The sequence below is a fragment of the Stegodyphus dumicola genome, chromosome X2 (assembly GCF_044657685.1).
Source record: "Stegodyphus dumicola isolate Sdum_Otavi_A_Nest chromosome X2, ASM4465768v1".
Taxonomy (NCBI): Eukaryota; Metazoa; Arthropoda; class Arachnida; order Araneae; family Eresidae; genus Stegodyphus; species Stegodyphus dumicola.
The window spans coordinates 94,664,352-94,808,530 of record NC_140781.1 but is presented as its reverse complement, the minus strand read 5'-3'; the positions used below and the strand labels follow the sequence as shown (position 1 = coordinate 94,808,530).

The window sequence follows — 144,179 nt, the reverse complement described above, 5'->3', positions numbered from 1 at the left end:
CTTTTTGCACAATATCACAGTATTACGCAGTATAATCAGTAGTTGTCCTTTAAACTACTAAAGCGTTAAATAGAACGCAACGCAGAGAAATCTAATCCAATCAAGAATAACAACAGCAACTAACTAAACAACAACAACTGTGATGTTTTCTGTCTGGCTTTTTATAGCTTTTTAAATCAATCGCTCGAGACAGATCTAGCAATTTCTGGAAAGCAAAATGAGTAGAATTACGGTTACAGCTGACATAGTAGTCAATTACATTTATTGGAATTAAATATAAATTACCGAGATGAACTTTTATTCAATGTTAAATGTACGTGCTGTTGTATTTTTACTTTTCCGGCCTAGCTTTCTCTTAAAATTTGCCACGGGTTGCACCGCACGGGTAAATAAAATAATTTTAATTATAATTCTACTAAAAATATCTAACTAAATGCAAAATTCATAATAATATCATTGCGCAAAAGCAATACGAAGGGCATAATAGCCCGGCTGAAGTGTCTGGATATGCTGCACGCGATACAGATGCATACTCTGAGAATCCTCCATATGCTGCAACCCCTCCGCCGAAGAAAGCGAAATTTTTGGAAGCCATTTTAATATTTGCATGCGTAATTTCTGATTCTTCCCCAGTTTGAGTTTACCTAGTGGGGGTGGTGGTGGTGGGTTCTCTCCTTGCTGTAAGGAGCTAAATTTCACTCCACGACTTTGTGCATTTCCCGGTGTGAACCCCAAGGTACCGGTGGGATGGCAGACAGCGAGCAAGAAGAAATGCAAAAAGAAGATAAGCAAAAACAAAAACAAGTAAAAAAGGAAGAAGAGGGAGACAATGTTTCAAAAGGCTTGGAGGTTACCGAAACACACATCGCTGACAACCGTACTGTCTTATATTCATAGTTGTTCTCGAGAACTTGATGATATACTGGAGAATCCATCCGATAAAATTAATAAATTAGTTGGAAGTAAAATTAGAGGGGTATTTAGCAAATTGCAAAATGTTCTGATAGGTGTTCTGGTTGAGAGTAATAAATTAAGAGGGCAATTAATAGAAAGAGAAAATATCAAAACTATGGTGGATGACAGGAAACAACCAGAAATTATTTATGCTGAGAAGGTGCAGCAAAAACCTGGAACACGAATTAGATCGAGAAGTACAAGATAACAAAAAACGGAATTTGTTACTTTAGTATATTCTAAAGAAAAATATCAAACATCAGAACAAGCAAAATAAAAATTAATGAAACATATATCTCCAACTCAGTTGAAAATTGGAATTCAAAAAATTAAAAATGGAGGTGTCTTAATTAAAGTAACTGGAAGTGAAGACTTGATGATCTTCGAAAATGCAATTTCGGAAAACAATAATTTGAAGGACCTTTTAGAGGGGAAAAGACCAAAGAAAATCAATACAAAGATTATGATTTATAATGTTGACCTTGAAATATAGGATAAAGATATAGTGGATCTTTTGAGATCTCAAAATTCTTATATGGAAAATGCTAAAATTTAATCAAGATTTAGTGTCCAGTCAAGAATGGGCACTCATTTGGTAGTATCGTTAGACCCAGTAACGCTCCATGAAGTTATGAAAGAAAGAAAATATATTTAAAATGCTCTAGACCAGGGATTCTCAATCAGTGGTACACGTACCACTGATGATACTCAAAAGAAAAATACGTGGTACGCAAAGAAACAGAGTATTTTTAACAATTAAATTCAAAAATCTCCTAAAGAAAAAAAAATTGATAGAAATTTTCTAAGATCGAACTCTAACTGAAGATTTCAAAAATAACATACTTGTTAACTTTTGGCTGCACGGAAAGAAAATAACTTAAACGCGTTTCAAATAAAGCAATCAAATTTTTATGCCTTTTGCACAACCTGTTTGTGTGAGCAACGATTTTTTCCATGTTATATTTGAAACACAAATACAGAACAAATTTAAAAGTGGGTCCTAATTTACGGTTAAAGCTAAATAAAATAAGCCCAGACATAAAGAATTTGATCTCTCTTAAACAGCTCCAAATTTCACACTAAATTTTAGAACTATTCACAATAAAATTCTGCGCAGAATTAACTAATCCTCACACTAAAATTCATGCTAAGTTTTAGAAAATTTTGTATAACTTATAAATTTTGATAATTAAAATGGTAACCAATTTTTAATCTAATATTTTATGTGCATATTTAATGCAAATAGCCAATAGGTAATACATTACAAATAGATTTTTACATTTCTATTGAGACGTTTCCATAGTATTCTGCTCATTCTATGTCAGTCATTGTAAAATGTAGTGGTGGTATTAAAGTTTTTCAGTTTTTGTTTAAATGGTATGCATTAGTCAAAAGGTTGAAAATCGCTGGTCTAGACATCAAATTAGAGAGTAAAAGAGAGTCACAAGATGCTTTCAATGTTTGGCTTGGCCATACTAAGAAATTTTGTACGGGAGTGGCAATATGCAATAAATGCAGTCTTGAAGGACATACACAGGCTGACTGTTCAACAAATGAATAAAAATGCAATAATTGTACTATTGCAAACTCATGATTTGGCCTTGGACTTAACACAAGACATGAAAATACAGATAAAGAGTGTCATTGTTTTATAAGGCAACTTGATAAATTATGGATAAAAAGACATTATAACTAAGAAGATAAATTATGGATTTTAAGTCCATAAATGTGAAGTTATGTCAAATAAATCTTCATCCTGGTGTTAAGGCTAGGAAGGTAGAGAGAAAAGACTTTATCGTAATAGATTGTTCAATCAATTATTAACGGGACATAGTCAATTTTCTAATTACTATTGCAGATTTCATAAAAGGTACATAAATTGTCTCTGCGGTCAGCTGGGCCACCTGGCGACAAGTTCACACTATATATGGGATTGTCCTTTTACAGAATCTATCAGAGCAGAATACTATGGAAACATTGCAAAGATTAATGAAAAGTTCCTATATACAATTGAAAAAGCTAATTTAGGTATTATAAGGATTATCATGAACTTAAACACATATGAATATTTTATTTTAAGAGATCAATAAATACTGTTATATTAGTAAAAATCTGTTTGATTTATATATTGAAGCCAGAATTGTTCAATATTGATTATTCTGTAGATTTAAGTAATAATAATAATAAGTTTATAATATGAATAATGATTACATTATCTTGCAATACAGTAAGAATTTTATATACACAGAAAAAATATATATTATTATTTGTTATAAATATATTTGTTATAAATATATTATTTGTTATAAAGTATGTTTGTAAATATGATTATGTTATTACTAATAGAAATGTTTAATGTTATTATTTTGCTTGTTGTCGGTAACTGCATATAACTGTTTACATTGTAATTTTAAATATATTTCTTTTATATGTATGCATTATTTTGAATAAAGGTCGAGATGACTCTGTTGGCAAGACCGACAGATCTTCCTCCGAGGGCGAGTGGAAGGACGAGTTGTCCTCACCTGTAGTTTAGTTTCAGTCTTTTATTATTTGGTTTGTTTTAATTTTGCCCGTTGTACCAGTTTGGCAGTATGGCTTATTATCTTTAGCTTAGGTTTAGGTACATGATGTAGCACATTCCTTCGATGTCCGGAATCCGTGCTGATCGTGCCCGATTCATAGTAGCTCTTTGAAAGAAACCTGTTTCAACTAAACTCCGATGCAGCCTTGCAAAGAAATTATGGCTGCGTGTATGTTTCATAAAATATCGTTCCACGTACAACCGCTGCGCAGTTGGCCCACTCTGGGGCCTTATATGACAAATGCATATATCGGCTAACTCCGCGTTCGTTTAATTATTCATCCTACTTACTCTGCGTCCTTGTGCGAAATGACGATTCCCAACAGGAACTCTCGGAACTTTCGCTCAACGCCATCCACCGCGTCAGAAAAGCACTTCAGACCCTGCATCACTATATGATTCCGAGTCTTTGGGGTGGACCCTACCCTTCCTAGAAGTTCTAAAACGTGGTACTGAGACACCCTGTATATAAGCTTTTATTGTCAGAATTATGTAAAGAGCGTTAAAAAGTATTTTACAGATAATATTTTTTAAACTTTTAGATATTAATAAATAGAAATAATTGCCCAGAAACCTTAACTTGAGATTTAAATGTATAATAATATTTTGCTGTTTTCATTACCGACTGCTTTAATCGCAGGCAAGCCCTAAAGGAACAAACCTAAATGTTCTAAATATTTCCTCTGAAAAATCTTTGTTTCTTTTTTTGTTAGTATCGGTACATATTTTTTAACGTATTTAAGCTGCTAATTTTCACATGTCTCTACCATTGTCTGATGTTTAAAATTAATGTCATCAAATTAAAATTAAAATTAAATATTAGTAGTGAAATATATGAAATACCTGTTACCAAAAGGTCCCCGATCTCGACCAATCGATTTTAAACTTCAAGAGTACATAGCTGAATGAAAAGTCATTACATCCGTTCATTAATTATTTTTTGATTACATGAGCAGCACTGCTGTCATACGAATGTCATCGAACTTTCTTTAATGTCAAATGTCTACTAATGACAATGATGGGGAAACATTCTTTTTAAAGATAAATTTCTTTTTCGAGGGGGGGGGGACAAAATAATTCTTCGGATTTCTGCACTTTTTAGATATCCTTCTGGGGAATCACTTTCTTTTATACTACTACGTGCTTTCTTCTTTAAAAGTCTCAGGATTTTCCTACTTTGGAGATTTTTTACTGAAGTACCTGTTATCCTTTTAGATTAATTTTAAGTTTCCTTTTCTTTTGTTCGGTTACCGTTCATCTGCTCACACTTTTGTATGCAATGTACGGTTTTTTAAATGCATAACATTCTCTGATATTTTGTCGAATTTAATCATTCTTTCAGATTTAGTGGTTGATTGATTATATTTATTAGTGTATAAGGTATTTATCTCGCCTTCTTGGCATGCCTTCGTGGTGTAGTGGTCTGCACGCTCAGCGCGTAATTGAGAGATCCGCGGTTCGATTGCCGGCGAAGGCTTTTGCATATTTTTCATCTTTCCTGCTTCCAAAATACCTAATGTCTCTACAGTAGCGCCCGAACTGAAAAGATGTTGGATGATGATTTTCCTCACCCAGGATTTGGCGATTGGGTCCCCTAAAAAACCCCAATAGTCCTTTAAAAGGGGGAGTATATAAGATATTTCTCCCGCCTTCTTAGCAAGCCTTCGTGGTGTAGTGGTCTGCACTCTCAGCGCGTAATTGAGAGATCCGCGGTTCGATTCCGGCGAAGGCGTTGCATATTTTTCATCTCGACTGCTTCCAAAAAATGCCTAATGTGTTATACAAGTGTTATCCTTATTTCCTGCTATACTTCTAAAACCATTTTTATAATCTATTTATCTCACGCATTTCATCATGTACAATCTAGTTGACACACTATCAATATTTGATTTCCTTAAATACAATGCATAACACAGTTTTGTTTTTTTCTTTTTAAGAAGGATTTATTATTCACTGTTGTTTGTTCTCATAAACATCCATTTTTCTTTTGCATATTTTACCTTCGAGTTAGCATACAGATCAGTAGATTAAAATAATTCCTTTGGGTTAAATTTATTTACATCGAACTTTTAATGTGCTGTACATTTTTCGAGTCGAAATTTTCACAGTTTTATTGTTATACTTAACATTATTGCGTCCCTACGTGTTAGTAGTGGGTTGAATGCACACAGAACTGATGATAACTTGATAACATTTATTTTACCAAAAGTAACACTACAGTTCTGGAATATTTTTACAAAAGTACTCGTACAGCTCTTCTCAGTATCACAGAGTACAATTAGTAGTTACAGTTGAAACTTAGAATGTTAAACAGAGGGCAGGGCAAAGTGGATCTAAAAGATGAAGCTTTCATGGATATCTCAATACTCCGAATTCAACTCTCAACTGAGAAAATGATTCTCTTTTCGGGATTAAATAGTTTTCCCCTCCCACCTAGCTTCTAGCAGCTTCCATTTCTCGAAATTACTGAAAGACATCACCCTTCTACTACGCTATATTTTTAAATGCACAAATATTTTACATTTATTGTATACTTTGAACAAAGAAATTTATATAATCAGTTATATTACCTTTACACATAAGGGTCAGATACGGTTACAGTTACCTATAGGGATCAATTACAGTTATTCAATTGCAGTACCAATTATAGTAAAACAAGGAGTAGACCAAAATGACGCCAAATGGCCACCAATTTTGGTGACTTTTGACGAATTCTTGCCCAATTTGGCGACAAAATCGCCAAAATATTGCCACGTTGGTAATATCTTGCCAATATAGCGAGATACCTATTTACTGAATGTTAAATCGACTTGCCTCTGTAATCTTATTTTTCCGGCAGAGCATCGATTCTTTTAAGCATTACATGTTACATTATAAGAAGAATACGACAATTTCACTAAACTTATTTACATATGTACAAAACTTGTAACAATAACTTCTGCATCTTTTTCTTTATAGGTTATTTAAATTTGCGTTTTAATTATAGCAGGCATCTAGTATGTGGCCAAAAAAGTCAAAGCGTATTAATGCCTTTAACGTACAAGTTATGCAATTCTTTTTAATACAGTATCCAAAATAATATTAGAAACAATTAAAGCATTAAAAAATGATTCTATATCTAATTGGAAACATACGTAAATGTTTACAGAAACTAGACATTGATACAAGTATCTAAAAATAATCTTTTTAAATTTCAAATTTTTTTTAGATTAATAAGTAATCAAAGTTGCATCACCCTTCTACTACGCTATATTTTTAAATGTACAAATATTTTACATTTACTGTATATTTGAACAAAGAAATTTATATAATCAGTTATATTACCTTAAAGTACCAGTCAGTAATAATTTATAAAGTATGTTTATGTGTTTTATACTTATTATATAATTATTAATTCTTTCCATTAGGTGGAGTTCTCATCTCAAGGAGGAAGCAATGTCGGGCTTTAGTGAAACCAGTTTATCTTTCATGCTAAATTACGCGGGCGTTAGAAGCACGAGGGTGCTCATTTTCACCCTCCAATACTTAATTGAAAACACCCAGGAAAGTTCATTTCGCTCTTTTTTTGCACTTAGAACTTTCCTGAATATGTTTTCATTTTTCCTTTCTTTTTCCAGTTTCTTAACCCATTTTAGCTTATTTCCACCCTCCGGTACATAATACAAAATACTCAGGAACGTTCGATGTACTCTTTCTGGGGCACGTTGATCTTTCCTGAATATGTTTCCGTTTTCCTTCTTTCTTCTATATTCTTCACCCATCTTCGCTCATCTTTTTTAACTTATTCTTTCTGTATATTCCTTCTGAAAATTTTCTTCACGCTACCTATGTATATTCTTTCGTTCTTCTTCTAGCGGTAGTAAATATGCTTTCCTTTCTCGAAGTACTTGAATGGATTATTTTCTTTTCTTCTGTACGCAGCTGATTTGGTATTATGTTTTTCCTTATCACTTTTCTTCTACAGCACTTGAATTTATTTCTTCCTTTCTTCTACAGCACTTGAATTTATTTCTTCTTTTCTTCTACAGCACTTGAATTCATTTCTTCCTTTCTTCTACAGCGCACTTGAATTTATTTCTTCTTTTCTTCTACAGCACTTGAATTCATTTCTTCTTTTCTTCTACAGCACTTGAATTTATTTCTTCTTTTCTTCTACAGCACTTGAATTTATTTCTTCCTTTCTTCTACAGCACTTGAATGTACTTGCATGCCGTTCGTAAAAGCCAGGTCTAACACGAAACGAATATACCCTCTTGAAAAGGACCGTGAACCTAAAAACTAAGTTTATTCAATAGACTGCCTTTGCTGGCATTGTTTAGCTTAACTACAGTGGATGGACAAAAATATGGAAACACCTTGTGAAATGCATGTTTGAAAAGAAAGATTGATTTTAATGAAATATGTAGGTGGCGCTGGCGTTTTTGACTACTGACGCCACCTATACAACTTCGTAAATGTGCTAAACAGTTCGGTTGTTGTCGGAGTACCGTTATGTGATGTTGTCATTGCATTATGTCAGAGCTAACAGACTTCGAACGTGGGCAAATTTTTGGAGCACGTATGGTAGGTGCTTCCGTAAGCAAGGTAGCCGAGGTGTTTAGTGTTTCAAGAGGTACTGTATCGAAGATTTATTCCGCATATTTGAAAAGCGGAAAAACATCATCTGTTAAATCACAGCGTGGACGAAAGTGTGTCCTGAGTGATCGTGACAGACGATCATTAAGGGCAATTGTGACGAAAAATAAGAAGACCACAGCTGCAAAAGTTACTGCTGAAATTAATGTTGTGTTACCGAACCCTGTGAGTACCAAAACAATTAGAAGGGAGCTTCATAAACTGGGAATTGCTGGCCGTGCTGCAATTGAGAAGCCACTCATCAGTGATGCTAATGCCCGTAACAGGAAAAGGTGGTGTTTAAGTCATAAAGCCTGGACTATAGAGCAGTGGAAGCAAGTAATATGGTCTGACGAGTCTTCTTTCACATTGTTTCCCACTTCTGGCCGAGTTTACGTCTGGAGAACGCCATCTCAAGCCTATAATACAGACTGCTTGTTGCCAAGAGTGAAACATGGCGGGGGTTCTGTTATGGTTTGGGCAGCCATATCGTGGTTCTCTGCTAGCCCCATGATAACTGTGTCAGGGCACATGACTGCCAAAACTTATGTGAACATTTTGGCCGATCAAGTTCATCCCATGGTACAAACTTTGTTCCCCGATGGTGATGGTGTCTTCCAAGACGACAAAGCCCCTGTTCACACAGCTCTCATTGTCCAGGACTGGTTTTCTGAGCATGAGGATGAGTTGTCCCATCTCCCCTGGCCACCACAGTCACCAGACCTGAATATTATCGAACCTTTGTGGTCTACATTGGAACGGAAAGTGCGTTCTCGTTATCCACCGCCAACATCGTTATCTGAACTTGCCACCGTTTTGCAGGAAGAATGGTATAATATTCCCTTGGGAAACATACAGGAACTGTATTTATTCATTCCGAGAAGACTGCAAGCTGTTTTGGATGCCAACGGGTTTCCTACACCATATTAAGCAAAGAAACATGTTTTTTTAAAGGTGTTTCCATATTTTTGTCCAACCCCCAAAATTTACGCCTCAATTCGCTGGCCTGACATTGTGCAGTACTGAGCTGTGGGACCCATCAAAGGATTGGATTGGATTATTCAATTATGGCAAAGAACACGAGGGCTATCTGCCTAAAGAGAGAGATGCCTTCGTGGAGGACTTTCTAAGGGAAACTGGCTCGTATACACGTTACACATGGGGAAAACCACGAAAACGTTCATGCAGCCATGCCCGTTCGCGGGATTCGAACCTCGGACCGAACTACCAGTGTTCAGCGTCTTTACCACTCGGCCGCTGGTGGACCCATCAAAGGAGAACTGACACTTGGTGAAGGAAGAGGAAACGAACTCACGAACGAATCCGTCCCCGTCCTGTTTTAGAATCAGAGCGGTAGCCAAACCTCGGATCCTTCCACAATTGTGCTCGTAAAAGATCTTGATGACCAAGAGGATCGTCGCTGAACTGTACAAGTTATTGTAACTGGCTGTATAATCTTTTCTTTTTTCTAAACACACTTGTACAAGAACTTGGATTAAGAATACTGATAACACGTCGATATTTCTGGGAAGATTTTATTACTTACAGATTTAAACACTTGCAGTTCTTCAGCGCAATCGACAATGTACCACGTTCTGCTAAATTACTGAAAAGTGTTGTTATACCATCAGCACATCCACTTCTCTTGATGTCCAACAGTAATCTCAACACAGGACGATACCTCAAACTTACCTGAAATTTTCGTCATTTCATTGCTTTAGTATAATGTACCTGTAAAATAAATATGATTTTGCTAAAGGCTTTTTTTTTTCATGTAGCTATTTTTATAGCCAGCAGTGTACTTATCAGTTTATCTGTTGAAAAGCATCGTGTGTCAGCAGAATCACGCCATTCAGTTCCTCCTTCTCAAAAGTCAATTAGACATCTTTGCCCATCATATACTCTCTATTTTCCAGTAAATAAATTCAAGGTTTTAATCTTCCATTGAAAGTTTATTATTATTAAGAATAAAACGAACTGAATGATTTTATACCAAAACTATTTTTACAGCTGATTTTGTTTTAAACTAATGGGCGACGTAACACAGTGTGTATTCTTTGTATTTATCTTTATATATTTATATAAACCGTATGTTGCGTGATGTTACTGTTCTTCCCTAATATATAAAATAATTGTAAATAAAATCTTATTAGATATTTTTAATTTTTATTTTACAGGTTAAAAATATCTATTTTTGTATCAGATATTCATCACTATTTCAGATATTCATTGCTTGTATCAGATATTCATCACTATCTACTCCCATCACTCTCAGATATTCATCGCTAATAGTGATGACTATTTAGATATTCATCACTCTGTTACTGAAATAAATTAATCTATTATTAAAATAAAATTAAAAGTTCTTTGTGATCTTCTATTTTAAATTGCCCTAAACTGTTTAAATTTATTTTCCACTTTTTGAATAAAGAAATTCGTTTATGTAAATAATTTTCTTGTGTAAATAGTTTCTTATACTTCTTCATGTGAATATATTTCTTATATCTTATGTTATAGCCAATATTCTTAATTTATAAAATATAAATATGTGTGCTGTTTAAAATTATCATGTTATTAATGATGTGTGTTTTATCCGGCAAAGTACATGTCAAACAGAGGTTTCGTTGATCCTGCAAGAACAAGTACAGTTGATCCTTGATGCTGAATTAGGCGAGTGCTTGGGACGAGAAGCGACAGTTTCTAACGCCCGCTTAATTTAGCATCATGTTCAATAAACACTTCAAGGTCTCATTTAACAGATTTCCTTCCTGATTTATCCACCTATGGTCGAGCGGTTAAAAAGCTGCTGTCTGCTAGTTCAACATGCGTGCAAATCTCAACAAACAACAAACGAGATGTCTACATGGGAGTTGTGGGATTTTCCCCACGGATTGCGTGAATGCGAGCCATTTTCCCTTAAAACATTTTCTTCGAAGACATTTATTCGCTCAGATAGATAAGCTTTTCGTGCTTTGCTTTAATTTAAGTAATTATAATACTTGCTGACTTTTCTACAGATTCTTTATATTGAGTTCACCGTAATAAGAGCTGCAAGAGAAATGCAGTTGCATGCAGAAGTGATTAGGACTACACTTTACCCCTCCTTGAGTTTTTTTATCATCTAGCCTCTACATATTCCTTGCTGAAGTTCCTCTTCGTGCACCTCTGTTTTTTCCCCTTGACATCCATCAGTTCGATATACATTTTCATAAGTTTTTTCTGCATGCAGCTCTGAAGTTTCCCCATTCTTCGAGCAAGTCATTGTGCTCTTTCCTAAGTTCCTTCTTCGCATAAATCTATATTTTCTTCCCAACTTTCTTCTTCACGCACTTCTACATACTTTTTTCCTAAATTCCTTCTCCACATTAATGGCATATTTAGAATTTAATTTTAGAGGCGTGATCCTCATCATAATGTCAAAACTATCCGTTTACAAATTTTCTTATTTGTAATTTTGTCAGTAAAAATTTAATTTAATCTCAAAGTCATACATCTGTAATTAGTTCAGGTTAAGTACATTGCTGGCCATTAAAATCGCTACATAATGAAGGCAGCACACAAAAAAACATCAAATATGCATGAAAGTTATTATATTATGGGATATGCAAATGATTAGCATTCCAGCGCATGCTCATAGAGAAGGTAGGAGTAACGCCATCTACAAAGTGTGTATGTGGAAAATTTCACAAGGCGTTTCTCATAAATTTACTAACGTAATTAATGTTTGAATATTTCTTAGTTCCCTGGAAACTGGAAATATACGAAAATCATCCTTTTACCTAAACCTGGTAAAGACACAATCATGCCTCATGGTTACATGCCAGTCAGCCTGTTATCAGGCTTATGAAAAGTTTTTGAAGAAATCATGCAGTGTAGAATGAAGCCATAATTTGAACTTCTACTACCTGAACACTTCGGCCTCCGACAAAACTTTCCTATTAGAATAAAAATTTGTTGAGTTTGCTTGCGCGGCTCTTTATAATCGCCAAAATGTTGCCTTATTCATGCTGGACGTGGTGTAAGCATTCGACCTCGTCTGGCATAAGGGGCTAAATTACAAACTAATAAACTCGAATTTCCTTAGAGAAATAATACTTCTAATTACGAACTTCCTTACAAATAGGAAATTTACTGTTACTACAGGTAAAACACGATCATATTAAGAGAAATCAGAGCTGGAGTTCCACAGGACTTTTATCTTATCCTCTACCTTTTCTACTTGATGAACTAAATAGTAATTAACCCATACCAGTAAATTATAGAAACTATTGCATGGCCTGTTTTGCTGATGATACCGCCTTGGCAGTCAAATTAACAAACGCAAACCGTGCGGTTCGAAAGTTCCAAGAATTCATGCTAGTGATTGAAGACTGGTGTACAATATGGAGAATATCCAGCAATGCCCTTAAATCTCAGTTGTTAATTATTCGTAAAAAGCACATGAATATTTTACCTAAGAAAAAACCTGACTCTTTTTGACGAAATTATCCAAAAGTTCGCAAAGCCAAATATCTAGATATCATTTTCAATAGCAAGCTTAATTGGAAGGATTGCATCGGAAATATTAAGAATAAAGCAAAAAAAGTCATCAACTGCCTGTTTCCAATTATTGGAAATTATTCCAAATTAGACTTGAGAAAGAAACGTCTCATTTATGTCTAAAACTGTGCTTACAGTCTTTACTTACGCTTCACCGGCTTTCTTACAAAAAAAATGATCTGCTCACACTCCAACAAATGCAAAATAAATGGCTGCGCATCATTACTAACGCACACTTCTACGAGCGCAATCAAAGACTGCACAAGGACCTCAATACCGAAACTGTTGCTCATTTTCTCAAAAAATCAATAGAAATTTCTGGAAAAAAGCTACTGCTTGTAACCATCTTACGAATTTTAACTTCTTCTAGTACAAAATTCTACAAGAAGATAAAGAATTATGTCCTCATGCTGCACATCTCCTAAGAGATGTAAATTTTCCAACATAAACTCTACGCATGCACTCTTGTATTTGCATATAGTTGTTTTTCTCTCTCTATTTGAATTTTTTAATTTGTATTTTGTGTGTCCATTTTTATTTCTGCTATGATCTTAACCTCATATTCCAATCCATTAGGACTCTGGTTTGATCTCTCAAACCTAGGAGAAAATGTTCTCCTCTATTCCGCATTTGTTAAATCTTTTTCTTCAGGGAATCTCATTTGATGCATTTTTACGTGAAGTGCTTCAGGGTTACATTTTTATTGACCTGGACACGTTTCGAAATTCGCAAATATCGCGGCATAACGTTATAAGGTATTCTCTTTCTCGTGCTGTAACAGGAAGTATAATCGAAGCGCACTCGAGAGGTCCAGGGTTCGAGTCCTGGCGAGGGCATTGTTAATTTTTCATGTCTCCTGCTTAAAAAAAAAAAAAACCTAATGACTCTACAACGTTACCGATACCAGTATCGATGCGTTTCTCACTTGGAAAGCGTATTTGAACTTTAGTTGTTTGTGTAAAGGTCCTGTTATGCCTCGAGTAAGAAGGAGAAACTCCTACGAGCTTATGTCAGAATTTGACCACGACAGTACCGTGGTCTATTGGTCTGCAGTTTATCTGCGATACAGCTGCTCGTGGTGGTCGGGATCCATGACTGTGAGGCGAAGATGGAATCGATGGGTCCAGGAGGGTAATGCTGAATGCCATGAAGGATCTCAGCAGCCGCAGGTCATTAACACCTCACAGGGTAGACATATTGTCCTCTCGCGGAATTGTACAGCCATGTCACGTACCCTGAGTCAGGAACCTGGCTCGTGTGCAACGCGACGACTTCTACAGCTTACGAATTTGTCAGCATGGCGACCATTGTTGCGGCTTCCCTAGATACTGCAGCAGACACAGGCGCGGCTACGGTGGTGTGACGAACAACACTAGACGCAGGAGTGATATTACGTCGTCTCTTCAGACGAATCCTGATTTTCATACAGCATTATGATGTAGGTATTCGTGTGTGGAGGCATCAATAAGAACGAACATTGTTAGATTGCACTCGTCATCGTCATACCTGCTCAACACCTAGCATGCGGATATCAGAAGCTCACCCTTTCTTCGTACAGCTGGTAACGCGGACAGCCGCCGTTACATTTCTGGAGTGTTAAGGCACGTGGCTGTGACCTATATTAGGCCTGCGTGATGCCATCTTTCAACGAGATAATGCAGATCGCGTATTGCCTGTGCTACCCTGACCTTCCTCGATACAAAGAATATTCGACTATTGCCCTGCTCAACATGTTCTCCAGATCTTTCAAACATTGAGAACATCCGGTAATGAGCTGCCCAGAGACTGGCACACCACTATTCACCAGCCAGCACGATTAATGAGCCCTGGCATGAAGCCACATGGAATAAAGTACCCGTATCTGTCAGCCAATTTTAGTTCGACTCGATGCCAATCGTTGTTGCAGGTGCGACAGCTCTATGTACTGAATTTTGCAGGCTGTGAATCCAAAACCACTTGCAAATTTACTCACATCTTCCTCCCGTTACACAGTAAAAGTGCAATAAATAAAATTCTGCTATTTGTTTTTTTCCTGGTACAATACATGGCATTCATTAAACTACACTTATTTTAATAAGTTATTAGCGATGAAAGTTTAATAAAATGGTAATTAACAGTGCAAAGGTACTTACATTGAATTATCAGATCAAAGATATTACTAAAAGCAGTTTTTTCATCTACACCAAATCGTATATTCATTCTCATTCTGCTTTTTTCTTAAAATGTTTAAAATTTCTTCTTTAACAGTTATATCTTTATATATGTACAATAAAAAAGATCCATTTAACACGTTGAGCGCCACGCCTATTTCTTAGGCAATCCCGTTCAGGCAACGCGCGCCGCTTAAAAGCGCTGTTATTGTAAGGCCAGTGATTTTTATAGCAGTAGAAGATAGTTTACGTTTGGAACGTGATTTCTATAGGCATTCATTCAACACGTTATGCGTCAAACCTGTTTCGTTTTCTTTGTTTGTTTTGTTTGGCCAACTAGATAACATTTTATCGAAATAGATTCGTGGCCGGTGTTCCCTTTACAACAAATCAGTTAATTTCAGTTCTTTCCCCGTGCAGACAAAAATTTTCTTCAACCCTAAGCGTCAAAATGTCAGTTCGAGAGTGTGAAACCGATAGCAGCAGTGAAATTATTCTTGCTAGAAAACTGCCCAGAGAGAATGTATTTTTATCATCTTCTGACGACAAGGAGGAATTGTAGGAGAATGGCATGACCCGAAAATGGCGGCCTAAACGGAAAGTCTAGTGTCAGCCACAAATGGCTGACGTGGCGCTCAACGTGTTAAACTTGTTTTAAGTGTATTATTTCACAAATATTTTTTAAAAATATTTTAGCATAGAAAGCCATCTTTTCGCAGTACACGTGGTAACAGCAAAAATCTCTTTATTGTAGGTTTCTAAAAAGCTTTTATTCTCTATGGCTCTTGATGCAATTTCTCCGTCAAAGCTGATATTCAGCATTTAAAATACCAGTCTTACAATCTCACAAATCAGAAATTATATATTTAAAAATACTACGAGTTTTTCTTCATTTTTCAGATTGGAAAGAGAATTTATTTTGGGGAACTAAAGCATTAAAATAATTTAATATTCTTTTATGTTTAATACAATGTTTTTGTGACAGATCACACCATCCAAGAATTGATTAAAAATTGTCGCAAATAGGATTCGGTGGCTTCACTTATACAGGGTGCGGAAGGGAAAGTTCCTTATTTGAAACGCGCACCATCTAGCGACATTTATTGAGAAGGGTGAGGTGGCGCTCATTGAAAGAGTGGTATCTAAAGTGTCATGTAGGTTTAGTACCGATATCATGCAGTGGACGAGAGAGGAGCGCGCGTTTTCAGTGGAATCGTACTTTTCAACGTACTGTATTTTCATCCATATAAATTAACAGTGGTGTATTTTCATCCATATAAATTAACAGTGGTTAATCTACGCGATTTTCTTTCACGAAAAAATGTATGCAAAGCCGTTCTTGACAATATGCTTCATGATGCCCTTGTGTTCTTTAGCGATGAGGCTCATTTTCATCTTTCCGGTTGCAGCATACATTAAGCAAAACACGCGATAATGAAGCGGTACGAATCCCCGAGAATTTCATGAGCAGCCCCTCCATACAGAACCTGTGACTGTTTGGTGTGCATTTTCCAGAATAGGCATCATTGGACCATGACTTTTTGGAGAACATTTCCCTGGACGCCTTATCTCCTTACGAGGCGATTGTCAGTAACCAGTGCGCTCGCCTGATTTAGCCCCGTGTGATTTCTTTTTGTGGGGCTATCTGAAATCTCTAACGTCCAAAGATCCTGGCTCAACAATATTCAAGCTGCTATCGACAACATACCCGCTGATATGCTGGTAAAAGTGGAAAGAAACTGCAAAACTCGACTATCTCAATGCATTGACCATGACGGAGGCCACCTTAATGATATTATTTTTAAACCGTAATTAAAAAAAAAAAAAAAAAAAAAAAACCTTTAAGTGTCTGTTTGTAACTCGGAAAAAAATTAAACTGATATTGCTTATACTATTTGTGCTATTCATTTTAAAAATAAGGTGTTTCCCGGCCGCGCCCTATAATATTAACTCATTCTGCTTGTTTGCCAATCGGGGAAGAGAATTTTGTAAATTTCTCTTCATTTATTTGCTTCAGAGCTGCAAATGACTGTGAACAAATTTCACTGAAACGTTTCTGAATCGTTACTAATTTCCTGTAGTTTTATTAAAATATCTTCACATAACTGAATTGATGCAGTGAGATTTATCAATTTCGACTGAAAAATCGTACTTAATAGCTATATGAAAATATTTTGGCAACTAAAAATAGTGCAAGTACAAAATCAGAATATTTTAATAAACTGAAGAACATGTAGATCCCAGAAGATCATTCCGTAGCATACCATTTATCTATTGTTTGTAGTGTAGGGACCAAAAGGTTTAGTAATTCCATCCTAACAAATTCGAATCTCTCTATTCAAAGAGAGACACAGTTTTTTTTTTCATTGATTCTGTACTTAAAGATAGGCACAAATTTGATACACTCTCTTGTTGTTGTTGTCTTATCCGTATTACATGGAACAATGGCTGCCAGAGCCTACTCCAAACAGAGGGATATATACTCTTGCGAAATGGAATTTCTCTTTGAAGTGCTTATTAAAAGAATAACATTTTTTAATCACTTCCATTAAGAATACCCTTAATGTGATCTGCATTAAAAATTGCCAAATTGAAGGAATGAGAAGCACAGTGCACATAGAATGCTCAAGGAACTCTTTTTCTCAATTTAGCTTGTATGCCCTTCAATATCCCGAACATGATTGTGACACCATCATAGCCTTGAACTCTTATACATTTTAAATTTAAGCCTATTAATTTAAAACTATGCATGATAGCATTGGTCAAATTTTCTTCGCATTTCGACATTTCAGGTACGAACGTAAAAAATGTTCTATTAAAATAGTTTTTGTCTCAAGTTCTACCGTATATCTCACACAAATAGATATTTGCTTTTCTGAAGAAATGTCTGTAGTTTTATCAGTTATGACTGAAAAGCATTTACTTGAATTCGCTTTCTCAACGATATTTTTCCTAATAATTTTTTGCAAACATTTATGACTTCTGCTGCTACAGAACTCTAAATGGTTTTTAATTTGTCATCTCCTACTACAATTCGAAATCTGAGGAGTTAGCGAAAATTCCCTTCATTCTAATGAGATTCAATACTATCAATATTTGCATTTGCATTCATCAGCCCAGAATCCCGATGACCTCTTAACGGAAGTCCATTTCTCTCAAAGGATATTGATGTTACTACTGCAGGAATAAGTTTTTTTCGTTTTTCTTTAACTTCAAAAGCACTGGCGATATCAGTTATATCAACTGTTGTGTTGTGGCGAAGAAAGATATTTTTAAAGTATCATCAGGTACTAAGTAATATTTATATATTTTTCCTCTTGGTGGCCAAGGAATTTTCGTTACATTTTCTCCAACTTTAAAAAAGGTTCCTTCACTATTTGTCCTAAAGATTTATTATTTATTATTTGATTGGCCAGCATATACCTTGGTGACCCCTTTAATTTTAAAATAAGGTACCTAAGAGTATTAAAATAATATTGTATATTTAAATTTCCTATTTACACTTTTATTGCCAAATGAAGTACTTGAAAACATACTTTGCTTTTGGAACGCAACTATTTGCAAGAAAATCAAGGTTGTCTTCTTCACTTAATTTACGATCTGCAAAATTTGATGTATCATATTTTGCATCTTGAGAAGGGAATTGAATATCATGTAAAGGGATCGTAGAAGTGTCTGAATTATAATAAAAATTACCTGTAGACGTAGAACTTCGCGGACAGGGGCGTAGCTAGAGTTTCGAGAGACCGGGGACAAATGAAGAATTTGCGCCTTTCTCTGTGTGCTAAGAATGGAAAACATTTCATTAAAAAATTTCGTAGCATCAATTTGGCGCCCCTTGGATGCTGCGCCCGGGGACACATGTCCCCTTTACCCCCCCCCCCCCCCCAGCTACGCCACTGTTCAGATTTACTTTCTGATGAGATTTACTTTCAATTTCTTACTGAGGCTCAGCATTCTTGAGTTATTGTTCATCATCTCTCTTTATGTGATACTTCCTTGCTTGCATTTCATTTTTCACACGAGCTTCGTGGCAGTTTTTTAAATAATTTATGAGGCCATAATGTCTCTTCTTACTCGTTCTGATATTAGTGGATCGATACAGATTTCCTGATTTCCACTTTTTCTTATTGCTCCACCATAAAAGTAATAATGATTAACATCTTTAAAGCGCATAACTCTTTGCTAAAGCTATAACAGCAGTCTGGAGTCTAAATCTACAGAAGAAATGAAATGACTGTGTTTGCTTTAGTATTAATTTAGTGCTATTGGTATTCAAAATTGGTGTAAAACGAATCTCAGGAAGGTTGAGAATATAACCAGTTCCGTTTAACTTTGAATAGCGTAGTGACGTAGATCTGGATTAACAACTAAGCAAAATAAATATGCACTTAAGGACTCAAAAAAAGGAGGCACCCCAAAAATTTCCTATTCCGGATTTTACCATGGAATGAATGGTGAAGCTAAACCAAAATCGAGGTTGTATTGACGTCAAAAAAGTTATCGTTTTAACAAATACATTCTTCGAAAAGTTCTCAAAATACCGCCAGGAACGAAACATTAAATCCTTGATTTATTTTTTTAATTTAACTAAATCCATAACTGCTTAACAAACTAAGCGAATTAAAAGAACAAATATGTTTCTAAATAATTTTATTTTTAAATAACAAGGGCATTTAATTTGGAATATATCCAGCCTGCAATTTTTATGAGCATTTGAAGTGTTGTATCTGTTAAGGAAGGCTACTTCCGCATGGATTGTATCTTTCTCTTTTAATAGTAGACAGTTAAATTTCTCTAATTGCACCCCCTTATTTTACGGGCATTACAGATTCTTGCTCTGATTTTCGTCATTACCAAGTAATGGTCTAAGCCAAAATTCGTTCCACGATATGACCTGATATCCAATATGTCTGAGGCATATCCGGTGTCAATTAAGACGTAGAAAATCTGATTGAAAGTGTCACAATCTGGATATCCCGAAGTTATTTTGTGAATACTTTTGTGTGGAAAGAAAGTGCTGGCCTCAACCATATAATGTTCCATAACAAAAAATATTACTCTCTGCCCATTATCATTTGAGCCGGGATATAGGTTATGCCTGCCAATGCCCGTCATCTGTCAAAATAATAAAAATCACTCACTTTGTCGTTAGAGTTTCAAGAGAACATGCCAGAGCATGTCTGTAAAATGTTCCCCATGTAGTTAGAAATGATAAAGTGTTTTATTTAAATCACACAGTTCATTTAGTTTTTTATTAAAACTACATCAAGTTAAGAAAAGTGCTGCTGCATGCAACTGCAATTAATGAAAGATACTTCTAAATACTACATATTGCATATTCAGTTATAGAGTCTTTTCGTTACTCAGATTTTTAATTTATTTTATCATTTTTCACTGTTTAAGTTAATAAAAACTCAAAAATCTTATGTTTTCAAAGAACTTGCGTACGGAAGTGATCAGCGAAAAAATTATGGAGTACAAAATATTAATTCAAATTTTATATTTCTGATCGGTTTTATAGATAAAATAGTATAGAATGTATTCCTTTAACATTCTTTGAAACATTTAATAGATATGTTTAATGTAAGTAATATTCCAGACTACTTACAGAAGAAGTCTTTGCAAGAATAATAATTTGAAACTTTCAATGCATGTAATGATCTCGGGAAAAGTGTATCTTATTTTATTCTAAAAATCTTATTCAAAACTCATAGCATCAGAAATGTTGAGCATGTAAAGGTTGTAATAACATTTCGTTCTCAAATCATTCCGCGTTCTTCTTATTTTAAGTAATCCAATTATTAAATAAAAAAATAAATAATCTTTATTCCAAATAAGGAAGATCGTACGTTTAGTGCAATGGATTAACATGTGAAACGAATAGTTGCCAAGTACAAGTAAGATCAATATTTAAAGATACAATTTTATTATTATAGAGCTAAATTTGAAAGTACATGTCTAAGACTAATATTTAAAGAATTTTGTTATTATAATGCGAAATGATTCAAAATACATGTAAAAGATCAATATTTGAGAAATAATTTTATTTTTATAAAAGGAAACAATTGAAAGCACATATCTAAAACTAGTATTTAAAGAATTTTTTTATTTATGATGAGGAATAATTTAAAGTACATGTTTAAGACGAATATTTAAAGAAATAATTTTATTATTAAGAAACGAAATGACTGAAAGTAAACGTCAAAGACCAATATTTAAAAAAATAATTACATTATTATAAAAGCAAACGGCTGAAAATTCACGACTAAAACTACTGTTTAAAGAAAGAATATTGTTATTAATATTCAAAATGACTGAAAGTACATATCTAAGACGAATATTCAAAGAAATAATTTTGTTATGATTTCTTTGTTATTATGAAACCAAGTGAATGTATAAAAGGTTTGTAATGTACGACTTTATTAATTTTGATTTTATTAAATATGATAAAATTACAAATATTTATAAGAATTGTCATTTAAATGTAATATTAATTAAATATGTTCTAATATAATATAAAGTAACAATATTTTAATTAAATAAGGTTTAATTTATATTAACTACACATATTACTAAAAATTGAAAAAAGGGTTTAAATAATTCAGAAATATATTTATTGCTTTTAAATTGCTCAGTTTACCAATTACAGATTGATTATATATGAAAAATAAAGGTCTTGTATTTTGAGAATTGGCAATACTTTGAGAACTGTTAAGGTTAACTGCATAAGGTTGGTGCTGAATGAAAGGTAATAATAACAATAAGAACTTATATTTCGATGAGAGGGAATACTTAAATGTCTGCGATCAAAATTTAAGAACACAAAGCTTTATAGTCATGTATACGAGCCAGCTTTCTCGTTTCTTCATGATGAAATATATATTACTAGTAGTACAATAATCAAGAATTAACCAACAGTATTTGCATAACGTTTTTATATACTTGAGATTTCATTTAAAAATTATTACAGTTTGTAGTTGTAACGCAGTTATAGTTAACAATAATTTGCGTTTTAAAGGCACAGACGTGCTTTGCAATCTATGCATTTTAGCCATTTTTTGTTTAAACCAATGGCGGGCCCTTAGCCGACTTCGACTTCGCCAGTACTAAGACCAGAAGTGGTGGTTATTTTATTATGGAGGCACTCAATGGGTGGGCCACCTTTGCCTCCTACGAAGGGACGATATCCACCGACTTTTGATACTCTTCGTGCAAAAGGCTGGACTTTTACTTTAAATAAACTCACACTTTCAACTAGTAACCTAACACCGCTAATACAAGATTGGACAGTCCATGACTTTATCACTTTAAATGATTATAATGCTATTACTTAGTTTTCATGCCACCTTCACTGTAATTTTCAAAACACGTTTTAAAACTTTCTATGGTGGAACTAAAAAACTTTATTTTATTTTTATTTTTTTCCCCTTGATTTATTTTATTTTTATTACATTAAGTATCAACTTATAATTCTGAATTATATGTAGCATATGAATGCAAGTTGTCTTTGTTTATGAAATACTGCTACTATATGTACTCTGATTTTGTTTAAAAAAGAAATACAGCTCTACCCTGGTGGTGGCGGTTGCTGAATTGTACTTGATCTTCAGTTGAGCAGGTACTATTCTGTTTGGTATAAACCTTAGGTCAAAATCCTACTCAGTGGTGGTAAATAAATAAATATGAAGGGGACGGACAGTTAGAACCATGCCTTCTCCGGCATTCGAAACCGGACCCTTTGGCATAGCAGTCGGCTCTCCTAACCGCTATACCGTCTGGGCGGTGCATTTTAGCCATTAAACATTTCTTTTTCTTTGTATAGTCTCAAACTTTCATTATTAAAGAGAGAAACAAATTTTTCTGCGAATGCAATATAAAAAAGAAGCTGACCACCCGAAGAGAACTGAAACGCCTGGTTCCTCATCCTTGTTTTAGTTCACTGAAATTTATTTAATGATTTACAATATTACGTTACTTTAAAAAGCTGCACAACCAGATTTAGGTATTTTTCATACTGTAAACCCCACGTCGTTTCGTACGAAGTAGGTCCAGAAAATACAGTAAATGTTTAATAATCCGGCAAGTTCAAAATTTCCGTAATTGCTGATTTATCAAATTAGCCGGATTATCGCTCTTATAAAAAATCAAAACGAATTTTCTAAATATAATTTAACTTATTATAAGAATGCAAAACTTTAAACGAAGCTTTGCACAGTGTAACTCTGCAAATACTACATTTAATGACAGAAAGCATAGTAGAAGACAAACTAAATACGTTATTATTCCTAACCAATACACGTTTCGGAATCTACCACACAGACCTATTATTGCCTTATCTATCATCTATCATACAGACTTTTAATATTCCCCTTCTTCTCAGAACATCATAGAAAAAATATGAAGATTAATTTTTTCCCACTGCTTTGTGGTTATTATATTGTGTTGATTCCACAAATGTACTTAATACTTCATCAGGCTTACATCGCCGTCCAGACGGGTTAGTGGTTAGATCTCTGACTGCCGTACCGAGGGTGGGAGACCCCTGGACTACCAAGAAGGTCCAACTTCCTTGAGGTACTGGCAACCATTCTTCCACAAAATATGGACTCGACAACAAATAAGATATAATAATTAAAAGTCGCGCTTCATTTTTTTTGGCTTCTCCGCAAATGACTGATCTTTGCCTTTCTCAACACAGTCAGCAATTTTCGTATTCAGAAAGTGTAACAAGAGCTATAATAATATTACTTAAAAAATAATTAACCATAAGACGTTTCGCTTTATTGAACATAAGATTCAGTTATTGTGAATGTCATTCAGTCATGCATACCCTTCCAACTGTTTTAGATCTTATTCATTGATAAATTTCAATTATGAGCAAAATGAATACTACATAGCATAATTAGAAATTGAATTGACAAAAGAACTTTATTTTTGTAATTGTAGATATACTTCAAAGCAAACAACAACAACAAAACAAAAAAAAAAAAAAAAAAAAAAAAAAAAAAAAAAAAAAAAAAAAAACAAAAAAAAAAAAAAAAAAAAAAAAAAAAGAAAGAAAGAAAAAGAAAAAAAAAGAAAGAAAGAAAGAAAGGGAAACTTTCTTTTTAAATAGTGAAAGCGCATAATTTGACTATTTTTCCATGTAGGTGGGTTATTAAATCTCCTTGAGCAGCGTCTTTTTACTAAGAGGCAAACATGCTGGGCATACAGTCAACATTAATCCTAATCGTTCAACTACGACTATGGATTCCTTGTCTAACTTTATACTAAAGCGCTTGCCATTCAAATCTGCATAAACTTTCTGAAATCAGTGACAAAAATGAGGCATATAGGAAAGGTGCAAATTAAAATTTGTTAATAAAACTCAAATATAATGCCATAAGATATGGGCAGAAGTCTACCTGGAGATTGACGACAATTGGCTTCTCGTTAAGCTGACGGCATTCTAGAGGTTTCCAGAAAACGCATCTTCGAAACCCTGGGAGAGCTATGTCGCCTCGAGATGTGCTGGACAGCTCTATGAATACAGATGTGTAGAGATATTAGGATTTTTTGGAAGCAAAAGATATTGAAAAATGAGCAACGCCTTCGATGGGAATCAAAATGTGGACCTCTGGAATACGCGGCCAGCGTGCGGACCACCACACCACGATGCCATGCTAGGAAGGCGGGAGAAATACCTTATAGATGCCTTCTGACAATAAATCAGTTAATTCAGTTAAGAGTCATGCTTTAAACATGTATACACATGAGGACTTTGGCATTTCAGTTATTTTTGTGATCCGAGACATTTTCGAAAGTTAAAAAGAATTTGCCTAATATTCGTTGTTCTCCTTGGAAGAATTGTAAATTTTTGCACCCGCTGTTTTTTTCTTTAAGAAAAAATGCCAACTGCTTCCCATTCATCTGGCACAGTTACTAAGAATATTAGAAGGAACCCGTAGTGAGCAAAAATGTTAGATTTAGTTATTTTCAAGAGCTCGATGATAAAACGGAATCATGTGAATACACAATAAGCTTGAAAACTTAAGTTTTTAATCCCTCCCCAATTTTATATGGAATTTGTATATTTTGGACAGTTTAGGCTGAAATTACTTCCCCCCTACCATTCCCTGCTGCAGCTAGCCTGAAACCTCTTTTGACTTTAAACAACCTCTTGACTGGAAACTTGCTCAAACAATTTTGTCCAAGTAAGCAGTTGCTTAGTAGAAGTGCCTTCATGGTGAACTTTTTAAATGGAAACTGTATCATATTGCTATTTCAAGTGGGGTAAATTAAAACCACGAAAAAGCCCAGACTTTATCAATTTTACAAAAATGATTCATACTTTTTATCAAGTATTGATGAAAAATATTCTGGGGGGTTGCATATGGATCTTTGCACCCCATTCTGTGAAAGGAAGCCGACGACGAATTTCGGACTTTCATGAGATTTACTAAGCAATGCTCATCTGTGTTAGCACATGATATGAAGCTTCACTGTATAACAGTAATGAATTTTTAAAACTCTGGGAACAATCTTATAAGCAGGTAAATATTAGAAGTTATATATCATCACTCACAGAAATTCCAAAGTTTCATGTGGTAATATACACTGCTCGACATTGAAAATGCAGCACCAAGGAGTGGTCAGAAAGTGATGTAATTTGGAAAAAAGACAGAGACAGCAAGCAGGAATAAGTGATCTTTATTTCAAAATGATAGTCAGAATACAGAGTGAGAACGGCGTCGGCTCAGTAGGATAAGTGCTAAGTGACGGTGGACGTGGGCACTGTCCCTTTGCCGTAAAGATTAATCAGTACAGCACCACGTCCACCCTTATCTAAAAGTTGGCTAGAGATTGCATATAGCTACGTATAAAACATAATAATTATTCCAGTAATTACGCAAGTGAGCTTGGGGGAGCTTTCATGCAGGGCTAGTACATATACACTACATGTGTGCAGAAGGCGGTTGCAACTAAATTACTTCAGTGCACGTATAAATAGTGCTGTGCATATACATATTTACATAATTATGACATTGCATGTCTTATATATACACTATGCAATAAGACATTGACATTATATATGAGATAATATTGGTATTACATTACCATTATTGACATTACATTTACGAATTACATTATGCAGATTCAACTCTGTAAATACATTGTCAGAAGCAACATTGCATATAGAACATATTTATAACACTATATTTGCTCTTGCTTTTATGTGATTGAGCTTTAGGATGACGTACAGACATACCTGATATATAGATATTATAGATGCTCAAGGCAGCTACATCTGAGGTCCTGCTGTACCTGTGAGATTTTTGTGCAGACAGATAGATACTTATTTATGACAGTGTTTGCATATAATGCGGTACTGTAAGTATTTTCTATATTATGTTACGTAATTCGATACAACATTACATATGACTTAACATTACTATTCAGAAATGACGTTACACTTGCGTTACGTGGTATTACATTTACAGTTTGTGCAGTGTTCGGATTCAGCAGTGTTTTTATTATGTCCAATGTGACATTAGATTTTGATACATATTGAGCAATATAATTGCTCTGGCAGTTATGCAAATGAGCTTAGGATGTCTGCCATGCCAGGGCATGTAAGTATACTGTTCATAGGCGCATCTTGCTATGTCACTGCGGTATGCGCAGGATTGTATTGTATACATGCTTTTGCATACATATTCTAAGATATTGTCCTTTGACTGTTCAGTACATCCGATGCGACATTTACATTTAAATACACGTATTTAAAGCAGTTAGGTTGTGCAGCCACTTATGGGGATGGGCATTGGGTAGCATTACACTTACAATTCAGGTCTAGACAGAGCCTGAAGTCAGCTGTGTACTTTCCTTGTCTGACACGTATTCCATATTAATATTCACTGTTAAATTAGTGGAGATGTTCGTGCATACTTGCTGATGTGCATGAACTATTTTATATAATGGTTCTTAAGTTATTTACATTGCTTGAATTTTGATTAGTACTGCTGAGATGTTGCGGTACGCTTCGGATATACAGTGCATGTACACATACGTGGTATACTTGGCATGTTTGACTTACTGTTGGTAGAGTTTGCTTGTTCAGCGCTATATTTGCGTTATCTGAGGAGACATTTCTCAAAAGTCATGCAGGCCTTGCACTAATTATTCGACTGTGCGAAGGTCAGTGCCGTGTCTGGCAAGTAAATTCATGATTTTAATGATCTGTCGACACAGGTGCTTCTGCTTAATCATGAATTTACAGAAGGCCTGCGTATTGACAGTTGGAATACGTATGTGCAGTTCGCTGGTAAGTGGGCAGGTTGTGACATAATGCTCCGGAGTACCCAGGTGGCCACAACTGCACTGATCTGTGTCAGTAATGCCATGCCTGCCAAAGTACTCCGGGAAAGGCCCATGGCCCGTGATATAGCGCACCAAGTGCGTATTAGAACATAGCCGGGCAGGGTTTACGTACATTAGATGGTAGTGTGTACGCCTGCCTGTTTGTGCAGTGTCCCATTCTTCCTGCCACTTAGCGAGAGCCTGCAGATGCAGATGTCGTTTAAAAGTAGAGTGTGGCCATGGAATTTCCAATTCTTCCGCTTCTATGTTGAGGGCTGCGTCTTTCGCGAGGAGGTCGGCTGCCTCGTTACAGGTGTTTCCTGCGTGGGCTTTCGCCCATGCCAGGCGAACATGCAGATGCTCTGTCTGCCTTAGATGGTATTGAATTTCTTTGATAATTGTGGACGTGTGTGCCGGATTTTGGATGGCTTGTAGGGCTGACATGCTGTCGGAAACTATTGCTGCATTACTGATGTTACGGTGGCTCAGTAGGATGTAGGACCACCTCGGACAGCGATGTACGAAGAAACACGTCTAGGCATAGAGTCAATAAGAGTGCGGATGGTGTCCTGAGGGATGGCTCTCCATTCCCTTTCAACCATTTGCCACAGTTCGTCTTCTGAACGAGGCAGGGGCAGAGTCTGCAAACGGCGTCCAATCACATCACACATATGTTCGATTGGTGACAGGTCAGGGGAGTAGGGTGGCCAGGGAAGCATCTGTATACCTTGCAGAACATGCTGGTAGATGCGAGCACTGTGTGGTCAAGTGTTATCCTGCTGAAAAATTGCATTAGGCAGCCCCTGAAGGTAGGGGATTGCCACCGGCCGCAGTACATTATCCAAGTATCGATGGGCCGTCATAGTGCCCTAAATACGAACTAGAGGGGACCTGGAATCGTAGGTAATAGCGCCCCAAACCATTATGCCAAGTTGTCGCGCGGTGGGGCGTTCCACAGTTACTGGCGGATTAGATCTGTCTCCAAGTAGACGCCGCACACGTATGCGGCGACTGTCACTGGATAAACAGAAGCGTGAATCATCTGAGAACACGACGTTTCGCCATTCTGTTACCCACATCGCTCCAGTCCGGCACCATTCTAAACGTTGGCGTCTATGCTGTGGGGTCAATGGCAGTCTTCTTAACGGACAGTGTGAGTGCAGGCCACGTTCAACCAATCGACGGGAAATGGTTCTGGTCGACACGAGAAAATCCAGGGTATCTCGCACATGCTGCAGAATCGCGGTACAAGTGACTTGCGGGACCGCCACAGCTTGTCGACTGATGCGTCAATCCACGCGTGCTGACGTCACTCTGGCTGCACTTGCATCCCTCCTTCTTCCTACATTTCCTTGTTCCAACCTTGTTCGCCATAGCCGATGCACCGTGCTCGCATCCATGTGGATATCAGCTGCGATTTGACGTAAGGACCAACCCGCCCTTCTCAGTCCGATCACCATACCCCTCGTAAAATCGTCTATCTGCTGGAAGTGCCTTCATTGGCCTTGCATTCTCTCCTATTACACGTATCCTCCGGGACAAAAACCACTTTCTTCGATAATTCGTCTGGCAGAAATAACGACACGAATATTGCCCATTTTGCACGTTCCTTCCCTTATATCTTACTTCTCGTGCGTCAGAGAGCTGCGCATTTCACATCATTCGCATAACTCAGTGACGTGTGTCTACTCTAAAATTTGCATAAATTTCTGACCACTCCTTCTTGGTGTTGCAATTTCGATGTCGAGCAGTGTATATATACAGCAGTTTTAAAAGTGTTGCTTACTTTTGTTTTTCTGGCATATAAAATCTCGTATATGTGTTTTAATTGTAAATAATCTGTATGGTTTTCTGTATGCCACAAATAAATAAATATAATTTATTTAACTGCGGCCGATAGGTCGGAAAATCCGACCAATGGACTTCATGCTGCCATTTCCACAGATGGCATCATAAGGCCTGAAACTATAAGTTTCGGAAATATATATTGTTATTTCGAAAATCATCTTATCAGCGAAGTCCTGTTGTAGTTAGAAACAATAACGAAGAGGACGAATTCTCCCATCAGTTATATTTGCGCTGCCATCTAATAGTAGAAAAGCTAAACAGCAAAAACTTAACTATTAGTAGAACATCACAGCATAAATGCCACTGGACTATAACAAACAATATTATAAGAATACGGAATGGAAACTTTTATTAACTTCATAAGCATTAAATTTTTTGGTAAATTCTATAACTTTTTCAGCACGCCAATTTATTTCATCTGTAATTTTTTAAAAATTACAACTAAAATGAAACTTTCACATTTCACTTCATTACATACGGGGCACTTAAGTATTTTATAGATTTATACGATATTAACAGAACTAAACCGTTCAGCAACTGTTGCATGCAGAATTTTTATTTGCAGTATTTATGCAGTACTCAAAAGTAATTTCAAGCTCATAATGTAATATATTGCCATCCAGATCTGGGTAAGAGCATTCATCTCGGATCAGCGCAGGGAATAACGATTCTAGAGAAGTGGATGAAAATCAGCGAAGAAAAAGAAAACAGATAAATTAGAGAGTTGTTGAAGTTATTGAGAACTACACAGAATGCTGGTTTACTACAGTAACATGTATTACAGGGCCTGCAGTATTTGCATGCTTATATTCTACCTAAAACACCAAGCTTTTAAAGAAAACTATTTTAGAGATAAATTATATATACAAAATGAGAAATCTATATTTCATAATATACGTAGAGAAAAAGTAGTATCTATAAAGCCAGCTAGTGTCTAATTTTTATAATTATAACTGTATGTCATAGAACTTTAAAGAATTCTACAAGATAATATTGTAAAGTATTGCCACTGAGTGAGGTGTTTCTCACATTCATTTTCTTTGTTTATATTGGTAACAATAACTGCTTTCTTTCCGCTAATTATAAGAATTTTATATTTGGGTTTAAAAAGAAGAGAGGGTAATTCCCTCCCCCACCCCAATTTACATTCACACGGGTTCAATATACAAAAAAGTACATCGAAATTAAGCAGCATAAAAAGGGCCAATGGATTATTAAACCAGCCTGGCTGTACGTCTAGAAATCTCCAGTATCTTAAAAAATAAAATAAGAAAGGGGGACATCTTTAAGAGAGGTTATGAATGTACATCTATGAAAAACATACCATACTAAATCTCCAATTGAAATCTTACTCTTTATATAAAAATATGAAAGATGTAAGTGAAGCTAAGCTACATACCTTCGGATTGCATTATCTATTTTGAAACACACTAGATATACCATATAATCATATGTTATCTAAAAATGAAGTTTTATGAGTATTATACCTGTTTTAAGTGTAAACATTTCATTTGTGACCGTAACTACGCATCTACATTTACATAATTCTTTCAGGAAATGAAATTTGTATATTAAAAAACATTTCATGTTTATTTAAGAAATGTACTAATCTTTTATTACTTAAGGGATTATTAAACAATGTGCAGTCATTGCATCTAAAACGGACTTGAAAGTGGGATAACTTAATACAGTACAATGTCCGTAATCCGGATTCGTCGATTCCGGATTATAGATCCTCAATTTAAATCTGGTAAGATGGCATGCAGCAATTATACAATTAAAAATATGAAACCGTAATTTATGAAATAAAGAGCAATTATGATCTAAAGGGTATCAAATTTTACATAAAAAAAAAAAAAAAAAAGAAGCTTAATATTTATTTGTTTACTTTATTAAACATATCTTTCAACGCGCGCATGCGTAAAGTTTGTGGCTTTGAGGTCCGGATTATAGATCATTCCGGATAACAGTCCAGGATCTAGCGGGGGGGGGCAAGCCGGGGTTCTTGCCCCGGGCGGCAAATTCAAATATAACGCCGGATCGTTTTGGTATGTTGTTCGCTAAAACAGTTCTCTAATTTTAGAACAATGTTAACAGTTTTAAGGCCAAGTTTAAAAACCTCTTTTAAGAGGATTTGTAATTAAATACTAAGAACCCTTTTAAAGGAACATGAGTTGAAATAAAGTACAGCCGATTACAACTATAAATACAATATCAGAAAGAGGCCAATAGAGGGACTCCAGGTGTCACTGATAGAATCAGACTGACCCTATCAGTAACATCTGGAGTCCCTGTATCATTTGCTGTCTAGGCAGGGGGTATTCAAATAATAAATAGAACGATTGATAGAAGTCACTTGGTTCCCATAGCAACATCTGCTGGGAAATGGAGAAGCATTGTAACTATTTTTAAGAGCTAACCCCAAAAATTAACTTTGGGCCATCCTGGACAAATGAAATAATTGAAATTAATATTCATCGAGTATATACAAGACACAGATATTATGTCTTCAAGCTGAAGCAAGGCATTTAGATTTTTTTGCAGCCACTTGGCAACTTAGGCTCACCTTTGGTTTGACTCGGAACGATGGAGCGCATTTTGGATTTTAAAGCTAGATTTATTATTTCTCTTTGCTTTCTGCACTCTTTGCTTGCTTTTAATAGCCCGCATTATATTTAGCAACACACGATCATTTACACTCATGTCCATAAATTAAGGATAATGCAGAGTCACGCGGAAATCGAACTCTAAAATAAATATATCACCTGTAAAATCACTACACACATCTTCAAGAATCATATGCAAATTTCAGGAAGTAATCAGATGACACCGATGGTACGTCACAATGACGAGAGTGTAAGTGAGTGATATATAAGGAATACAGGCAAAGAAGTAAAATTGCTCGCAGGCGCTTTATAAGCATTTCAGCGCAATAACCGAATAGTTATGACACAAAGGACGCATTTGGATGATTTCTTACGTGGTAGAATTATCGGCCGTCTGGAATGTGGGCGTACCCAACTGGAAGTATCAGACGAACTTGGAATTGCCCAGAGTGTCATCTCCAGGCTTTGGCAACGATTCCAAGATGATGGTAATGTGAGTAGACGTTACAGCACAGGTCGCCCAAGAGTTACAACGCCGAATGAGGACCGGTATTTGGCAGTTACTGCCAAAAGAAACAGGCGGAGCACAGCCTCAGACCTGTCTCGTCAGCTCTCTTCAGCCACTGGTACGACAATTTCAAGGCAGACCGTGTACAGACGCTTAGGGCAGATTGGTTTATATGCTCGTAGACCTGTCAAATACGTTCCACTTACTGCAACTCACTGTCGCCTGCGGTTAGCCTGGAGTAGAGAGCATGCATTGTGGACACCGCAACAGTGGGCTTGTGTGATATTTTCCGACGAGTCCACGTTTAGCTAGCAGTCTGATTCTCCCCGGACTTTCATATGAAGAGCTCCAGGTACCTGTTACTACCAAGAAAACATCATTGAACGACACCGTTACGGTGGTGCAGGAGTGCTCGTTTGGGGTGGAATTATTCTGGGTTCCAGAACTGACCTTCATGTTCAAAATGGAATCATGATAAGCCAAATCTATCCGGACGTCATTCTGGAAAAACATGTACGTTTGTTTAGGGGCGGGCGCCATGTGCGCACAATTTGTGTTTATGGATGACAACGCCCGTCCTCACCGTGCAAACATCGTAAGCGAATGCCTTCAATCGGAGGATATCACCCGTATAGACTGGCCAGCATTCTCACCGGACTTGAATCCAGTAGAGCACGCTTGGCCGATGAGTTGCAGCCCGTCAACCTCCTCCTATATGTCTACCGGAACTTCGGAGAGCATTGCTTTTTGAGTGGTGTAATATCCCCCAAGATCAAATTGATAATTTGATACTCAGCATGCCTAGACGTTGTACGGACTGTATTGCGTCGTCTGGGAGACATACAATGTATTAACAATCATACCAACCATGTAATATTGGTTTTTTGTAAATAGGTTTTTTTATTGTAATTTGCTCTAGGGAGAAAAAATCGCTAATTTTTTTAATAATAGCAAACATATAGCATCTTTTTCTGCTCTTTACCTTTTGTTTAATAAATAAGCTTTACAAATAAGTCAAATTTGTTTTGCTTCTAACTCTTCCTTTGCCCGATTTTGCATTATTCTTAATTTATGCACGAGTGTATTTGGGACTGTTCGGTGTAATTATGTCAATTTTTAGTTATTTTTATTAAGGCAATTCATAGTGAATTTTTTTAGATTAAAAGGAACCATCTGCGCGTGGAGGGGGAGAAAAGCGGAATACAGAAAACGAGCCAATGATAAGGCCAAACAGAGAAAACAAATTTCAGCTAAGATGAAAAAATAACTTCACGGAAGAAGTAAACTGTCAGATCATGCCGGAATTCCGATTGTGCTGAGATTCTAGAGGGAATTTATATTTCTTGCAATTTGCACGACCAAACATGACTGCATATATGATCCCCAAACAATCTACAAGTCAGCATTTGGGAAAGAATAAACTTCTTCATCGACATCAAACGAATAGCTGGAGGACACATGAAACCATGATATAAAGATCTCTTTATTTAGATGGGAGCGGGCAGCAGAAAGACGAAAAACTAAAAATTTTTTATTTGTTGGACACATGCAATTGGCTTGTCATAAAAAAAAATGAACGGTCACCAACAATCTTTCTTAAGCAGTCAACCAGTATTATTAGCCGGTAAACATCAATCCCATTGAACGTCATAGCAGACATTTCACGTTATACAGAACATTAGTAAATAAAAAAAAGTGTAGATTTTGATTTACATATTCTAAAAACAAGAATGCAATTTTTTGTACACTCTGCAAGATTTATCAGAAACATGGTGCTGCCGTTACACCATACAACAGAATTCATTAATTGGAAAAAAAGTTTTAGGAAGATTAACTGAGCGCGAAGCTTCTGGAATCCACAAAGGTGCATGATTAAGTGGAAAATTCGAGTACAGCAAATGAAATCGTGCAAAGGCATAGATCACGACGTTGAGCGATTCATTAATACAGAGAAAGAAAAATTGAGAAAAATTTTATATAGTCATGGATGCGGTACTATATCTTTCAACAATCTGTCGTTCATTTCTTGGGTCTGATGAAATCCTAAGTAGCCTGTTCACAAAGTGTCCTCGACCTAGCGAAGGAAATTTTCTGAATTTAATCTCTCCGCTTGCAAAATATAATTCATCTCCTAAGTAAAAGCACCTAACAAAGAGAAAGGGATCATATTTACCCCATATGTATCTCATACAGAAAATTTAACTAGGTGACTCAATACATAAAACCGTGTGGTGATTGTGTGAGGTAAAGGAAAATTTAATTGATTTCATAGAAGTTGGTGGAAAGATAGGAGAATGTATTTCTGAACGCATTGTAGAAAATTAGTGTCTTAATTGACACTTGATGGTTTAGATATTGGACAATGTCGGTGTCAGTCTTACGACAACGGAATATGGCTGGCATTTCTAAAACAGTACAAGCTAGAATTACACAAATGAATAAGCTGGATGAATTTGTGCCATGTTTGGCTCACTCCTCGTATTTTGTCAGTATGCATTCTGCTTCTTCGTGCCCGGAAGCAGTTAATCTGTTTGGAATTACTCAGAAAATACTCGCTTTTTTGTCGGATGCACTACTCGACAGTATATTATTAAAAAAATGTACAAAATACAACTTAAAAGGAAGCAGCCAGACGAGATGGTCAGAAAAATATGTGGCTGTGAAAGTCCTTCTAATGAATTTACCAGAAATATTCAAATATTTAAAAGAAATTAAAGATATTTCTCTTGATGCGGAATCAAAGCATGAGGTAGGACATCTGTTATATGCTGTGAAAAATTTGAATTCACTCAACCTGAAAATTTGAGCAAATATTTTTCCAGAATTCAATTGAATAAATATAGAAATTCAAAAGGAATTCCTCTTCCGCGTTCTGCGTAGTTAATGAAAGAACTGACCAAAATTGAGGAATTATAAAAAATGAGAGAAAAGTCTTATGGAATATTGGATACAAGAATCTTAAAACAGTAGCCAAAAAAATTGTAGTCGAGTCTATTCGGACAAAGAATTCAAAAGCACAAAAAGCAATCTGATGAACTGTTTGAGGATGAATCACGAACACTTCAACCAGTTCAGATCGAAGTTTCAGCAAATTAAAACAGATAAAAAAATATCTACGATCATCGGTGAGCAAGAGCGTTTATCAAGTCTTGCGATTCTGGCAACCGAATATCAAACCACAGATCAAATTATGATGATTCCATGCACTTATTTGCAGAACAAAAGGCTTACAGTGTAAAATTTTAATTTTCGTTACTAATTCCGTGATATTTTAATAGCATTAAGGCAGGTAAGAACTTAAAATTACTTATGGCATAGAAAGTATCAAAAACAAGACAGGAAGCACGAACACTCTCAGTAATAGCCCATATTCTGTATAATCTTTTTCAGAATATTTCCTTTTGGCAATAGCCCATATTTTGTATGTAATGGTTCCATTAGTGGCTGAGCAATAAAAGCCGCTGAGCACTAGTAGTTCGGTCTGAGGGTCAAGTATAGGTGAATGGGCTCGCTGTAAGAATATTTCCGTGATTTTCCCCGTGTGTAACATAAATACAAGCCAGGTTTTTCTTACAAAGTTTTTTCCACGGGATATTCCTCCTTTTCCATGCAGAGCCTAATGGCGAAACACATAGTAAATAATCAAACAAATGTCCTCAGCAGTGGCTGAGTGATTAAGATCGCTGTATACTGGTAGTTCGACCTTGCCTGGGTTTAAACCCAGGCAAACAGGCTGGCTACATGGTTTGTTTTCGTGGATTTTCGCATGTGTAATGTGAATACGAGGCAGTTTCCTTTAAAATGTTCCTCCACGAAAGCACCTCTCCTCTAAGTAGATACCAGTCAGTCTCCTTAAAAATTTTTTCCACAAGGCATTCCTTCCTTTCCATGCAGTGCCTAATGGCAAAACTCATAGTGAATAATCAAACAAACGCCCTGAGCAGTGGCCGAATGATTAAGACCGCTGAATACTGGTAGTTCGACCTTGCCTGGGTTCAAACCCAAAAGAACGGGCTGGCTGCATGGTTTCTCTTCGTGGATTTCTCATGTATAATGTGAATATGAGCCAGTTTCCTTTAAAAAGTTTCTCCACAAAAGCACCTCTTCTCTAAACAGGTAGCCCTCCTGTCTTTGCCATATTCATATAATCTAACCCAACCTAATTTAAACAGTAATGCAATAATACGGAATAGTGAGAAGCTTAGGGGTTGCCCGTTGTCCCTAGAAAGGAAAACGAATGGTGGTGAGGGCTGGAGGGTTAGAAGCATTCAGGATTGCCAGATTTGGCGATATGCCATAGATGGATAGATGGAGCAGGAATATTCTAGAACAAATTCTTATCAGTTTTCCCATGAATGTACTTGAAGCCAGGACAAAAGCTGTATACACCCTGCCTGTACACAGAGTAGGAGTGTCTTGAGATCAGTAGCAGAGTAGTGGAGTTCAGAGGTTAGCTTGCGAGCGATTGACTGGGTTGAGAGCTCTAATTTAATGGTTTGCTCTGAAGCTGTCTTCACCGCTAAAGCCTGAAGGCTACATTCCAGGTTGTTTCATCATGTTTGTCACAGTTTTTCGATGATTGTAGCGTGTCTTTGGAACTGTCCTGTGTAATACTGACAAATAAATTATGTTTTGTTTCTTCATCAAGTGTTGTCAATAATCACTCCAAATCCACGAACCCGAAGAATGCAACAATATATATAAACATGAATTTTCAATCCCCACCCCCAAATTAGGCTAATAATACAGCAGAAAAAGTGTATAATTAGATTTGGACCTTTCCATGTGCTGAAAAAAATAATGGAAAACAAATCGTATTATATGGCAAACTTTTCACATATCACACAGGATGTTAATAACTGGTACACTATTTCACTTTTATCTGGTTTTAACCTCAAATGAAAGGGCTGAGCACTTTTTTTTCGTCAGGTACAGTTGACTGCCTGACAAAGTAAATATAACTAGTGCCATCTATTTGGGAAAAGTTAAATACATTTATAAAAAATCATTTGCAACGGAAATAAAAATATCAGAAAAGACTTTGAAAATACAGTTAGCTTCAAGAAATATTAACTTCTGTATTCAAGATTTTTCGTTAATTTTAGCAGAAGGTGGATAGGCAATCAAAAGATTTTTTGTATTTGTATTGACTGTGTTTTTTAACATGAAATTTTAGTTTTTTTGATATGAACAAGATTAATTAAATTGCATTAAGCACAGATTCCAAGAACATATTAATTCGCTATAATTCCTAGTAATCTTTTAAAGGTCTTTTAAGATTGAACCATAATTTTCATTAACAGAGGAAAATTTTGCAGCTAAAGAGTTTTACTTTTACCTATTAGTAACACAAGTCAAGAATTGTGTGGTTCCAGATTTGATTTAGAGAACCTATAATGACTGGCATAAGTATCCACGCATAATTCTTACATGAATGTTCAGAAAATCAACAAGACAAAATTTCAAAAGTATGCTAATCTGAGAATAAAAGCAATTTTGATGTGCATAGAAATTTCTCACACATATGTTCTAATAGATAAGACAAACAGGTTAGATAATGTCATAAGGATCCCATTTGCTCTAGCTGTACAATGTTCAGAATATCAGCACCCTAATCTAAGACGATTCCTGGAAGAATACAGTGGGTTTTTTCCAAGACTTCCCACTCCTAAATTTCTGCTCCTAAATTACACCTGATTTAAACTGTCTGAGGATTCAGGCACATTGTTTCTTCCAGAATCACAATATCACTATTTCTTGTTACATGAAAGGAGGAGAAGCAGGATTATGAAAAACTGTAGGATGATTCTGGGGCATTGGGTAGTAATGTAAAGCCCTAGTCTGAATTAGAAACATGGAAGATGATAATCTGTCGCCAAATTGCATTTATTGATCAAGTGTAAATTGTTCTTCCACCAGTCAATCTTAAGGCGGAAACAAGAAGGGGGAAAACATCCAAATCCTCCTGTCCAGTGACTGGGAGTTAAGCACTGACAGAAATATTTAGGATTTGGTTTCTTATCCACATGATCACCAGCTGACAAAAATAATACAAACTGAAAGTGCGGTTAACTGACACACAGCTTTGAAAATTGCATCTGGGGGGGGGGATCTTCTTATATGCAACTAAGGTGCAAAGATGTGGGCAAAAACTTGAATATTCTTAGTTTTACATACACATGTATTTCTACATGTATATCTAGCCCACCTTTGTACATACAAAGAAAAAAATTACACTGAAAATTTGGACTATGTAGCATTCCATTTCAGTGGACAGCATAGAAAGGGTTTTCTTTCATACTTAAAATTTGGTTTTTGCCTTCTTAAACACCCAAAGACTGCAAAATTATACATAATTACAGCATTATAATTTTAATGTCACTAAGCAAAGCAATAATAAAAAACACAACACAGCAGAAAATTAATTTTATTGTGTAGTAAAATACTAAACAGATTGATATGGGAAAGTGAAAATAGTAATAAATCTACATTACAAAAATTCACATCTTTATTTCATACAAAAAACTGCACTATATTTATAATGTTCATTTTGTGCATAACTGTTGATATGTCCTTTCTATAAATTATGGAACATATACTGAATATTTCTTCTGTGCCACACAGTATTGTTATTTGTATAGGTAGGATACAAAGTCCAACAGACTGCTAATGAATATTGATACACAAAAGCATATTCTTATAAAATTAAATAAGAATAATATGTAAACACATACATTAAATACAAGAGAGGGGCCTGGCATTCTGAGAGATACAATTTATATAATTATATATATATTTTGAAGACAAAACAGTAATAAATAAGTCATTTTTAAATTAAAGTGGTTAAATGATAATGACTTACTGCAAAGTGTGGATAAAAATCTTTTGTGAAAAGTTAGAAGTCAGGTAGACAAATGTTAGGAAGACTTTCAGAAGCACAATACTTTTTCCATAAATGCTGACAACGGTTTATTTCCTTTATTTTTAGGAGATACGAATGGAAGATAAATGCTAAATGTAGTAAGAAAGAAGCTTTCTACATTGCTGAAAACTAGAAATTAGTACACTTAGCATCCTTCATCACTCAGATATATTTATTCAAACATTTCATTACCAGCTTTATAATTAAAATATGAATAAAGATTAATATACCAAGTAACATACCTTACTGCATGAAGTAGCTATTAAATTTTCCTAATAATTTTAAAAGCTTGCTTTCAGCAATAATACAGTCGATTCACATTGATACAAACTTCAATGTAATAAAACATTGCAAAAGAAAGTCAAAACCAATGTCCCATTCGACAAAGGTAGTTTTTCTCTCAACATAAAAGTCCACTGATCAGCTATAATCACATTATAACGATCTTCTACAGGGACTAACTTCTCTTGCATGTAATTCCAGTTTACAATTAGAAAATTTTAAAAAATATAAGTTCAATTATGCACACTCACTTTTCACAAAATATATAGAATCAAGTTTAAATGGTTTTACACCATATTTAAGCATTCTTCAAAATTAAAAATAAGTATCATTTTATAATGATTCAGTTCTTTCACTCTCTTGAGATGAATAATAGATTTGCATTCAACTTCTGCTTCAAGTGCCTGTGCTTTATGCAAAAATATAGCAAATTTCCTAAAGCCATGTTTTGTTGCTCTTTTTACTGATCATCTCTTTCTACCACTCTTCAAAATATCATAAAAACTAATAATTTGAAGTTCAAGACAGGATCATATAAGTCTTGCCTTCAAATGAGGTAAATCACCACTCTGAGTGACATTTGGTAGAACTCAGCATGAACGATTTTATCCAAAGTACTTCCGCTCATTCAGAAGTACTCTCTTTTCTGCTCAAAACAATTATTTACTAATTATATATTTTTTCCCAAGATATAATTAATTGTTTTATAATTCATATTTTTTTAAAAGTTATATTAAGCAGAAATGCCTAAATAGGAGGTTTTATTTAATGAAATTTTAATTACTTGATTATTTATTTAAACTACTACTATGCATATAAACTACAATAACAATTTCTTGGTTACCTGAGGATTTAATGAAATACTTTATGAACAAATTATTTTTTTATTTTATGCAGCATACTTTTGTCAGTCCCTAGAAGGTGTTATAAGATTAACTCTTTCAACATCAAAGTTGCCCCAAATGCCCAAGCATTCGCTGGATGCCCGAAATGCCTGAATTATTTCATACCTAGTGCTTTCCCCCATCACGTTACTGCATTGCTTTCAGGTGTTATTAAATGACATGCCAATCATTCTTTTGAAGCGTCTAAAAGTAGTTCTGTTATTTTAATGCACCATCTTTTTTCTTTGTTTACTGTCAATGTTTAGCTTTTGATGCCGAAAGTTGCAAGTCCTGTCCCAAGGGGAAACTTCACACAGGGTGAAAGCGTCCAAGAAAGAAGTTCTTCTTTACTTAAGTAGGTTATGGTTAGCGCTGTAGTATTCAATTTGTCATGGGGGAAGGAAAGGCATTCCAGGAAAAATTCATAGACATGGGCATTTTCAATGTTTGGGGAAAAGAGATTTTGCTCTCTCTCGATACGAAAGAGTTAATTAACTTTACATTACAAAAACTTCCCAAACTTAATTTTAAAGAACAATATTGCAAAATGTCGCACTGAATTTAAGCATTTTATGCTTAAAACAGTAAACTGTATAACAACAAATCAATTCACAAAATTTAAAAGAAGTTTTCTGAGAGAAACAAAGCACATATTTTTGCAAGGACCAAATGCAGCAAATCTTTAATTAATGAACTCCCTAGTCGTTTTACCCCCCCAAACATGTGCATGTTCTGTTATGGCAACCAAATGATGCATAATAAAATTGAAAGAAATTTCAGTGCATCTTGATGATGTCAAGACATGGAAAGAAATTCAGACATAATTACATATAATAAACAAATATTGTTAGCTGCAGAATATTACTAAATATCAACACCTGTCACTGGCTAAGAAAATAACTCAGTTAAGATTTTCATAAAATTTAGGTTAATTTCATGATTTGTTCATAAACTAAAGCGTGTAAAAGAACTAGTAAGTGTATGTATGCTATCAGATTAAGCATTTCCTGTAAATCAGCATTAAATCATATGTTGAAAGATTGTTAGAAATAAAAGTATAAAAGCTGAATAATGAAAAAATACAGCACTTTTCAATTTTTATTTCAGGCCCAAAATTAATAACTTAATTGTTCTGTCATATAAATGATTTCATTTTAGATTCTAACATAGTACTGACAATACTGCTTTAATCAGAGATATTGCTTTCACAACTGCTAAAAGGCAGGATTCATACTAAAAACGTAAATATTGAAACAAATATATCATCATTATGGCACAGTGGCATAGCCACAAGAGCTTGCTACCCAGATTGAAATCTAAGTTTGTCCCCCCTCTCAATACATAAGTAAATAACTAACAAATGTGAATATAGAGAAAAATAAATTACAGCTTTAAGTTCATTTTTTATGTAAAAGTTTAATTCCAACATTTTAAAATTATATTACTATTTTGCTTGTTTCAATGCAAAAGTTCAAAAGAACACCCTTCCACACTTGTTTCATTTCCTTTAGAAATACTGAATATAAAACTTTGAAATATTTTTATCTTAGCAAGATATTTTTCTTTGTTAATGTTACCAAATTCATAATTTAGTTTATATTTGTATTTTACTTAAAAAACTTTAATGGAGTAAAGAAGGTATAATGAGACCAAAGCTCTTGAAATCTCCTATTAATTTCTTTGAATACTATAGCTGGTGTAAAAACTATTTTCTATTTTACTTCTCAATTCCATATCACAATTCAGAATCATTTTATTTTTCACCTGCTCAAACAATGATATTACACATGGAAAAAGCTGCCCCCTACAAGCTATGCCACTGTATAGCTGAAAATCTGTACTAAGGATTTCAGTTCATTTTTCATAAGACTGCAATTCACTTTAAGTAGAAAAATAGCAGTTTAATACCTTTCCAAAAACTACATAATTCAATGTAACTGAAATTTAATCCCCCCCCAAAAAAAATAATAATAATCAACTGCATATATACGAAAAAACTTATACAATCACTTTTATATGTGCACCAATTTAATTAAGTTTCCTACAAATTCTGTGAGTATTACAATAAAACATAACCATAATAAATTCACACACACAATAAACAATTACAATATACATAATTTTTACTAGTTAAAATATTAAGGCAGATATTATAGTATAAAAATTAATACTGATTTGAAATATTTCAAATGTGTATTTAAAATATAGATAAAATTGCACTTTTCTGGTTAAGCTGTCATTGAAATTCAGTGTAAAAAGTACACAGAAATGTAGCATTAATACTAAAGTTTTCACATATGAGAACTAATAGCTGCTCATCATTCCTAGCATATCACAAGGAAGAACGAAGGAATAGCTTTTGCATTTGCTTTATAGTGATAGTATAAAGGCACAATCTATCATTAAACAATTGTTGTGGGAGCTTCATTTAAATTTTCACCTTGCAAAATTGTCTGAAAAAATATAAAAATACAAATAAGATTAAAAATACATAAAAATATTTAAATAAAAATAATTAAAAACATATGTTGTTCCATATTAACTTTAAAGGTATCACACATACTGTAAGAGAAGAAATCTCTTTTGAGACAGCTCCTATTCTTTCCACTGTTTCTTCCTAAAAAAAAGTAACTATGGTAATGGAAGATATGTTCTGTAATGTTACCATACAGAATGAGACAAACAGAACAGGAATCTTTATAAATCATATTTGTTTCATACAGAAATTACATAAAACCAAAAATTTTTTTAAAACGGAGTTGCAGCCACACTGCCACACAATGAAAATTTTTATTAAAATGACAGTTTTATGTTCTAAGATATCTTTAGTCAAGGCAATAAAATTGTCTGGGCAAACAAATTTAACTAAAGATTTATAAACCCCATATATCAAAACTAATTGAGAAGATATCTTATATGACAAAACAATTGCTACTATGTTGTTGAAAATAATGTTTTTATAATCTTTTGAATTATTTAGTTTTGTTTCAGGTCTTAATTACAACATCTATTGTGGGATGATCTATTAAATGAGACCACAGTGAAGACCTGATCTATTAGATCAGAATGCACACATTACTTTTGTAATAATACTGTTTTTAAAAGAATTTAAAAAAAACCCTAAAATTTCCCTTTAACCCTCTGAGCGGCCAGGGTTTTCAATAAGAAAGCACAAATTTCCCAAAACTACTATGAGAACAAAGTATTTTTTTTATTTTAATGTAAAAACTCTCCTGGTATTTCATACTTTGATTTGTTTTCTTTTGATATATTGCCTTAATTTCTTTGACATACTTTAATATGCACATATATATACGTTCTTACAGATATCACAAAAAATATTCTACGCCGTATATATACCGCCTTGCCGCTTAGAGGGTTAAAGCCCTTTATTTTAATCAGTAAATAATTTTGCAGTTGCCAAAAAATATTTTTTAGATTATGGTAAGTACATTTAAATTACTGAAACAATGTTACATTAATTAAATTGGAAGAAAATTTGAGGACAGTACTGTACTTTAAATGCATGCGTATTTACCAATCAATGCAACTTATAAAAAATGCAAAATAAAAAAAAAAATCTATTATTTCTATTATTAAAAAAATCTATACTAAAAAAAAATTCTAGAAATTGCTTTCTATAGTACTGTCATGAACAGTGCCTAGCCACAGAGAATTTCTTCACTCGAATCTTTGATATTTTCATTTTTAGCAACCTAATATTTTTCAAGTAATCTTTTAAAACCATGCAAATTTTAATTGGCATAATTCCCCAATGAAAGTAGTTACCTAAAATTATCTTCTTGACACAGATTTGTTTCCTTGTTCATGTATTTTTAAAATGAGATCTAAGATGTTCATGTATTTTAAAAATGAGATCTAACTAAGATGCTTTGCTTTTATTATATTTTTGATTACAAGATGCAATAACCCATACAAAAATTTCATTTTTTTCTGAATTTTTACTCATAAAGCATTTTTTAAGAAAAGCTTACGGTGTGCTTTATAATCAACAAAAAATAAGGTACGCATTTAATTTCACAGTATAAGGCTAGTAAGAAAATGAACATAAAAAATGGAGATAACTGTTTTTAAGAATCACTGATTCAATATTATGGAACAAATTTTCACTTTTCTTCAAAAATGGAAGTGCAAAATAATTTAGCTACTAGAACATAGTTTATTCCATTAAAAGCCTATTTATTTATTAGCTGAAGTGTTGATTTATTTGAAGCAGCAGTTCACATGTTTAATATTTACAAATTCTTTGCACATTGTGTAACTGATTTTAAGCAAAATCCACACCATTAGCATGTAAATCAAGAATAATTTATTTTTGCACTTTTTTCATTAGCGTATCTTTAATTTCAATGTTCAGCAGTATGCCTAATAATAAAGTTTTGGTTTCAGTACGAAAATTCAGTCAAAAAGCTTCTGTTAAATGCATATCCATTTTTAATTACATAATAACAATATATTTTGTGCACAAATTATTTAAAGGACTTGCTACAACAAATTTATCTCAAAATCAACTAGTTTAAAATTGACAGAGAGGTAAAATTTTATTGAAATTTTCCTTTTCCATTTATTGTTCATGAAGAATATTGGCAACTTCCCATTCACATATAATTTTATACGCAGTTATGAGAGTGTTACGATTTTTACCTTTAAATCTAAATGTTTCTGCTCATGAGGAGAAGGGTCGCTATTCCTTCTTACGACTAATTTGTCACCATCTGAAAGCTTTGGAGCATCAGTAGCAACAGGAATATCCAATGGACAAACATAGTCTTCATTTTCAAAATCAGTTTTATTGCGCTTTTTCTTTAAGGCAAACTGTGTTTTTCGCATAACCTATTAAAAAAAAAATAAAAATAAATTGAAAATTTTTTAATCACAGTAATTCCTTTATTCTACATATCTGCCATCAGTCTGTACTGAAGTTGATCATACAATAAATAATAATTTACATCCACATTATGATCCTAATGAACCCTTTCAAATCAGAGCTTTTGATAGCAGAACCATTAGTTATTATGTATCCATAACTACAATCATACTATCTGCTGGACAACATTTCTTTATTTGTTAGAAACAAAATTGTGCAGTGTATTCTTCTGGAATGCACAGTTAATTTATTACTTTTCTATGACTGGCAGTAAATCATTTTGAAAAAAATACATGTTTGTGTGTAATTTATACCTTCAGATTGCAAAATTAATTAAAAGCCATTAAGCTGGCAATACAATAAAAATACATACTCATAAATGCTTTACAAAATTTTAGGTACAACGCTGAAGTTAGAAAAATTAAAAAAATATTACATATTATAAAACACATATTACATATTTTCCAGATAAAGCACAGTGCAGCCACAAAACTCATGCTCCCCAATTAGAAATTAATAACATGAGTTGCAACTTTGTAAATGCAGTCAGAAAGAATACTGTATAGGGATATCAAATGTTTAAAAGAGAAAAGCTACAAGGGTGTCAAAAACTGAAGAATATTTGATAAAAGCTAGTACAACTCTTTCTACAAAAAATAAGAAATTTCTATAAAGCCATTAGTATTATTTTCACAGCCATTAAAATTAAAAAACAGCTAATTCTATAGTACTTTGACATTACATCATTGGAAAAACTTAAAAGAAATGTGTACAGGTCAGTCTTCAACTTTGTGGCCCTATTACAGTAACGCAAGACCAAGGGCTAAAAATACACGTTTAGAAGGAGAAGTAGTCTTTATGCTTGTGCAAAATAGTATTCAAATAAATGTGCTATATAAAATGGAGTTATTTTGAAGCCAGTTTCCTAAAATTTATCAATATCATCTGACCATTCAACTCATAATTATAAAGCAGGAAAATAATGAGGAAATAAAGAATATTAAAATCTGTTATTTACTTTTCTGTGGTAAAGATATCAAGAGTGATTGCTCTATGTATATCAACACTGAACAACTGCATTATCTGTGAACATAACTAAGTGGAGTTTTTTGAAGATAAGTGTGGAGTTTACAGTATTTAGCACATATATGCCTAGCTGCATGCCATTTATTTAAAACCAGTTCTAATGTAAAGATGGAGTAATGTTCTATTTGTCAGCATTTTTTGGATTACTGACAACTTCAAATACAAATTAGTTAAAAGCATAAATAAGTAAAATAACATAAGAAATCCTGTAATTTCAAATTCGCATAGTAGTGTAAACTCCTCAAGACAAGGAACACAGAAGACTTTTATAGTCGTAAATTAAATATTTTATTTCATATTAAGAGACTGTTACTAACTTGGAACGTTTAGATATTATCACAAGTTACTCACAGAACATTTTCTTTAGATTAAAACACATCTCATTATTATGGATATATATAAGATTAAAATCCAATTCTAAAACCGATAACAATGAATATCGATATGCAACACACAAAGTATTACTGTGTACAATTTTGAAATTTACTCTAGTTTTTAAAAGCAAAAACAAAAAGAACAAAACCAAAATAATACATAATGATATAAACAAGAAATATATGAATTCAGAAAGATTCAACAGAAAATTCAAATTGAAAACCACTATTAATACTATCATCTATCTCGGACCGAACCACCAGTGTTCAGTGACTTTACCGCTCAGACGATGGTGGGCTCCTATCTATAGCAGTGTTGGAAAATTTTCTAAGAGAAAATTTAAGCTTAAGGCTTTCATAGCAAACGGGAATGGAACAAACAAGAAAACATTTGTGCAGAAATACTACCGTGATAGAAATACAAGCACATTTCATGAGAAAGTTAGCAAACATTGTTCAAAACTACGAGTTTACATGGGAATAAGGATTTTAAATTAAAGATCAGAGATTTGATTAAAGATGTGATCCCCATTGGGAATATTAAAAAAAAAGTAATGATATTTAACTGTAAATGTAATGTGTAATATTCACAGCTTCACCACTTTAAAAATATTTGTGGAAAATATACTTCCCATGTAGACTCTGCAGTTATTCCTTAAAATGCCACAGACTGTTTAATATAACTTTGAATTACATTTTAGCATATTTACACACTTCACTTTGAGAGTACATTTCATTCAGCATAAATATGCTGTTTTCTATTTTAAACTTTCATAAAATACAGATTATAAAGCACATATTTTTAAAGAAATGTCTGTTAAATGCAATATAAGAACATTATCAAATTTATCAAACATTATCACTTTATTATACATAAGTTATCAGTATTATCATACGCAAACATGATTTTACACCAATAACAGTCAACAGTACTATACTGCTTAAGACACCCTCTATTAATAAAATTAATGGCCAAAAAATTTTAAAAAAAGTACCTTAATTTTCACACTAGGTGAGAGTGGAGTTTCAGTCTCCTTTTCTCTTTTCACCTGCATCAAGTCATCACCCACGATATGCTTGAAATGTGTAGCAAGGTGCCGCCTAAGTAGCGTTTTTGTAGGTGGAATGTTAAGAAGAGTAGCAAATAAATTTGTGTTGAATTTTGGTTCATAAACCTGACAGATATAACAGAAAAGAAACACTGTAACCACACAGAGATAATTTCAATCAGCAATAAAATGCTTAATTCATATAGTTTCTATTTCACAAAATAATTATTCATTTATCAGCAAATGAAATTTTCTTACAATGAGTGCACCATGAACACCACTGCCTCTTAAGTTTGGAGCATATTCTGATAAGTCAACTGTGCGCAGCCATTCCATAACTCGATGATTGCTCCACAAGGCAACAAGCTCAGGAGTATACACTTTACTCTTAAAAAACAAAATATTAACATATTATTTCACTTAAAACTCTGATGCTTTAAAAAATTATCAGTATATGATGAAACATTTTTAAAGTACAGAATCGAGGCTACCAGTGGCCTAGAATTCAGTTTTAAAGTCTGACAATTTTTAAATACTAGAAACTTTGTGGAAGATTTTCTACTATCTGCCACAATGACAATTCTAAAACTGAGGGACAATTAAAGTTAGCTTACAACTTTGGTGATTGCAGACAAAATTTGGGCATTACAGCCAACTGGTTTCCTCATTAAACATTGAAACAACTACCATAGATTATCTTTTTTTTGTTAACTTTAATAAAATATTTTGGATAAAGAAACTAACTTGTCAAAATGAAAAATTAACTTTGTACTATTTTAATTGAGTACAACTGTAATAATTCAAAGTTTGGTACACTTCTGTTTATGAGAGCGAGCCAAAATGTGTCCAGATGAGCCAACTATAGCAATATTGTACCATAAAGAGTGCCAAACACCGTGACTCAACATGTTTTGATCCAGAGATGTTTTTTGCAATAAATTTTTTGAGAAGGGAACGGAGAAGGATTTTAAGATTTGGCAACTGCAAAATGATGCAAAGTCTGTCGTTAAATTTTTTCAGGAAAAGGAATTGGTCCAAGTGAGAGATATTTTTCAAATAATCACTATTATAACTTTGAGCAGCAGTGAATCTTCAGCATATTTTTAGATTATCAGTCTATCTCAACTTATATTTTACTTGAATTTTTTTTCAATGGGGACTCTAGCCATTCATAGCTGTTGGCCACTATTAAGGCCAGAAGTGGTGGTCTCTGTATTATGGAAGCACCATTACCAACAGGTAAGCCACCATTACCTCCTATAAAGAGATACACAAATGACATCTATGCCTTCTTGAGGATCTGAACCCCTGCCTTTTGCCATGGAAGTCAGAGTTACTAACCACTTTCCCATCTGGGTAGCATTTTGCTTGAAATAATGACACTAAATTTCCTGATTGTTAATGACTTGGTTGTGACTTAATTAGTCATTGACTTAATTTGTGATAAATACTGCTCCTTTGTGACAAAGATCTGCAATTCTTTAATATTATTACAACTAGTACTTTTTCTCATATCAGATTGCAAAGTTCTAAATGTCTGCACAATTTATCTTCAAATAATAGTGAAAAAACTAATTTAGAACAATAAAACGATATGACTGATCAAGAAACCACAACCCTGTGCAATTTCAGGAAAAGAGGACTCTAACTAGAACAAGAACATTCTAAAGTTTTTAAATTAAGCATTGTAAATAGATGTTTAACATATGTAAAAAATGTTTTACATACTTTTTATCGTATAAAATTTTAATATAGTTAATAAATGTATTTACGTATATCTGTAAATAAAGTAAAAAAGATATTAATGGCTGTTATGTAATTTTATTTTTATGTTTTTTCTTCTGAAACTTTTTGTTCATTAATGACCTGAAAATCCAAACTAAAATCTGCGAAATCCCAAGAACGCCAAGTTTATCTTCTACTGTTATTTGAAAAAATGTATAATGCTTACAAATAATTAACAATGATAAAATTTTACCAACCTATTACATTCTACATGTAATTAAATATATTAACACTATCATTTAAAAAATTGAATAAATATACTGAAGGAGAATGTTGGTACCTCATCTGGAAGAGAGCGTCGTATTAAACAGTGTGGATCAAAACCTTTCTCTCTCAATAGCTGAATTCCACATCTGATACTTATATGATGCAACTGGCTAGTTACTTTCAAAAACATTAAGTCATCCTAAGTTAAATATATAAAATGCATGATTACACAAATACATTTTAATGCAATAACAAACACACAAATAACAGAAAAAACTGGTACCTAATGCAATAAAAATGAATTGTACTCACAACTGTAATGCAATGCAAAACACGACCATCAACCCTTGCCTCAGTAAAAGCATCTTTGTACTGTGGAAGGCCCACATCATCCAGCCAACGAACTACCCAGTGATAGTCTAGAGCATTAATTGCTGATGGCAAATTTGACAAACCAGAACTTTTAATGGCTAATAATAATTTCTTTTTATGTAAAGGATTTTTCATATTCAGTTCCTAACAAAAGTGGAAACATACATATGTAATAATAATTTTAAAAAATTGTGAAATCGAGACACACAATATTATATCTATATTACAAAAGTCACAAGCAAATGAAAAAATGCTCATTTTTGGTATTTTGGGCTAATTTTAGGTTAGTGTTTTGTCTGATTATATAAATATACTATATATACTGTGAAGAGGCAAAACATTATGATCACCTTCTAAATAACGTGCTGTCTAAATAACAATGTTTGGATTGCAGCTGCAACTCACCTTGGCATGGATGCCACAAGTTCTTGGAAGATGACTGGAGATAGGTTGTACCAAATGCCCAAGTGGCAGTCATGCAAATTCAAGATATTTTCCACTGTGGAGGTATTCTAGCTTTGAGCTGCAACTCCATGACATCTAAAATATGCTATGTCATGTTAAGATACAGTAAATTAGGGGTCAGGACATTCACTGGAATGCATCCTTATACATCCTCATTCACCTGGAAGATGGTGTACGCTGACACAACCATCAATGTGATGAATCAGAAATCCTGATTTTTCCAAGGAAACTGCCTTCAACTTATCCATGGCTGCCTTCAACTTATCCATGGTCTCCTTTCAGTGTTTTCAGGCCCACTGTAGGTGTAGCTGAGAATGACACTTTGTCATCGCAGGCACAGGAGTGGGACATCTGCTGCACAATCCCATATCCAACATCTGCTGAACTGTGTGTTCTGAAGCACTAGCACTAGGACCTGCATTGTATTGGGCTGTCAGCTGAGTCACTATCTGGCACCAATTTTGCTGTACCAAGCAGCACAGTCTTCGACATCCCTTTTTCCTCCAACATCTTGGCATTTACTCTTGGTTTTACTTCCATTTATCACTTTGAAATACTAGCAATGGCAGCTCATGAACAACCTACCAGTTGTTGATACTCGTTCCGAATTTTCGGCCATTTCAACCTACCCTTTATCAAACTCATTTAAATCAGCAACCTTTCCCATCACTCGCAAAAGTAAGTGCAAGAATGATTCCTTAGTTTCGCTATCAGTTAAACACCATTCCCACTTAATCATGTGGCCTGCACATCATCCAGAGTTCACTAAGTTCACTGAAAAATGTAAGGATGGTCATAATGTTTTGGCTCATCAGTGTAGTTGCCTTTAAGTTGGAATGCATAACTTTAGAAAATGTAAAAATATCCTTAATTTAAAGGGTAAAATTCCAGAACAATAGCACCTGAAATTTTATCATTCAAATGCAAAATTATGCCTATATTACAGCAATTAAAAATATAAAACAAAAACCATAGACAAAAGAAATAGTACAAATTTTTTGGAAGTCTCTTCTTTTGTTAAATAAGTATATTAAAACATAACTATATAACTTTACTACAGAGCAATCTCCTGACATTTAATTCTGCAATTTAGCATACAGTAATTTTATCACACTAATATGGTAAAGATTTGAAATTATGAGATGCCACTTTAAAGCAAAGAATTCAACTGAATATGAGAAATGATTAGAAGTTTTTCCTAATCATTTGACACTACTTTTAGATAGTTTAATAACTAAAATCATTTTTCCCCCTTTAAAACTTGCAAACTTTACATTCTGAACAGGTTTCTAATAGATTCTGGTCACAAACTGCATATTTATTTATACTTGATAACACAGCCAAAAAGCTTTATATTCATGGAATAAGTCAGGATTATATTACATATTTTAAAACGTAATTTTGTGATTTTAAAACGTAAGACTTAGCAGAGGTCAACTGCATTACAAAATTATAGTCATAAAGTACAAAACTTGATAAAACTTCATAACTGTCATTTGAAATTCATTAAAATTCATTTGAAATTTATCAAAATGCAAAGCAGAAAGCTACTACATACTTTTTCAAGGTCGGAAGCTGTAGCTTTTATAAGCATCTCTCCATTACACATCCACCTTTTGCATTCACTTATGTACATACTTAAACCCAACCTATGCAACCATTCGACTATCATATCCGCACTCCATCGATTAAACGGAATGCTAAAGGAAAAGAAAACAGACAAACTAGTAATGACAACAAATTATCTTTCCTAACATAAAGAATATAACAACCAAACACATGCACAAAATTAAAAAAAAGAAAATAGTAAAAACCTCTGAAATATGATGTTTTCTCCTGTGATAATTACATTTCTTGACAGTAAGAAAAGGTCATACATATTAACTAATGGTTATGCTATCAACTACAGCATGTATTTCAAGAAAAGCTAATTTCTCTTAATGTTTTATAAGTTTTATAAATATATGTTGTCATTCTTGATGGCAAGATATACGAGGGTAAGTTGAAAAATAAGTTTCCCCTGTCGACTGTGGTCAGAGTTGTGTATGAAAGTCAAAAAATAGAATGAGACATTAAAGATATGACATACTTTTATTTTTCCACATAGGTACCAAGTACATTGAGACATTTGTCATATCGCTTGATAAGCTTCAAAAAGCCCTCCAGGAAAAAATCAGGGCTTTGCATATGGAAGAAGCGTTGAACGGCTTGTTTTACTTCAGTATTGCTTCCAAAGTGCCTTCCCCCGAAATTTTTCTTCAAAGCTGGAAACAGATGGAAGTCACTTGGTACGAGATCAGGACTGTATGGCGGATGGTGTAGGTGCTCCCAACCAAGAGTTGCAATATGGTTTTGCATTGCCGTTGCCGAATGTGGTCTGGCATTGTCATCCAACAGCAGAATGCCAGATGCGAGAAGGCCAGGCCGCTTCTTCCGAATCCCCTCTTTGAATTTCGACAGGGTGTCACAGTAGCGCGTAGCATTGATGGTTCCAACCTCCAAAAAGTCCAGCAACAAAACTCCTTGGGCATCCCAGAAAACTGTGAGGAGCACTTTACCTGCAGAGGGAGTTGTCTTGAACTTCTTTCGGACAGGTGATGACGAATGTTTCCACTCCATAGATGCGGCCTTCGATTCTGGCGTGAAATGGTGGACCCACGTTTCATCCCCCGTCACAATCCGAAACAGAAAGTCATTGCCATCTTCATGGTAACGCACGAGATGTTCCAGGCTGACCCCCATGCGTTGTTCCTTGTGTGTCGAGGTCAATTGTCGGGGCACCCACCGTGCTGACACTTTTCTGTATCGAAGAATGTCGTGGATGATGTTTTGAGCTCGCTCATGTGAGATTCCAAGTTTTTCCGTTACTTCATCGATGGTGATATGCCGGTTTGCTCTAATCATGTCATCCACCTTCCTGACATTTGCATCTATATAGGCCGTGCGCGTCCGTTTAGCTCTCGGTATGTCCTCCACTTGCTGACGTCCATCACTGAATGTGCGACACCATTTTCGCACCATTTGCTTCGACATCACACCTGGCCCATAGACTTCCACGAGGCGGTTATGAATTTCTGTTCCTGATACTCCACGTGCCCATTCATAGCGGATAACAGCTCTCACTTTCTCCTTTGACCACGAATTCAAAATGCACCTTCTCTCCATACCCAGCGGGGCTCAAATGAGAGGCTGGTCTCCGCTTTGCGCAGGCACTGCAACAGCGCCATCTGCTTGATTTGCAGCGACCTCTACCCAATGGTGTATCGGTGACTTGCGCGTTTTCCTGCTGTGTCGCCTTTCGCCCATAGCCGTTCAATGCTTCTTCCATATGTAAAGTGTGAATTTTTCTTGGAGGACTTTTTGAAGCTTATCAAGCGATATGACAAATGTCTCAACGTACTCGTACGAGAATAATAAAATAAAGGTATGTCATATCTTTAATGTCTCATTCTATTTTTTGACTTTCATACACAACTCTGACCACAGTCGACAGGGGAAACTTATTTTTCAACTTACCTACGTATATCTACCAACAGAAAACTGAACTATCCCAATAACCAACTGGGATAACATTATGCAGGTTTGTTTTCCTGCAGGGGGATTCATTAGTTTTATTAACAAGTGGCAGAATACATTAATAAAGTAAATGTGCTTCACAATTGTTTACTGATGTTTTAAGTCTTAGAAGTTTCCTGGACAACAAACATCTGCAGAACTGAATATAAAAGGAAGATCCTTGGCACAAGATCTTTTCAAGATTTTTGCACAAGGCTTTGATGCTCTTCAAGAAAGAACTGCCACTATGCACGAATTTTTAACATGTCAGATGTTACTTACTTATTTATTTATTATTAAAAATTCTAAGATGTATATGTGAAAATGGTAAAAGATAAAATTTCTTTTTTAAGAGAGGCGAACTGATATTAGTATTTCCCAATATATTTAAATTTCTTATTACCAGTTATTTACTTTACACATAGTATATTATTAGATTTCTATAGATTGTATGTATCATTACACAGCATTGTAAAATAAAGTTAGCGTTATCATCACATTTGTCATCACTTCTTGAAAAATAAATTGCCCCTCAAAAAGCAGTTTCTCTCTATAATTTCGTTTTTGATGATATCGACTGTGAATGGGGTACAGTTCTAATACTGGAAATTCACATCAAATTTGTATCATGCGAGTCCATGGCAGTATATATGACCAAAATGGTGACCCATGAGACCTCCAACTTAATTGACTTCAATGAAATATGGGTTTTACCCACATTGTGAAGAATAATGAAATATCACTTTTTCTGAACAAAAGGTGAACAGTCAGTATGCTTAAAGCCTAACACACTAAGACAAATGATGAAATCACTAAAATGCACATACACGATAACTAAAATTACTTTCTCAATTTTTGCACTTAGATCTCAATGCATTTAACAAACTAATCTATTAAGCCTCGGATTCCAGAAGAAGAGGGAGAGAGTCTTACCACAGCATTCAAACCATTCCAAGAACTTAATGTTTCATATCATTATCACTAGTATGAACATGTTGCTTATGTTCTTGAAACCACTGTATTTCTAATGAATGTAGCAGATATACAAAAAGCTGAAATCCAGTGCTGAACAGCAGACTGGGGAATATGAGCACTTTATATAGAAGCGTTATACAGCAAAAGTGATAATTTTCCGCTGAATTTGGTATAGCATTTTACAATTTTGGCTTTTCATCATTGAGTCAACAGGTTAGGAAACTGAACACCTATTACCATTGTAATATGCGACATATAAAAAATATGCAGCGGTACCTATTTATCCCAAAATATAATGCTCTGAAACTTCACAGCAAATTTCACTCTAAACTTAATCACGGAAAACTAGTGTGTATCCATATCATGCTATCTTATCAAACCATTCCAAGAACTTAATGTTTCATATCATTATCACTAGTATGAACATGTTGCTTATGTTCTTGAAACCACTGTATTTCTAATGAATGTAGCAGATATACAAAAAGCTGAAATCCAGTGCTGAACAGCAGACTGGGGAATATGAGCACTTTATATAGAAGCGTTATACAGCAAAAGTGATAATTTTCCGCTGAATTTGGTATAGCATTTTACAATTTTGGCTTTTCATCATTGAGTCAACAGGTTAGGAAACTGAACACCTATTACCATTGTAATATGCGACATATAAAAAATATGCAGCGGTACCTATTTATCCCAAAATATAATGCTCTGAAACTTCACAGCAAATTTCACTCTAAACTTAATCACGGAAAACTAGTGTGTATCCATATCATGCTATCTTATTTCATTCCTGGATCACAGCAATAAGGCTGTGTTTCACTCCTGTCACCAAACGTGAATAAAATTTTATATTGGCATTTATCCTGGACAGAAATTTTTGAAAATGAACTTGATGTTTCTTTATTTCTGGTATCAATACAGAGGCTGTTCGCACATTTTTTAGACGATTTTGGTAAACGGTAATAAAAAATCGTTTGCTGCAAAAGAAGTAATTGCAATTGTACTATGTTTTTAAAAGTCAAAATTATAGTCTGTGGCTTGAAAGTTTTGCTTTTATTCAAAATGGCGAATTTAACAAAGCAGTGGTTCGAAGGCTACATTTACGCTCTTTCCAAAGAGAAATATGCATACTCCGTTATCCAAAAACGATGTGAGAGTCGTGGTTTTGTGATATCTAAAGCGTCGATAGGTAATATCATCAACAAGAAAGGAAAAAAATTTCAAATTGGAGCCTCAAGTGGGACAAAAATTCCAAACAAGTATCCAAGGAAAAAACGGACATCTTCGACTATTGCAAGGGTACGTTGTTTAATGTTAAAAGAAAACCCCCCTAGTCAAAGGACATTTGCAAAATTATTAAAATGCTCGGTGTCCACAGTAAACAAAATGATAAATGTTGATTTAAATCTTAAGAAAGCGAAAAAATGCGATGTGCATCTTCTTCTTCCAAAGCATATCGCTCAACACAGGACACGCTGCAGAATTCTATATGAAAAACACTTATCCAAAGAAAAATGGAAAACAATTCTCACATTGTAACAAAAAAAGAGCCATTTATTATCATAAAAGGGGAGAAAAAAATTTAAGTACATGGTTCAAAGAATTGAAAGAAAGTTTTTCTGAGGGATTCATAATAGTTGCTGGTTTTTCTTATAATGGCAAGTTAAAAATAAAGACAGTGCAAAAAAATGTCAAGATTAACACCAAATACTATCAGGAACATATTTTATCGCCAATTTTTCTGAATTAAATACCATCGCTTTACCCACAGTGCCATCAATCTGTGAGACTCCATCAGGACAAAGCTAGCAGTCACACAGCAAAATCCACTGTAAATTTCCTAAAAGAAATATAACAAAAAACTGGTATCAAGGCCATATCCTTCACTGATATCCCTACTAAATCTCGTGATGTGTCACCTATGGATTTTTGTGCTTTTGGACTTTTAAAAACTGCATTATCCAAACGTTGTCCCAAAACCCTAACAGGACTGTGGAAAACTGTTCGGGAGCAATGGGATAGAATACCTCTTTTGCCACTTCAAAAGGCATTATTATCCTGGAAATTGCGGTGTCAAAAGAAAGTTCAGAATAAGGGATGTCAAATAGAACATTTTAAACACAAGAATTTTATGTAATTTAGTTTTGTGAATACAATATACATCGTCTAAAAAATGTGTGAACAGCCTAGCCTCTGTATTCTACACTGTTATAACTGAGACAGTCTTGAAAATGTTTCAGATACCCATGTATATATGGCTACCAATGTTAGCTTAAGAATAAGGATGGTAAAAGAGGGAAATTACACATAAATCTAAAAATTTATGATCATTTTGATAAATTGAATAACATTTTGGGTCTTTCAACTTTTCAAAACAATTAGTTTTCACAACTTTTTAGTTACCAGTTTCACAGGGTTGCCACTCAAACAGGAAAATGAAATTCCCTGATTTTTCCAGGTTTTCCAGGTGTATTTTGAGAAAATTCCAGTCTATCCACATAATGCACATTGGCTGTGCTAAGAGGTAAATTAATTATGGTACCACTTGAAAACCACAAAATTTGCCAATTACATATGACTTATATATATATTACATATTACTTATAATATATAATAACTAGAGCATTTCTATTATAACTATCATTTAATAAGAGCGGTTTTCTCCACTGAAGATTGAGATTAGAATCTGCCCAATCTGGATTAAAAAACGTCATTTTTTGCAGACATTTTGCAGCTAGAAAAAAGCAAAATCTATTTAATGTTATTTTTAAATAAATTCAAGTATTTTATATTAATTTAGTAGCATGCATAAGCAAAAAATATGTGCATTAAATTTCATGATGGTATGTCATCATACTGCTAGAATTAATTTCAGGATTATGCAGAGAAATATTTCCTGAAATTTGAAAGTATTATTTACTAATAAATAAATTTAGAGAGAAGAAGCAAAGTTAACCCTCTAAGCCTTACGGGTTTAGCCCTGAAATTTCAAAGTTCCTCAAAATGTCATGAATAAGTGATATTTTCTTGATTTTAATTAAAAAATGACTCTCATTTTGTACCTTGATTCCTTTTGTTCCAATATACACCCAAACTGAAATCAGATACATTAAAAGCTAGCAGAAATTTTCAAGTATAATGAATGTGGAAGGCAACCTTCTGTACGGAATTTTCCGGCCTTAACGCTAGGAGGGTTAAATGACATAAATAACATTAAAATAAACATAATTATTTAAAAATTGAATTTGAATAATCAATGATATTTTGGCGAATATAGTTACATTAAATAGTTAGCCTAGGTGACTGATTACTAGTTTTTTAGTTTACTGCAAAATGACAAATAAGGAATTTACTAAAAAAAGGGGAGGTTAAAAAGATTTTCCGGTAAAATCCTAGTATATGCTACGGCCTTGGCACGATTTTGAAAATTGTCACTAACACCAAAATGACCCATTTACTGCTCCCCATCATATCTACAAATCCTGTGTATACGGTACATGGAGGCTATTCTAACCTCCATGGTACTCTATACCAGGATTAAACTGATTTTATTTTATACAATACGTATTTTCCTTAGTTCAACATGCACTGCATATGCGCATGGGAGTCTCTCGATACTCGAAGTTACTGGAAACCAAAAGTTGCTGGAAACTTGCTTTGCCTTTCTCTCAGGACAATCTGATTGGAGCTGCGAAAATTGGCTCTATGCCAGCTGGCTAAATGATGCTCACGCGATACATAATTTGCCAAGAAAGTGAGCTCTTCCAACGTCGGTGCAAAACTCACTTTTTGGAGAGGAACAGCCATATGAAATTCCCTGATTTTGCCACATTTTGACTAAAATATTTAAATTCCCTGACTTTTCCCTGAACTCTTTTGGTCAATTTTCGAATTCCTGGAATTTTCCAGGTAGCATGGCAACACTGTTTTCAGTAAGCATATTTGTAAATATTTATGATTTACACAATAACTAAATGTCTATTGAAATTAGTTACTGCATGTAAAACCTCTTATGAAGGAGTTTAATTTCTGAACAGAAAGTTTCTGAAGTTCGAGTATGTATGTCTATGAATATTTACATAATATCATACTTTTCTGTTGACATTAACCACTATATGTGAAATCTCTTATAAAGGAGTTTAGTTTTTAGGAAGCAAATTTAAGAAAACTTACTTTGCCACAATCACTAAATCTCAGACAAAATTGCCATTGAAATGAATATTTAACATTTAAAATTCTTCACAAAAATTTAAATTCTGACATCACTAAATCTCAGACAAAATTGCCATTCAAATGAATATTTTACATTTAAAATTCTTCACAAAAATTTAAATTCTGACATACAGTATTTCCTCTAATAATGTTCAGAAAGTGCATCTGTTTTCTTCACCTACCTAAACATTCAAAATATAGAAGTAACACAGTTTTTTGAAATCCTTACATAGAACTTTTCTCAAAAAAAGTTTTCAATTTCAGAATTTCTTTTACACCTCTGATTATAATAACCAATATCTTGACAGAGGAGATATGAATTAAAATAATTTTTTTAATCATTTACAATTTTAAAATTCTGAATGGTGTGAATATCGTGTTTGTACAGGGTGCGGCAGGGAAACTTCCTAGTTTAAAACGTGCACCATCTATTTATTCCAAGAAGGGTAGGGTGGAGCTCAATGAAAAGAGCGGTATCTAACATTTTATGTCATTATTATTACTATAAGGGGACAGCCCCGATCCTCCTATATGATAATAAAAGGGGACTCGCTAGAAAACGTTTTATGTCATATATAGGTTTAGTACCGATCATGCAGTGGACAAGAGCAATTTCAGAATTTCTTTTACACCTCTGATTATAATAACCAATATCTTGACAGAGGAGATATGAATTAAAATAATTTTTTTAATCATTTACAATTTTAAAATTCTGAATGGTGTGAATATCGTGTTTGTACAGGGTGCGGCAGGGAAACTTCCTAGTTTAAAACGTGCACCATCTATTTATTCCAAGAACATTTATTCCAAGAAGGGTAGGGTGGAGCTCAATGAAAAGAGCGGTATCTAACATTTTATGTCATTATTATTACTATAAGGGGACAGCCCCGATCCTCCTATATGATAATAAAAGGGGACTCGCTAGAAAACGTTTTATGTCATATATAGGTTTAGTACCGATCATGCAGTGGACAAGAGCAATTTCAGAATTTCTTTTACACCTCTGATTATAATAACCAATATCTTGACAGAGGAGATATGAATTAAAATAATTTTTTTAATCATTTACAATTTTAAAATTCTGAATGGTGTGAATATCGTGTTTGTACAGGGTGCGGCAGGGAAACTTCCTAGTTTAAAACGTGCACCATCTATTTATTCCAAGAACATTTATTCCAAGAAGGGTAGGGTGGAGCTCAATGAAAAGAGCGGTATCTAACATTTTATGTCATTATTATTACTATAAGGGGACAGCCCCGATCCTCCTATATGATAATAAAAGGGGACTCGCTAGAAAACGTTTTATGTCATATATAGGTTTAGTACCGATCATGCAGTGGACAAGAGCAATTTCAGAATTTCTTTTACACCTCTGATTATAATAACCAATATCTTGACAGAGGAGATATGAATTAAAATAATTTTTTTAATCATTTACAATTTTAAAATTCTGAATGGTGTGAATATCGTGTTTGTACAGGGTGCGGCAGGGAAACTTCCTAGTTTAAAACGTGCACCATCTATTTATTCCAAGAACATTTATTCCAAGAAGGGTAGGGTGGAGCTCAATGAAAAGAGCGGTATCTAACATTTTATGTCATTATTATTACTATAAGGGGACAGCCCCGATCCTCCTATATGATAATAAAAGGGGACTCGCTAGAAAACGTTTTATGTCATATATAGGTTTAGTACCGATCATGCAGTGGACAAGAGAGGAGCGCGCATTCACCGTGGATTCATACTTTTCAATGTACAGTCAAAAGTCGTTAATTTGGACACCCCTAGTCCGGAATGATCTATAATCCGGACCTCAAAGCTAAAAACTTTCTGCACATGCGGCGCGTTGACACATGCACATAGACATTTACTCGTGCACGTAAGACCTTTACGACTGCGCATATGCGTCCGCACAAGCGCAGAATACGTTTTCGCGTGCACGTTTTATGTATAATGAACGGTAAAAGCTAAAATTATCTATTTCAGTTAATGTTGATGATTGCATTGTTAATTAATCTTCGAATTGGATCCGTCTTATTATTTTTTGCAGATTGTAAGAGCAATTTTATAAAAGTAAACTTTAACTTTCGATTATGTCAAATAGAATTTCCAATGCTGGAGCTCCCAAAGGATCTACAAAACGAAAGTATGTTTCGATGTCCATCAAACAAAAAGTGGAATTGCTGCAAAAAATGGGTAAAGACATGAAGAAGGTGATAGAGAGGTTAGTGAAAACAAAAAAATTTCGATTGACAAGTTAGTCGGTATTCTCGGCACAGCAATTACGGGACTTGAACAGCGGAATTTCGTAACTGAACAAGAAATTATGTCTGTTTATAGAATTAAAGAGAAAGTATCACATAAAACGAAGCAACTTAAACAACTTACATTGAAAGAAATGTTTAATAAAGTAAACAAATAAATATTAAGCTTTTTTTTGTAAATTTTGATACCCTTTAGATCATAATTGTTCTTTATTTCATAAATTATGGTTTCATATTTTTAATTTTAGAATTTCTGCATGTCATCTTATGAAATTTAAACTGATGATCTATAATCTGGAAAAATTGATAATCCGGAATCGCCGAAGTCCCGACGAGTCCAGGTTAACGACTTTTGACTGTACTGCATTTTCATCCATATAAATGGCAGTGGTGCAAAAACTTAATACGTGCAATTTTCTTTCTCGAAAAAAAGGATGCGAAGCTGTTCTTGACAATATGCTTCATGATGTCCTTGTGTTCTTTAGTGATGAGGCTCATTTTCATCTTTCCAGTTGCAGCATGCATTAAGCAGAACATGCGATAATGGAGTGGCACGAATCCCTGAGTTCACGAGCAGTCCCTCCATACAGAGGGTGTGACTGTTTGGTGTGCATTGTCCACAATAGGCATCATTGGACCATGGTTTTTTAGAGAACATTTCCCTGGACTATTACCTCCTTACGGGGCAATCGTTAGTGGCCAGTGGGCTTGCCTGATTTAGCCACGTGTGGTTTCGTTTTGTAGGGCTATCTGAAATCTCTAACGTCCAAAGATTCTGGCTCAACTGAAGAACAATATTCAAAATGCTATCAAAAACATACCCGTTGATATGCTGGTAAAAGTGGAAAGAAACATCAAACCTCGACGCATGGACAAGAACGGAGGCCACTTTAATGATATTATTTTTTAATCGCAATAAAAAAAAAACTTTAAGTATCTCTCTATAACTTGGGAAAAAATTCAACTGATATCGCTCATACTATTTCTGTTATTCATTTCTAAAATAAAGTAGTTTCCTTGCCGCATCCTGTATGTTCATTTGAACTCAGAGAGTTAAATAAGTTAAGACTACGTTCAGATTGTCTTTTCCCTAGCATTTAACTTATTAAATATCAAATATTAAATGACAATAAAACTCAACCTATCAAAATTAAAACCTTCTTACAACTATTTCTCTACAGTTAAAAGCTAACCCGAATGTCTAAACATTTTAGCGCACTATACAAAACAATTTGGTGTAAAAGGAATCAGCAGTTTGAAAATAAGAATTCTCTTTCATCACTGGCATGCTAAAAATTTTGTTTCAATCCTTTACAATTGGTTGAAGCACACTATTAAGCAAGAATTCAAATGCAGAAGAACAAACCCTATCTCATTTATGGCCACTGATGTTAACTGGCAAGACTTTAATTCAGATGGAGTAGAGAAATTTATGTACATGGAAATCTATTTAACAGCAAACAAAACCAAATCAAGAAAAAAAAATACAAAAAGAAAATTACTAATATTCAGGAAATCTATTTCAATACAGTCAAACTCATGGACTATTAAAGAAAAAATACAAAAATTTTAAAAATACACCATACTCTGGATCATTTGGCAGATCTCTAGACCATCCTAGTCGAGGCCCAGCAGTTGCTCTTACTCCCCCTCTCTTGAAATCTCCATCAATTCTGTCAATATTTTGTGATCCACTACGTTTCCATCTAGATGAAATGAATTCATTTTACTATCTTTCATAAAGTTTATAATTACATTGGAATATTTAAGATAAAAATAAAGGGTTACTTGTGTCCAACTTCTATCCCCAATTTTGAACAGCACCCCAAGGAATATATACAGAGTATTTCCTTCCTTTTTTCTTCTATGTGAATACAAGTCACAGAAATGACATTCTGTAGCTAAAATTTTTCCCTAAGCTACCCCCTTTTCTTTTTCTTTTAAATGAATTTATTTACCTGTAACACCCTATTACCATTCTTATTCTTTCATGCTACAGTTTTATGTCATATGTTGTTGACTTTAAGTTTTCTATCTGTATTTATGTATTATGTATTATTCCACACAAATTAATAAAATAACTGTAGTAATAGTAGTTAACCGTTTCTAAGAAATCCATGATTTTATGCACGTAAAGATAATTCTGGAGGCGAGTGTATATTAATGTCATACAGCCACATTCTATTGCCATACTTTACATGCATGTATAAAATGGTGAATCAAAAAGCAAAGATAAATTTCATATAAAATCTCTATTTACAGTAATTTGAACAACTTACTATTTTTCTACATTGTTTCCCTGCAGAGTTCAAAACTATCTTTTTACTCCTTTCTAAAAATTTTACCTCTGTTTTTGAAGACAGTTCTACATTAATGTCATGCAGATCAAAAGCCCTTCATATACAAAATCATAGCTACTCTCTAACTGTACAGCCAGTTATTTATTGTATAACAGAAATTATGTCATCAGCCTTCAGGTATAATTTTTTACACACAATAGTGATGTCCGACCAAGGTCAGGTTTTTTTTTATTACAGTCAAAAGTCGTTAATTAGGACACCCATAATCCGGAATGAGCTATAATCCGGAACTCAAAGCTACAAACTTTCTGCGAACGCTGACGCATGCGTGTAAGACCTTTACGGCTGCGAATATGCGTGTGCGCATGTGCAAAATACGTTTACGAATGCGCGTTTAATGTATAACGGATGGTATAAGCTAAGCTAAAATTATCTAATTCAGTTAATGTTGCAGATTGCCTTAATCTTCGAATTGGATCCGGCTTATTATTTTTTGCAGACTGTTAGAGTAATTTTATAAAAGTACGCTTGAACTTTCGATTATGTCAAATAGAATTTCTGATATATATTTATCAATATGTAAAGGATCTACAAAGCGAAAGTATGTTTCAAAGTCCATTAAACAAAAAGTGGAATTGCTGCAAAAAATGGATAAGGCATATCCTTTGTTTATCTAACCATTCCGAAATCTGTTTATCAATTTCACGCTGCTCTGTGTGTGTGTGGGGGGGACGTCTCGGCACGCAATGAACTGGAAGTTGATCTGTCAGCACTATCCTTATCTTCAGAGCAGATGTTTTTATTTTATTTGGCTTGTAATTCCTTACTAAATGTAGTATTTCATCTCGATGTACTCCGTCTTTGATATGATTTAAATCAAATTCCTCGTCATTATAATTTGCTTCCGATAGCGAAGAAAGTGACACAGAGTTTATAGAAAACGAAAAAATTTCAATTGACAAATTAGTCAGTATTCTCGACACAGCAATTATAGGACTTGAACAGCGGAACTTCGTAACTGAACAAGAAATTATGTCTGCTTATAGAATTAAAGAGAAAGTATTATCACAAAAAACGAAGGAACTTAAACAACTTACATTGAAAGAAATGTTTAATAAAGTAAACAAATAAATATTAAGCTTTTTTTGTAAATTTTGATACCCTTTAGATCATAATTGTTCTTTACTTCATAAATTACGGTTTCATATTTTTAATGTTATAATTTCTGCATGCCATCTTACCAGATTTAAACTGATAATCTATAATCAGGAAAAATCGATAATCCGGAATCGCCGAAGTCCCGACGAGTCCGGATTAACGACTTTTGACTGTACACTAGTTCTTCTACCTTAAATCTTTTCTGCACTATCATAAACTTTTTGTTCATTCTTACATAAAACACAGCCAACAAACACACTGTGATAAAATTAAACAGGTGTTAGTTATTCTACCTATAAAAAGAACATTAAGGAACATTCCTTACTAGTGCAATTATAGCATCTGTTCATTTGTCCTACTTGCCACAACTGCTCAAATGCAAGGTAAATGTCTGTGTGTGATCGTGATACCACTAATTTCATGTTGATAGTTATCAACTCTGTCATATCCTACTTTTTCTTGGGCGTGTAGCTTCTGGATATGTATTTCCTTCCTACCGTAGACGTATCGTATTGTGTGCGTTGCATAAAACAGCCATTTTAATGGCACAACACTTTATTAACACACAAATAAAAATAATAAGTACAAACGAGTAACACACAAGTAATACTTCGTACTGACATACAACACGTTTCCTTCGTTACTTCGCTACTACCTACTAATTACTCTTCTCTAGTAAGTCTCATGAGAGAGAGGCGTTGCAGGCCGTTTGGCTAAACTGCGCATGCGTGGTCATCACGTCATGACACCTCCCCTCGAAAAGATTTGATTGCGTCTTTCAATGACCTGTCAAATCCACATATATAACCATTTCTTGAAACAAAATAAAATAACATCCATGAAATTTTCGAACTTAATTAACCAATTCTTACCATTTTAAATTAAAATTACTTCAACATAAATTCAGTAATCCTATTCATTTAAAAAAAATGTAACATTTAATTAACATTTCAAACTTAAATCCTTCACATAATCATAATCATATAAGCAGTTATCATATAAACGAGACAATACAAATCAATCATTAACATTAAACATAATACTTTAGCAAAGCCTAGATAAATCTTTAAACACATTAACTAACGTTAGAAAAAAAAATTTAGCATTTTAGCTAAAAAAAAAATCAGACTAAACAGTCAAAATGTCTTATAGTTCATAGTTCATAACATCAATCATGCTTCACTCACTGGGAAATATAATCATGTCATTTTAAGTCACGTCATCAATAAACTCAGCATGGTCTTTTTGTCTACACATAATGTTACCGTTTTATTTTGTTAACGCATAAATTACTGGATGCACATATTCACTTTCTGATTCAACGATTAGCTTTAGCTGTAAAAGCTTATCTATTTGACGATCAACTTCATTTCTTAGAACTTCAGGTATTCGATACGGTTTCTGCTTTCTTGACATACTTCCAGGTTTCAGTCTGATGCTGTGTTCTCCCACATTGGCGATTTTCGGAATACCAGTTCTTAGGTTCTTATGGCCTTCTTAAAATTTCCATAAGTTCTTTCTTCTTATGCGGTTCAAGGTGTGTAAAATCACATTCCTCATTAGAATAGTGTTCTTTTGCTTTCCGTGGAACAATTCTTGGAACGTTTTCAACTTCGCTGAAATCAATATCTGTATCATATATCACACCGACATTGCATGAACGTGCTTCGATGAATTGTCAGGCATTTGTACTATGTAACTATAATCAGTATGCTTTTTTGATGATCGTAGCAGGTCCCGTCCATCTGGCATAAACTTTGTTTTGGCTATCAGGGATTAAAACTATAACCCTGTCACTTTCCTTGAATTCTTTATGACGAGTCTTTCGGTTACGGTAGAATGCATAAGCTTGCTGCTTTCCAACATCTGTAAGTCCTGCGTATTCAGCAGCTTTTTCCAATTTCGTCTTCAAATCATTCAGATAATCGGTAACATCTGTAAGTCCTGCGTATTCAGCAGCTTTTTCCAATTTCGTCTTCAAATCATTCAGATAATCGGTAACTGAACTTAACTGTCCATGAGGAACAGGAGTTTCATTAGTCCATGACGATTTCAAAATAGACAACGGGCCATTAGGACGTCTTCCATAAAGCATTTGGAACGGACTAACCCCAGTCGTAGCATTAGGAACTTCACGGTAAGCCCAAAGTAAATACGGTAGATGTTTCTCCCAATCTTTCGAATGTTCTCTAATGGTATGATGTATCATTCCCTTTAAAACAGCATTAAATCTTTCTACCAGGCCATTTGAACTTGGATGATAAGGAGTCGAGAACCTTGGGGACGATCCGATCCTTTTCAAAAACTCTTGGGTCAACGAAGCAGTAAAATTAGTACCTTGATCTGAAGCAACAATTTGAGGAATTCCTGTGCGTGAAAAGATTTGCAACAATGCATCGCATGTTGCTTTGGCATTCAAATTCTTCAATGGCACCGCTTCGGACCACCTTGTACATTGATCAACAGCACACAGAATGTATTTGTAACCTCTACAGCTTGGCTCTACAGGTCCTAGGATATCCACATTAATTACCTGGAATGGTTCTTTAGGACGTGTTACTGGCGTAATCGGAACTTCATCAAAGGGACGCTTTTTCGCTTGAAGTTGACAAGAAGTACAAGCACTGCAGTATTCATTTACATCTTTATTGATTTCCGGCCAATAGAACGAATATCTCAAACGTTCGGCTGTCTTCTTGGTTCGCAGGTGGCTTCCCCATAAGCTAGAATGAGCTAAGTCCAAAATCTGTTTTCTTCTTTCTTTGGGTACGACCAACTGGTAAACTCTTTCTCCTAGAACTTTATCTTTATGATACAAAAAGTTGTCAATAACAATAAAGTTATTACTTCCGTTCTTAACATTTTGCCAGCATGTTTCTAAAGATGGGTCATTCATTTGTTGCACTCAAAACAGTTCTGAATCCGAAGCACATTGATCGTGTCCCGTGCTACCTTTGGAATCATCCTTACCTGTATCTTCATATACAAGAGTACAACATTCTATTATCTTCTTAACAGTTTCATTACATTTTCCATTAATTAGGTTTTCCCTATCATGGTTAAGTATTTCGTCAAAATTTTCAGTTTCATGAAAAGGCATTTCACCGAAACTATCAGTAGCAATGTTTACATTTTTACATTCAAAATTAAACTTTCTTTTATCATCTCCCCTTAACTCACTAAAAGCACTTAACGACAAGAGTAAATCATTACATAACTTATCCATCATTGCACATGTTATAAAAATAGGTGACATAAATTTATCATTTTCAGAATATATTACTAAAGGTAGGTTAATGAGAGGAGCTTTTAAAGCTTGCCCGAAAGCTGACGTGAGGATAACACTTCCATGTGGCGTACGGTATTTTTCTGGTACAATGTCGGTCTTAACAACGGTTAGTTGAGTGCCTGTATCTGCTACTGCATTAATTAATTTACCATCACATATAAGTTTAACGGTTAGCAAGTCATCTATTAATTCTTTAACCTCTTGATTCGCAGTAAAATATTTAGAAGAAATCTTTGCAGTTACGGCGTTAGAATTATTCTTAATTTCTTCTTTAGCAACCCTTTCCTTATCTTCATGCAACAATATATTATGATACTTAGAATTACATTTTGAACATTTTAATTGAGAAGGGCAAATTTTTATTCTACAATTCCTTTCGAAACAAAGAAAGCACCGATTAGAAGCGCTTAAACTCTTTTTCCTTTCTTCCGGAGACATAACGCATTTTTCCGAAGCATGATTTTCGCTTTCGCAAAATAAGCAAGGGAAAGTTCGAACAACTGCAATTTCGCTTACATTAGGGGAATAGCTGGCGCCAAATTTGTTGGCATTGAATGAATTCCGAGTGTGGAAGTTGTTTCGCTTTACATTTGGTTGTGAATGCCTTCCAAGAGAATTAGCGTGACTCTTAGAATAAAATAAATTTAATGAAGTTCGTTCGCGACTTTCAATTTCCCGTTTTAGAAATTTCATGAGGTTATCGACATTAAAAGTTTCCTCATCTGCGTTTTGACGAGCAAAATCAAGCGTTATATCCTGAGGTATGCATTTCATTAACAAAGGGTATAGTAACTTTCCATACGATTCGGTCTTGACCCCTATCGAATTTAGTGACCTTACTTGTACGTTGCAGGTATCATATAATTCCCTCAAAGAATTAATGTCATTAGAACTTCCGACAGGCCGTAAATTTAAAAGTTTATGCATGTAAGAATTAATAAGGAAATCTTTTCGACCATACCTATCTTTGAGAATCTTAAAAGCTTTGTCGTAGTTTTCTGGAGATAAAGAAAAGCCTTCTATTGCTTTTAAAGCTGCACCGCCTAACAGGCTAAGCAAGTAATTGAACTTATCTACTTTAGATAGTTTTTCGTTTTGTTTTTTTGCCGTGTCAAATGAATTGTAAAATGTCTGCCACATTTCAGCATTTCCATAAAATTTATCAATCATAATCTTCGGCAATTTAACATTATAATCAGAACTTTTATCGACACCAGAAATAGATAAATTGTTACTATCATTAGAAGAACCATTAGCAACTAGCGAATTATTGCTATTTCTTTTTTCTTTCAATAATTTTTTGCCTCTAAAGCTCCATTTCGAAATTTTTTCTTCGTATTCCAAGGCACTTTCGATTTCGGTTTCAATGTCATTAACATCAGTCAAAGTTTTAATTTTTTCGTCTAACGCTTTCAAAGAAATAGCTTTTACTTTTAAAATTTCCAGTGATTCTTCAAGGTCTTCAAGGTTACCGGCTGCAATTAATGATTCAATAGCATTTGTTACTTTAGTAATGGCTGAATGCATAACTTTCCGTTCTTTCTTAGATTTCATTAGCTCTTCAGCCATTTTTGTAACCTTGAATTCCACTTTACCACCAAATAAATTGAACAAATTTCTTACCTTTCTGAAGACTCACGCATTTATCCGTGAACTTTGCAGAATGACATATCCTCCTGTTCTGACACCACTGTCATATCCTACTTTTTCTTGGGAGTGTAGCTTCTGGATATTGTATTTCCTTCCTACCGTAGACGTATCGTATTGTGTGCGTTGCATAAAACAGCCATTTTAACGGCACAACACTTTATTAACACACAAATAAAAATAATAAGTACAAACGAGTAACACACAAGTAATACTTCGTACTGACATACAACACGTTTCCTTCGTTACTTCGCTACTACCTACTAATTACTCTTCTCTAGTAAGTCTCATGAGAGAGAGGCGTTGCAGGCCGTTCGACTAAACTGCGCATGCGTGGTCATCACGTCATGACAAACTCATTCATCTTACAATTACTGAAATACTTCACAAATTCTTTTATTTTTTTGATTCACCTTCATAGATCCAAAATTTAGTAATTAGCTATTTCATGCCAGCATAAAACAGTTGAATCATTCCTTAAAATGCATTCGCCATGTCCATAATGGTGGCTTTTATTTCAAATTCTTTAAGACTTAACCTCTTCCTGGATAATCAGAAAATTCAACACAATTAGCTTGTTACAGATCCCTGACCCAATAAGAAAATTTCTCCATTTCTAAAATTAGCCTAGCTGGCAATGCTTGCACATCTCACTATTTCCACACTTTTCATGCTTTCAAGAATATAGTCTTTATCCTTCATTATCATACTGTGGAAATAGTTAAATTTATATCTTAAGTTGTTGATACAATTTTCTGATCTTCACACACATGAATTATTTTCAAATTTTCCTCCACAGTAATTGCAAACGTGTGTGTTTAAATTTATTGCCAGTGCATTTGGTTTGGCATCTAAAATCTAGTTTTGTGCTAATATACAACTAGCACTAATGGTGATAAGCAGGTTATTAAACTAACTGCATGACTGATCTGAATGCAAGAATCATTTTTAGAGGCCTTATTACTAATTGGTTTTAGTTTAAATGTTACAGTTTTAACACTTCTGTAATTGTGAATTTTTCGAAGTCGCATATTACGTATATTGGATTCGGCAAACTTGCTCATAAATGAATAGCACAACTTTTAAAACAGTCACTTTTCTATAAAATACTGGTATATATGTGCAACAAACAATCTCAGGTAAGTATATACAACCAAGCAGAAATGCGGGCAAGTTAATATTATCACATAAATTGTATGCACAGGGCATACATATTCAAAATAAGTTTGTTATTAGTATTTTTGCCCACCTCTCAAAATAGCTGGAATTTTTACTTTTAGTATGTTTTCTAGAAGTTCTATAATTTATTAGCTGTTGTAATGCAAGTAGATGCTTGATAATGCATAGAAAGTTTAATTCAGAATTGAAAAAGAAGCATGTTTGAAGTTATTAAAATGCACTACACAGACAAATGAGCAAATAAAAAAGCTACAAAAATATTTCTTAAAATTTCAAAAAAAAAAAAAAAAAAAAAAAAAAAAAAATAATAATAATGAATTATATATCATAAATAAATTATTTCAATGAAAGGCTTTCCTACTTTGAAAAAAACTTCAGGAATCCCTTATTTTTTTCTTTGTCTGATTTGATAATAAAAGGCTGGGTTGGAAGCAGCACAGAATTGTCAGTATTTTCTTTGTCTCCTGGAGGAATAGCAATACATTCTTGAGCTGCTAAAGAATAAGACACTGAATAACTAAATACACATATAGAAATTTAGGGAAAATATGCAGCATAAAAGCAGCAATAAAAACATTATGGCAACTAGAAATAAAAGGATAAAATCAGGGAAACTAAAGAGTAAAATAGCTTTAGGTTATTTAATTTATTCAAAGTATCTAAGAGCCAACTGCCTAAGCTCCATTCAGTTTTGACTCGCTGCATCTTAGTGGATGGAATCAACTAGTCCTAACACTAGCCACTTTACAGAAATTTCAGATCGACTCATTTTAAGGTATAAAAACAGACACTAATATCACAAACACCCAGTCTTGGCTTGGGATTTGAACCTGGGCCAATGACACGTGCAGTGAAGCTTTACTTATGATCACTTAAAAATACAGAATATGTATCATTTCATCATTTGTTACCACATGCAGCATGTGTATTAGTTTTCTGCTGCTTATTTCAAGTAATGCTTATTATTTAATAAAACTCTAAACTCTCAATTTTCAACATTTGTCAGCTGCCCAGAATACAAACAAAAATTTACCAACAAAACTATCACAGATATATAGAAAACATACTTCTAGTTAAATACATCATGATGCCTTTCAGAATTAGGCTGAAATGAAGATAAAATCGTTACCAAACTTACATTGATTTCTAAAAGTTATGCAATGGAAAATTAGCACATTTGGAAAAAGAGAAATAATGCAAGTCTACAGTGGTGCCCAAAAAATTAGGAAATAATTAGAAAATTAATGTATTTGGTGAGGAAAAAGATAACAAAATTTATGTACCATACACAGAAACTAGCTCATAGAAAAAATTTTACATACCAACATTTAAATGCTTTAGGATTTTAAAAAAAAAATATGCATTGTACAAAATCTACATATGCACTGCAGAAGGAAAATGCTTCAAAAAGAAAATACAAACAACTAAATTTTAAAAGGTGACATGACATCGGCTGAGAGATGCTGAAGGTAATACGGTGTCTTGAAATGGGCCAGTCAGCTATATGCAAAATGTACAGTGATATGCATTAAACTGAACACCTTCAACCAGATATGGTCTGAAGATCACCTCAGTGGGTTACTCTTTACAAATGAGGCATGGTTTAATCTACAACCTGATTCTCAATGGTTAAGTGCTGGAGATTTCTTGAAATTTGCTATCATAGCAATAAAATGCAAAATGCATATTTACACAGATAATTGGTTTCATGGTTTAAGTTAGGAGTTTTGTTGGGAGGCCTACTGATCTAATAAACTCTTCCTGCAGTATTACAACTCAAGATTTGCTAATCACATACTTTTTCAATACATTCACCCATTTCTTGCAACCAAGGATTTTGATGCCACTTTTATGAAGAGTAATGCACCAGATCACGTCTCGAATGATTGGACAGTACTTAGAAATTCTAATTTCATATCGAATGGCCATTGAGATCAGCTTACTTGAATTGGATTGAGCATATATCAAACAGACCTGTCAGACATTCAGGTTCATTCTGCGATTCTCTTCATAACCTTTACAAGCTAACATATCTCAGCTCCATGAATACGCACAGACACCACGAACTGCTTTAGATGGTCTTATTTTTGCCATGAACCACTCCTGCCAAGCATGTGTTTCCAGTATCTTTTTTTATATCCCTAATTTGTAAAAATTCCAATGGACTCAAATAAGTACTTTTCTTTTATATGAATTTTTTACTTTATTGCTTAACTTTTGGTTTATATTTGGGTAGCTATTCTGCAAAATATTATAATATGTATCATATTCCAACTTCAGCTGAAATGGGTAATATCAACATTAATAACAGCCAATGATGCAACCACAGGTAAGAAAGTATTAAAAAAATAACAAGACATCATGAATTATTTTGTTTTGCCCTATAAAGATAATTCTGTAAATATTTGCTTTGCTTCAATACTAAACCTGCAGAAAAGTGTTCCCCCCTTTTTTTTAACACTCATGCAAATTCACAGAACATCTGCTCAAAATATAAGCATAAATGTTAACATGCGACTGCAACATTTTTCAGTTCTTGAAGAATACTGCTAGCAAGTTAAATTTTTATCATAATTCAATTTAATTTTTCTTATATGTGGAAGAAAATGGGTTTAGGTTACACATTATATATAGAGAGTGTAACCTCATTGTTCCCCCCCCCCTCGATAAAATTCTCATCATTTCATTCTGCCATTACCAAATTTCCATGCAATTCCACAGCATAGTTTTTGCTACAGACTACTCTCAAATTTCAAGTTTAATTATGGACATCCTGTATTTCATTACATATGAATTTCGCAAGAAAGGATATTAATCAATGCCGTTAGAGTACCCACAGAATCAAGTTTTCATAAGGACTTTTTAGAAAATTCTAAATGATATACCATTTGCAACTAATAAGCAATAACATAAACATTCAGTAAAATGAATGTAATTTCGGAAAATTGTATTTCAGTACTCATTTTATATTATGTTGATACCTCATTTTATATCATGTTGATTCCATACAATGCATAAAAGTTGACAGGTGTGACATGCACCAAATCTGTCTCAATGTTGAATAAGTTATATTAGAATTTCTTGTTCCAATATAATGGCTTTAATACACTGTCATGCTTCACGAATTCATATATTTTTACATCTACAACTGAATTCATAGAAAGCTTCCCAAGATACTTGTTCTAAATTGTAAATGCACTTACCACAACAACAATGCAAGAGATGACTGATGTTACATGAATTTACTTCCTAAACAAGCTATACGTTACATAAATATCAATATGCAAAGCCATGACACTACCTTTGTAGACACAAAATTACATAACAAACTAAATATCTTTCAGCATTAACAAATTATTCACGTTATATCATTCATACATTCTCACTTTCTTTTAAAAAATTAGTACTTTGATACTACAGAAAACTATCACACCATTTAAAGTACAATTTAAAACCTTTTAAGAGTGAATTAAAAGAGAATAAATAGCATATACCGTAATTTCTGGAAGAAATGCCGCGGCGTTTACGTGTTTATAACTTAAATTTTCAGCGGGTGCGGCGTTTCTACCCATGCGGCGTTTAGGTGCACTAAAAATAAAATATTTCCTATGATGGTCATTGTACATAGTTTGGACGGCCTTGTCATTGTGCATAGACTGGTGCTGTTCCCACACAAAAGACCACTCAGTTGCTTTTTGCGAGCATTATTTTGTTTACATTCTTTTCCTTGAACGGATCTACATGCCTTATTCACCCTAAACGAGATCTCAGAACAATAACATTCTTCCCCCTTTCAAATCAACATTCTCATCAGTTTGAATAGTCTCTCTCCTCTGTCATTCGATGAATCTTCCAGGACCCATCCTCTCCCCACCCCTGCCTTTTCTGCAATTTTTTTCAAAGGCGGACACGACTCCACCTGCCTCGCAATAACGAACTCTGACGTATTTCCCCTTCAGCATGAATGGATTTTTCTTGGCATTCTGCCAAATACAGATCCCATCAGTTTGGGTACAAGTACTTGTTGGATAGTTTTTAAGTAAGAAGGGAGCGGAAAAATTTTGAAAATGTCTCTAAACGGCACAGAAGCTATACATTTCTTACCTTTAATTTATTTTTGAGTTATGGTTTCATTTCATGCATTTTTCTTAACTGGTATGTCATATATCAGGACTTAGGTTGAGTTTTTGCATCTATACGGCCCACGACGATGTCACGCGCAATTTAATCTATTGCGGCGTTTCTGTGTAATTTAAATTTTTTTCCCGCCATTTTTCTCAAGTGCGGCGTTTACGCTGATGCGGCCTTTCTTCTGGAAATTACGGTATTTTGAAAAAATTTTTTTACAGATTTCTTAGATAGTATGAATAAATCAGATGAGCAAGAATACGTATGCAATTCATTCATAGTTTAATTAGATTAACAAAGGAAAATTTATGTACAGCATGCCCACATTATATCTAAGCAGACCTGAATTCCCAACAAAGATAAGCAACATATTCATACATGAAATGAAAAAGAAGTTAGTAAATTAGTATTGCTAGAATAATAAAACTGCAGGCAGCATGCAGGTTAATGCAAAGCGAGCATGTAGGAAACCAAAACCATCACCATCACCATCACCTAGATGTGGTTCACTTGAACTTCGTTTTCCAGATCTTAATTTAAAAAAGCCTTTACCAAAAGACACCCCAGAACTCTTGCCACCAGTTCCTTTAGTGCTCTTATTATGCATCTTCATGATATTCATATTTGCTGGAAATTCAGATTTTTCTACCATGGGTAATCTTTCGTTAGCTTCTGCTTCATTTTCGCATAAGGACACTTGAAGTTGCTGCAAAACCTCAGAACCAGACTGACGAGGCATTGTACCATACTGACTTTTGGAAGAATAAGCATGTAACTAAATTTTAAAATAAAATCAGTTTTAGTAAGCTCATAAACATACTTAGAAAATGAAAAACAAAACTAATTACAAATAATGACTTTTACTAAAAATTAATCTTTATAATTAGCATGTACAGTGCACGATATAATTATAAAACATTAAAAAATATGGCAAAATTTGAAGCACGACTCAAGTAATGTATATTTCTCTGATATTTTTCTTTGTTCTCAAGTAACTTAAAGAATTACTAAAATTATCTAAATAATTACTTTTACACAATTAAAATATACATGGACAAAATTAAAATATTTTATTTTTATAAGAAAATAACAAATTCTAGCTATGCTAATTAATTTAAATCTTTACATGACATTATTAACAGATAAAGTGGAATAAAACTTTAGTTGAGAAATGTTTGACGAGTAGAACAAATTCACATGGAACGGAACTTCATGAAAGGACTCTTTTAGGTACTGAAGCCTACACTATCATGGTAATAGACTTATGTTTTGATCTAAAATTTAATGCATCATCAAACTTGAAATAATGAGATAGAAAATCTTGTCTTTCTGTCATGAGTGTCACACGAGGGCAATTCAGAAACTAACCTCCGTTTTGCTATCAATAAATTTTTTATTTACATCTGAAAGGAACAGCTATCCTCTATTTTTGAACATAGTCACCATGTTTATTTTACATCAAACATTACATTGTTTTATTTTACAAGCCACATCTTCATTGCAGGGAACAGATGGTAATCAGAAGGAGTCAACTCTGGGCTGCAAGGAGAATGTTGAAATGCGTCACATTTGAATCAGCTCAACAGGTCGTGTGTTCGCTGAGCATTGTGAAGGAACAGAACCGCAGATGTCAGCAGGCTGTGACATTTGTTCTCGATGGCTCTATTCAGTATTCTCAAAGTGTTATACTACACTTCAGAATTTATTATACCATGTTCCATGTACCATGTTCATATTATTGTACCATGTTCCATGAATTCAACAGGCAAGATTCTATCAGCATCTCAAAATATGGCAACCATAACCTTCCTCGCTGACAAAATTCGACGGGCTTTCCTCAGCCGAAGCGGAGAAGCGGTATGACCCATGTCATTGACCGTTGTTTTGTCTCAGCATTCACATGCACTGCCCAAGTCTTGTTAGCAGTGACTATTCTATTCAAAAACTCCTCCCTTTCCATATGGTGCTGAGAAAGAAAGTCTAAGGTAGCTCCCATTCGATTGGTTTCATGAATCAGTGTGAGAATTTTCAATGTCCATCAAGCACAAAACTTTCTGTAGCCTAATTTTCCAGTGACTACTATGTACAAAATAGTCTGAGAAATGTTTGGAAATTGCTGTGAAAGTTCCAAGATTGTGAATCGACAGATCTGATGAATATAGTCTTCAATTTCTTTCACGAGATCATCACTCACAACAGATGGCCTCCCACTCCTTGATTCATCATAAATTTTTGTTCTTCCTTCTTTGAAAAATATTGTATAGAATATACATTATCAAGGGGAAGAGAAACAAATAAATAAAAATAATTCAAAATTTCATCACTAGATGGAACTGTTCCAACAAGTTTCCTTGAAAAAAGAAAATACTGTTAAACACTGTAAAGAGTAAACCACTGGTATCGAGAAACCTACTCTGCTTTGACCAGCATGCCTTTAGACAAGAAAGAATATGTAATGCTTCTAAAATTATTTCATGAGAATGGCAATAATTGCTCAGCTGCACCATAAGAATATCATCATTTGAAGGGACTATGAAATGAGCCTATGTCAAAACTTGGATTAAGACAGGAGATGAAGAAATTTGACATTATTTGAGATTCAGGCCAAAACACATTAAGTTAAAAAAAATACAGTTATTTTTTACAATATTATTTGTATAATTTCTCTATAAGTATGTTTGGTATCCTAGTAAAAAGTAAGCATTCAAAATGTGTAGTAGCCTTTGCATATAATGAAATATACACAACATACACCCACATTTCTAATATTTATAATCCATATTTTATACAAAGACTAGCAGTGTTTTGTCCCAGTATTGAATTTTGTGGAATTTTAGTCTGCTATTTAATGTTCATTGACAGTGTACAAAAACAATCTTGCTTACAGGTAATACATGTTACATACGTGTAGATAACATCACTTAGCTTAGAAATTCTCATCTTCACAGTAACTGTAGTTACACTTTTATACATATCACAGAACATTTAAATCAAAAATCCATTAAATTCCAAATGAATAAAAATTGGTATCCTCACTTTAAAATCACAAAATCAGCATAAAATAATATAACTGATATCAGTCAGATCTTCCAGCTCAGATACTTCTTCAATAGGATAAACAAGTTTTTGTCCTCCAGCGATCTCTCTGGGGGGGGGAGTTGGAAAGCAGTTGCTAAAGCATATAATGGATAAGCTCAAACTCTGCCCCCCCAAAAAAACTCAAGGTTATTAGACTAAAAACCATGTCATGCTATTTCTTTAAATGAGAATTACTGTTTTGGACAGCAGAACATATCTATTCTGTATGCATTATATACAGCACAAAATGCTTAAGCTAGCAGAGGCACGGAGTAAAGCTAACAGCACAACTCAATATTAATTATCTCAGAATGGTCACTGACCACTAATGATGTTTTTAATTATAAACCAATCTCTTTCAAAATAAGGATTGTTAGTACTTGTGGCTTACTTGCAGCTGGGTTTGGCTGCAATCCAAAATAACTTTAGCATCTGCCTGGATAACCGGGATTTTTTATTTAGGTAATACAGGTTTAGTTCCATTCCAGACATACAAACTTCTTGAAGATAACTATTTTACTCTGTAATAGTTTTATATACAATTAAGAAGCTGTTTTATTATACATCAAGAAGAAATAAACACTATGGTTTTTTTGAAATATAATCCATTTTCTTTTAAGGGTATTATTGGAAGAGAAGGACTAGAATTTTTCAAATTTAAGTTCAGTTAATTCAAGAAATTTCATTTATTGCTAGGAAATAATTTCCTTAATAAAGGCTAAAAATTAAAAACTGGGAGATGTAATAAAATATTAGGAAACTCCTGGAAAATTGGGAGAGTTGACAGCTATGAGTAAGGCTCCAAAATTTAAAGACCAGCAAAATATTGAACATGCCCACAAAACTCATTGCTGACACATCAAATTTAACTAATGGCATTTAATCAGTATACACTGGTGTGCAAAAATTAAGGACGAGACGGTTTTTTTCAATATAACTTTGTACAAAAGCTTTCCAAATCAACACATTTAATACCGTAAGATCCTCAATACGTAAGAACATGAGTAATGTAAGCAACACTTATTAAAAGAGAAATCAGAGGGATAAAAAGAAGCTTTATTGAAAAAGTAGCATGGAGCGCAATGCGACTGAAGGCCGAAACGTCCCTGTGATGGGTGTCCAGCAAGAAACATCCAGTCTTTAATAGGGAATATGATCTCCCCTGACTGCTAGGCAGGTTTCACAGCGTCTGCCCATGCTGAGAATGAGGGTGTCAATGAGTTGTTGAGGCATTGCTGCCCATTCGTCTTGCAGCGCCAATCGAAGCTCCGGAATCGTTACTGGTGGTAAAGTACGAGCTGCCAAGCGTCTGCCTAGAAAATCCCATACATGCTCGACGGGATTGAGATCCGGAGATCGTGCCGGCGAATTCATACGTTCAATATCCTCACTCTCTAAGAGCTGTTCAGCAGCTACTGTGCGATGACATGGTGCATTGTTGTCCATGAAAAGGAACTGCGGGCCCATAGCGCCTCTAAAAAGACGCACATATGGAAGAAGAATCTCGTTATAATAACGGGTCCCGTTGACTGAACTTGCGTCGAAGATGTGAGGGTCTGTACGACTACCAAGCATGATGCCTCCCCAAACGAGAACACCACCACCTCCATACCTGTCCCTTTCAATGATGTTCGAGGGATGATTGCAGCTTCCCCACTCTCTCCAGATGAGTATGCGATGAGAATCGCTACTCAGACTGAATCTGCTCTCATCTGTAAAGAGTACTCGTCCCCATTCATTGTCTCTCCAATTCCGGTGTTCCCGGCACCACAGAGAACGGCTTCTCCGATGGGCAGGCGTTAGAGGTACACACCGTACAGGGCGTCGTGCAAACAGACCACCACCGTGCAGTCTTGTAGCCACAGTAAAACGCGATATCTTTCGTCCAGTCGCTTGTGTCGTGAGTCTAGCGATTTCTCCTGCTGTCTGCCGCTTGTTTCTTCTGGCCTGTAAGGCAATATACCGGTCATCTGCGGGTGTGGTTTCTCGTGGACAACCACTACTAAACCCCGGATAGCTGTTCCTGTAGTTTGAAATTGTCTCAAAAGTCGTGAAACGATGCTGTGAGCAATTCCAAACTTGTCACACTGCAGCCTTCCTCCAACTTCCCAATGATTCGACCTCGGGTAAAAGCATCCAGATGTCGTCTAACAGATTGATTATTCGCCATTTCTCGCTGAGGCAGCAACTCAGTGTGATTTTAACTGCTATACGGCGTGCAATCTCTTTGCCAGAAATACTGACCTTACACCGACAATATGCTTTATACTACTCAGACACTCCCCCATTACGTCTAACTGCATATCTGCGCATGTGCTACCGTACATCACCTTACTTAATCTCCTGATTGGTCTTTCTGTCCGCTCTGCCTCTTCGTTCAGCTGATATGCTAATTTTTCGACTTCATCCTTAATTTTTGCACACCAGTGTATATTATCTGTCAATATTAGTTAGAAATAGAATATACTGTTCCAATAAGATCTCACAAAATAATACAATTATTTTGGCAAAACATAGATAAAATAGTGTAATCTGTAGACTAACCTGTGAAGAAGCAGGACAGATATTTTCTACACTGTTAGACTTGTGGAATGGAGATGTAAAAGTGGAAGAACTTGGTAATGTTTTAATTAAATTGGTGCTATAGTAGCAATGTACAGAGTGATCAAATTTGGAAGGTATGGAAGATGTAGAAGCTAAACTCATTGGCACTTGAGGTGTGTTCATATTGGATAGATCCCTCTGAAATTTCTAAATGATAAAAATTCTTGACTTAATGCATACACATAATATTGTTAATGAACAATTTGTAAAAAATTAAAAATGACTACAAAACAAATAATTACAAAACAAGCATATACACTCACAACCTGCATACAAAATATAATGTACGCTGCTGGCCATTAAAACTGCAACATCAGGAAGGAATGATCTGATAAATGTCAAAATCACATGAAAGGAAGAAGTTGGGATATGCACATGACTGGTATTTCAGCACATTTAGACGATGTAGTAGGGAGAAACAACATCTGAAGAACTGCATAAAAGAATAGTTGCATAGTGGATTTCTCATTTGGAAAGTGCTTTGTAAGGTTGGAGTTTGCTGAGAATATCGTAGTATGCCTCAAATAAGAAGAGGAAATGCTTACCGGCAAGTTTCAAATTTCAATGCAGACAGGATCGTTGCTTATCAAAAGTGTAGGTTATCATTCTGCAATATCACCGGTCACACAGGACGACATCCAACCACCACTGTCATGCAAATATGGAATCAATGGATTGCTGAGGGTCATACTAAACAGCATCCAGGATCTCAATGCCCTCCCATAACTAACACCATAGAGAACAGACATATTGTGAGGTCAGCCCTGCAAAACTATATGACCACATCATGGACCATTAGTCAGGATATGGGCATGTTTGCAGCATACCCAGTATCAACTTGTAAGGTGGGTCTACATTTGCGGCAGCGTGGACAATTGGCACGGTGCAAAAACTCAAGGTTATTAGACTAAAAACCATGTCATGCTATTTCTTTAAATGAGAATTACTGTTTTGGACAGCAGAACATATCTACAATTGGCACGGACAATTGGCACGGTGCCCATTACTTCGGCTTCCCTTGACAATGCAGCACAGAGAGAGACAGCAACTCTAGTGCACCAAATGACAAAGCTGGGTACAGGAGAGCCAGAATGTCACCTTTTCAAACAAGTCCCGATTCTACATGCAGTATTCTGATGTCTGGAGTGTCCAATGAGACCACACGTTGCCTGCCTTGCATTCGATTTTGACATATGGGTCTGGTATACTCATTTCGGCAGCCTTTGGGAACACGACATGAACATCTCTAGTTTGGACTGATGGTAATTTGAATGCAGATGGATACATGTCTTGACATTTTACATCCAGTGGTTGTGCCCTATCTTCGAGGCCCCCAAATGCCATGTTCCAATACAATAATGCAAGACCACATGTTGTACGTCATGTACTGACCTTCCTCAATACACAGGGTATTCGACTGCTGCCTTGACCTGCATGGTCTCTAGCTCTGTCACCCACTGAAAACATTTGGTCATGGGTTGCTGAGAGACTGGCTTACACCCCCCTCCAGCTAATATGGTTGATGAAGTGTAGCATAGACTTGAAGCAGCATTGACTGAGTTGGCCATTTCTGTCATCCAAGCCCAGTTTGACTCCATCCCATATTGCGTTAGGGCCATTTTAGCTGCCAGGGCTGGCATCTGTTTCTACTAATTTCATGCCCTTCTAAACCTCCAAAATGCTTACAAATTTAACCATTTTGTCTTCATGCCATACTGTTTACATGCAATAAATATCTTTCTTGTATTTGCTTTCTTTCATGGTGTTGCAATTTTAATGGCCAACAGTGTATTAGAAATTTTAATAATTAAAGAATTTCTATTCATTGCCATTTGGAGAAGTTTAGGAAAACTCAACAAGAGTTTGCAGGATCATTCCATTGCACATGTGCTAACAAAATTAGTTCAAATTAATTCAATTTAAAGGAGAATGTGATGCTATATATTAGAAATGACAGTATTATTGCCAGAGTCAACTTCTCAGCTAAAAATGATTCAACAGCAGATTTATGACATCTGCATTACTGTAACTGAACGTGTTATCTCAAAATAAATATTTGTGTTTAACATATATAAATATACCGGTAAAACCAACCTAACATTACTGTTCTGTTTCATTTATTTTAATTGATTTGAATAACTGTGAAAAGTCTACTAATATCATATACCTCAAAAGATTTATGGTTCAGCTTACAAAGTATCTAAATTCAAGATCAGAAGAAATTGCTGAATTTGATTTGCTGACAGTAAACCAAATTAGTGACTTGTTTTATGTAATTATTATGTAACCAAATCCTACTTACTAGACAGCTGTCTTGATAACAATTCAGCTATCAATGGATATCATGGCTAGTTTCAGTACTTAAGTACTTAAGGAACTCAGTAAAGGTTCCATAAAAAATACTTGTCACATGCTGATACTTCTGAAAAGTTTTATTAGCATAGATACACATACAATACCTCACTATAATCACATACCATGACTACACCTTCTGTCAATTGCTGGGGAGCGGCATACACCAGCAGCATATCACTTCTGTCAATGTTCCTTAGCAAATGCCCTTAAAACAGAGATAACCTCTTCTCTACTGTTATGCTGCATTTCTGTCATAGAGTCTTTCCTGTTGGCAGAGCCCAGAGCTGGAGAAAGTCCCATCTGTCCTATGTGTATCTCCCAGCACAGCTGTTACAGGAGACGTAACAGCTTATATTATGACAACTTGCATTTCCATGGAGAATGATGGATTCATCACAAGTGTCACTGCTTTTTCCAAGTGCTGGATGATGATGATGTATCAGGGGACAAATCTCATTAAAACGTATAACTCATTAAACGTAAACTTCCATAAAAACGTATGGTGACATAACAAGTCATATGGTCACAGATCTTCTACAATGATGGAGATGAGATGCACTGGAATTCCCACCACACTTACCCAATGCTAGGGTTAGTCTGTTAGAGTATGATCTATTCAACAAACTGAAAGATGAACTGCATGGCATCCAGGACCTATGCTATCTATGCTTTAGGGAAGTTGCTGTGAAACATCAACAGAAGTGGACCTGCTGATGATTTACACCTAGCATTTTGTGATGATTATAAGCAGGGTTACTGTAAATGTTTGCACCTATAAAGCTTTTTCTTAACCATTTATTGTGTTGTCAATACTTTTTATGCAACCCTTGTAAATTGCTAAGATCATTTACACTTTCTCCCAATTAAATAAGATAACATGCAGCAGTTCTCTAGTCAAATGTAACTTCACCGTAGATTTTTTGTCTCCAAATAAACAGGCAATGCCAAAGGCATGCAATGCAAACGGGTTTATTATCCTCTTAATAGATCCTTAATGAGTTTATTATCATCGTAATCCCTCTATTCACAAATTTTAATAACAGCTCTTGCCTTAATACAGATATGGCATCCTACTACTTGAACTCTATACAGATGAATGTCTCTTGAATAAGTCCGCAGAACCTTACAAGTGATTCAGTAAAATGCTTTGCATTAACATAAATGCAATAAGAGTGTGAATTTATGGACTTATCAGCAGTTATCCTCTTTAGTCACAAATACACTGAACAGGTCTTATTGTTTAAAGGCACACCAGCGGCTGAGCAATTAAATTAAGTAGCTGAACACTGATAGTCCAAACTGGGTTCAATTCCAGGCAAACATGAAAAGTCCTCCACAAAGAAATTCCTCCTCTTAGGCTGACAGCCATCATGTACTTTGCCATAATCAAATAAACAAACCAACTTTGTTGCTTCAAGAATATGAAAAACTGCTGTGCAGATATAACGCCAGTTTGATCCAAATAGTAGTTACTGATGCTGATCGCCAAGCTGATGTACCTGGGTTCAAATCCTGCAGAGGGCATGCATGTTTGTTATAGTGTCTATGCTGCATAAGGTCACTTAAGCTACGTTCAGACGGAGGCATTAAGGGCATAGAGGCATAGTAATAACAGCATAAAATACAGGAGTTCCGTTCACACCTGCAAGACAGGGGTCTAAGCTGTGGCCAATGAGAGAAGCTAAATTTGCACATGCGCAGATGTGTCTACACATTTCGTGCGCTGTTTTCCAGCTCGATTGATTTTCCGTGCTCGTTCTGCTTGTTTTCCTTATTTTGTGTTATGGCTTTTTCAGCTCACCACAAAGTTTTACTGGTTCGACAGAATGCTCTTTTATCTGCAATTCTTATAAGCCAAGAGGCAACGGAAGAAGGTAAAAAAAAGAAAAAGAACGAAATGGTCTAGAGATGTTTTTTTGGAAAGACCAAAACTTCGTTGGCATATATTTCTGTGCAAAGCAGTATGGAATATTTCTTCATTGTACTGTAGTACTCTCTATATTATAAACATGCACATGCATATTTATATGCATATTTTTATATATAAAACCTTCAATTTTTATATATAATTTCTCTTAGGAGAAATATGGTATTCTAAATATGCCTAATTAAAAAAAAATCTTGAGGATAAGTGACAGATAGACTACATATAATATTTTTCCATTTTGCAGGTGTGAAAGCAGTTAGGTGGAAAACAGTATTTACCATACATTATTTTTTTTTTTTTCAATTTTCAATCAAAAGGAACATGTTTCTGTGCTTAGCACTCCTTATTCATTGTCACTCAATCACTACAGCAGTTGGCTGCACTACCAGTATCAATTATCACTAGTACTAGTATCCCACAACTGGTTACCATGACCAGCAACCACAACTAGTACAATACTATGAAACGTTCACCCAACAATGTATTTTATGCTCAATCATTAAATACATTTTGCTGTGTTGCCAGCTGTTTGTATACATCTATTTCTAATAATTTGCATGTATAAGCTGCATTCCTGAATTTCCTATGCTTTTTCTGAAAAAAAAAAAAAAAGAGAGGGGGGGGGGCTTTACACTCGAAAGTCTACAGTAAAAACTAAACACTAACTTTTAGGAATTTTTGTAGATAATTCTGCAAACTGGTATGTTTATATCATATGAGCAATTCAAATTAAACTCTGCTCTGCTGTGAGATGTCAAAGATGTAAGTTTCATCCACGTCTGTTGTCAGAAGTAATTACTTATAATGATTTTTCATTTGCTGACAGATTATGACAATTCTTCACTCAATGGCAGACATTCATATTAAAGCACCAAAAAGAGTTCAATTTCAACATATGCTGTCATTTCTATTTACGACCAATATCTCAAAAGTAATTTCACATTGACAAATTTTAGGTACCCAAGTCTTCAGATACAACAAAATTATAAACATTCATACCTTATCCAGGAATTTCTACCAGAGAAATACCATGAATTTAATGATCGAAATTCCATTCAAATGATAGCATGCATGATCCTGAGCTTAAGTTTCGCTTTACGAGTTTCATCCATATTTTTCAATTTATTGTGAAAACTCATTAAAAAAATGCATGTCATCATCGTAGATTTTTTGCGAGATCAACTCATTTGGTTTGGATACAATTACAACTCATTCGAATACGATGTGCTCCATATTAAAAAAAAAAAAAAAATGTCACCTTCGATGTGACAGCAAAATCATCTAAAGAAAGCCGCTTCATTTTAGCTTCGCTCTGATTGGTCGACACTTATCCCAAACTCAATGCGAAGTTGAAAACTTGGAACCTTGTGCCATGAGCCTTAAACCTTTATGTTTCATATTTTTAGATTACTTAATTTTTTTTTGCTAAAAAAAGCAAGAAGGAAACTTGAGCATTCAATTGCTGAAAATGAGCAGAAAATAAATGCTATGTATAGCATTTAAATAATAATAGCATTTAAAATTTGTGTATTTAACCATTAAAAGTCATTGTTTAATCAATCTCTTTTATAAAGTTTTACTGGCAGTTTTTTTTTTTTTGTTTTTGTTTTGTTTTGGAAAATACAGTCTAAAAAATTAGAAAAGGTATGATCAGTAACTGCATGAGGTTACCTACATAAAAAATATATAATTAATTATTAAACTGTAAAATTATTTTCTTTTACTTTGTTAATCTGTCATTCTTTTAGTAAAAATTAAGTCTTGTTTTGTTTCATTTCATTCATCTTCTTAAAAGTGTCATTAACATTTTTATGTACAGCCTGCAGTTAACCATTTGGCTATTGATTTGTTAGTTATGAAAATACATGACAGGAGGAAGTTGCGTAATATTTCAATACGGGATTTGGATTATTGCAAAGTACACTATGTCTAGCTGCCTCACAGGAGGGATGCCTTTGTAGAGGATGTACCCAGGAACTGCCTAATTATATCTAGAAAATGTAAACTCAGATTTTTTCAGAAAGAATTTACAATTACAGTGAATCCTCTTGGAAACTATCTTTCTAAGACATTCAGTTTTTCTGAGAATATAAAGATAGGTATTAAAGAATTCCTGTATAAGACGACCACATCTACAGAATCATGAATGGTCACTTGAGAGAAGATTTTTTATATGTAACTTTATATTTAGACATTTTTATAAATAATTTAAAAATATTATTAAACTTTTTTAAGATGCATTTTATTTGAAAATATTTTAGTCATAGCTTGAAATTTTATAACATACAGTGAACCTTCTTTCTTAAAGTGACCAGTATGGCTGTGAAATTTTGATACAAATCTCACCTTCCTAAGAAGACGACCAGCTTCATAGAAAGGAAAATTAATTAGAACCATAAATAATGACTTTGGATGGGTTCACTGCATTTAGCTTTTCCATTCAGGTCATTTTTAGTATTTCCTTTAGTAAGTATTTAATTTTAGATTTTTTGATTTCAAACATTTTGAACTATTTCTTGTTATTTCTTAACATCGTTAATCATCTAATACTGATACCCTCTGAACGTGACAATAAATTAGTTTATTGTGAAAGATTGTTTTATATGTTGACAGGCTGGTATTTTATCATGGCTGCTGCTTACCTGCTGAGAAATTATTGCTTAGAAAATGTGGCTCCTATTAGTAATTAGAATAAAAATACTGATTGTAGTCTTTAATTTCTTTTGTTAATGCTTTTTGGTTGGAATTTCTAGGTTTTCTAAGTACCTTAATTTATACACAATCATACCAGAAATTCATAGCAACATGGTATTTATATTTCTGAGTGAGACCTAATTTTGAGTCGACTTATCCCTAAGAAGTTTTAACTAGTAAGTTTGAGGCTTCTGTTCGTGCATGACTTTTACTTCCACTGAATGAAAAGTTTCATCTTACCATCTTCTTAATGCCTTCGTGCATGACTTTTACTTCCACTGAATGAAAAGTTTCATCTTACCATCTTCTTAATGCCTAATGTCAGCTGAATTATTTAAACATGGCCAAAGCATAAATATTGTCATTTTCAAAAACTCTGGTTTACAGTCATTTTAAAATACCCAAATTTTCTAATGTTAAGAATATTATGATGTAAATAATTTAAAAGTCATATAAAACTTCGGGGGGGGGGGCTAATATCAGCCACATAGTATTTTTAATGCAGTGTTTGAATGAAAAAAGAATATTATTTATTTAAATAACATATAGGGTTTTGTTTTTGTGCATTGTAAACTACTATTGGTCACCACTTATGAACTAAAGATTCTACTTTTACAATATCCATATTGCAGTTTTTTTTATGCTCCTCAAATGTTTTTGTATATAAATAATGGAAATTCTAGTTTGGAATGATTAGAAAGCCACTTTATTCAATTAAGATCAAATTCCCTATTACTTGTATGATAAAACATCCAATCTGAAATTTTGTCTTTGAGACTGAAAAATATATAGAACCGAAGAAATACTGAACATGATTTTCTACAACCAAGTTATTTTTGATTATATAAATTTCAAGAAGTGCATTTTCAGAATTGTGCTATATGTATTAATTTTTCTACATACTTCTTTATATTGTTAAGAAAGAATAACAGATTTTACAGAAACATGCTGTGATTTAGCAAAATAATTTTAAAAATTGTATCTCTCTTTATACACAAAGATTATAAAATCCCTTTTGATTCAATGTATTTAAATAAAGCTTTATATAAATAATAAAATACACATGTAAATAAAAAGAAATTAAAAGGTAAGTACCATACAAATAACAGGTAATGATATGATACCTAAAAAGTACTGTGGTTTTGTGTAATTCTACTTTCCAAATATGTTTCACTGATTTCCCATTGCTTTCGGTTCCCTCACCAAACCCCACAAGGCTGCTGTTCTCCATCTCTTTCTCATTAATACGATATCTATTGGTTGTGCCTTTATCTTTTAAAAAATTAAATTTTTTAACTGCATACAGCCTCTCAAAGAATAAATGATTCTGATTTTAAAAATTCTATTTACTATTTTTTTCGGTAAAAATATTATTGTTCATAAATGAACCTAGAACTTTAAATTTAACTCTTATTATATATTCAATATATTCAGCACTATGCATAAAAAGTGCTCATACCTCTTAAACTAGCAGAATTGTTTCGAGATATACTAAAAATAAATTAAATTGCTTTGTTGATATTTTTTAGCTCATGGAAAACTTAAAATTCAACTATGTTGTGACTGTTTGCAATTACCAAAATGTAAAACGATGTTTGGGCCAGAATGACAATGACAAACAGATGGCTTATGCCTACATGAAACCAGTGTTTAACAATCAGTAGAAAATATATCTACAGACATCTAAACAAATTATTAGTCACTTCCAGAGAATGTCCCTTCGAGATGATTCGCTGTGTGTTAAGAAATAGTTCAAAATTTTTCAAATAAAATATCAAAAAATTAAATGCTTTTTAAAAGAAATAAAAATTATCTAAACAGGAAAGCTAAATCAGTTCTAAATAATTTAACCTTCTATGAAGCTGTCATCTTAAAAAGATGAGATTTGATACCTAAATTTCACATCTATACTGGCCACTTTTCCCATTTTCCAATCATTTTAGCATTCAAGATGGTTCACTGTATTGTTAAAAAAGTTTAAACAACATGGTTCCCTGTATGTTATAAAAGTTTAAACAATATGGCTCCCTGTGTGTTATAAAAGTTGAAAGAATAACTAAAAAATTTTAGAATGTACCTGAAAAAAATTAATAATGTGTTTAAGTTATTTATGAAAATGTCTAAACATGAAGTTAAATATAAAAAATTCTTTCCAAAGCGATCTTTCATGGTTCCACTTCTTTTTAAGTCATCTTGGAGTCTTGTGGTCATCTTGGAGAGGAATAGTTTAATACCTATCTTTATTTATGTTCTGAGACACACTGAATGTCTTAGGAGATTGTTGCCAAGAGTTCACTGTAATTATATATTCTTTCTGAAAAAAATCTGAGCTTATATTTTCTAAGTATAATTTTAAATTTGAGCATTCTCAATAAATGATATAAAAAATGAAGCAGTTTCCATTAATATTTCCTTCCTGAAATGCAAACACTGCCTGAGGGGTACAGTTGCTGAACACTGGTTTGACCCAGCAAACAAACTTACAGGTTGTGATTTTTGTGGTTTTCCTGATACATAACGTGGAAGCCAGGCAGTACCTGGGAAAGTCCTCCCCTTAAGCAGAGAGACCCTCAAGACCTGTGCTTTACAATAATCCAATACATCCAAGTCTCCTACTGAAATATTATGCAGCTCCCTCCTGATGTGTTTTGTCTAACATCCAAATGCTGCAGGCCGTACGTTAAACAAAGGTACAAGAAAATACTTTTACAGTTTGATGATTAATTAAACAATTTTACTATAGATAACAACATGCAATTACTCATCTTACCATTTCTAACTTCTTAGACTATATTTTTTACAAAAAACTGCAAGTACAATTTTAAAAAAAGATGAATTAAATAATAACTTTTAATAGTTAAGTACATAAATTTAAAATTCTATTAACTGCTAAATGAAGCATTAATTTTCCACTCATTTGTGTCTATTGAATGCTAAAGTTTCCTTCTTGCCTTTTTAGCAAACAATTATTAAGTAATCCAAAAATATGAAAGAGGTTCACACTCTATTCCTCACTCTTACTTGTGCTTAGAAATCATTATGCATTTGTAGCTCTTAAAGCCTGAAAAACGCTTGTGATGTTCTCATCATGCGATGATTTGTAGGTGCTTTATTTTTTTACGATGATGTTTTAAAACTGCAATGTTTCTTAACCACTTTATTTTCAACAATGCTTTATACTATGAAGGTTTAGAACCGCAATGTTTTCCTTACTTTTTTTACTTTCCATGATGTTTACTTTGCATTGCTTTCTCTGTGATGTTTTCGGTGGACACCCTTTATTTGACATTATTAACTGCATATTTCTTTGACTTTCAGGCTATTTCAGAGTTTATACATACACTCTCTACCAGAAAAAATATAATAACTACACGATAAATTTGTGAGTTCACAACCAAAATACCACTGGGATGGCTTTGTTACACTAATTTGTTTAAGAAATAATATGCAGTGGCAAAATTTGGTAACATCACTTTCAGCTGCACAAATGGACTAGACAGCCATAACTTATTCTGCGATGTTCTCTCTGTACGTAGATAGCCAGACTTGACACCAATCAAAGCAACCATGTGAAATTAGTTGTGTAGCCCTAAAACTCTACAAATGAGCTTACTGCATGCATTCAGTTAAACTTAGACAATACCAGCTATTTCTGAAGAATATAGATAACCCATAACTGAAAGATGCAATACAGCTAGTATCAACATAAACAGACAGGAATTGCTATTAAGGCACATTATGCGCAATGTAACACATATAATATGTATGTACTATATGTAAATTAATGTATTATAATAATTTAATACATCTTACAGGAGAAAAAAATATACTAGTGCAAAAAATTGAATATAACTACAAATTTCATTTTTCACATTTCACTGGCCATAGTAAATAATGTATATAATCGGTTGACTGATATATCTGCATCATTCAAGGTATCTGTAGTCTCAGGAATTTGGTTTGCTCACCACCTGGTACTGCTTTAGCATCCTCTTGGCCACAATTCCTAACACACAAAAATGTGTTGCACTGAAATCTCTTACTTTTATCCATTTATTCAGAATCTGTTCAGCTGCATTTCACATCCAGTTTTATCAACATTAACTAGCATTTGATTGCAGCTATATATATAACACTATATCTGTATAGCCATATCTTTTTCTTCACCTCATTAAAAACATGATTCACCATCTACAGTTAATTTCTCAGTGAGCTCCTTCAGTTTCTTTAAGAATAAAATGAAGCCAACTACGCATTACAAATTTCTTTGTTCATCTCAGAAGTACTAGAACATTCTGAGTAACTTTTATATAGTTCCACTGTCAAAAGCAGCAAGCAGATATCTCAAACTGGAGGGGAGGTTAGGCCTCTTAACAGGCTTGGACAGCTTGCGATAAATAAAACATAAAAACACCTCCCTCTTGAAAATGGGAATTTGAGGAAGAAAAAAATATCCCCCACTTATTGGTTCTTGGCAGCCCAGTTTTCCTATTCAGTTATTTTCAAATCCATGATACCATACTGTTATTATATCAAGCAATGCATTTTTCAAAAGCTATTTTTTGTTACCATGTCAAAAACTTCTATTGACTTTTCTGCAGATTGTTCTAAATAAATTTCATCAGTTTTTACATTTATATGTGACTCCACATAGCAATGAAGAGAAATACTTACATTACTTCTTCAAATTCTTTTCAAATGAGTATGTAATAACATACTCATTTGAAAATAAGATAAAGTTAAATAACACATTTTAAAAATAAGTACCATCACAGTATACACTTGAGGTAAATAACTGTTTTCAGTTTAATAAATAAGCATTCATTTATGCATATCTGTGCTAATTTTTACATTGAACCTCTTCCTTTATTTACTTGTACAACAATGAACAATTCCTTTAAGAATAAGCATAACAGACAGAATTTTTATAGTAATGATCGTAGTAAATGTTAAAAGAACAATAAAAAATATTTACTTTGGCATCACAACTAATGGATGATGATGACATGAAATCATCTTCGTACAAATGAGCACTACCAGAATTATCAGCCACTATAAAGTTTAAAAACATATTTAAATATTAGAGAAATTACATGTCAAAACTATTAATTACTTTATTTGAAGAGGTCAACAAAAAATTTGTCAGATATAGAAAGTAATAAATCATAACCCAGTGGAATTTAAGGTCTCATCTATATACGATGACCATAAAAGTTCTGGTCTTTAATTTCACAACCAGAGGTATTAGACACATGCTTCCAATAATAAAGACACTTAAATAAAGCAAATATTCATGTTTTGGCTTTTTTAAAGCAACAGAAGCAATCTGGCTGAAAAGCGTATTTTGTATTCAAAGGGAGGCTAAGTGAGAAACAGACATCTGTTTTTCTGAAAGTTTCCGATTAGTTTCATGACTTTTAGACACTGTGTAATTTTTTTTTTTTTTTTTTTTTACACACAACAGGTTTTTCCCCCCCTCTTTTATCTTAATTTTAGTTTATATTCCATTTATGATTTGACTTTTGAACAGCTTTGTTAATTTTTGCCTATTTTTTCTAGTATAAGAAGTGAAAAAACATTTTATTGCTTCCTGATATTACTGCTAGTTTTTGAGCGAGTACAATTTAATGTCATGGTTTAAAAATTGACATTGAAAAAAAAATATCGTTCATTGTCAAATTTTATAAACCAGAAATGAAATGAGGAATAATATTGAGATAACCATATTGAGAGATGGACCCCCCAAAAGACAATTCTATTACTTTATAAGAGAATTACTTAAAAATTAAACTATTATAGTCATATCATTCAACTGCAAGCTGTACATAACTAAACAGGATTATTGTAGATTATTTTAATAAGATGCAAAATAAATTTAAAAAAAAATAGTGCAAGAATTCAACTAATAGATGAAATGTCGCATTACATGTCATCATTAATGTAGCGCTGCAAGGAAAACTATGCTTCTTTTGTTCATTAAGTGTTGGAATTATGCAGCATATGTTCTCATTCATAATCCTGATGAGTTCCAGAGCTAAACTTTACACTAGTGTACTGCTTTAATAAGTATGCAGTGTTTTTCATGTTTTAAAAAGGCTACATGACAAAATTTCTCTTAAACTCCTGGGCATAAATACCCATGGCTCCAGTTTAGTAAATAAATCTGATAAAATAGGCCTTCAAGCTGCAACAAATTTAATCATTTGACAAATTTAAATAAAGTATATTAACTTTTATACAGGCTGCCAATGAAGAAAGTTCTAATTAGTAATTTATTCCCTGCCCTATTACATTTATTTATCACAAAAAGAAACCACACTATAAGATACTAACATGCAAATAATTATTCAGTACTGAGGTATATAATACAGAAGATGACCACAAAATCAGCATGGGACCGAGGTATATGAATTTTAAAGGTTTCCGGATTTCAGATGATAAATAATTAAAAAAAAATAAAAATTAGGTTTAGACTATACAAGAACTGAAATAAATTAAAAAAAAAAAAACACTGAAAGAAATATTTCAATTTTTCTACGAGAAATATATATTAAATATATTATAATTTTATGCAAAAAGAATATAAGGACAAAAATTATATAAAATGTATTTTATTTTTCAAGCATCAATTTACAGTTAAATTTTAAACTTTCAAGATGTTTCATTTTATGTTCCTACCTTCTAAAATTAAATAGTAATTACTTCTTAATCAGCTACGCGGTTTTGTTTTTCTTAATTCGGTTTTTCGTTTTTACTTAAAGAAAAATCATGAGCTTATTTACAACCCTCTCCATTTAGAGACAACAAAAAAGTATCACAGTAAGTTTTGTATAAAAATATATCCTTATAATTAGTTAAAAAAATTGTTTTTGTAGTAGAACAGCAGCCATGCAGTAATCATGTGAATAAATCTATATTTTGCAGCAAAATGTTGCCTGTAACAGTAATGATAACCTTACTAACACAGAACATAATTTTAAATTATTCCCCTAAACACATTTCGAATTCACAACCCTTTCTTTTTTGGGGCTGCAGTGTTACTTTTGTGTTGCATTAGCACTAAAACATAATTTCCTCCTGTATTATTTGAATAATGTTTTTCAACATGGACAATTCCCTTTTTCCTGAAAGAAGTTAACAGCAGAACCCTTCATCATTTAGCAAATGGCATATCAAAGTCGCTCTTTTCTTGAAATATCACACATCAAAATGCGTCTTGATCAAAGCATGATGAATAACACTATTTGATGTACTTTGAAGTGTTAGGTTCCTATCACTGAAGCACAAACATACATTGTGGCTGCTGTCCCATTAACAGAAGATTTATCACCAAAATCTGAATTTCTACAACCTTGCATGGCTAAAAATAAATAAGTAAATAAATTTATGCATGCAACTGAAGTTTTAATTGAGAACAGCTACAGAAGTGATAAAAAAAAGTGGTAGTTTTCTTTAACAGTGAGGAAACCTGCTGCCAGTATGTGGCTAAAACTCAATAAAGCCATAATATTTTTACTGTTGACAAGTAATAACTGAATGATTTCAAGGACCAAAAGATTATTGGCCATCTAAAGCATATGGTGTTAGAAATGTCTTTAATTATTATAATGATATCAATATTTATAAACATTATTGGTGAGAGAACTCAAAAATAAAATATATAAATTACTAAATACATAGATTTAAAATCAATCAGTTAGGTGTCTAAAGGTGGCACCTTCCAGAAATGGCTATTTGCTAAGATGCAAAGGTGATAAATTCCAGGGTAGCAAAATGTGAAAGACTAAATATCTGAAAAGACTAGATTATTGAGATTTCAAACATTAAAATCGGCTCAGATTATGAGGAGCTGGCACAGAAAAATTTGCAAAATTTGTGTTTCTTTTCAACTGACATAAAAATGATTTTAAAAAAATTATGAAACTGAATTTTATTACACGAAAATTTTAAATTTTAGCATTCCTGCAAAGAGTAATTTCGGAAAAATGTCTTACAAAGTTTTTTCAAATGATAACTGAGAAATTTTCATTTGAAAATGTATTACGTTTAGCTGTCGTTAATCATGCCAATAATACCTCTATAGTTTCTTCCCAATTTTTTAATGAATACCCCATGTAATTTTGCTTGCATAAGGATGGAACGTTGTGCACCTAAGTCAGCTGTGATGAATAACTTTATGATAGATAATGTTTCTATCTTGGTTGTATAAAATTTTGTATACTTTTACCAAAGATATCACATGACTATAGTTTCTGTAGTCTGAATATCTGCCTTATTTCATTCATTCCTGGAGGCCTACAAATAACCATTCAAACGACTGAAGTTACAGCTTCAAAAGAATACCACTGACTCTAGAACTACCCTCTTTGATTTCTCTGCATGTGGGCATATAATTGCTCATCTTTCTTAACGGCCAGACTGGATTATTTAGATTTCAGCAAAGCATAAGGAGATTATAAAAAAGGCATGACTTCAAGGAGCTTGTTTTAAGGGACACTGAATTATACTCATGGTATTCAAGAAGAAAACCATGAAAGCTCTGCTGCCACGGAGCTGGCCTGTTCATGTGGATTTAAGTTCAAGATGAACTACCACTATAGACAGGCATGTAAGTATGCAAACTATCTGTAATAGAAGAGCTGGGAAGCTACTGCATTAACAGTTAATTTTATGCATAGTGTGACCAGTAGCATCTTTCAGTATGTTTAGTCATGCATTTTTTAAACACTATGCATAATATAAATAATTTTATAGTGCTCATGTCATAATTTGCCATTGTATTCTTTATGACATTAGGTGATCTTGCTAATTGATTGCTGATGTTAAAATAGGTCTGTCATTCTCTTGTCGGCCATCATGAGCTGATGATACAACACATCCATCATGCTTTTTTTTGTTGGAAACATGACAAGTGGCAGAAGAAATGGGACAAATTCCTTCCAGATTGCACACTGTTATTTAACAATTATAAAACAATACTTTGAACATTTCAGGAGCAAAATGCTAACACTTTACATGTGAAAAAGCATGCACATTTTACAAAAAATTACACCAGAAATAATTTTTTAAGGAATAAAATCACTATCATTTAAGTCCATCTGCTCAAAATTTCTATTGCTAATTTATTCTGACACTTCCATAATTTCATATTTGTAAACAAGCACACTAATTTTCAAGTTTAACATGAAATAAAAAATTTTCATGGCAAATAATATATATGACAATAAAGAATGAAATTAATAAACTTTATGAATATCAGCAAATAAATTTACTTTTCTTAGAATGATTTGAGTGTACAATATCTTGCAGTTTTTTGTACTTGTTTAAGGAAGATCGTAGATCTTCGATTTTTTGGTCCTACAAAAAGAAAAAAAAAAAAAAAAAAAAAGTACTAAGCATAATGCACAAGTTTTAAATACATAACAAACATAATATTTTTATGAAATTGAAACAACAAGCAAAATTTTGCAGATTTTATACTTATCTAGAGTACATTACAGGACAAGACTCAAATTTAGAACTACATCATGTACTCATAATAAAGAAATCAAATGCTTTAGGAATTCAGAGTTGCTTATAAGTTCAAATCCAGTATTTAACTGTTATGAAAAGAAATTCTGCAATAAAATGTTACACCCTCTTATATGCAGGTGTTTGCATTTGAGGGGAGAAAGAAAACGAATTAGTGAAAAAGAGTTCATTATAACACTGGATATGACAAATGGATTTCCACAGGAGCTTCCTGGAGGTTCAAAATGTTCAAAGTGATTTCCTGATGAAATAATGCACTGAAGTTAGTCAAATTACCACGAAAAGGAGCCATAAGAGAGACAAAAAAAAAAAAAAAAAAAAAAAAAAAAAACAAGACTTGATTCTTTAATTGTTTCTCTGGCAGACAATGACCAACACACTAGAAATTAAAAGTCTGACAGTGAAGTAACAAGCATCACAAAAACGTTTCTAGTTAAAGTAAGTAGCCGGATATGTTACTAATTAGAAGATTCAGGTAACCTACACAGTATGTGTAATAATCAGCCTATCACTGCAAACAGATGTGATAGATGAAGAACAAAAATAGCCATGACAAACAATGATCAGCTGAATAAAAATTAGTAGTCTGTCTGAAACACAAAAGAGATATATTCAGAGGCATTCTTCTGCAATATTTGGTATGGATAAATGAAAGGTCATTGCATATGCAAACATGCCAGAATTTGCTATCATTTCTGCAGCAAGAAAAGCTCAGTAATATGAAAATAGGTTAGTAAAACTTGGTAACATTGATAACTTTCAGACAGGCTGTTTTAAACAGCATCTTTACACATGATACTCACACCGCTAATATAACAACAGAATCTTTAGTACGATTGTTCATAAAACTTGGTCTGAGAGAGCTAAGCCAGCATATTTGTATGCCATGTGAAGATACTCTCCCAGGCAAGTAAATCAAAATTAATAGGTTCTGCGGACATGGAGACATATCCCTCAAAAGTGCAATTACAAAATTTGCCTCTATACACAGCATAATAATAGGCCAGATTTATGCTGAAGATAACCATGTATTTTTTAGGTTGCTGCATTTCTTCAAAGAAACATATAATACAATAATTTAATTAGCACAATTTTTGTTACATGCCTACTGAATTAAAAAAAAAATTTTTTAGTATTTAATTTTTTCTATTGCTGGAAAAATAAACACAAAATAGCCAAAATATTTTTATTCCTTTTTTTTCTGAAAAGTAAAACAAAATTGGAAAATTATGTACCATATTTATTCACATAGCAATCCTTTTTTTCCCTCCAATTTCATCACTTGAAAACAGAAAGAGAATAACACAGAGTGCATAACATTCCTGAAAGAAGTCATACTATAAGGTATTTCTCCTGCCTTGTTAGCATGCCTTCACGGTGTAGTGGTCAGCACAACCACATCCGTGGTTCAAGTCCCGACGACGGCATTCCTCATTTTTCATCCCTCCTGCTTAAAAAACTAATTTCTCTACAGTGGCACCCGAACTAAAAAAGGTGGTGGATGATTATTCTCGAACACCAGGATTTGGTGATTGGGTCCCCCAAACCCCAGTCACCCTTTAAAAGGGGGTATATAAGGTATTTCTCCCGCCTTCTTAGCATGTCTTTGTGGTGTAGTGGTCAGCACGTTCGATGCATATTCGAGAGATCTGTGGGATCTAGTCACAGAGAGGGCATTGCTCATTTTTCATCTCTCCTGCTTTCATAAAAAAACATAATGTCTCTACAATATAATTAAAAAGCAGATACGATTCAGGCTTAGCAACAGTACTGTTAGTTATCACTTGAACACTATTTTTTATTTCCACAGTACATGTTGTTGTTACCTATTACTTAAAACATCTCTCACACAAACTCAATTTGAAAACAGTTGATGGGGTAGAGTTTTCTTTCAAAATAAAACATCCTTAATTACATTTTAAATTTCACTTATTAAAATGTTATCAAAACATACATAAACAATAACAATAATAATGCAAAGGGAAAATATTCAAATTTATATTTATGTTCAATCTGAAATCCAAAGTTTGGTACCTGCAAGACATGGTTGGTTACAGTTTTCAAATTGAAATAAACTGACTGCAAAATATTATTTCAGATTGGCATTTATTTCAAGTAATTCTAATATGTCTAATTAATCATTAACTAAATTACTTTAATTTAAATTAAAAATAAACAAATTATGATAGCTAAGTTTTTAGAGAAAACTTTTCAAGATGAACAAAACCTGAGAATAAATAATGACAATTTGGTTTCTTTCTCTTATTTATGAAATTTTTCTTTGACACACAAATAAAAATGCCTACATTTAGATGTAAATAATTATAAATTTTGCATGATTTTTAAACACTGGAGGAAAATTGCTAAAACTTATCTTCATTATGGATTGCAGATACTCATCAATCTATCGAGTTTTGTTCTTATTAACATTCAACTGTGAAAAAAAAGCTCTTCACATATAAATGTATTCCCAAAGTCAATTATTGTTGGGGCAAAAATTCAAAACTGAGTGTACTTATTTTTGAAAACTGTATGAGGTATTTCTTTGACTTCCCTAGTGTGCCTTTGTGCTGTAGTGGCTCTGCACGCTGGGCCATTATTCCAGAGGTCCGTGGTTAGATTCCCGGTTGCATATTTTTTATTTCTCTGGCTTCCAAAAAACAGTAATGACTCTACAAGTGGCGCCCGAATTAAAAGGGTTGTGGATGATGATTCTCCGCACCCAGGATTCGGTGACTAGGTCCCCTAAAACCCTAGTCGCCCTTTAAAAAGGGGAGTATATAAGGTATTTCTCCCACTTCCCTAGCGTGCCTTCGTGGTGTAGTGGTTCTGCACGCTGGGCCGTTATTTCAGAAGTCCGTGGTTCGATTCCCGGCGAAGGCGGTTGCATATTTTTCATCTCTCTAGCTTCCAAAAAATCCTAATGACTCTACAACTGTAAATGAAATTAAATTAACTCTGTTATCTTTAAATCTTTGAATAAATTATTTAGCATAATTTATAGAATTTCTGTTGCCTTATTCACGTTAATTCTTAATGGTAATAAATACAATATAAATTTGGACTTTAACCATTTAAAACCTTGAAAGCTTTGCAACAAATACAAAAATAAATATGGTGCCACATGGCGACCTGTAGGCTACCAGTTTGAGACTACTGAAATAAGCCATGAGTAAAAGGAAAGCTTGGCTACATAATTTAAAAACCAGTTATTACAAGTTGCTACCAGTTATTACAAATAATTCTCATCAAGAATAAATTCTATCCATCAATACAGGACGAAAAATGTGGAGTGCATCTTACTGTTACTTGTAGCTATATTCCTGGGAGAAAAGCAGTAGGATCACATCCTATCACTGCAACTATTTTGTGGTTTGTGAAACAGGACATCAACAAACACAACCCTCCAAAGCACAAAGGTGCAGCCTTCATTGTTATTAATTCCTACACGAAATTCATTCTCAAAAGGTGGTGGCTTAAAGTGTCCAATTCATTTCTTTCCTTATGTCAATGGGAAAGGAGAAGGAATGGTTTTGGCATAGATTATAAACAACTGAATGAATGTTATTAGATTCACGTACAAAGAATACAATAATGAGAAATTCCAAGAACTCATCATTTCTTGTGGAGAAGTCTACTTTCCAAGAGGGTAAACTAAATATTTCTTAATTATACTGAAAAATTCAGGTGGCATAGGGAAGAGAAAAACATAAACAATATGGTAATTTACAACCCTCATGATTTCAGTATCTAACTACACTGGTGGCCAACCAAATTGCAACACCAAGAAAGACAAGAGATATCACAACAAATTTATTTAGTAGATAACATATTGACCAAGTATCAAATGATTAAATTTATAGACTTCTGTGAAGTGTGGTTCCTTCCAGAATCAGTAGCCAGAGTAGCCACCATTGTTGGAGATCATCGCTGCCACATGCCTTGGCATTGATTCAAAGAGACTTTGAATGTGTTTTTAGGATACAGCAGACCGAGCAGCTTCCACACGCTGTCAAAGTTGATCTCGTGTGGCAGCTTGGAATGTACTCTGGGTCAATCGTTTAGCAACCATGGAACACACGTTTTCTATCGGCGAAAGATCCGGAGAGCAAGCCGGCCAGGGAAGCAATTCAATCTGGCAATTGATGAAGAAACTTTGGACAATGCGTGCTATGTGTGGTCACACATTTTCCTGTTGAAAAGGCTGTGGGCAAGCCCTGAAGGTAACGAAGGACAACTGGCTCCAACACCTCAGAGATGTAGCGCTGGCTGTTTAAAGTACTGGCAATGCATACTAGAAGAATGCGAGAGTGATATCCAATACCGCCCCATACCATAATATCCAGTGCAGGACCAGTGAGGTGTGCATAACGCAGCTGTTCAGCATCCTCTTTCCACGGTGTCTCCAGACTCGAATCCGACTATTGTGGTGTTGCAGACAGAAGCGTGACTCGTCAGTAAAGACAATTTCAATCCATTCTGCCGTCCACATCCTTCTTTCATTGCACCATTGGTGGCGGAGACATCCGTGGTTCTGCGTCAAGACTAGATGAAGCATTGGACGTCTTGCGGACAGACCATTCTGCTGTAAATGGCATTGAATGGTACACGCAGACACTGGATGATGCGTTACAGACTGAATGTGCTGTGCTATGGTTCGTGATATGACTGAGCGATCCATCACCACTGTGCATACAATGTTCCTGTCATCACATGAAGTGGTGCACTGAGGTGGATGCGATCGAACACATCGCTCTGTTTAACCCTCCTGCATCCGACGGTCACATATTCGCATTACAGTTGTTTGGTTTCGTCCAACACGACTACCGATTTCCCCGAAAGATAATCCACACTCTCGGTAAGCCACTATCCTTCCTCTGTCGAAATTCAGATACTTGATCAAACGATGATCGCTGTTTACTATGAGGCATAATTGATCTTTTTTTTTTTTTTTTTTTTTTTGAAAAAAACCACAAGAAAAAACGCAATTGCCAAACTTGAAATCGTCGAAAACTGCAAGCCTTAAATATCGCTTTGAAGTGGCGCCACAGGCGTGTGTGATGTGCGTCTGTGCTGAAATTCTAATCATTTGCTTATCTCACCTCTGCTAATGCATGTTGTAAATTTCATGTTATTTGCATGCCTCCTTCAGGGTGTTGCATTTATGGTGGCCAGCAGTGTATTTCCAGTTGCTACTACTATTTTAAAACACTATTACTTAAATAGGATACAATAAAATTTCGCTTTATACCACTATTTTTTGCAAACACAGCTTATTAGCTAAATCATCATGATTGTTAACTACCTGGTAACAATAATAAACAGCAATTAGAATAAATTGTATAAGCATGAAAAGGAGAAAACAGATTATTACATAAAAAAAAGGAATACTTTTTCTTTCTTCGGGTGGAAAATCCGATTCATATTTTTTCTGTATAAAAACTGAACACTATCAGTTTTCCCAATAATTACTAAAACCAGTTTAAAACAGAAAAGCAGGAAATACAAATCACAGAAAACTATTATGCCTAAAAAGCATAAGTGCAAACTTAATGGTCTTTAAGAAGGAAGAAATTTTTAAACTTCAAAATATTCAATAGAAATTAAGTACCAAAATTTTTGAATTTAAAGAACATTTCAGATTCATAATAGCTTCGTTCCAATTTTGATTGTAATTCCATCCACATTAGATCTAAATGAAACAGTGTAATGCCCCCTACTTCATCAAAGGTTAGATCTTATCAAATGCAAGCTATAATGAAGGCCAGGATACTAACCAACAATTTGCATATTGATGAAACATGCTAATTTTATGGAACCAACAACTCAGTTTAACACATAGCCCTTCAAATTATTCATTAAATATTTTCAATAAAACAGTCAAAAATGTTTCATAATATTTTTAAAATAAACATTTAATTTCCAGTTTATGTGTTTAATACTTCATAATTTACACAAAAATCTTGCAGAAACAGTTTACAAACTGAGCATAACACTTTTTAAAACATTTTAGTGTTTTAACTTATTATAAACCTGTTCCAGAAATTTACTATATAGTACTTCATATATCACACACACAAAATTTATTTTAAGCATTACTTCAAATCCATCTACATTTCATAATTACATAAAAATCATTAATGACACATTTAAATTGCACTATCACATTAATACTAACTTTGTACTTCTGTATTAAAATGAGGATTATAAAAATATTTAGCTAAGGTTCAAAAAACTTTAACAAAAGAATTACTTAAAAACTTCACTTTTCAGAAGATTCATATAGCATTTATACAAAAAATGATAATACACACAATTATAGATATTAAATGTAGAAATAAAATTACTTCTCATAACTAAAAAATGCAGGTACAATGATCCGGCAAGCCATACATTTAACAATGTTCATTAAACCAAACTTTTAAATACCTTTTCATCACTAGAGACGACAGAATCTAAGACAGACTTTAACTTTTCTACTTCAATACCTAAAATTATACACATATATATTACTATCATAAATTTTGCAGGGAAAATAAGTTTACAGACATATATTGGTAATATGCTCATAAGTCAACTAGAACAGACAAAGATTCAATAAAAAAAAAAAAAAAAAAAAAAGGCAAATAAAAAGCAGGAAAATTTATTACAGCAAATTCTCTGAAGGGATACTTTTGTGAAGGATTTTCTAAAAGAAACCTGTTAAGGTGCTAGAAAAACTTTTTTTTAAAGCTAGCAGAAACTTGCTTGCATTTCTATTACACAAGGGTTAAGCCAATTTTCTGCAGTTTGCCTCACCCCCCCCAAAGTATTATTTCAAAAGTTCCATATTAATAGTTATAAATAAAATGTGTGGGAATATCATGGCAAATTAGATAATATTGATAGAATGCAATTGCATGTGTCAATTCACCACATGAGCAATAGCAAACATATGCAAATAAACTTACTTTGATTACCAGATAACATAGGCATCCCGCTTTGAGATAACTTGCCACGTAAAGCTGCATGTTCAGCTTCTTGCTCAAAAAGCCGAGCTTGAAGCAAATGAAGTTCGCTCTGGAAAATGTTTTTAATTTTATTAATAAACTTTTGGGGATAAATTTATTACCTAATAGCAATTTAAATATCTTGTAATATATACAGAAAAGCAAACTTATGACACAAAAATTTCTCACTTCTAGTTTTCGGCATTTGACTTCATTTTCTTTCTTATCTCGCTCTGATGCAGTCAGACGTAACCTGAGGTTTGAAAGCTCGGCCATCAGTTCTAACTTACTACTTTCAACAGCAGAACGAGCTAGCATTTCCTGCATATATTAGTAAAAACAGCAGCAGTAAACACAATTGTTCTAAGTACATTTTGCAGTCAAGTAGCAAAATATTCAATGAAGTACTATCCAAACATAGTTATCCAAAATTATTATTTGATTTTTTTTTCTAATTAAAATTTTAAAACGCAGAGCTGCTAGTGACATCACACATGAAATCCGAGCAAGTTTTTGTCTCTCACTTTGAAAATGCCCAGAAATTACTCATTGCACAATTGAAAAAAAAAAAAAAAAAAAAAAAAAAACTGAAATCAAATTCATCTCATAATTGAGCTGCATGTCCTTTGCCAGTAACTCTACAACAGTGGCTACATTCAAAACTGATAAACAGTTGAACATTGTGAACCGGTGAACTTAAAAAAACTGCACATTAATGTTGTGAAGTCAGCGACACTGGAAAAGTTTTGAAGGAAAATAGGAAAAAAAAAAAAAAAAAAAAAAGAGCAATGAAATTATTTTTCCTGGTTGTGAAACACACAGCCCAATTTCATTTCAATTAAAACAGAACAATCAAATCCATTTTTACTTTCTTACTTTGGCCTTAAAATTAAACATTTCTCTCTTTATTGGACAAAGAAACAAGCCAACATTTTTTAATTGCAAACTAAAGACAGTAAAGCAAGGAGAAAGCAGACCTATACACAGGACACAACTGCTTTTTAATTGCTGCCTGTTAGTTACTTGCTGAACATTGTAGCCAGTCTACCAACTGAACACATTTATATAAATTAATAACTTCTTAAATGCTTCTGCTTTATGTTTCCTTTTCATACTATTAAAAATTAAAAAAAAAAAAAATAAATAAATAAAAGTAAAATAAATTAAAAAAAACATAAATAAACAACACAATTTTACTCAGATGTAGCAAGACAACTAGATTTCCAGACAGATGGCTATATTAATAGTTGCAGTTCCACAGCAAATGTCGTAAAAGAAAATCTTTAATTTGTAAACTCCATTTTTTAAACAATGCTAATGACTTGCATTAACACATTTCATTTGCATAACAACATACACTAAGGAATCATCGAATTCCTTTAAAAAAAACTCTCAGAAAATCTCAAACTGAAATTTTAATAACAAAATATATACTTTATTGCAATAACCTGTTTATTTATTTAATGGATTATAATTTTTTTTAATCCATTCAGAATAAAAAAGACCACTGTTTAATCTCAGGATAGTATAACCAAATAAAATTCTGTAAATTGCATTTTAAATAAAGATATCTGCTGACATAAAACTATTGTTAACTTACCTGATGCAAACTTTGTTCAAGATGAATTAATTCCTCCTTCTTTTGATCTAATAGCCTTTCTAATTCACTAATTTTATCAGCCTGGGCTTCAACTTGATCTGCTAATACACTTGCCTGCCAAAAATTTAAAAACAGCATCAATCTTTTGAAATGAAAATTTTTAAAGGATTACCTATAATTATATCCCTGACTATCCAAGTACATATACATGTACACACACATATATATATTATATTTAAATTTTCTAACCTGTAAAAGCAAACTTTTTTTATCACTTTCTAATTCCTGCACTTTCTGTAAACTACCAATATCTTCAGAATGAACAGGCACCTAAAGTATTTGGGGGTAAAAAAAAAATCAAACATATAAAGCATGCTGTTCTGTTAAAAATAATCGAATAAAAATTCGGCGATCATAAACAGTAACATCTTTTTTTAATATAAGAATAAGAAATACAAAATTGCATGGACATAAAACAATGTAAAAGTGGGCAAAACTTTTTATTTAAAAGGATTTTTATTATAATGATGAACCCTTTTTCATGTCTTTTAAAAATAATTATGAGCATTTCCCCACACGCAAAATAGTGAAGTCAATAAATTAAATCCCATATATATAATTTTGATGCACATTATTTATAACAAAGAATAAATTAACATTAAAAAAAAGTATCTCTTCTTGAATTAAATTTCCTGCTTTTGGATTTAAGTTTTGTGATAAAGGCAAAGCAAAATTTTCTTTCTTCACAGTAACATTAATTATTAACATACTCAGAAAGATCTGTCACATTGCTTGCAATACCTAACTACCAGAAATTTATTATGTTGAAACAGCCACTACTTATGTCATAATAATCATATATAGGCATAAAATCTAAAACTTCCTTAAATACTATATATATATATATATATATTTAAGCAAGTCATACAGCACAGAAGAGATGAATGCAAGTATTTTTTTAAACATCTAACACATGGAAATCAAACAGTTGGTAGCATATATAAATTTAAAATACAGTTTATTAATACTCAACACAAAAGATAATGCAACCAAAATATTAAAAGGAGCTTATGAGAAAAATTACCTGCCACTGATCATGACTTAAATGTCGAACAGATGTAATCTGTTCACCCTGAACAGGAGAATATCGAGGGGACATTGCAGATGGAGAGCAATCTCTTTTTTTAGAGTTAGAAGAGCGTGATCTGCGAGATCCCCCTAAGCCTTGACAAGGCCTGTGCATTGCACAGGGTGAGGAAGACTCCCTCCTGAGGATCTCATGATGTGGGGAAGCATTACGGCATGACGTATGAGTTTCTTGATAGCGAGATGATGGTAAGCCAGTTGGAGGAAGGCATGAACAATTATGGTAAGGCCACAATGACATCTCAGTTCCATAACAATCCCTGCTATAAGGAAGAAGTTCCAGGCTTGAAAGAATACTCCCTCCATGGTGATGTAAGCACAAAGCATGTGGTGGTGGAGAAGGGCAACACCAAGAGGAGCGCATTGGAGACAAGTGGCGGCGACATCCATGTAATTCATGGCAAGGGCTAGGCGACAGTTGTATATGTTCTCCAATATCAGTGGATCTACGAGGCCACACATGAGCAGGAGATTTATGTGTCCGATGGTGAGATGACCTAGCAGGTGAAACTTGACAAGATGCAGTTCCAGATTCTTCAACAGTTATAGATGGTTGTCTCTCTGACTGCATTTCTGCAAAAGCTGTAGCTTCATTAACTTTTTCAAGATGGGCATAGGTCATGCCCTGGGATCCAGGACTTAACCATTGAAACTCATGAGAGGCAGAACAAGAGTCAGCAACTGATGTTGTCACTGTGGCCGGTTCATCCCTATCTTCATCATCATCATCATCTGTATCTTCACCATCTTGTTTTTCTCGTACAATTCGCACTCCGGCAGAAGATTTCACACCATTTTCTGGTGTTACCTTATTTTCCATGCCAGGGCGGCTTTTCATAACAAATGCGCCGATATTTTACAAAGAATTTAAGTCTCCACAAAAACGCAATAATTTTCACTACTGGCAGTTGCAATGGGATCACCGAAGTAATGTATGCAATTTCACCTTTTGCTCTTAAGAGAACGCTGATAAAGTTGACACAATGCTCATACTTCCCGACAAAATGCGCAAGAGGGTAGAAAAAAATACATTAAATTCGTGCAGCGTTGCGTCCACTTTAAAAAACCAAGTGTCTGGGATGGTGTAGTTGTTGCGAGAGGCGCCAGACCAACTTAGCTTTTCCTTTTCGGTTACGGTCGGCACTTTATAAAAACGTGCGTCGACAAACGCAGAGAGAAAGCTTTGTGCGAGAACGTTGCATCTTCGACCCACCACATCACACCGACGTCGATGATTACTTTCTAAAAACTCATTTTCGGATGGACGCTTAATAACGTTTCGTTCGAACGCAGCCTGTTTCGGCGCGGGTCGAAAAGTGTCTGCAAAATTGGAACGCGGGAAACTAAGGGGTGAGGAGGACGATGGGAAGTGTGAAGGGCTTTCAACCCCCATGCCGCTCTCTGGCAAATATCCTCCTTGCTTTAAAAATAACCTGCTCACGTAATTTCAAATGACGAATAGTTGCAGAATTTCCCCCCTTTCTTTTTCAAAGCCAAGACAAGGCGACGTACGCGATGACCCCAATTGAATCAATGTAATACTTATGTTATAGTTAGAAACTAAAAAAAGTCTCGACATTTTTTTCTTTAAATTATTCTCTACACACGGTTTGACTGTTTGTGGAAACAAGAACTGTGAATGCTTTCTTGATAATCAGACTAAAATTATTCAATAAATAACTCCAGAATCACAAGATTTCAATATATAAATCCAGACATTTAAAAAAAGAGAGAGAGAGACAACATTTATCTCTTCTTAAGCAGTTATACAGAATTGCTATTTATTCTAAATGAATTCAACTGTACATGTACATTAACATCATACTGAATATCAAGCAAATTATAAATACTACAAAATATACATGTTTTTATCTCGCATTTCAGAAAACGATAAATGTATGTTTTAGATTAACGATTCTCAAAGTGAGCAATATCGCTCCCCTGAGGCATTTCAACTATCCACCAAAACGTCAGGCAAGAAGCTTAGGGTTCTCAGAGTCGAGAAGAGGTGGAAATAATTTTATGATACTTAAAGATTAAACAAATTCATCGAACGACTTCAACATATCAGCAACATAAAAGGTAAATTCAATGAACACTGATAGTTCTAACCTGGGTTCGATTCCAGGCAAAAGGGCAGGCTGCGTAGGCGTTTTCGCGGTTTTTCTCATGCGTAACGTGTAAACGAGCCAATTTCCCTTAGAAAGTCCTCCACGAAGGCATCCCTCCCCTTAGGCAGATAGATCTACGTGCTTTGCCATAATCAACTTCACCGAAGCCCAAATAATATCTCCAAGATTACATTCAGAGGAAAAATGTTTAGCGCACTACATTAATATTGATAAATAATTTTGATAAGCAAATAAATCGCCTTTAAATCGCTGAAAATGGTAATTCACGACAAGTACTAACATATCTAAATTCTGATATTGATGAGTTACAAACGCTTCACCATACTCATCAATTCTATTGATAAACTATTATTGTTAATACTGTACAAATGCTACAGTTTAACTGTTTACATATATAAGTTTTAGCATAAAAAATTTAAATATGCTACTGACTACTTATATTGATAATTATTTTATGAATAAGTAATAAATGCTCAATAAATCCATTTTTAATATTACTAATTAATTTAATACAATCACACAATAATTAATTTATGCATCGTGTCCTCTAACGTCTTTACCCGGCCTTCGTTTTCGCAACCTTCCATTTGCAAAAGTGTTTTCAGTGACACAAATATTCATATTTTGGCATTTTTAAATTTAAAGATGTTAATTTTTTAAAAACTACGAAATCTAACATTTTATAATTTTCTCCGTTTCCTTTACTCATATTTAGCGAAATTTCATACCCGTCAGAAAAAATGAAACAAAAACTTCAATAAAAATTTTTGAAAGCCATTTTCAATTTGATGAGGCGTCGGTTAAATTCGAGGCCCATTTTTTCCTCCTTCAATGCCTTTCAAATGATGATACAGTTACGACAGCGGAAGTATCAAATTGGTAACAATTTAATAATACAAACTGGCAGATATGTTTGATTTTTGTCCAAAATTCATGATCTTATTTTACTTCTGAATATTTCAAACCGCAGAAAAGTTGCAGTCACAAATGTCCATAACTTCAAAGAGACGCTGTAAACAAGAAATATTCGTTAAGCACTGTAATTTTTTTTTTTTTTTTTTTCTTTTGGTAGGAACATCATAAAAGCACAGGGATGATCATGCCAATACGAGATGTTAAATTAAAACTTAAACTAGCGTTGGTTGCAATGAAAAAAAGAAAAATCGCCCTTTTTTTCTCGAACTCCCCCCCCCTCCAAAATGCCCTTGGAGTATGCCAGACCCAAGTGTAACTCTTTTTACATCGATTATATATATATATATGCATGTATGAAATGAAATGAAAATTTAATTTTAAAAATGACAAAAAAAAATCAGGACACTCAATAATATAATAAAGCGTTAAATCAGCTTCAGTTAAAACTTTAATTAAATAAGCAAATCTACTACTTCCAAAGATCACAGGAAAAAACGGTAATCATTAAAATACTAATGCTTTAGCTTTTTCAGTTAGGTTTCTTCGCAATTTCGGTGGCTAAAACTTTCATTTTCAAAAATCCTTATAACAAGTTGCCTTCCTTTTCTGCTCAACTTAAACTTTGGTGAAAATTTATTACTTTTATTTAATTTTTCATTTATATTTTTATGCATTTTAATGACTATCATTTTCCCTCTGGGTCTTTGAATAACGTAAATATATATCTTATTTCTCTCTCTCTCTAGATAGATATATATATACAATAAATGCAAAGTATAAAACAGTTCAAAACCCAATCCAATTGTGCGATGATAGCAGACACAACTGGTGGTAATAATGCAAAATAAAATAAAAATAAACACGTTTAAAATCTATTGCAGAACCAAAAAACCAAAAACAGATGCACACAGTGGCAAATTTCAAGCAATGGGGGGAAGGCCAAATTTGCCTTCTCCAAATAAAAAAAAGATTTTTACATCTTTTCGCTGCATCGTCATCAGAGGGTTGATGCTACGAAATAAATAATAAGCTGTTTCTGAACTGACAAGGCCACAAATTAAAATTTAAAATTAAAAATAATCTTAGAAAAGCAATCAAAGTAATCTGTTTCTTTATCATTCCAAGACCTAAAGGTCGAGGTAAGCAGTGCAAAAATTGTAGCATCAAAAAAAAGAAACAAATTCAACACGATTGCTAAATAATAAACAAATTTAAAAAAAAAAAAAAAAATGAGTAGATCGAGCCCGAAACCTAATTTACAAAAATTATAATCAAACACTTCAAAAAGCAAAAACATACGCAAATATTTTAATTCAAAACTGGAAAAACAAAACTAACTGCAAATTTCGGAAACATACAGGCCGGGTTAATAAATAAAAACAAAATTCTTAAACAAGCAAAAAACTGAACAATCTTTTTTTTTTAATTTTTTATTTATTTATTTTTTTTTTTTTTTTTATTTTAGTGAATCGAATCCAAAAATATGTAAAACTGAAGTAATCCAACACATGCAAAAATAAAAATGAAAATTCTATAAAAAAATATAAAATTACAGGCCGAAGTAAGAACTGCATTTATTGTAACATAAAAAAAAAAAGAAAGAAAGAAAGAAAGAGGGATTTAAAATAGAAAAGTTATTTTAAAAAACATTCAGTACATCGAGTCGAAAAACAAGACTTGCAGAAATAATAATCCAACACTTATAAAAACAAAATCATATGCAAAACTTTCTTAACTCAAAACTTGAAAAACAAAACTAAATGCAAATTTTGAAAGCATACAGGCCGGGTTAAGCACAATAATAAGCACATGAGATGCTTTTATTTTATTAATTAAGCTCTTTAAATAAAATAAATAAAAATATAAATAAAAGCACTTTAACGCATTAACATTAAAGTATAAAATAAAAGCAGAATTCGTAAACAAGCAAAAAGTTAGAAATCTAATAGTTTTTTTATTTTTATTTTTTTTATTATTTTATTTTATTTTATTTTATTTTATTTATTTATTATTTTTTTTTTTTTTAAATTTTAGTGGACAGAGTCCAAAAACATGTAAAACAGAAATAATCCAACATATGCAAAAATAAGATAACACGTAGAAAAGCAAGTTCTTAAAAAACCTGTAACATAAGAGCAACAAAAGTTTTATATAATATATATAATAAAATTTTAAATAAATTTTAGAAAAGAATCCAAGTAATCTGTGTCTTAATCTGTGCCTGTAAAGTCAAAATAATATGGTGGGACTGATAAAGACAAAGATTACTTTGTTTTTCTTAAGATTATTTTAAGTTTGAAACATTAATTTGTGTCTTTATAAGGTTCAGAAATAGTCTGCTTTATTTACATCTTTCGTTGTACCAACACTCCGATGAAAATTCGGGGGAAGATTTAAATTCCTTATTTCATTTTTTGTTTTTGGCATGTTTTGCCCTTTTTTTAAAATTTATTTATTTTATTTTTTAAATTTTTGCTTATGTTAATTCCGAACAGAATATGAGATGAATTTTAAACGCAGTCTTTTAAATTTATTTTGCATTATATATAATGAAACCAACGCCAATCTAAGCCTGGTTTTCTGCCAGTTTTCAGTAGGAAGTAAAAGCTTACTTTGTACGATTCCACAAAATATCTAGAAAAGTCTACTCCGAGAACCATTAAGACAGAGCCACCCTGCCACCACCACTAGTGGTTTAGAGCCCGGGTCTCTGGAGAAAGTTTGGACATTTGTAAGAGCACAATGTCTCTGTGGCATGGCAGCATTCAAAATGCTGGCTAGCCGAAAATCCTCTCAACAGGTTTGGTCATAAGGCAAGAGGGATGAGACAATGCAATCACAATTTCTACAATATTTGAAAGTTTGATAGGCGCGAGTTTTGGATCACCCTGTATATATTTTCTTATATTTACGAGTCCGACTGCAACTCTATACGTTCCATTTGCAAATTCGTTAGAAAGTTCGATGTTGCCATCATGTACTGAACCCTTGACATTTGTACAGGTACCCTGAATGTTAGTAGATCACCCCGATGAATAATGAAATGCCTGCCCGGGGTCTGCCCTTGTGCATGATCCATTATATGAATACAAGCTAGTTTTCCTTAAAAAGTTTTCCACGCAGGAATCTTTTCTAAGCGAGACAACCCTATTATAGTTTGCCGTAATGCATTACTACTACCAGCCTAAATTTAACTAAAGAGTTAACATACAATTAAAAAAGAAATAAATAAAGAGAAAAATATGGAAGGAGAGGGCAAAATTTTGAAGAAAAGAATCAGCCGCCTTCGAAAACTGTTATGTTTTTAGGATAAAACTTTTAGCAAAGGAATTGCAGGTGGGCAGGGCAGGGAAATCATGGCATAAGCTATTAAAGGAAACATGTATACATAACTGTCAGCAACAGTTTTCAACAGTTTTAAAACTAAATGAAATTCACAATTTTTTGTTAACCATTTACCTTTAAAGGGGGCCCAACAGCGGCCGAGCGGTAAAGTCGCTGAAAACTGGTAGTTCGGTCCGAGCTTCGAATCCCGCCGAACGGGCTGGCTGCATGGGCGTTTTCGTGGTTTTCCCCATGTGTAACGTGTATACGAGCCAGTTTCCCTTAGAAAGTCCTCCACAAAGGCATCGCTCCCCTTATAGATAGCCCTCGTGTGCTTTGCCATAATTATATATACACCATACATATACATACACCTTCAAAGGGAAGATTTATAAAAAAATTGCTCAAAATAATTAAAGCCCATTTTTAGGTAATAACTCATTTTTTTCAATTAGTACTTGAAAAGACTTTCAAATAATTTGTTTTAGTGGAAAAATAATACATTATTTATTACTCGATGGTAAATCGATGTTTCTAGACACTTCAGAGTTCCTTATGAACTTGTCGCCATTAAAAGTACAGATATTAAGTACAATTAAATGAACAATTTTAAATAATTTCTTGATAATAAATGACGTTCTCGATATTAACGCTACTTACTACAAATGAATTCATTAGCTATAACATGTGCGAGTTATGTATGAGGAATATACGTAAAAAAAATATGCTTACAATAATACTAGTAACTTCTCATTAACTAGACAGTAATGAAAAAAGGGAGATGGTTAAATAAAGGGAAAATTCTAATTGAGTTCGGCATGTAAACGGTTAAACCTTACTGAAGTTTCTTTGCTAATAAAATTCAACATCAAACTGCCTTAATTTTAGAAAAGGGCTCGGAGTAGTTCCAGATAACCTAAAATGTTGAGTTGATGACCTTTTTTAAGGAAAGCATGTACTTTGTAGAAACACAAATAAGTATACCTCTTATCGTCTGTCCATTTGCAACAGCAAAACTTTCGTACAGGTATGCGTTGGTTGAGAATGTACCATTGTAAAATTTGACGCTGAAGCATAGGAAAGCCAGTACGTAAAATAGAAAGAATAAAACATCTCATTCAAGAGCATAAGTTATCTTCTCCCCTCAATCCCCATTTACTCCACGGAACTGTTTATTATCAGGATGACTATATATACAGCGAGGAGAGCTGTTTGGAGAACCTCAAAGAGTAGTCATAAAAAATGCTACTGAAAGAAGGTTCCGAATTTGCTCACAAGGACGCTCTATCTTCAACGGCTATAGACTGTTTTGCTATACGGTTTTTGCTGGCTTAGGACATATGTTTGCTGATCGGCAGGCAGCCAAAAACTTTTCATGAAATCGGAAAGAAATTTTACATAAAAATAGCCGGTAAGAGGTTGAAGGCCGATATTTTGTCGGGAAATCAAAATGGGTTTTCATTAACTAAATGAAAAGGTACTAAAGAAGGGGGAAAGAAGAAAAAAAGGATTTTAAAAGCTACATCAGCAGCAATCTTAAAATTTAAAATTTTTTCCAACATACCACACCATGATGACCTATGCACGTTACGGTCTTACGTTCGCAGTCGGATTTAGATCTAATCGAGAAATATCTCAAAAGGAATTTAAAAAGACTGCATAATAATAATCCTTCAACAATTCGACACTAAAAAAATAATACACGGATAAAACATGGCACAAAAAATTACTCACTGGAAATATTGGTCCAGGACTAGTTACTCACCCGAATTACTGTTTTTTAACTTGTACAGACTATTAGCCATATGCATTTCTGGTACCAGGAAACGTGAAAAAAATCTACTATGCCCTCGTCAGGATTCAAACCACAGACCTTTCAATGCAAGCCGGATGTAGTAACAACTTATTCATAAGATCACATACATGGGAATGCGATAATTCATTACATTCTCCACCGCTTAAATGATAACTGGAGAGATGCAGGAGACCAATTTGACAGAATCCACGTGGTGACGAATTACCGTTAAAAATGTTTTAGTTGAGGTGCCATTGCTCTGACTTTACTTTTTTTTAAATACAGGAAACGTGAAATATCACCTGCGCCCTCGCTGGGATTCGAACTAAAGATCTTCCGGTGCTCGTTAGACGTGCTAATCACTTACATCACAACAGCACATACGCGGGAATGTGATAATTAAGAATAAACTTGAAAAATCTTCAGTTCTTCATATTCGTAACCTTATATACAGTTACAAAATAGTGGAATTAAGCTCCGGATATTCGGAAATCCAATTAAGCACATCGCGTATTTTAATTTGAGGGTCAAGTAATATTAAGCTAATTAATTTATAAATTTATAGAGTTTGACTTGCTTTGGTAGCATAAACTAGATCCAAACTCCTAACAAACTTGGAGCGAATTATCGTTTTGCTTGAAATGAACCTTTTTATTAAAATCATAACTTGAACATAAACGCACGTCTCGTGCTCACAACCAACCACCACTTGTGGCGATGAAACTAAAGTAACAGGGACAGAGAAAAGTGGACAAGTACCAGAACTTAGGCTATGGATTTATAGGTTTTGCTTCATCGCACTACTGTTCTTAGCACAACATCCATCACATGACATACTGCGCCCCGCCTCGGGAACCAGCTCAGCAAGGAATGCACTATACAGTGTGCAGCGTTCTCACCTTTCTCTTAGCCAAATTTTAAACTAAAACGTAGGCTAGTAGTCAAAGACTACACAAGTAAATTTAAACCGAAGTTAGCTCAAAACTCTGACCGGTGTAACAATTTAAATGACGACAGCTATAACGCAAAGCCGATTAATTACTATCTTATCAAAGCTGGCGAAACCTAGTAACGCGACCTCGAGAGGCAAAAACACGCTCTCTCTTACAATCCAAAACCTTAGACTTAAATACTCTTCAACTGATTTGCATTTTCGCGAGGAAACGGAAAAAGAGAAGTGATAGTACAAGCTAAAATTCAGGTTAGTAATAAGAGCTGGAAAAAACTTTGCCACAGCTATCGACAGTTTGCAAACTGCACGCAAGGCTGCCAAAAACTCTGACTCTAAAACATTCAAACCTTAGACTTAATTACTTCTCAACTAATTTGCATTCTGGTAAGGTCTACGAAAAGATGAAGTTTTAGAAAAGGTTCAAATCATAACAACTGGTTAATTAACACAGACCTTACAATGTTAGTAAAAACAAAACTCCCTTTCATAACAATAGACAGGTAACGGGCCAACAGAAAAAGGACAACCCAATTATCCGGATTTTTCGAATATCTAGAAGGGAAGTGGTTGCAGTTAGGCAGGACACCTAGCGTTCTACTGTACCTGCAAATTGTGTTTCGTTCTTATTAATGAGGGAGTTCATAGGTTTGATGTTAAAACTTTTTACGTGATTTGTAGATTTTACGAGAATTTTGTAGCATAAATTATAGCTTTCTAATACAAATTATGCATAGAAAGCAAACGCTTCGTTATTGAAGTTGATTTTAAATTAAAAGAAAATTATACAACCAGTCCAACTCAACATCCACAAAGTTTTTTTTAAAGCATTTTTTTGAAATGTTTAAAATATTTTTATTTAAAGATTTTTCGTATTTCAGCAAATAAATTACTAATAACGAATATTTCAAAAGACAACAGAATACATAGCGATGTTATTAAGAATAAAACTTCGATTTCATGACGAATTTACACGGTATTCGACAAATACTACTTAGTATTTAAAACACAAAAACAAAAAAACAAAACAAAACACAAAAAAAAAAAAAAAAAAAAAAAAAAAAAAACCGAAAGCTTAATTAACCTTTTTCTTTTATACTGACTAGAATCAACAGAATAAGGGTTAGAAATCTAAACAAAGGTAAACATAGGTAAATGTTGTAGCGAATGCAAATTTTCTACTTTGAAGAAAGTAGTTAAAAGCCGAGTTTCGGTAGGAGAAAAGAGAGTTCGGCTCTAACCACCATCTCTGCCGTTGTTACGTTTGCTTGTTGCTAGTTCAAGTAGCTTAACTGCATTTATCTGCTGCCACTAGCTTCAAAGGGGGTTTAAGTTATGGGACCTCGGCTAAGCCCTGTAGTCTAGGTCTATCGTTTGTTAATATCTTCAAATTTTAGTTTAATTACGTGATTTTCAGCTTCCGCCCAAGCAGAGGCCAATTTGTTAGTGTCGAGTTGACGCATTGTAAATTTTCAAAAGATTTAATAAAGGGTATTTTAACCCTTCTCTTGGCATTTTTTTTTTGGGGGGGATGAGTACTTGCTTAAGGAGAAGAATCATTTTCCACTTTAAAAAAGATACAAACCGAAAACAAAATAACATTAATTAACCAATTTAAGATAGAAAAGAAAGGAATACATAAAAAATTTACTTATGCTTTACTGATATATTAAATTCATTTCCGTTTCTCTGTTTTAATTTAAAGTTCTTACTGCCTTTTTCCACAGTACTAAAGCTGAAAATGCAATTTCTTAAAAGGAGGCCTTTTTTGGGGGGGGGAGAGGGTGAACATTACTAAGCGCATTTACAACCTGTTTTGATTATTCTTAGGGCATTTTAAATTACAAAAAACTGGCACATTAATGCAAATCATTGAAAAGGTTCGCGATCGAGAATAGATTGATTAGCTAAGCGGTCTGAAACTCAAACTGCATGCGGGCCGAAAGCTCGATCTGAAAATCGGTGATGGGTCGCTTTCCCCAACCCCTAAATACAGCTTGACACTTGACGGCGTTACGATTTTGATAAATTTTGTTATCTTGGAGGGATATTACTAAAAATTATCTCCAGATTGTAGATGCCCAACCGTCAATCGGGTTCTTTTCTTATTAATTTTCAACTAGGAAAAAATTTTGTTCACAAATAAATATATTAACAAGCAAATCGATTATTCTTAGCGCAAAAATTCGTAACTGAGCTAATTTACTTTTTGACAAGCATGAATAAGAGTTAATAAAATGATTATGACTACAAATTTATAAAAATGACTATCTTCTAATCTTTAAAGGGCGCAAGCGAACACATCTCGCATTACAAATTTCCGGCTGACAGATATCGCGTATTTAGGAAAAAAAGAATCTTTTAATCTCACAACTGCCGAAAGGTTAACGAATATTAAAATAATGTAATCTCAAACTTCAAATAACTAAAATCTAGAAATCTTTGCAAACCGTATTTGCAAAAAATACATAATTGAAATGTCTTCACGGGCCGCATGCGGCCAAGGGGTCGTCAATTTGAGATTGAATTAGTTGATAAGCTGCCCTTTGATGAAAATGATTCATATACTGCTTGCATTCTACTGTGATTCTAGATGAAAGGAAGCGTTTCAAATTGCCTACACGTATTTCCACATCCAAAATTATATTCCCCCTTTGTATAGATTAATGTTATTTGTTAGGTGAAAAATATTCTTAGTTGTCTTTTAGAAGAATAAGCGTTAGTTAGTTTAGCGATTCAAGTATGTCACAGAAAGTTCAATTATCTTTACCAAATTTAACGCATAACATTACATCCGATATATGAACACGTATTTTCTTGAGAAATCCTAAGTTCTCAGATTTAACACGATGGTAAATAATTTTTAATAAACCCCTAAAAATTTTTGCGCACCGTTCACTAAATAATAAGATTCAATTTCTATTTTATTACAGAGACTTTCAAATACCGAAATTTATATTCTTTTTTATATTGATTTCAAATCTGATTAATTTTCCAACTGAGCATTATTTTTGAGTAATTACGTATTTTACGAAAGGGGGGGGGGTCCTTATTCTGCGTGTATAATCTTTTACAACTGGTAGATCAAATCCCGGCGAACAAGCTGTGAGAGTAAGTGTTTTGTGTGGTTTTCTGCATTTATAACAGGAGTACAAGCTTTCTCTTCGAAAGTCACCTAGGAAGCCATCCTTTTCCTTTGTCAGAAAGCCTTCATGCGTTTCGCCGTATTCATTTAAATAAACAAACGCTCTTTATTCTTAATTTTGCTACGTAACGGATTTTACTTCAGACGTAGCAAAGTAGCTCAAATGGCAGAATCAAACTTAAAATAAAACTAGTTTTCCTGAATAATTCTAATGTTAATTAGTGTTGCTAACCTAGAATTGGATTCAGTTATTTGTTTACTGCAATGCTTCCCAAACTGTTTAACCTAGAACCTACGTGAAAATAGCTATTTTGATAAAACAGAGAAAATGGAAATTCATAGAAGAAAATAATGTGATATTAAAGTCTTAATAAACATATGTGACTAATAAAAAACTAATTGATAATTATACATTAATGAACAAGTAAAGATAAATATGTTGTAAATAATACAAAGAATTACACACTAATACTGCTTAATAATACAAAAAAGAACACTTGAAAATTTTTCGCGCACTACAAAAACTGTCTCCCGGCCCACACTTTACGACTCACTAGCTTAAAGCAGAGAAAAAAATGAAGGTTATCTCCTTAGCTCCATTTCAGTTTTTACTGAAGGCACCTCTAATGATATTGCTGAATTAATCACCGTTCTAAAAGTAATTAATAAGATTAGTAATAAACGATGGAATTTCTTCTACTGGAGATATATTATTAGAATTTTAAATCTTACTACGTAAATATTTTTTAAAAAAATATATGAACGGCCAAACGTTCGGTCGAAATTCCAACTTCAACGAAACTACCAAATAACAAAACCACTAAAAATAAACTACCAATGAAACATTTTTGTCACTTCCTTCAGCCTGTCACAAAAATAGTACGATCTATGGAATAGAATGAAGTATTTTTTTTAATAATAATCATTTCCTGTAATACTTAACTTGCTTATTTACTTTTTAATACTTAACTTAATTCAGTGCTCATGCACTTGCTTGCCAGGGGCTGAAGCCATGGAATAACGGCGTTTTCATTCTTTGTTTCATTCAAGTTTGAGATCTAGCAGTGGGAAGAACTGAATTCATGTAGTTTTCTCAATAAAACAAATGAAAACATAAGCCAATTCCTTTTAGGATGCCAGTCAACACAGTATCATTCTTTAGCCGTCTAAGAAATTAAGAAACAGGCGTTAATTTCTTTGACGTACAATTTGAAGGTTATATGCTTCTACTTTGCTTCAAGTCATGTCTAATGAGGTCTTTAGCACATTTCTTTCGGTAGAAAACTCATTAATATGACTTAAAAAATCTGTTAATTATTATGCTTTAAAAAACGACTTTAGTGTATGCTAGATGCTTGCTTCACAAAGGAATTACTTAGGCATGATAATTCATACTTTTATGACACATAATTGTCAAAACAGCATTATTCGTTTAAATTTCTTAGGAGTTTTCGGGTATTAATAATATGCAGTTCAAGCAAAAAGTAAGCTGTGATGACAAGCATTTCGATTAACTACGAAAATAAATGATGAAATTGGTATTCATTTGACTATATTTACACTCAGAAGTGTAGAGTCATTACGATTTTTTGATGCAGGAGACGTAAAAAATGCGCAACGCTCTCGCCGGGACTCAAACTTGGGTCTCTCGAATACGTGTCGAGTGTGCTACCGTGACACCACGAAGACATGCTCGAAGTAGGGAGAAAATATGTTATACACTCTCCCCCTTGTAAAGGGCGACTGGAAGTTAGCGGACGCAATCGCCAAATCCTAGTGGCGACAGAGAGACAGAAAGAAGTACAGGGGGCACCAAAACATCGCCATGGGCAAAATTGGTATGGCCCTGTGCACTAACCATCTATGGAAGTGTACCCTGACCGGGCAAAACGCTAACACCATGCTCGCGAATTTGTCTACATTGCAACATTCATAATACACAGTTATATATTAATGGTGCATAATTTGCATTGCAGACAATATTGTCTAAGATATACTTTACACGGGAACTTTGCAGTTGAATGGATAAATACAATAATTACAATGGATAATTACAATAAGTTATTTACAGATGTATATACATACGTCTTTTGTGTTTCGGTTTGGAGCTTTGTTGGCGGGGGGGAGTGTTTATGGTATGTGGTTCTTTGTTTGTTTGTTTACACGGTTCACAGTTTATAAGTTCATTCATAATGTAGTTCATAGTTTATAATGTAGCATACAGTTTATGAATTCATTTCACGGTAGATAGTGTTGAGTACGTAGTACTAGTTTATCTGTCACACATTGCACAGTATGAAGTAGTTCGTAGTTTGAGTAGTATGACAAAAGTCACGCTGCTCTCAATAAATGGAGTTATTTAATTGTGTTTTCTAAAGGCACTCCTGTATAGAATGAGGGTGAGAGTGGATATTCTTATTGTTGCGTTTTATGAACTTAGAAGATTATTTTGGGTCGTAAGCTATGGATCACACAGGTCCAGTCATTAGCGGTGTAAAAAATCAATAATGTTTTTGATGTTTTAAATCTATACTGGTTGGTACTTATTCTATTGTCTTTATATATATATGGTATTTCAGTCTATTGACCAGAAGTCGTTCAAGCAGCTTTCCCACGGCTGGTAGTAGATTTATTGGTCGGTATGAGCGAAGGGTTCTCTGGTTTTTTGTTTTTTTTCTTCGAGAACAGGATGATTTGCCCGAGCTTGAAGCAGTCGGGGAAGCAGTTGTATTTCAGGCATTTATTGTAAAGATTTAGGAGTATTTCTGGGCTGACTTTACAGATTATCTTCAAAACTTGATTTAAAATCCCATCTGGGCCAGGTGCCTTCGCATTGTTGAGTGTTTTGACGAATTGTAGTAATTCGTTCTTCGTAAATTGTCTGTCATCTGGGGTGTTTGGTGAATTAATGGAGGTTCTTAATTCTCGTTGCTCTGGGGTTTATTCGTCGCTATTGTCCTGTGGGAAAACATGGTCTAGGATGTTGTTTAAGTCATCTGTCGTAATGTTGGCATTGTCGTGCGTATGTATGCTATTTGGGGTGTGTATCTGCGTCGGCTTGAAAATCTTTGAAGTGACCATTTTACAGAGTGCTCCGTAAGTATTCTGGTTATTGGTGCAAAAGAAGGTCCAAGATTTGAGTTTAGCTTCCATGATTTTCTTCTTATAGATTGCCCTTTGACAATTGTATTCGGCCCAAGCTGTTGTGCGATCTTCGTCGTTTGTGCGGCACTTTAATCTTTGCCTTAGCGCTCTGGTCCTTTGGGGATCTGCACACAGTTCTTTGGTCCGCCAGTTAGCTTTTGTTTCATTGGTGGCTGACTTTAGTTTGAAGGATGCATGGCACCATTCTTGAATAAGTCGTGTGACGTGTATTGCATATATATTGACATCTTCTTTGGATTTAGTCTGAGTGGTGGTTTGTAGAATGGATTAAACTTTTGGACTTAATAGTTTTATAAACGTTTTCTCTGTGCTGCTACTAATTCGAAAGCGTTTCGTCTGTATGTTTTCTATTTTCTGGGAAATTTCAAAGGTGATGTATTTGTGGTCGGAGAAAGAAACGTCTTCGCTGATCTTCCTATTCTGGATTCTGTGAGTCAGATGGTGTGTACTGAGAGTCAAATTGGGCCATCCTCTTCCACTGATTGTGGTGAAAGTGGGTAAGTCCTCTGGGTCGTTGTGCAGGATTAGATTGTTAGAGTTAATAAAGTCCTCCATTCCAGGTGGTGACAAATTGTTGTTCACCAGCTTTTAGTTCAGGCGCCATTGTAGATTCATTAAGTTATTTCAATGCTGAAGGCATGAAAAATGTGCAGTGCCCTCGCCGGGATTCGAACCTAGACCTCTCGAATACGCGCCGAGGTGCTACCGTTATGCCACGAAGGCATGTTGGAAGGAGGGAGAAAATACTTTATACAAGTTAAAATATATATTTGTTTCCCTTGCAACTAAACATAATCTAAATTTGGTTAAAATATTATGTCACAGGCTTTAACAATAGAATAAATTTCAACATAAATTCTTGTTTTAGTATTGTGAACTGTTTTATTTTCTTGTCTGATTTTCAATAAATAATAGAACCTTTAAAAAATTATAAAAATTAAAATAAATATATATATAACCCTTCAATAGCAAATCTCCTATTTAAACGAGCGAAAAACAACTTTCCCTGGCACTCCTAAGGACCCCCGCAAGTCTTCCCTGCGTTAACGTAATTTACGACTTTTTTCTTCTATTGAGACACATCTAAACGAACACTGCTCAAACACCCAAAACTTTGAAGAAAAATAAAACCATAATACTATGATAAAATGAACAGTGAGCAAAGGATTTTAAGTCGGTAATCATAACAGCAGAATCGTGTATAAGAATAAGAAATCAGATCTGATAAGGAAATAATAGAAACCAGCGTAGGCCAAACGCAAAACTCAAGGAAGGCTTTTAATTGGGCATCATAGCATTCTCCTCCCCACGTTCCAAAAAACTTTTTAACATCCTCACAAAACACGGAGCTTTAAACAGTGGACGTGACTTCAACATGTCAGGTTCACTTCATCATTGATCAGAGAGGAAGGCTGAGGAGAAGGGTGTTGAACGGATTTATCCCACGTCAGGAAAGAACTCGACGCTAATGGAAAGTCATGTCATTGAAAATCCAATATTGAGTATAATGAGTGATCGCTAGGTGAAAATATATTTCAGTTGGTATGCGCGCTAACAAAATATTTTAATGAAAATAACATTGCCCTCTCTCTCCAATCTTTAATTTTCCATGAAAATATCCTCGTCATGTTCAAGAGGAAAAAAGTAAAATTTTAGTCTCTTGCGGAATGTATAAACGATAACTAACAGTCTATTCGCTTTTTTTTTTTCGGGGGGGGATGCAAGAAAGATGAAAAATCACTGCGTTCTTGACCAGGATTCGAACCACTGATCTTTCAGATGATAGCTGGACGTGCTAACTAACTAAGACAACATGAACAGAGGAGATGAAATAATTCCTTACAGCCCCACTCAAATTAACAATGCCAAAAGAACTCTGTCTTTCTATAACATTAACGGCTATCATTCTCAGAAAAAGTTCGATATTATATAAACGTAAGTATACACATTTTAAGAAGGGGCCTGGAATGACTCACCTATAAGCCATTTAAACGAGTTTCAAAATGACAAAGAACATGATTTCTCAGAAACGCTACAATTGATGAATACGGAGAATGAAAATAGTTTTCTAACACAATTACGTTACAATTTACGGCATATTCATATCAAACAAGGTTTGTGTTTTGTTGAACATTCTAACTGTAGTGCTTCGATTCACTGTGTCAAATGTTTCCAATATTTTAGAAACTATTTCGTAAGATTATAAAGAGAACTTTGGATCACTCATCAATGAATATTAGCTCAACATTCTTTTAAGGAGAATCTACGTTTCCTGTAGCTGAAAGACAAATATCTTAAATTCTTTTTGTAAGGTTCTCTGTATCTAGAAGCTTATGGTTAATGCCCCGCAAGCCTTATTCGACTGGTAGAGAGTTATCGCTTAGTCTGAAACATATCGCAAAGTCTGAAGATTAAAATAACACTCTTAAATGAACAGAAAAGCACGACATGTGCAATAGACGAATCTCCACCACTTGCGGGTATATAAATTAACATAACAAAAATTTAAATTTTATATGTTGGTAAGGTAGTATGAGACTACACACAAAATAGACAACTCAAGCTGTTCATATGGTTAACGGCGCGTATTTTAAACGTCTGTTAGCAAGACATTAAAGCCGAAATATAACTTAGGCAGAGATGAAGATAGTAACTAACAGCAAGACAAGGCTGCCAGAAGCTCTAATCTAACTCAAAACCTCAGCTTACATACACAAACAACTAATTTGCATTTTGGTGAGGACTACGGAAAGGAGAAGTTATAGTAAAGGTTTAAATCATAATAATTGATTAATTAACATAAAACACCTTACACATTCTTCGAATTCCTTCTCTGCTTAAGTGAAAGAACAGGGCTAAGAAGATATAACTGACAAAAAAGAATTTTCATCTTTCCTGTTAGTAAGAAAAATCATAGTATTCCCATTAAATAACAGACTATCAATGTATAACATTCCTTAAAAAATCATATACGCTATACACTAAAGATAACTTTAAAAACTTTTACTTAATCATAAAATGAATAATCATAAAATTGTCTTTACCAATTTTGGTTTGACAATGCTGTTTCTGTGTTCAGTTATCACGTCTGATTTCTTAGGCCTGATTTTTCTTTCTTTTAGTAATCACGTATAAGAATACACAAATCACATGTTGTTCTATGATTGCCAATTTAAAAATCCTCATCTTTGTTCACTGTTCATTTTATCATAGCATTGATTTTATTTTTCTTCAAAGCTTCAGGTATTTGATAGGTGTCCGCTTAGAAGAGGTTCACTAGACGAAAAATCCGTAAATTATGTTAATGAAGGGAAAACTTATGGAAGTGCTAGGGATGGCGTTCTGCTCCCCCTACTTAAATAGAATATTTATTAGTAAAGAAAATTTGTGCATATATTTAAAAGATATATTTCTTATTGAAAATCAGACAAGAAAAGAAACGAAAATACGAAAACACGAAAACAAGAAATTAGGTTCAAGTTTATACTATTTTAAAATCTAGGACACAAGATTTTTAAAAAAAAATATTAAAAAGTTCAGTTACAGGATGAAAAATACATATTTTAACTTCTAAGTGTAAATACATTCAAACGAATATCAGTTTCATAATTTCTTTTCGTAGTTAATGAAAATGTTTGACACCATAACTTACTTTTTGCGCCGAACTGTTCATTATTAATATCCAGAAACTCTGATGAAATTTAAACAAACAACACAATTATGAGAATTATGTATTACGAAGTATGAATCAACATGAATAAGTAATTTTTAACATAATAATTACCAGAGTTTTATATCTTAATAGAAAGTGATATTAATCATTTCGGTTCTCCACTGAACGAAATCTGTTAAAAACGTCTTTAGACATGACTTAAAGCATGATAAAAAGCAGATAACCTTCAAACTGTACGTCGAATAAATTAACGACAGTTTCTTAATTTCACAGAGGGCTAAAAAACGACATAAACTAATAACAGAAAGCAAATGTTGGACGAGAGACAATATTCTTGGCGAGTGGCACAAATTATCAGTCTTATTTGGGGGGGGGCACATAACTTTATATAACATTTTATAATTATTTATTCATAATTACTAATGAGTTAATACATTGATGTGTGCGTACATTAATTTATCATTATTATATTACTTTCTTCAGGCGCTCCAGTTTTTATTAGAAAGAACTTTATACATATAAAGGACAGTAAATTACGACTAATATACACTTTATGTCACGATACTAAAATGTTTCACAAACCCTTCCATAAGATTATTGAATAAATAATCACTGCTTAAAAAAAATCGTATACCATATATTAAAGTTCATTTCAGCTAACCTCTTGCTGTTCAGAAAATAACAATAGTTCCCACTAATTTGGTTATAATGCTTGGTATGATTCGTTGTGCACAACTACTAGAGTGCTCAAAATAACCCTTATAACCAAATACCCAATTACTGCCTTTAAGTGGCGTTTGTTTTTGCTTGAAATGCTAGCCTAAAATATACAAAAATTCAAAACTTGACGGTCTTTGACATCAGCACTTGCTGAAACAGAAGTCAGAGTGGTAAAGACTCGCTACCAGCTGAACTATTAATTAAAGATGCTTCTCCTATAAGCAGTAATAATTACTACAGTATAAATAAAGCATTAAGTATTAATTCCACAAAGCAGATAACTAACAGATTTAACTCCATGAAGCAGAAATTTTGAGTTTCAAGTACGCAGAAAGTTTTCGGAATGAATAAATGAATAAAAAAATATTTTCCATGACCGCAATAAAATCCTGCTTCGTTAAATAGCCCAGCAAAATTACAGCTTTAAGTAGCAAAATATGCTCATAAAAAAGATATAATAAAGGAATGCATATATTAAACACTCATTTAAACTGACAAGAAACTTCAACTGTAAGTAAAACTAAGTGTCGCAGCTTATCAATGCATGAAGAATTTTTTAAACGTTTTTTTTTTTATTCTCATCTAAACTACAGAATCCAGAATTAAAGATGCAATTGAAAAAACTGAAATGCTAAGAAAGACTTAAGAATATTTACAGTAACAGAATGAGAATTTTTCCCTATCTTGAAACGGATATTATTTGAATATGGCAGAACACACAAGAACTATCTGCCTAAGAGGAAGACTTCCTATAAGAAACTGCTTTAAAATCATGTTTTAAATGGAGAAAATAATCCCTACAGGCAGCCTGCCCGCTTGGGTTCGAACCTGAGACAAACAATCAGTATTCACCATTTTTTAACTGCTCAGCGACTAGTGAGACTTTCCCATATCAAGCGCTCATGTATAATCTTCGGTGAAAAATACAGCGCTCCGGAAAAATTATGACATAACTGCAACTATAATTTTATTCAAATGCAAGAAACCAACTAATTTTGCGTAGTTTAAATTTTAAAATCAAAAACAAAAATTAGGAAAATAAGAACACGATTAATTAGTGAAATATTTTGATTACTTTTTAATAAATTCAAAGTATTAGTCACAAAAGGTGGTAGTTGAAACAATCCCCAATTTTGCAACTGTGTCAATGTTAGCAATATATGTAATTTTACTATTATTTATTCTTCAGCTGTACTCTAAAGCTACATGTTTCCGCCTCTAAGGAATGCATATTATGTATCCGAGCTAAAAAAGGGAGGCACAGATTCCTTCAAACCATCTATTAAACAGGCGAGCAGAGATTGTCAGCAGGAGCAAATGCCGCCCCCCCCTCTTCCGCGCGCCAGCAAGCATTGTGAAGCCTCACAATGACAGCGAGGTGTTAAGGGTTATTATCCTAACTGCTGGGTTCGTGCGTAGGACGCATAGTAATTGATTCAAGAATTTTACATCACCGAACACAACGCTGTTCGCTGCACTTTTCAAAAGCCAATATAAGTACCTCGGCCCGTAGCTGTCGGCTATTCTTTTGTCGCAAAGCACGACGCTTTACGGCAAATCACGCTTGTTTCAAAAATTTTTTTTCTCTGTTTTAATTAATGAATTTAATTCAACGCAACTGGATAAATTACATTTTGCAGATATACATATGCCGAACAAACATATTTCCTACTGACTGATTTCAGTACATAAAGCATAAAAAATATAAAAATACATAGGCAGTAATGTACTAAATTTGGTCACATAATCGAGTGTATAAACAGCCTAGCCCAACTGTAAATACACGGCTTAATTTCCAAAACTAGAAGTGCGGGAGACTTAAGGAAAGCCATCAGGAAGGAGGGAGAAAAGGAATAAATAAAATAACCAATAAAATAATAACTTATACCTAAAATAAATAATTAAATCAGAATTCAATAAAATTTTAAAAAATAAATAAATAAATTCTCAAATTATTAAATGAATGATAAATAATGAAATAACGGGTCTCCTTTTGTTTGGGGCTCCGGCTAGAATTGCAATCTCACTCAAGAACTAAGAAATAGCACACCCGATTTCTGGCTGAATTTAAACCCTGAAATATACAGTATAATCTACTATTTCAAAGAAAGATTCTTTTTTTCCACAGCACAGCTATAAAAAAAGGTAAAACGATTGAAGAAAAAAGGTAAAACGATAAGATTAACGATGGAAATTTTAAAAGAGAATGTAACTTCGAAAACTAAGAAGAAACCAACACTTTCTGACTGTGATGCCCTATCGGTATAATTCTAGCTGCTAAGCAGAGTACGAAAGAGGGAAAAAACTTCCTCCAAATCCGATTGAACAAACATGAGAACAAAAGTAAGGCTCTGTACTAGAGATAATTTTCGTCCCTCGTATTTAGTTATAACGCTCAAAAAGTCTGCAGTGAAAAGTTACTAACGCTGGACGTGCACGACAAGGATAATCACTTTTAGTACTTTCGGAAATGAAAAATTTAACCACTCTCATAAAGTGATTGCACTTTTTGGAGAGTAAGACTTTGTTAAATGTGGGCAGGGCTTTTCGTACCTTAAAAGTATCAATTTCCGTCAAAGGGTTTGTCCCTCACGGAAAGAAGGCATGCATTCAGAAGTTAGAATCGATTTTTAAGATATATTTGTTATTGAAAAACTTTTTTGCCATTTGGAATTATGGCTCACTTGAATAAAAGTTGCTTTCCGTCTAGAATTACCACATGTGCCAAAACTGAGAAGTACTGGACCCCAGCTCCGGCGCAACTTAAAGCTATCTGTATGCAGGTTAAGTGGCACTTGTACACAAATAGAAAAGTAAGAACACCTGCGCACAAGAAACATTTATTGTTGAATGAATAATAGCAGTTTGCATAGATCATTGAAATTTCCGTTCAAAACCACATGTTCTTGCTTATCATTTGATAACATGAAACAGTGAGATTACTAATTTGGTTTATAAAATTTTAAGTTACTGTGCTGCACAAATATAGATTTTAATAAAATGTTTACATTACGTATCTGTAAACGCGAAAAGAATGACACATACCTTAAGAAGTCAGGTTGTAGAGACATTACGTTAATTGGAAAAGTCTGAGAGATGAAAAATGAGCAAAAGCCTTCACCGGGAATCGAACCGCGGACCTCTGGAATACGCGCCCAGCGTGCAGACAACCACACCAGGAAGGCATGCCAAGAAGGCTAGAGAAATACCTTATAAGGTACCTTTAAAATGTCAAAATATTCTCCGAATAAAACACATTTTATGGTTCAATATCTTATAAGAGAGAAATTTTATTATTTATGATTTACTTATTATTTCGATATCCTTAATAATGTATCTGCTACTTTCATTTTATATTCCAAATATTAAAATATTTTAAATAAAACTCCTTTTTTGTTATTCCCATAATACTGTAGTATATACTACATAAAGCATTATCTAAATAAATGAGTATATTTACACACAAACGCAGAACACACTGTTTCGAAATTTAATTATAATGCACTATGTTATGAGTCCATTAGTATGAAGAACAAAGCAGTTAAGTGATTCAAACACAAAACAAGTAATTAAAATTCCAGTTTTCACCGCTATTAATTATTAATGGGTCCCTTAATTTTAAAATGGGGTATTAATATTAGTAGCTTGAGTCATTAACAGATTTATAGGACTCTTATCATTGTTTCTCTTCAGTTATGTTTCAATTCCACATACTTGGTCACTATTGGGTCACTTTCAGTTTCATAAGGGCTTCTGAAAGCACAGGCTCTCCTCTGTGGAGTAAGGCTTTTTGTTCAGACGACGGTTTTGTCGTCAAAAAGCTTTAAGGTTTAAGGCGCAAAAGTTAGTTCACACCTGTTTAGCAGACTTTAAACCAAAGCCAGTCAGGTAAGGTACAGTTGAGCATGCGAAAATGTGTATCAGATTGAGCGAAACCGTCGACCGATGTCTGCTTCGACTGGTCGGCTCTTATACCAAATTGCATAAAGTTGAAAAATTAGAAAATTCAGGCAAAAGCCTCATGGCGTAGCAACGAAGCTCGGCTTATCCCACTTATGATTTTAAAACCACCTCGTAAACGAGGTTCCGTTCAGACGAGGGCTTTGGAGTATCAGTTTTACTTGCCTAGCAACGAAGCTCGGCTTATCCCATTTATGATTTCAAAAACACCTCGTAAACGAAGTTCCGTTCAAACAATGGCTTTGCGGTCATAAGAAGCATAAGCCAAGCTTCGATGCTAGGCAACCAGACCCGTCTACGTCACAAAACCTGGTTTAAGGATTTTGCCTAAAGTTCTAACTTTTCGACTTGCTTGGTATAAAAACTAACCAATCACAGAGAAGCAAACACGAACTGACATTGGGTTAACGGTTTCGCTGGGTCAGCTGCGCATTTACGCAAGCGTAACTTTACCTTCCTTGATTGGCTATGGCTTGAAACTTGTTACACAGGTGCGAACGGACATAATGACTTTTACGCCTTAAGTAACAAAATCTTACGACCACAAAGCCCTCGTGCGATCGAAGTCTAACAAACCCTTCTGTGTCAGAGAAAATTTGCTCACATACATAAGTCAACATTAAAGCAAAAGGAAACTTTCATCAAAAAACAAATCACATTATTTGTTAATATGCCAGTAAATTCTCATTTTTATCAATTCACGAGTTTTATAAGTTATTATGACATGGGAAATTTCATTAAAAAAATATTAGAGAACTTAAGTTGTTCAGTTATCCAAACAATTATATGTTTATTAAACTGCCGATTTTTCCTGCGCTGCTGTCAGTCGGTACAATTTGTAACTGCATTTTATGCCTATTTTTAATTTTAGTTTACTTAAAGGGAAATGATTCTGAAAAACCAAGCTACTGTCTTTTAGCACAATAAAAGAGTATTTCAAAATATTACACGAACAACATTTAAAACTGCAAATTTCGAAAAAAGAAAAAAAAAGATTTATTAATATTTGTTCCTTAAAAGAAAACAAGTTTTAGTTGATCCTGTCTAAATTCCATGTTTTAAAAATTCTAATATAGTTATCTAAACACACAACATACGTAAGTATAAAATACGAATACTTGAATGCTCATCAAGATAAAGGTTTTTCTTCCCCTGCCTTAAAGAACAAAGGGCAATAAAAATGAAAGCATGACGAAAGTAAACTGAAAAAATACAACACATTCTTGAATATACAAATCGTATGGGTAGAAAATGTTATTCAAAATATACGCTCTTATGAGTATATTTGTTTGTTCTAACCAGTGTTTACACAAAACTCGGAGAAATTCTTGACGAATCAGATTTTCGTAACAATTATTTATTTGGATTCCGGATTCTTGCTGCTGTTAAAGCAAAACTCCGTTCATTGATAAACAGCTACTCCACAAATAATATCATTAAATTAGAAAAAGCTTAAAGGTTAACTGACATAATTTCCCTCAATAGTAACTGCTAAAAATTTTCAAAATGGAATTTTAATCATCAGCAAGTTCATATGTTCTCACTTTATCCGAAAATTTAGTATTTAGTTAATCAGTTGCGAACACTTACATATATATAAAACTGCTAAAAATGGAAAGCCTATAGCTTCTACAATACATCGCACATTAGTGTAAAAATATATGCACATGCAAAATTAATAATTTAAACAAATGACCCTGACTAGATATTAATCCTTAATTAAATCAATGAATGATTATTTTCGCTCAATCCCCCCACCAGTACTTCTCCCGCAAGGGTGGGGAAATGCTAAATATGCAAATCCTATATAGCTTGTACAACACATCGGAGATATGTAAAAATATGCAAATCACGTAATGTAAATAATGCAAAAATATATGAATCCTAAATTAAATCCATCAATGATTATTTTCACTCCATTTTTTTTTCCAATACTCTCCCCGAAAGTTTCACTATTTAGACATTATGTTGGCTCTAAATATTGTATGTAACATAATTTGTAAGCAGATTATAACTGGCACTTAGCTCACTCAAATGTAGAACTGTCGCCGACATAAACGCTGTTCATTAAATTTTCAAGCAAACACCTGCACACACAAATGTATGGGTGGCATTCCATTTCCAAACGTTCAAGACCTCTTACTCAAAGTTACTCAACGCCGCATGATCACGTCACTTTCTAATCAACAAAAGTTTCACAGGAGAAGCATTAGGACGTTCTTCTAAAATTAAAAATGTTTGTTTAAGGCTTCAGCATAGCTAATTTACACACTGTTCGTTTCAGTTTTATCGTCATCCTCATCACTATGAATTTTGTTATTCTCCGAATTAACGGCGCGAATGATTGTTTCGCCACACAAAACTTGAAAATTTGCTTCGCTGTTTTGTACACGGTGTGCGAGAATTAACTCCCTCTTGAAAATTGTTCACAACTTTAATTCGTTAACATAAACACTTAACGAATTTTCATGAAACAAAAACCTTTTATTCCTTACAATAGTAATATTTATTACATGATATCTACTTTATGTCACTGAAGATATCAGTGGCGGACCATGGGGCAACATCTAACCTTGCGTGAGCTGGCTTAGCTGGGATCCCGATACGAAGTATGGCAGTCGGTAGTACAATTACAGAGATGGTGGCGAAATGGGAAAGGATCTCGTGCCTCGGTAGATGCAAAGACTATAAGGAATTGCCACTTGAAACTAACAGACACAGGTTCTGAATCTGATGTTAGGAAACACTGTAGCCCCGCAACATCCAAGAAGGACGAAAATGTGCAAGTAGTTCAGGATATGTTAACTCGAAGTCCTCAGAAATCACAGAGGCAGGCATCCCGGGAAAGTGAACCCGAAACACAATCCGAAGAGATGCCAGCTGAGCACGCTCACGCAAAGTTAAACGTTAAGCCATGGTCCGCCACTGATACCTGCAATGACATAAATGACAAATCATGCAATAAATTCTACCACTGCATGTAAGGAATAAAATGTTTTTTCTTTCATGAAAATTTGTTAACTATTTAAAAAGAAGACCCATTTTTATGGTTAGCAACATGGAGAAAAATAATTATTGTGATGAGAATATATGAGTTGAGTGATAGTGAAGATGTGTTTGATTTTTCATTGTTAGAAGATATTGTGGACGACAATGTTGATTATAATTCTGACACTTCAAGTAGTGGTTCCGAAATTATACTACCAAAGAGACAACGAATGGTAGTTATTGAAAGTGAAAGCGAAGAGTCGCCGGAAGAACGGCGCGATGTGACGGAAGAATTAGATATTCCGGATAGAATACATTTTAGTGTATCGCCAAAGGTCATTGGACCACAAATTCCTATAAATACTGTACAGCCGACACAGTATTTCAAATTATTTTTCACAAACGAACTGGTAAATGAAATTATAAAAGAAACCAACAATTAGGCAGAAAATATTCTAAAGAATAAAGAAATATCTAGTAATTCTATTTGGAAAACATGGCGTGCGGTGGAAGAGGATGAGTTTTGGGTTTTTAATGGAGTTATTATCAATATGGGTACGATACCCTTGGCGAATATGCAGGATTATTGGTCAGTTAAGGAGAATATTCACATCCCTTTCTTTGGTAAAATATTTACAAGAAAAAGATTAATGCAGATATTCTGGATGCTGCATTCCGCTGCGAAAATATGCCGGAGTTGCTGGTAGGCAGTGGTACAAAATCGTGCGGAGCGCTAAGGGTTAATCACATATATGCCATAAAATACAGAACACTTCTAAAATAATTAGTACTAGCAAATTCTGCAGTTAAAAAGCGGTCAAGGAGTCAAGGACACTCAAGTCAGTTCTTTTAACGCCAGAAATGTATTTAGTGGAATCTTACCAAAAGTTCTGGACCGTTACGTTAACTTACTATACCCTTATCATCCACGTGGCATAAGGAGTGTTGTCATTGCGCGAAATACAAAATCTTCAGCTAAGCGATCCGTAATTAGCCGGTTCTTAAAGTACTACCTTCAGCAAAGCACAGAACCTTCAATTTAGCTTTCAAATTTAATCAGTTTCCGACTACTTAATAAACTGCGCGATTTAAGACCAATAAAAGCACTTCTTAATGAATTAATTTTTTTAATTTTATATCACACATATCATTTTAAATATATTTAATTTATAATATGCCCAAATGGCAAATTTTTTAAATCTCTGCAGCACCATTTTTTTTTTATAGCCGGGCCCTTTATTTAATAGCCATTAGCCTTGCGCCACTGCTAGGGTCGGAAGTGGTGGCCATTTCATTATGGAAGCATCTAATAGGTGGCCAACGTTGCTTCCTATGAAGGGACGAACAGTTACAACCATGCCTTCTCTGGGGTTCGAACCCGAGCCCATCGCTACTACAGTCAGGGTCATACCAGTTGGGCGGCATTGCAGCATCATTATATACGACATATTTGCAATGTCACACATTACGGACCCCTGTATAGAATCGTTTTGACTCCTCCCCCAAGCACGGCATTGTTAACTCTCAAATGTAGTTGAACAGGCGCAAGAAGCACGAGCATAACTTTAAATTTTACAATATGTAACATAATTATAGGCTACTAAGAAGACGCCAGACAATTAAGACGAAAAAATTTAGCTTCGAAGCCTGGAAATTAAAATCAAAAATTTTGAGTTCTAAGAATTAAAATTTCTAAGATTCCCCCCCCCCTCAGAGGGTAAATGGAGAAATTTTCCTTATTACATTGGACTACGTATTAAGAGCATATTATTCCTGAATTCTGATATTATAAATACATATCTATGTTTATATTATCAGAATTTAGGAAAATCATCCAAAAAAATCTAGAATCTAAAATTAAAATTTTATCTTACTTATGTAAAAATAAATTAAACAATTTTTAAAAACAAATTTAATGAAAAAAATTTAAGTATACAAAATTAGTTGGAAATTAAACGTAAATTTAGATCCCATACGACAAAATACTAGAAACTTTCACAAATATGATAAATGAAATCAATACAGTTACTTAATGCATATTTGAAAGCTTCGAAAAGCATTCTAGATCATTTTTAAATCATAACGCTAATTTCAGAAAAACATAAACTTGAATTTTCAGTATTGATGTAAGAGTTAAAAATGTATATTTTCGAGAATTTTTCTGATTGATTTCATTTAGAGGGAGGAAAATTAATTGCCAATGCATTTTCATTGCCACGTTAAGTATTAATTGATCAAACACTATTTACACTATTTCCAATCAAAAGCGTATTTACACTGCGTAAGATACTTTCCACGAACAGCTGTCTAAAAATATGGAGACTTGGATTTATGTTTGAGATCTGATTAGTAAAGTCTACTGAAAACTGATTCGTTAAACAACAAGGTAAAAGAAAATGCAAACAGAAGAGTACAAAAATACAGAAGCAACTTAATACCACGGTTACTATGTCATCAAATTCCCTTTTCGCACGCGCATATTCATGCATACATATTTGACAATAAACGTCATTCAAAGTAAAATAATATTTAATTATCAATATGTCAGAAAATGCAAGGATTTCAATGCTAGGGCATCGTAATAGGATAGAATACTTTGTATTGCGACAAAACTGACAAAATGGGGCTCGCCAGCGGCCGAGCGATAATAGCCTAGCATTAGTAGTTCCACCCGGTTCAAATCTCGACGAACGGGCTGGCTGCGTGGCCCTTCTGAATTTCCCTCATACGTAAAGTGAATATGAGTCACTTTCCCGTAAAATATCCTCCATGAAGGCATTGGTACCCTTGGGCAGATAGCTCTCGAATCTTTTATCATAATTCAAACAATCTATGAATGGACGATTGAGATATACCTTCTGGAAAAAGAGGCATTCGGCTATTTACAGCCCATATTTGGTTTTGATGCATTTCAAACTGCGCGGACGTGCCAATGTACAAAAACTTCCCATCACCAACGTTTTTTAAGGTTTAAGTAGGGTAAATACATATAGTAATTGCATGAAAACGTAAAACGCGATGACAAATTATTTGGGTTATACTGCATTACACAAACAGCTACTAAAATGAAAAGTCACTAACAAAATGCGTAAAGAAAATAATATTTTAAGAAATCAATTGAAACAAAAATTGCTGTTTTTCACTGATACTATAGTTTTATTAAGTCAATGGTTTTATAAAGTGCATTTAAAACTTATAAAAGTAAACGTAACTATTAATGCATTTAAAAGAGTATATGAACTCCTTCACTACGCTAACCTTCAATCCTGGATTGCCGACTTAGCATTTTATGCACTAACTTGAGCCATCTTTTCTTGGAAAAAGGACTGTCCTATCATCGGATACTATCTAAAATAAACCAATTCATTAGTTCTTGTTGATTCAGAAACCTTTAAAACCTCCCTACCCCCTAAAAAAAGTTGGATGTTTTATGCTTTTGTATTAAAATCTGATTTCTTACAAGTATTTTAAAGACCATCCACTTCGCAAAAATTCCCTCTAGAGCCAAAGTTATGGTCAAAATATTTCTAATCTTTCGCCATTTAAAGATTCATGTGGTTTGTTTATATTTTGCATTTCAGCGAATAATAACGACTTTTTCAACTTTCTACTGTAGAAAGTATAGCGCAGCGATACTTCATTCTATTTCTTATCAGGCAAGAAAGACAGTAATTTATTAACTTTATATGGTTCGATAAACTTGAGAATGTTTTTCAAAAATTTCAAAATTTTTAATCCTCGCATTTAATCCCCTAAACTATTATATATATGATGCTTTTGTATTGTTATGTAGAAAAAAATTGTCTTTAACTTTAGATATAATAATTAGAACTTTTTGTTAAATATCTGAAAAATAGTTGTTGGATCAAGTATTAAAATAACCTCACTTAAATATGAAATCTAAGAAATGGAGATTGTAATTAAACTAAATTACATAAATTCATCATCTTTGTAAAGTAAATAATTCAATTCAAAACTCTAAAAATACAAGCTCTCTTTAAAAACGCTGTGACCTTCCGACTTTTCTGAAAACTTGTAAATCTCATACAAATGTCAATACATAAAAAGTCCCAAACAGAGACAGCCACGAACTAATTCCATTGAAACATAAATACTAAACTCCTCAAGCCACCAGAGGGGGAAAAAAAACCACAAATGACATAATTAGATCACTAGTTCCAATAAAATGACCATACATCAAATCGTTAATTTCAGATAAACAATATTACTCAATTCCATAACTAAACAGCAACAAGTTACCCGGCCTCATTTTAGAAGATCCATGTTTCCCTAAAAATCACACGGGGACATAATCGACCACTATTAAAATAAATATAAACAACAATTTAGAATTAAAACATATTCAGAAATTATTTGTTAACGTAAGATAGCTGGTCAGACTACCCCTACATCACTAGTTAAATAGTATTCCAAATAATTTCTGTTACAAGAGTAATTTACATCAAAAATGGATTACCAACTAAAAACATAATACATGATTATTTTAAATTACTATACAACGTTTTTCTTTTGATACTTAAATAAATATTTGCTTTTCTTTCACTCAATCAAATTTCATTTGGATTATAACAATCCTTAAAATCTCATAGTACCAGTTAATCCTTAAAATCTACAGCATTCCAATACTTAGCCTACACGTTACAAATCATAATCAATTATTGTAAGGATTATATTAACCGAACTATCTTTTTTCATACATATATTTTGAAATTACTTACTCTCATCTTTCATACATATATTTTGAAATCATTTAAATTCTCGCACATACTTCTTAGTTTCTATAGCATGCCAATACTTAGCATACACGTTAGAAATCATTATCAATTACTGTGTAGAGACATTATGTATTTTTTGAAAGCAGGAAAGATGAAAAATTAGCAACGCCTTCGCCGGGACTTGAACCACGGACCTCTCGAATACGCGCCGAGCGTGCTGACCACTACATTACGAAGGCATGCTAAGAAGGCGGGAGAAATACTTTATAACTATAAGAGATTATATGTTATATAAACCTGGTCAGGTAATTATGTGTTATATAAACGTTTATATAACACATCAAATATATAAACGATTACTTTGCCGAAAACGTAAGGGGAGAAAAAAAAAAAAAAACTATCAACCAAAGGGCATAACAGAGTTAAACTTTGTTAACTAGAAATAGGATTATAATAAATTAAAAAAAAAAAAAAAGATTTTTAAATCAGAATCCATACATAATTCATTAAAATTTACTTAGTACTTCAAAATACGTTCAATAAATATGTTAAAAAATTTAAGTGTTTGGACTTTCAGGCATTTACTTACCCAAGGAAGCGAAGAGTAACAGTTTGCATAGACTGGTCTGGGAGCAATGACTGGATTTCTATATCCGATACGACAGTAAGGAGGAGGAGGTATGCATCTTCTGTGAGATTTGGGTTTCCTCCTCACACCTTTAACTGCAGTAGTACTGTAATTAGAGCTGCTGGATTCAGAATCATCCTGACAATGTTCTCCACGCGCAAGGATGCTTGAATCACTCCGGCCGCTGCTAGGCCTCCTTGAAGATTTCGGAAATCCATCGACACCTGGTTCTAATACAAGACTCCTACTTACGATTTTTCTCCTGCGTCTCCTCTGGGGGCTGCTCCGGGCAGTTTTATTTATACATTCTAAACAGCATCCATCAGGACAAGCGTTATTAACTGTCTGGTATTGCCCAGAAGTAGCAGAGGTACTACAAGCGACCGAAAGTGAAGCATCACTAAAATCAGAACCATCGTTCGAAAAAGATCTAATAGGAGAAAACATAGCTTCACTCATATTTTCAACGCAACAGCTTGACAGCTTACCCGCATCTACACAGCAGCGACGGCATGACTCCATGTTAGGTAATTTATGCATTCGATTGTCGTTTTCCTGACGATTCCAACGACTATCGCATCTTACGATTCCATTGTCCGGCGCACGACTTATGTCCGTCAGATGAATGCGTTCTGATCTCCAGAGAGCGCCCGCGGATTTCAAAGGCGAAGAGTACATCGGTTCTTTATAGGCATCAAAAAGGTGTACGGTTTTCACTCATCAGAGTTAGTAACGGTTTCAGGATCATACTGGGACGACCTCTGAATTAAAAAATAAACACTGAAATAATGATCACATCCGCCGATGTTAACTGAGAACAGCACATCAGTTTTTCAATGACGTCCGCATCAAAAATGCGCGGCTATCTGTCAATGGAATTACTGACAGTTCACATAAACATACGGTTATCCTTTTCGCTTTTTAATGCAACCTAATGAACTGAAATAAAGAACAAATCAAGATCGAACGCACTCGGAGTTTTTTTTTAAAAAAAGGCGTCTTCGATAACAGTCCTCACCGAATAAATAAATACCACAGTGTGAAAAACAAGAAGCAGTATTCAATTTTTTAAAAGGGTTCAAGCACAAATTCGTATTCTTTAGCTCCATATTCTTCCTTTAGGATAATAAATCACAAAAGGCATAATATTCTGAAACGGACGCTTATCCATAAAATAAAACTGCGCCTTAAACAAATGAAACAGTCATAAAAACGAGGCACACTCCCGAGCTCGGAAACAAAGACTACTGAGGCAAACAGTAATTTTGTAGTCACTGACGAATTTAATCAATGACCTTTAATCTATTTGAACGGTAGGCGCAGTAATAAAACTATCAACGATTACTAACAAGATGAAAGGATGTTTATGTCTCAGAAATCTTGGGGTCAGCAGCGAAGGGCAACATGGCCGGTCAAAGAAATAAATGCCAAGAATTTTTTTTTTTTTTTCCTTTAATTGCGCATACTTTCGGAAATAAACTCAGATTTCTAATCATAAGAAAATATACTTCCAAATCGCACTTTCGAAAAATCTCGAACGCACTTTTGTACTTCTCTGACAAGGCTAAACTAAAAAATAAACATATTAAATAAAAGCGTTTCTGTTTTAACAAAAGTCCGCATTACACATAACAAAAAATGGATTAAATTAACATTACGGTCTTTTTTAAAAAAACGGAAATCAAATGAACTCTATAGACACTTATGTCAAAAATTACATTGCGCTAACAAGTTTTTTTGCAAAACAAATGACTGCAGTTTTGAATTAAGACTTTTACAATCCGCACAAAAATTGGTTGGTTGATTTGACAACGGCAAAGCACATTATGGCTGTCTGTCTAAAGGGTGGAATGCCTTCGTGAAACCTTTCTAAAGAAAACTGGCTCGTATTCACCTCACATAAGAAGAAAACTATGAAAACTCCCATACCCTTTTCAGTGGGATATCAGTCCGAGTAGAATTACAAGTAATCAGCGATTTTTACCGCTCGGCCGCTGATGGATTGTGGATGGATTGGCTACTAGAAAATTTGGATCTTATCAGAACTTTTCGGTTAAATAATCTTTTTTGGATCACGTACAGAGATTCAGCAGCTAATTTTAACTGCTATTCTTCTATTTTTCCCCTTGCAGTTGGATCCCAGCGAACGTGCTACAGCATTTTCTCCACGAGTAACGGGAATATGACGCGATTTGCCATCAAATGTCTCCTACAAAGGCACTCCCTCTTAATCAACAGTACTCCCGCCCTTCACCAAAACTAAAACAAAGATTTTAGATATATAGAATCCTTTTCTTAAACCATTTTAGTATTCCATACAGAGAGACCTCCTTGTAAAGGCAGTGTGTTACCGCATTTACCAACATTTATAGAAATAGTTTACTTCCGTGTGTTTCACTTAAGTTTGAAATTCGGAAGCCCACATCTTTTAACATTCCACTGAACTTTCCTCATTATGAGTAGGAATTTTTACCGGCTGTTACCAGCTTCTGAGTTCTACCCAGAGGGCACATGACGTTGAAAGTACAGGACGCAGTAATTCCCAGAGGAACAGATCTTGACGTAAAAAAAGGAGCTGTTATGCAGATGTAGGATCGTAAAAAAAGTTATCTTAACCAGATCGGGCTCGACCGGGATTTGAACCCGGGACCTCTCGCACCCAAAACGAGAATCATACCCCTAGACCATCGAGCCTTCGAATGAATTGTTTCCAAGCACACGAATTTTTATCATTCGCGAGACGACCAGCCAGACTTATATCATGATCAGAACAATTAGACGTCTTCCAAATCTGCTACATCTGATCTCCACTTACCGGGAACAACTGCAGCAACACAACGCCTATTTCAGTAATAAATACAGAAAACCCTCTCATGAAGAACATCGTAAAAAATGAACAGTTTTTCTCAGAATATACGAACACTTGTATGTCACTCGTTGTCCTGTTCTCTAAGGGAACCACCTCCACAAAAGCTACAAATCCTTTGAGACTGTTAGGGCTGTTAGAGTGGTTCTATTGTAAAGGTGAAGAACAGAAAAGATGTAATGAAATGCATCAATTGTTAGAAACAATACGACTTTGCTTCAAACAAACTGCCTCCTCAGTTACCGAAATTGCCCTTGCCCCCCACTGGCTTAAGAAAAATCTAGTGACCTTATGTTAGAAAATTCTTTACAAAGACATTCCAGCTAAGGCAAATATTAATTACGAAATTTGCCTTAATCAATCAATGATTATAGTATATATACTGAAATTGACATTTCATGAAATTTTAACAGAATTTGAAAATTTGCTAATAAAAAAATGCCGCAAAGTAAAAATATTACATTAATAACAATTTGACAATGTGAAATTTTGTTCTTAACAGACATGATTCTGCGGGCCCTATCTCTACTTTTCTTTTGCTATGTGTGCTGCGCACGCACACGTCAATTTTAGAAAATCGGATTCGGGATTTTTATTGTTTTCAAGAATTATTCTTTTAATCTGCCTTAAAACCCGCTTATTTGTAATTTTTTCTGGATACAAAAGAATCCCTTCCCCGGTTCCTTAATCTCATTTCAGTTACTAAATTTCTTCGACCTCAACTTCATTTCTGACAATGGCCTAAAGTTTCGAATGAATGATGAACGGATCTTACCTTTCCTATAAGAACCATAACTGTCGCTGAAGACACAAAGACACTTTTTCATAAATTTAAGTGCATCCATCAAACAGTACTCACCAATTACTTCCTAATACCAGCAGAATTGCTTTACTAGAACTCTCCTTACGATTTATAGTTAATACGCCTACACTCAGCTATCAAGTAAGATGTGAACTATTAAGTAAGATGATATACTAAGACATCAGAACCAGACTCTAAATTTTGCGTCTGACAAAGATGGTAGTTACCTATTACGTTGTAAAGCATTAATTTATTTTACCTAACCACTTATTCTATGTTCAGTATCTTTATTGTCATTCCGCCTTTCCGTTTTTCTGCCAGAATGCTAATTTTTAGTTCGCGCGCATTTATATGAGGTAGAACGAGGAATTAAAGGAATGTTTTAGATTGCTTAATCGGAACTTGTCCCGTCTGCTGAAGGCCACGTTACTAGTTGAAATTCTACGATAGTAGTCTGTCTTCGGCGTTGGTTTATTCTCGCCAATAGTGCTTGTCAAGCTATAGCTATACTATAGTACAGGTTTGAGCCCAACTTACGCGTTATTCATTTCTGCGTAGCCTTTGGCTAATTTACGATTTAATTTAGTTTTAATTTGAATTCATTACTGAGTTACGTCAAAAATTTTGGCTGTTTTATAAACACAAGAAGTGGTTTCTGTTAATTATTTGAGTTCTTAATAAAAGGGCCTTATACACCCTTCTTAGTGGACATAATGATAGTCGCTTAGATCCATCTCGAGTCTCCATTTAGTTGATGCTTTCCAAGAAGGAGAGACTCAATTTAGCCAACTACATAAAAAGTAATATATAAATATCAATCCTTAAGAAATAGTCCATAACGTCCTCTCATAACCTTTCTATAAAATCTCTCCCCAATGTTCAAAGATGTCGTAATAATAACGGAATAGCTGTAAATGGAATTTATAAATATTCAGTAGCAAAGGATACTTATAACGATTACCTTAAATTAAGATGATATCGGGCTTCTAGAAGAAAAATGTCAGAAGCGCTAAGAATTTAGGTTGATTTCTTCTGAGCCTAGACCCATTTAAAAAATAAAAACTTCACGCTTTCAAATTTTAAAATTCGCGTTCAATCTAAACAGCATTTTTATGCGTTAGATAAATAAAACAAAATTAAACAACAAAACTACTAGTTACATTATTTTAAAGCATAAACGCATAGGCCACATTTGCCTATTTTTCGAAATAGCCGATTTCTTTTCCCAACATAAAAAAATTTTTGCAATTAAAATTAGTTCCTACGCTAAAAAAAGCAATTCGGGCAACGC

The 144,179-nt window shown here is 34.0% G+C and overlaps 1 protein-coding gene and 1 non-coding gene across 11 annotated transcripts; both read right to left on the bottom strand.

The window, feature by feature from the left end:
• Positions 1-38,556: 38,556 nt before the first annotated feature.
• On the bottom strand, positions 38,557-139,989 carry LOC118182572 (liprin-beta-1-like). 10 transcript variants are annotated; one of them, XM_085809375.1, is made up of 20 exons: positions 139,182-139,989; positions 106,194-106,274; positions 105,945-106,058; positions 104,534-104,665; positions 104,306-104,414; positions 103,785-103,843; positions 97,097-97,181; positions 92,800-92,876; positions 80,789-80,995; positions 75,662-75,941; positions 71,400-71,532; positions 63,052-63,171; positions 52,018-52,159; positions 49,935-50,138; positions 49,696-49,821; positions 47,889-48,017; positions 47,577-47,756; positions 44,899-45,087; positions 42,797-42,850; positions 38,557-42,686 (listed from the first exon to the last, which is right to left on the bottom strand). In XM_085809375.1, the coding sequence occupies exons 1-20, from the start codon at positions 139,896-139,898 to the stop codon at positions 42,636-42,638; spliced, it is 3,189 nt and encodes a 1,062-aa protein (XP_085665501.1). In that variant the 5' UTR covers positions 139,899-139,989; the 3' UTR covers positions 38,557-42,635. The 10 variants fall into 10 exon arrangements, with proteins under 10 accessions (XP_085665501.1, XP_085665498.1, XP_035207836.1 ...); XM_085809372.1 differs by lacking the exon at positions 139,182-139,989 and adding an exon at positions 107,029-108,455; XM_035351945.2 differs by lacking the exon at positions 139,182-139,989 and adding an exon at positions 107,029-108,455 and having other exon boundaries at positions 71,400-71,529.
• A 1,853-nt stretch (positions 139,990-141,842) lies between these two features.
• Positions 141,843-141,914, bottom strand: TRNAP-UGG (transfer RNA proline (anticodon UGG)). The gene has a single exon. It is a non-coding gene; the product is annotated as a tRNA-Pro (tRNA).
• Between the last annotated feature and the right edge of the window lie 2,265 nt (positions 141,915-144,179).

Coding starts and splice junctions, on each gene's coding strand:
- LOC118182572 (XM_085809372.1), bottom strand. CDS start 107,928: ATGAAAAGCCGCCCTGGCATGGAAAATAAGGTAACACCAGAAAATGGT. Junction 104,666..105,944: donor TTGAACAAAGTTTGCATCAG/GTAAGTTAACAA, acceptor TAATATATGCAG/GAAATGCTAGCTCGTTCTGC. Junction 80,996..92,799: donor CCATTAGTTGTGATGCCAAA/GTAAATATTTTT, acceptor TTTATCATTTAG/AAATTTCAGAGGGATCTATC.